A 144,179-nucleotide genomic window follows, 5' to 3' on the forward strand; every position below is an offset into this window, starting at 1 on the left:
TGCGAGCGAGCGCGGGCGACCAGATAAAGTCACAATTGTTGCATGCGCCGACGTTACCGTATGCAGTGGCGGCACCATGCGGCGCGTCGTAGAAGCCGCAGCGGAAAAAAAAAAAAAAAAGCAGCGCCCGGCAGGCGGCTCGGCGGCTCCGCCAGCTTAGTGTTCCTGCCCACTCCGTGGTAGAAGTCTGGCGCGCGCGGCCGAACGGGAGCAACACGCTAAACCGGTTGCCCTGGCAACCGAAACGGCGGTAATTTCTTCTTATGCCGTCAGGTCCGCCAGCATGAAAACATATCAGCGGGCTTGTGACCTTTACTGGTCGCCGCAAACAGCGGAGTTTCCACTCCTAAATATTCTTGCTCCGTGGCCGGGCCTAAGCCTCCCACGAAAGGACGTCGAGGGCTTGCCTCGCCGCCGCCTCGCGGGCGTGCTGAGTCGCCCAGGTTTGGTCGTCGAGGGCGGAGCTCCGCAGAGCCTCATGCAACCTCGACGAGAGAGTCGTGGTGTTAGTCTGGGTGTACTGTGCTGGGCACTCCCATAGCATATGCGGAAGTGTAGCCGGGTGAATTCCACAGCACCGGCAGTTGGGGGTAGTGTAGACGTCCGGAAATATAAGGTGGAGGCGGGCGGGTGAAGGATACGTATTTGTTTGTAGTAGACGCAGGGTGGTAGCCTGCGCCCGGCTGAACTTTGGGTGAGGCGGGGGAAAGATTCGGCGACTGAGGTAAAATGCCTTAACGAGATCGTTATAAGTTGTCAGACTGTCCCTGGTGTCCAACTCATCTCCAGTGACTCCGGCGCGGTTGACTAGGCCTCGCGCAATGGAGTGGGTGACCTCGTTGAGATTGGGGAGGTGTGGGTGGACAGGGCCCGCATGGGCCGGGATCCATGTTAGGGAGATTATGCTGTCTTTAGAGTGTGGTGCCTGGCAGAGGATGCGAAGAGCTTGGGGAGAAATACGGCCTTTGCTGAAGTTAGTAACGGCTGAGCGAGAGTCACACACTATGGTGTGACAGGTGGGATCTAAAGTGGCCAGGGCGATGGCCACTTCTGCAGCCGTCTCGGCAGTGGGGGTAGTGACGCTGCAGGAGTGGTGTAGAACTCCATCGCGTGTGGCGACGGCCACAAATCGTGTGCCATGGTAGTATTGGGCTGCATCAACAAATGTGACGCCAGGTACGTGGGCAAGGGCTTTTATGATAGCTCCGGCCCGAGCTTGGCGCCGGGCCCTGTTATATTCAGGGTGCATATTTCTAGGAATAGGGTCTATGTAGATCCAGCTACGGATGTCGGTCGGGATCGGTTGTTTGGGGCCCTGTTGCTGATGGTAGGTGAAGCCAAGCGTGGACAGAATAAAGCGCCCCGTTTCAGTAAGGGTGAGCCGTTCAAGCTGAGAGCGTTGTTGGGCTTCAATGAGTTAGGAAAGGTTGTTGTGAACTCCCAGTTGGTTGAAGAGTTCAGTGCTGGTGCAATGCGGGAGACCAAGTGCTTGCTTGTAGACCCCTCGTATGAGGGTGTCGAGCTTGTTTTGCTCAGCCCGGTACCAGTTGAGGTACGCAGCAACATAGGTAATGTGACATATGACAAAGGATTGGACGAGTCGGAGAAGGCTTTCTTTTTTGAGTCCTCCGCGTCGGTTAGATATACGTTTAAGAAGTCGTAGGGTGTTTTGAGATTGGGCACAGATCTTATTGAGAGCCAAGGCGTTGGAGCCGTTGGTAGAGATGGTGAGACCGAGAACCCGGATACTAGGGACGTGTGGGATAGGACTGCCATCTTGAAGGCGTAGGGTGATGGCGTCACAGGGTCGGTGATCAGATTGGTGTTTGGGAGGGCGACCCCGCTGAATGGGCTGGTATAGCAGAAGCTCCGATTTAGCCGGCGAACAGCGCAGTCCGGTCCCTTGGAGATAGGCTTCAACCGTGTCAATCGCTGTTTGGAGGGCCGATTCCACTTGACCATCACTGCCTCGGTACGACCAGATGGTGATGTCGTCGGCGTAGATGGTATGGTTGATATTGTCGACTTGCTGTAGTTGCTTGGCAAGGCCAATCATGACTAAGTTAAAGAGCATGGGAGAGATAACTGAACCTTGCGGGGTGCCTTTGCTGCCAAGGGGAAGCTGGTCTGATCGTAAATCCCCGGCCGAGAGGGTAGCCGTGCGATTGGAGAGAAAGTCACGGATGTAATTGTAGGCTCGCTCTCCCAGGTGGAGGTTGGAGACCTGGTCAAGGATAGCTGCATGGGAAATGTTATCAAAGGCTTGAGTGAGGTCGAGTCCGAGGATGGCTTTCATGTTACGGGAACGATCGTTTAGCACTTGATGTTTGAGCTGCAACATAGCGTCTTGAGTAGAAAGGTGAGGGCGAAATCCAATGATGGTGTGGGGATAGAGAGAGTTGTCCTCGAGGTGACTGTTGATGCGTGCTAAGAAGGCGTGTTCCATCACCTTGCCTACGCATGAAGTGAGGGAGATGGGCCTTCAGTTATTGAGGCTAGATGGTTTGCCAGGCTTTGGGATTAGGATAACGTTGGCAGTCTTCCAGGCGGCTGGAAGGGCACCACTGCGCCAGCAATCGTTGATGTAGTCAGTCAGATGGGACACGGACTCGTCATCGAGATTGCGAAGGCTTTTGTTAGTGACCCCGTCTGGCCCTGGAGCAGAACGACCGTTAAGCTTGCGTAGAGCGGCATGTATTTCAGATACGCTGAAATCGGCGTCTAGTGTAGGGTTGGGGCTACCGATGTAATTGCTGTGTGGACTGACTTGTCCCCTGGAGATATATCTGGTGCAGAGGTAGTCAAGCACCTGTTGTGGACCTTGCTTAAGGGTCTCCGTATAAAGGAGCTTCTGCAGCCGATCCTGTTGGGTGGTGCGGGTGGTGGTATTATCAAGCAGATGTTTGAGGAGTTTCCACGAGGAAGGGCGATGAAGTTGTCCATCCACCGTGTTACACAGATCAGTCCATTGTTGCCGGCTGAGGGTTTGACAATGCTCCTCGATGGCTGTGTTCAGTTTGGAGATCTTACTTCTGAGGCGACGGTTTAGGCGCTGCCCCTTCCATCGAGCTAGGATGGAGGCTTTAGCCTCCAGAAGATGGGCGAGGCGGCTATCCATGCGTTCAACTGAGGCATCTGTAGTTACCACCCGAGTGGCCGTTTGAACATCAGTGCGTAGCGCTTGCATCCAGGTGTTCATGTCGGTAATGCCTTCTGCTGAGGTAGAACCTATGCGTATTTTTCGAAAAACATCCCAGTCGGTAATGGTGAATTCTTTAGTGGGGGCAGGGGCGGCAGCGAGTTGGGGTAAAGAGCGAGCAAGGATATAATGGTCGCTGCCCAGGTCTTGCTGGGTATTGGTCCAGTGTGCATTGTTGATATGTTTGATGAAGGTGAGGTCGGGGGTAGAGTCCCGGGTAGTGGAAGTACCGAGGCGTGTAGGAAAGGAGGGATCCGTGATGAGCGTAAGGCCTAAGTCGTGGTAATCTTGCCAGAGGTTGCGAGCTGCAGCTTCCGTGCGAACGTAGCACCAGCCTGTATGGGCGAGGTTGAAATCACCGCCGATGAGTAGGGGGTGCGTTCCAGCTACGTGAAGAGCCTTCTTAAAGAGGGTGAGGAAGCGACACCTTGCTTTATCCTTGGGGCTATTGTAAATGTTCAGAAGGAAGATGCATTCTTTCCGTTTACGATTGGGAATTAATTCGAGGAATAGATGTTCGATGTGAGGACTACTGAGATCATGTTCAATAACAGGAATACGACGCCGTACTAGGGTGGAGACCCGGCGAAGAGGGTGGGTGGTATGGAAGGTTTGATAACCGGGGAGCGTGGTCGGGGCGTTATTGGTTTCTTGAAGTAGGATAGCATCCGGGCGGCGGGTATGTTGGCGTAGGTATTGATTGAGTACCGGTTGTTTATGGTGAAAGCCTCGGCAGTTCCACTGCCAAATGAGGGCGTCTTGATTAGTGTAAGCCATGATGGAAGATGGTGGATGTCGCCATCGGCGTCCCGGAAGGGTCGCAGACGGGGGCGGCATGGCTAGGAGGCGTGAGAATATGAGTTTCCAGGTTGGTCACGCGTTGGACAATACCAATGAAGGCTTGCTGGATGGAGTCCAGTGCATGTTGGAAAGTGCTAATAGTTGTTTGAAGTGAGATGAGCATGTCTTTAACTTCAGAGCGGACCTGGCCCGTGGCTCCATCTTGCAGGGCTCTCTTCTTGGGGGCGGGAGTCGAGGGGGCCTCCTGGCTAGGGGCAGGGACGTTCTGTGCGATAGGTGTAGGGGCTGGTGTTTGGGACTGTTTGAGGTCTCTAACCTCCTGCGAGAGTTTAGTTAGGAGATCGCGTAGGATGGCGTTCTCGCGCTTAAGCTGAGCTATTTCTGGGTTTTCTGGTGAAAGAGGAGGGTAGGTGACTTGTGTGTTGGCGATCTTACGACCCTCTCGCGAGGTGCCCATGAGAGCGTCTGCGAAGCTCACCTTGCTGTTGTTGGTAGATGTGATGCGTGAAGCCGATGCAGACCGGGATCTTGAGCGTTGTTGCCTGGATCGAGATGGAGTTCTGGAGCGGGAACGGCTCCCCCTTGACGGTGTGCGGGAGCGTGGCCTGGTTCTGGTGTTGAGGGTGGAGGGGCCGGCTTGTTTATAGGTGGCTTGGCTGGTTGTTCGTCGTTCTCCGATACGCTTGCGGATGACGTACGGGGTTTTATATCGAGCGGCACAGCTTTTGTCCGCGGTGAGATGGGGACCACCACAGAGCGAGCACTTAGGGTTACAGTTATGATAGGCGGGGGGGGGGGGGGGGAGTGCGGACACCGCAGCCCCGGCATACCTGGTTATTTGGGTAGGGACAAACGTCCATACGGTGTCCGAGGCGGCCACACTGGTAACAAATGTCAATTTGCTTCCGATATAGCGAACATGGGAGTAACGTGGAACCGTAGCGGACCTGATAAGGCACATCCAGTCCGTCAAAAGCGATGATCACTGTTGTAGTAGAAGCGATGCGCTTGGCTGCCAAGGCTGTCGGGTTTCGGGCAGTGACAATTTTGTTGTGGATCTGCTGGGGAGTCTCCGTGAGTGGGATCCCACGGATGACCCCCTTCGTCGTGTGCTCAGCTGCGGTTTCGTACGCATTGACCTCGTGGTTGACGCCGTTCACATGGATAGAGCGGATGCGAGCGTACCGGTCTGCATGGTCCGGGCGAGGTGTGCTGACGACAACGATGTTTTGTTGCGTATTCGGGCAGACAGTGTCTTCTGAGCTTTCTTCGTCCGTGAGGTTGGCTGCTTGGAGAATGGCGGTGGTTACCACGGGACTGCCGATCTTGGCTATATGAAGGGCGCCCTTAGGGCGGATGACAATCTTGATATCCTCCGTCGGAAGCGGCGGCATGCGGCCCGCCTTCAAAACTTGAGCTTTAACGGGCTGCCTCGCCCGAGAGCGGGGACGGCTACTTGGGGCTTGAGATGATTCATCGGCCGGGGTCAAGTTGTCCGTGCCGCGTTTTGAGCGGCGGGATCGTGCAGTGAGCCAGCCAGACTGGGCGGTCACTTCATCTGGCGAAATATCCTGGCCGGCGACCTGGATCTCCATAGCGAAGACAGAGGTGCGGGATCACTCTGGTAGGAGATGAAAACGCCACGCGCCGAGGCGCGACACGCCGCCGAGACCCAGTAGGTGCAGTCGGAGGCTTAACGACCGGCCAGCTAGGCTTAGCGCGGCGGCGACGTGGCGGGTGGACAAAAGGTGCGGTTCCCAGGAAAATGGAAAGTCCAACCTGAAAGCGAGGTGTCCACAGAGTCCGGAGAACTTCAAGAATCGTTTGGTGAAAACTTTAGGTCGCTAATCACAGAGAAATCTGCGATAACATTTGAGAAAGCCGGAGCCGACATGAAAACATCCGCACTCCTCGGCCTCTTCTTCTTCCCCCCGATTGCGCCCCAGATTACGATTATTTTTGTGTGGCAAAAGGGTTTAATTTTGCTTAAGAGTTTAGACATGCCGGCATTGCGAAGCGGGGTCGAGTTTGTTTACGCTCCGACGCTGGCTGCCCGGGCGGTGAGGCAGTGGGCATGGACGCCCCATTTGGTGATCACTATGTCTGAAGGGGCAAGGTTCTGACTGGTGTTGTATAAGTCGCGGGTCGCTTTTTTCGTCGCGACGATAGATTGGATTTTTTACAAGCAATGCTCCAGGAGGGCACATGTAAGCAGCAAACGGAGGCATCAGGAGAGCGCCTGAGGTTATAATAAAGCAGGCGGCGTAGGACCTCCAGGGCGCCCAAAGGGTAGCCGCAGGCACGTACCCAGAATCTTTTTTCGGGGTGGGAGGCCCAACCCAAGGTAACTTTTCTATGCAAATGAAGGGGGGGCCTCCTTTACTCGTACAAATGTGAATAGTGCCCACCGTTCACCATAAAGACGCGTAAACCCGCAAAAGAAAAATAAAATAAGGTGTATCTCACAGGTACGCCAGTAAGATACACCTCTCCTTTACTTGGCAAACAAGGAGCCACATCAGTTGGACTCGCGCAGGAAGGAAGCGCAGCAAGAACACTGTCAAGAACAAGTAAACAAGTGAAAGTGTAAAATGTGTAAATTTTTAATTAGCTCCGAAATAACTATAGAGAAATATATATTTGCGGAACAATCACAGTTGCTTTGGATCCCTCGTTTACTGCTCTACCAAGTGCCAAAACCGACTCGTATTGTTATTTGGTAAGTTGCGTAACGATGCATGGTCGCCAGTCCGTACAACCGCGAAGAGCACGCTGCGGTTCTAGACGTACTGCGCCAACCGCGGAAAGTAAGAAAAACGCCCACATAAGCACAGCATAGAAGCAGCTACGACAGGTGGCTCGACTGATAACTGTAGAAGCGTCATTCAAAATACACGGTATTCTCCACTTCCGGCAGCGTTTTCTCTATTTTCTTTTTAAATTAAAAGATGCTGATCCATAAATATTTTCACAAACAACGGTAAAATGTGTTACTTTTCACTTTTCATTCCTGTCTGGCTGTTGCTTATGCCCTCTCCCTTAGTTTCCCTTCAACTCCTTGGACTCTTGTTTCCAGTTGCCAATTTTGTGCGAAAAGTGCTGTACAATTAGGGAAGAACCAGACGAGATAACGGGTGACAGACAGATTGCTTATAGGTTTAACAGTTATTGCAAGGTTTGATGAGGGACGCTGTTTCGTATTATTTTATTTTCCACATGATCTAACCCGTATCACGGGTACTTGATTTCGAGGATCTTCCAGCATCGCGGTGAGCCGTCACTTGAGGAAATAATGAAGCAACTGAAAAAGTTAAAGCAACTGGAGTTTTATCCGGCCGCAGCTCGTTCCACGAGCATACGTACAGACCAGCTTACTACTAACTGAATCCCCTTCCTGGTCCCTGGGTCAGTCTAAACAAAGAAGGTTGAATTAACGAAGCAACAGCGATGCACGTGACCGTTGCAATAGATGATAACAACTGAACGCATCTCGAGTTAACCGCGCGGGCACCGAGTCCATGAGAAAACTGGCCTTCACACCTCAGGAGATGCTGTTAGGATCGGCCTGCAGCTATTTCAGCCCGCTGCAGGTGCGTCGATCGATCCGGGTTGGTGGCGCCCTTCAGAGGACCAGCGAGGACAGCGCTAACCAACCATGAACTTACTTCAGAGAACTGCGGACAACCGGCAGCCACGCGGCGCGGGTCAGCCCAGGGGAGTTCTCGAGGGGAGGTAATTGGCGGAACCTCCCCATGCGCTTTTCGAGACACCAGACAATGGACTGCGGCGGAGGCCACTGTGCGAGGTCCGCTCTGGAATTTAGAGGCGCCGGCTGGGGTCGGGCGTGACCACCTGGCTACGGGGACGCAGGACAATGGACACCACGACGACTGCGCTGCAAAGGTCGTCTGCCCGCAGAGGGGGCACTGAAACCTATGTGTGCGTGTGTGTGTTGTAAAACGTCCCGCAGAGAGGCGGCCTGTTTACGATGGCGTCGAACGTTTTGCCTCATCTAGGGATCTAGGGAACAGGAACACGAAGTGTTTAAAAACGGCGGTTTGTCGGCTGCTAGAGTGTGCTCGTCGTCGTGCTCTGTGCTCGTCAATGTACTCGTGAGCTGTGCGCTCGTTTGCTGTATGCTTCGTCTTGCGGGCTCCATTTGGGAGTCACGCTAGACTGTAAATGTATCCCATGTTCAAATGTAAATAATGTAAATAAATCCTGCTCGCCTAGTCCTGTCGCCCCAAGTTCCTCCGATCGTCCTACAAGCACGACTCCAAATCTTACAAATGGTGGCAGCGGCGAGATCGTCCCAAATCTGACAATGCCGATCACTACCGCCATCGAACATCGAAAAGGAGTGAAAAAGGCAGCAAGATGTTGACCGCCGAATAGCCGTCAAGTCTCAAGATTGATTTGGCGGCGCTCTCGGAATGTGAGGAGTGAAGGCATAGGGGGGGGGGGGAAGTGGTATGCCGCTTAACATCGAGTGGGGGGGGGGGGTCCGAGCGGAAACAAACTCGACCCCACTCCGCAATGCTGGCACGCCTGCCGTATAGTGATCCGAACAACCGATCCATTCGCGGTGTATACCATCGCGATGCCATTGAGTATTACGCTCTAGCGCTGAAAGTTCATAATCAACTCTGCCAGTTAGTCCCCTGTACTTTTGCCCGTTTTTCTGAAAATAGATCTGCATTCTCACTGCACTGCAAAATGTACACACAGGCTATAATAACATGCAGCACACCCTACGCACATCACGAGTTATGGCTAGCCCATCTGCAGTTTACGAGAACAAACACGTATGCTGGTCGTGGTTTTATAGGAATCGTTTTGCTTTACTGAACAAGTTTCGGGCGGCCGTGCACCGCAGAGAAGTGACGAGCTAAAGCGCGCCAATGAAGAGGCCAGCAGAGGAAAATGTTGTTACGCGTTTAAATACGCCGACTGCGGCCTGAGGTATATTGTTCTCACGGTAAGTGAAGATTCACGGAAACAAAGGCCTGGGGTGCCGAACAGTAAGCGCGTATGCGTGCGGCTAGCGCGTTGACCGGGCCTAAGGGCGACCATCAGCCGTTTGTTGTGCGAGCAGACGTACGTTCTTCTGTCGAACCTTGTTCACTCTTGCACCGCATCCGTCAACTTTCACTTCTCTGCGCCCCTCGAGCACACAGATATCTGCGGTAAGGAGAGTTTGCCCCTTAATTACTCACGGCAGCAGCTTCTTTCCCATCCTTCCACATGGTTATATTACGCGTCACAAATGCATCGTCCGCTGTCAAAAGCCAGAACACTACACAGCGGTCATTGACCTGCAAGACCTTTATCGTACATATTCTGAAGCACAGCAGCTTCAGTCTGTCAGGAAACATTATCATGAACCAGCGAAGATGGTAAATAGATTCCCAGATCGTCCTTCGTGTGTGGGGTTGTACGTGGTGTACGGCGTTGAATGTGCGCTCGTTCCACGCTACTTCTAGTCCTACCTGGCCACAATTACAGCCGGGAGAGCACGGTCTAGATAACACAGTTGAATAAAACACGGAGACTAACGTAATTCTTGCCCACATTACGCATTTGCCACGGTACAAGAGCTACGGGGCAGCACAGACAACAAAACCGCCAATCTGCCCTGACAACATGGCCGCTACAGCGAATAATACCACGTGACTTCCTCCACACTTTTCTCCTAGCGCACGGAGGCGGTAGGGCCTCTCCTCAGCTTTTTTCCCCCTTCCTCCATGCCTACGGAGCTGCACATACATGAGCACACTCCATCATAACAAAACCCCCCAACAACATGGCCGCCGTAGCGAATAATAACACGACTTCCTCCACACTTTTCTCCTAGCGCACGGAGGCGGTAGGGCCTCTCCTCAGCTTTTTTTCCCCTTCCTCCATGTCTACAGAGCTGCACATACATGAGCACACTCCATCATAACAAAACCGCCATTGTGCCCCAACAACATGGCCGCTGTAGCGAATAATAACACGACTTCTTCCACATGTTTCTCCTAGCGCGCGGAGGGGGTAGGGCCTCCCCTCAGTTTTTTCCTTCCTCCTTGTCTACGGAGCTGCACATACATGAGCACAGTTCACCATAACAAAACTGCCCTTGTCCCCCAACAATATGGCTGCTGTAGCAAATAATACCACGTGATTTCCTCCACATGTTTCTCCTAGAACACAAAGGGAGTAGGACCTCTTCTCAGTTTTTTTCTTCCTCCAAGTCTACGCAGTGCACATACATGAGCACACTCCACCATAACAAAACTGCCATTCTGCCCCAACAACATGGCCGCTACAGCGAAAAATACCACGACTTCCTTCACACTTTTCTCATAGCGCACGGAGTGGGTAGGGCTTCTCCTCATTTTTTTTTTCTTCCTCCATGGTATGGCATATGGGGAAAGGAGAAAGCGGACGGGCTTGTAGAATGTTTCGCACTGGCCCGTCTGTTATCGCAGACAATGGGTCGCTTGTCACTGTACTCCTGATGGCAGCTATCAACCACGCATACAAAGGGCTTAAACTGCGCATCCTGTAATGCGAAAGGGGTTTCCTGGCTTCATATGCATTTTTTCGACCGAATCGCCGTATAATGCTATGCATTAAACCTTCCACTCGCTCTGCATGGTCCACATGGTAGTTGAGGGCAGTAGCGTGGCCTACAGTTACTCCCTGAAGGGAGCCTATACAGTAATTCTACCAATAGCCAGGGGTGGCACACCGGGCACCGTAGAAATTTCTGTGGTTTTCCCAGCCCCCCTCCTCCTCCTCGGTTAAGTAGGTGCTCCCCCCGAAAGAAATTTCTGGCTGTGCCACTCTCTGAGGGATGTCTTCGTCACCGAAATTTGAAGCGCATCTCATATAATGTGCCATATTGCCTGGCTGGCTCATAAAAGCTACGCTTTCACTGCTTAACACAGCTCATGGCTTTGGCATAATTTTTTAATGCATTACCATTGGAGTGTCAAAGTGCAAAAAAGTGTACTCTTAAAAAAGCTTACACCCTTTGGGAGTTATCCTGTCCCACAACAATAATAGTCATCTGTCTTGCTCACATATGCACATTATCAGCATGACATTGCATTCTTGACAGGAAAGTAGCAAGCGCGGAGTTTTCAAGAAAGGAGACACAAGCAAGGCACATGACAATTATAGTTGTGGGACAAGCCCCAAAGGGTGAAACTTTTTCAGTGTATGTGTATTAAGTGTGGGAAGTCAGTCATGTGGTAGAGGTAGAAAAGGGATGGGAGAGCCTAGAAGTGCATGTATGTGTGTGTACAGGGTGTCCCAGCTGAAGGTAACCAATGTTCTAAAAACGAAGGAGTGTGCTAGGAGGCTGAAACCAACTCAGTGGTGTTGAGGATCGTGCGGCCTAATGAGTCTTTACTGATATGGAAATGACGACTCAAGGTGTGCGAGGGTAAAAGTGCATGCTAGAGCCTATTTTCTCAAATGCTTAATTTTTTTTTGCAGGCACATACTCGCTACATTCAGGTGAGTACGTAGAAGTGGAATGTCCCTGTAAAATATCTTCATGTGCTGGAAATGCAGTACACTTCAAAATTTGTGGGTTATATAGGTATGTTTATCATCTTGTGAGGCAGTTTCAAAACTGGCTCACTAAAGCAGCCAGTTTCAAAGCAATTTCGCCAGCTGGTATCGGCGCTTGCTTTTGTCTCTGCATTTCGCCATTGTGATCTGGCGTGAAGCAAGACATGAGACGACCAACCCACAGAAACCTGACACAATCACCAGTGTACTTAGACTGATGTGCACTAGTGAGAACCTCCGAGTAGTCAAAATAATTTCGGAGCTTGATGCTATGCCGTGCGCCTCATTATCATATTGTTTTTTTTTTAACTGCACACCCAGAATTTTGCATTGCGACAGCAATTATATGGACACTCCAGGCAGCAACATCGACATTTCCTCTTAGTTGCACTGAACACATTCGAACATTGCAACAGTGCAAACGCTCAGTTTAAGCAGCATGCACGTACTTCAAAAAAAGAATGTCGAGCGCACGCTGACGCTATCTGAACTGACCAAACTCTGCATCGAACATGCTCGTTTTTCGCTATGTCGCCGGCGCTGCCAACCCTCCTCCCCTCACCTTTGTGATGATGGTCTGGAATCGCCAGACCCTGCGGTGCCGGCAGTGAAAGCAAAAGCTATGCTCGCAATGCGCACAATGCTTGGTGCTCGCCTGCAAGGCTTATGTTTCCCTTCCAAACTCACTCCATCTTGCATAGGAGGCTCGAAATGTGGACAACCACAATTTTATTCGAGTAAAGCAAAGTGCAAAATAATCTTACACCATTGTGCATGTCATGCATACAGCTAGATTGTTCTCTCACTATGATGACTAACATAGAAGCAAAAGGCATTGATATGTTCTACAGGACTATCTTTCTTGTTTCTCATTTACTAGCATATTAACAGGCACCATTTTTTCCAGCACACCTCTTTGACCCTCTGTTATTCCTCCTTCTTGGTACTTGACAGTGTCAAAAAAAATAAAACATGGCACGTGTTTTGCATGCCAAATCACCGTGGACTCTTGCAGGGTGAAACCATGTTTTTGACCTCAATCCTTGCGCCGCAGATCAAGCATGCGCTTGCTAAATTGAACCATTCTTTTAAATGTCGCAGTCTTCAAATGCACAAAAAATTCCTTGTACCGCAGAAAGGTTTTCAGTTCTTCAGAAGTGCAGAATACTGTGTTTGTAATGATCACTACAGAGGTAGTCACTTATAGACAGATAAAAACGCTGGTATTGATTAAAATTAAGAATTAGAATAAGCTAGACTTTGCCAATTTATTACAATTGGCAAATTTATCTGTTTTGTAGTTTTGCTTAAAATTAACCTTTAGTGCTCCAGGACTATGTGCCCATTCCTACTCCATTCTGGAATCCCAGGCTTTTAATACATTCCATCTGCCCAACTGGTGCCATCATTCTATACCAATTTCATTCTGGGTGTTTGAAAATGTGAAATGATTCCAGAATCATTACAACTTCGTAGTTGCCACTTTGCAACTCTGCTTGGTAGCCTGTGGCGTCACTGGGTCAGTGAGAAGTGAAAAAGGCTGCTTCTCTTTTTTGACTGCTTCAATGTTGACTTTCAAGGTCGAATAATAGCTTGCATGTGCCAATTTTCATAATAGTTTTTACATTGAACTTGGGACTGTACAAAGAATAACTTGAAGTGATTTACAGTCAAAATAATGTGTTAACCTCTGTAAAATTGCCATCAATGTTCAGTTCACTGTTTTATACTATATCCTGCATATGGTGAACAATTTCCTTTCTTCCAGTCTAGTAGCACAAGTTTAAAGAGTTTATTGAGCCTGAATATGGGGCACAGTGAACTTTCCAGGCAGGTTGTAAGCTGACAGCAAGCAAGCCTATAATTCAACTGCAATAATTTCACCATGGCAAATACAGTTGAGGAAATGTAATTTATGCATTTAAAGTCACAAAGGTAAGAAATGACAAAATATGCACGCTAAAGAATAGATGAAAAATCTTTATTAGCTTTCTATTTCATTCGAACCTCTGATCTTACATGGCCATCTCCATCAAACCACAGACACCATGCCAAGCCACGAGCAACTGGAAACATTAATTTACAACAATTTTTGTTGAACCACACACAGCCGAGAGGAAATGGATGTTGTTATTCAATATGGGCCAACTGTGTTTAAAAGAATGGCTCCACTTCAGAAGCAATGCATTTAGCACAATTCAAAAATAGCCCAATTTTTTGCAGAGTGCTCTCCGAGCCATATTCTGTGAATTAAAAAAAAGCACAAATGAACACCCACCACGAGAAGTGAACAAACTTACAGGACGCCTTCAATGTTCTTAGTGGTTAGAACAAAGCCATCCTCAATTTCGTGGCCTCAATGGATTAAATGTCCTCCAGCGACATTGCAAAAAGCTTCTATTTAAACAGTGATATGCTTACAAGACACCTATAAAATAAAAAAAGCAACATGTCTGTACTGCAAACAACAAAACAAATATTACAGCAAGCTTAAAAATGAAATGGTTGCTGGCAGTACTGGTTAACACAGCCATCCATTTCGTAAGCCTATTGGTTCCCTGCCTTCATCATTAACAGAGAGAGAGGCAATGCCAGTTGCGCAAGCATTTTCCCCATATTTCAACCATGCATTTTTTACAGAAGCTTTTTCAGGAAATAGTTTGCTGTGACAGAATGACATGCAAAAAGAAAAAAAAAAGGAGGGGACGGAGGGAGGCACTTCGCAATCAAGTTGTCACACCCATGATTACAATGGGAAAATGAATCAGCAACCAGGGAAATACAGGCAACCTCTTCCAACGCTTCATCAACATTTTAAAAAAATCAGCACATATTTGGGACACTGTTTCCATCCACTGTGGTGGTCACTTCAAACAGAAGTGCAGTCAGTTGCCAGATGCTGCAGTTACTCGGCGACATCCACGGTGTGAGCACTGCTCATTGAGGGGAGCAGCAAAACAAGGCCCACCTTCTAGGTGCAGTGGTGTTGCACAAAAGCTTGCTAGCCGGGACTGGAGGCACAAGTACGGGACCTCAGCTGAGCAGGTTGCGAATTTCCTTGTGCAGGTGGCAGAGGAAGTCCACGTATGAAGGACCCGAGTCTCCATGCCGATCTTCCACAAGGAATTGCCGGAACACGAGCTCCATCTTGTCCCCTTGGCGCACCAGCGTCAGCTGCGCAAACACAGACGCAATTTCTAGCTAACACCCTTTCCTGCACACTTCACACCAATGGCAGCCATTTAAAAGCATTTAAAAAGCAAGGACTTCACTGTACTTAATTAGCACGGCTAAATGTTGAACAAAAGTAACAACACAGAAAATACACTACATTGTTTGGTCCTCTTATGCTTAGCAGGGCTATTGACAGCATACTAAATAGCATCCAACTCGCCTAAGTTTTCATTCTTATGCACTGCATCCACTTAATACTTAACAGCCCCAATGAAGGATTTAAGGGTGCATGCAATTGTTAGGCAGCATTGGAAAATTGCCCCTCACTTGGCCAGACAACATACCCAGGGTGTCTACCAAGTTGACATTTCCAAATTCCCTGAGTTTTCCAGGTTTTCCCTGAGTGCCCTTGCAAAATTCCCTGAGAGATACAAAACTATGTTTTATGTAAAGACGGGCTGAAACCATATCGCCCGAAGCTGTCACTCTCTAGTAAGCATATGAAAAAAATAAAAATAAACGACTTAATCTAATTTGAATACCAAGGAGTAGTGCTTATGTTATTCAAAAATAGAATAGAAGGGAAGGGTTAGTAAAATGCACAGCAAATAAAATGTCTTAAAAAAAACTGCAAATCGAGTCGGACATTTTTAAATACGAATAAAAAGGAGATGCACACAGAAGCAAATATTTTCAAATATGAGCCATTTCTATCAATTGATAGCAAGCTCATTGATATGAGGCCTAAACTTTATCACAATTGAGATTCTCTCTCAACAGCTCGTAAGTCAACCTCAATTGTCCTGACATACTCTCAGCCCGTGCACGACGCCTCAGTGTTGTGTTTCACTGCTTTAAAGAGTTTATTTTGGTTTGGTTGAGGGACAGCTGCATCTCGGCATCAGCCAACACTTTGTTTTTTGAGCTCAAGCTCCTTCAAAACAGTGGCAGCACGCTGCCTTTCCTGTTCATGCCTTAATGCGTAGGTCCTTTCTGTTCTTGTCCTCCTTCCGCCACTCGTTTGCCCCACTGACCATTTGAAGCATCTTCTTGGTCAGTTGCACAGTCCACGCCTGAATTTTCGAACTCCCTAGAGGCCGCGAAAACATTCGAAAAACCGGCCAGTTGAAAAAAATACATGCATATGTCATTTATTTCCCCTAAGGGCTCAAACCGTCACAGGCACATTCGAAAATGCTCTGAAGGCCTGTCAGTAAACGTATTAGGCATATCAGTGCTCGTAATGTAACAGGAAATACCAGGTACACGCGTGTATAATTAAGGAATACATACTGTGCCCCGTGGCAATAGCCCCTTCCTACGCTTGTTATGCTTCACTGTAATACTTTTGCGTATGCATCACCAAGTAACATTTCTGTACAGAGGCGAAGCTGACTTTCGGAAACCGGCATTATGCAACGCACCGTGCTTTCCAAGCTTGTAATCCAATCGCGAGGACCAAGGCAGAGTCCGTGCCATTGCTGACAGCAGCGAATTCTCTCAGTAAAAAAACACGACACCCAATGACAAGAAGCTTCATAGCGAAAGTCGAAACAGCCAGGCCTAGCGTCAACGCAGTGGTGGCTACGGCTGCCAGCGGATCTGCGTGAGAAAGCGCCAGTTCGAGGCGGCGAGGTAATCAAATGGGCAGCGGTAGTGGCTTTGATTAATGCTGTTTTGGACCTGCGGTCACGGCAAAACATCCGGAAAATCGGACGGCGAAGAGTTATTGCGTCCGAAATTTCAGACGTTCTGATACATTGACTTTATGGGGTAGGTCAGACGTTCTGATACATTGACTTTATGGGGTAGGTCAGACGTTCTGATACATTGACTTTATGGGGTAGGTGGTGGTGCTAGGAAGCCGTCCAAATTATCGGGTATCCGGAAAGTGGGTCGTTGTCTGTACACTGGCAACTTCTCCAGCCGACGACAGGGCGTCAAAGATGATTCATTACGATTACTGTCGGTTACTCGAGCCAGAATTACCGCGACTTTCGACCCTTTCAATAAAATTACAGCTAATTTTCCCTAATAGAGGCACAAATTCCCTGAGTTTTCCCTGAGTTTTTCCAGAGTACTCAAAATACCTGAGAATTCCTGGTTGGCAGACACCCTGCAAACCCTGTCTGAGCAAAACTATGGTGACAAATGACATCCTCCACCAAAGGCATGCGCTTCAGTAACTCCACAATCTTTCAGCCTGCTTTGCTTGCATGCTGTTGTTGCAGCACCCATAAGCTTCTGGAACATGTATTAATATGCAAGGCATATTTAGTACACAGGACTGATACTCACTGTTTGAGCAGAGTAGACCTGTAATTATATTTTAGCAAAAGGAACGAACACACTAGCAGAAAGCTTCCCAGAATGCCGTGCCGTGCAACTCCCAATGGAGCATTTTCAGGTCGATGACGCAAGCAGCTCAGTCGCTCACTTCTGTGTGCTCAGGATGAGCAAGTGCCGAGGGAACCGCTAGGCCTAACCAGCTTGGCGATTCCAGACACCGTCTCATTTGACAGTTTCACAGGTGCTGACACTGCTGTACCAATGGACGATGACTCCAAGTCAGAAGATGACGCACCATGTGCTACGCTGCCATCACATGCGGAGAGTGTACAAGCAGTGACTGTGCTTTCAGCCGCCTATATTGACCGTACGACCCTCTCAGAGATTCAGGCTTATCTGATTGCGGGTAAACGGAACAGTGTGCAACGGTGCAGTCACGAGTTCTTCAAGCCTGCTGCCGAGCCCGAATAAGTGCGCGGAAATAAAGGATTTCATTTTTTTTCTTAACCTGCTTTTTCGGACACCTGTTTATTCGGACATTTTCGCAGTCCCCGTGAGGTCCGAATAAATGGTCGGTGACTGTATACGTTCAAGTGCAGAAAAACTGCCATTTATCAGCGACAATGCAGTGTGTCCGGAAAAAGGCGAACAGCAAGGTGTCATGCCATGAAAGTGGTTGTACGATCACCACATAAACTTATTTGTTTGTTATTTATTTATTTTAATTTCATGTTTTCATTGTTTCGGCGATCACTTTCTGGTTAGACAGCGGCATATTCAAAGTTCCACCATTTAACAACATACTGCAGCCCTAAGTTAAGACAGAACGGACTTTAGACATAGCGAACATTTTTTGCTGGACTATTACTCAATGTTGTAACAAGCACCAACTGTAGTTTGCGCTGCTATCATTGCACTGTATCTGTAAACACTGCCTGTAAGAGCATGGCACAGGTTTACAGTAGGAATACATAAAACTGAGAAATTTAAACTGATTCTGCATTCAGCATTAACCATGGTGAAAACTGTTTTTGTAGTGCATGGAACTTGACATTAGTAAACTGCAACACCTACACGCTTCACACGTATGCTAACAATCATCCTTGGGGGTTTCATAACATCCTGTGTCCCATAGCAAAGCACAAGTTATTGGTAAGTCAGTGACAGCCCAGACTAGCATTGTTAGCTTGTAAGAATCTCAGCCTTTATTTATTTATTGTCAGATATTAAATGAAAATAGCTATTCCAAAGAAAGAAGTTGACTGTATTCAATATTCCATAATCACTACAACAATATGTGCAGTTTACTTTTGCATACACATAATGCAAACGTTTGTACTCTGAAATCGCTGGATGTTATTTAAATGGCATATTGTTTCCTGTAGTATCGACATATGAGTGGACTGCACTATGCTGCCAAATGTGCCAAACGGTGCAAGTATCTGATGATGTGACGCATGGTTTCTGATTAGTGTCTGCTGCTCAAAGGCTATGGCAGTGTGAACACTTCAACACATATTATGCACTGTAGCACCATTAAGGAAAAAAGTGACGCTAAGAAGACTGTATCAAAGCTACAATGCACTTTCCTCTCAGCAACTATTGTCTGCTATAAACCGACCTGTAAAAACAGTATAGGATTGCAAATGTTTGGCTGCAAGTTACTTCTTACAAGAGTTTGCATTCTGGCTTACCACACAAGAATACTTAAGGCAAGCTGATGCAAATTGGCTCAACACATACAAAGTATCATCATGTATCAAAGTCATACTTGAAACATATTTCTCAATTTAGTGAAGCCTTATGGCAATTAGATGAGGAAGGCACATGAAGCATCCACACAGGTCAAATGTGTGTCACATGTGCTGACACTACAGAAGCTCACTTTTGCCTCCCAATGCTTGTAGGCCACAGAATGAGAAATTGCCTTTAATAAAGCCTATAACTAAGCTTTACAGCAGCTTAAGCACTTATGAACATGACACATTTTGACCTGCAAGCGCTAGAAGATGATGAAAGCTAATTCCAATGAAGTAAATTTAGGAAGCACAATTTGCACAGACGCTAGAAAGAAGTGCATTTCTGTGTGATGGTGCATTCCATGCTGTACAGGCTCAGCTGCTACAAAAGCTGCTGTGAAGCCCTCAAAAGAAGAACTGTCCCCTTCTCTATCACTTAATAGTCTTCATGTTATTAACAGTTCATGTCACTTACCCCACAAAAAACTACAAAACAAATGCAAATACATGTCCCTTTGTAAGTAGGTATTCATTATTTCTATAGCTCAAGAAGCCTCAGCAGCATGTTACTATCAACTGTCGTGTGGTTTTAGTTTACAATGTACCAACAAATAGTACTGTAACTTGGCAAACTGATGTTGACAGTGCTTGACAGAAACAAGCTACTATTTAATGCTATACTTTGTGTAACACCCCCTTTTTAAAAAGAAAGCTCCAATATGTGGACAGGATAGAAAGACATGACAGCTCACCCGCATACAGCGCTGCCTTTCCATGCGTATTCGGTCTATGATGTCCCGCACACGCCTTGAGATTGGTGTATTCAGCTCTAGCAGGGATGTCTGCACAGAATAATTCAGATCCATCAAATGATACCTTATGCAGCCAAGATGTGTCGTGTGACCCCAACACCAAACTAAATTTATATATGAAAGCTGCGTTACATAGGCTGTTCATAAGGCCTGCAATAGGCAGGGGTGTAAACAAAATGACAGTTTGAAATAAAGGTGCATCATGAACTAAGATTAAATGAAAAAATGAATGTAACAGTAATTATCAGTGCTTCAATCAAGCTAACGATGAATGAAAACCCCTTTAGATAAAACATCTGGTGAATATCAGCACAGACAAATTCCTGTGCTCATAGTACAAAATTTTTGCTAACTTGCAGTTTGACCAAAGGAGTCTGGGGTCTTGGGGCATTGAAAAATAAATTATTACTAAATAAATAAGTAAACAAACAAACATCTGCTACAAACTTATCATTTTAAATATTTTTCCTGTTCTCTATATATATCCACAATTAGAAGGCCTCCTGTTTGTAGCAGTAGTCTTAGTAGCTCGGTATTCTATGCAAATGCTTGAAATATATTGGTGTTCCACTAAAAAATAGAGGCCGAAATTTGGTTAATAAGTAACAAGTACAGCAGTGAAAATTCTTTATTCAAAAGCTTTACTATGTGAGCGATTACTGGCCATAATGCCAGTTGAACATGAACCACTACTACTATAACTAAGAAAATATTTCATACTTGAGGTAAAGTGCAGCTTCTGCTATAAAGCTACCTCTATATTAGATGAAAACCATTCCTTATATCGAAAGCCACTGGCCCACAGACCCTCTGTCCATAATAATGAAAAGGCTGCTACCAAGAACATAAAACAAGAGTCACTGCCTTACTGCAGTAAAACTGAGACACTGGTACTTTTCTTGCAGGATAACCAAGCATTAACCCTTTAGGTACGTGCACAAGTGTTACTATGCTAAAAATTTTTTTGCAATCAGTACCAAGGATGAGTGTGGCTTGTCCACGTGTTTGGGTGCTCTTTTCAAGCGCGAGTAAAGGGCCGGGCTGGTCCAATCCATTTTGACATTATAGTGAGTTCCCTCTGCTAAAGGGTCTACAGACTCTGCTTGTCTAGGTTCGTCTGGTAGAGTTGCTGCGACTGTCATAAAAACACGGCTCTCATTTCATTGAGACATCAAGCTCCGAAGATAATTTGCTTCTGCACGAAAGCACTGACAGTAATGGCGGTGTTTTCTGTGCTACAGACACATCCAGTGACACTGATGTCGCCAACTATAATGAAAGTTATGATATGGCGCGGCAATGACTGAAGTTTGATGGGCGGAACCTTCTAACTGCGCTTAAATTTGTGTATTTTCAGACAAGTTGCGAACTTACTACCTCCATTTCATATATAATATTTCGAATCTGCAAAAATTTTCTAACCAGATGTGCAATAAAAAAAGTCATTTTCTTAACGCATTTTTTTTTGTTTTTTTTTTGCTGACACTTAGAGGGTTAGATGCCATCAAGCTATAGTGAGAAACACATGGTCTTTTGTAGGTTTCATGAAATCAAGGTTTTTTTGTTTTTTTTAATACCGAGATTTGCCTCTATAGTTTTGCACAGACGTGCAATCATTTCTCTCAACAACAATACTCGGTGCACCCACAAACAAACTAAGGGGCAGTTTGTTGACATAACCTTGCTACTTCTTTCTAAAGAACTGCTGCATATAGGCGCTAATACTTAATGACCAGAACAGTGGACACAAAAACTGTACAAGTTGACATTTTAGTTTAAAGGGGCCCAAACACCTTTTAGAAGAAGTGTGAAATATGTCTGATATCAAAGAGCATCGGCACAAGAATATGTCTTTAATGTGCCTTGATTAATTTGTCTTATCAATAAGCAAAGGCTGCCACTGCCATGGCCTCATAGTCTTCCCCTAACATTGCTCGAACTGTGTTTGAAGCTGTGCTGCCATGCCCACGAGAAGCGACACCCACCATGCTCTACCCGTCACCGCACTGAGCATGTGTACATCGGCAGGACCTCAAGGAAGTGTTGTGCAAACCTCCATTGTCCAGCCCAGACTCAGAGGCCATAGTACTGGTGCAGTGATATTCTCCTTCATCAGATGGCAGCACAGCCCTATCTTTGCAAAAATTTGCTATTGCTTCTGCCAGAGACACTGCTCAGTCAAGACATTTAAAGAACTCCCCCTCGTAGCCATCATGTTTTCACCAGCATAAGATTAACAAAAAAAAGCAGTGGTATTTTTGAGAAGTTAAAGGTAAAAGCAGGCAGCCTTTCAAACAAAAGTGTAGGCTCCCAGGAGCATGTGTGGGAGTAAGACTTCAGATATTCATGACCATATTTCTTGGTGACAAATCAAGTAAATTTAGTATTTAAGAAGTGTTGTGCAACAGTTTTTATGACACTGATAGCATATGGCCTAATCTACTGAGTGAATTTAAACTTGCATGAATTTATGTACATACGTAGTTAAATAGACAATGAAGTACCAAATCAAGATTACATAGCAAGCGTTTAATCTACTGCAAAATACCATGACTAGAATTATTTGCAAGCTTATTACAAGGACAATTGTTGTACAAATAGTTTTTCTCCCCATACCTTGTCAATGTCTATCCGGGCTGCCACAGGCTGTGCAAACACATTTTGTAGAAAGTCTGGGTCAACAGCCATTCCAATCCAGAGGAACATATGGATGCCATTCTCTGAAAAGTCGAGGGTTCAAGGCATAGTTCCAAATTGCATGTACTCTATTTTGCAATAACCAATAGGACGAATATATAAAAATTTGTATAGACCTCTTCCACTCCAGGAGATGACATCAGAAATATGTGCCTATTATCACCTACTGCTAAAGATGTATCGACAACCAGTTTTGGCAGATGCATTATCTTATGAGTCATCCTAAGCTAAGCTTCTTATCGCAGTAAAAAAATAATCTGCCAAATGCACAAATTATTGTTGCCATCAACTGAAGTGGTTTCAGCTGAAATAATGGCAGGTGGCTGCCCATGCACCTAGCAATATCACAGTGCTCCTGTTCACAAACATGAAGGATGTCTATAGCTCAATGCCCATTTCAGGTCGTCACCCCAAGAGCTTGATCACAAGGCCACTGGACAAGTAAACAGGCATTGCTTGCACAATAACCAAAGGGGTAATGAAGCAGAAAGAGCACGAGAACAAAACTAGCTACTTTTTTTAGCACTTCTTATTCATACCTTGCTGCCATATTAACTTCCACAGCTCCATGTTAGGATGCTACAAAATTGCTACAAATGCTACACCGAAGTGGCATTTGTTCAAATTTAGTAGCAGTCTTGCAGTGGAGAGGCACGCAAGAACTTGCTCGAGGTGGCTGAGGTGTGATGCAAGGTCGGTGTAAAAAAACCACAATGTAATCTAAATAACAGAGGCACATGTTCCACTTCAGCCCTCAAAGAATGGTGCCCATCATTCATTCAAAAATGGCAGGCGCATTGCAGAGGACGAACGGCATGACGGTGAATTCATATAGACCACCAGGTGTTACAAAGGCTGTCTTTTGGCAATTGGCCTCTGCCATTGGCACTTGCCAGTACCTGGAGTGCAGATCCAGCGAGGAAAAAATTCCACTCCCTGTAGACTATCCAGGGCATTGTTGATGCGTGGCAGAGGATAGACATCTTTGTGCATTATTTGGTTAAGGCGGCGATAGTTGACGCAGAACCTTATGGAGCCACCCTTTTTTAAACGAGTGCAACCAGAGATGTCCAGAGACTGTTAGAGGGCTGGTCGATGCCACACTGCAGCATGTCGTCAACCTTCTGGTCGATGATCTGGCGCTTAGCGGCCGACACACGATACAGATGCTGGCGCACTGGTGTTTGTTAACCGGTGTCGATGCGGTGAATGACTGCAGATGCTTGGCCTAAAGCTGGTTGGTCAATGTCAAATGACGTACGAAAGCACTGGAGGATCTTGATAATTTCTGTGTGCTGCACAGGTGAGAGTTCTGCGTCAACAGCGTGGGTGATGAAGTCTACAGGGTCATCGGTCGCAGCGGGAGGAGTGACGGCACAAATCAGAAGTGATGCCGTATAACCAAAGATGGCAGCCAGGAGAACACAATCGAAAGCTTCACTCACCGCGGAGTAGAAATGATGGGCAGGCAGAGCAAATGGAAGCAGAAAGTTCCAGCGGCGCGCACAAGTGGCCAACAGTGTAAACAGAATAGATGAGTTTGCAGCAGAGTTACATGACACAGGGACCAGAGCAGTGGAGAAAGGTGCGATGACGATGTCAGAGGCAGCAACAACTCAGGAGAATGGTGGTCATCAGGGTCAAAGCACGGCACTGATTGATGAGCGCAGTCGACAAGAGTTGACTGACTGATAGGAAATTCCATCCAACGATAACGTCATGCGAGGAACGAGATAGGACGACAAATTCGACAATATACATAATGCTTTGAATGACGACCCGGGCTGTGCATGATGCTGAAGGCTGAATGCAATGCGAGGTTGCCATACGCAGAGATGGAAAGTAGAGTGGTCACTTTGTTCAGATTACGGCAAAGTTTCTCACTAATAATAGAAATGGTGGTTCCGGTGTCAAAAAGTGCATGTATGGTAACGCCGTCTACAGACAATTCAATTTCATTCGCAAGAGAAGAATGAGGCCTTGAAATGTTTGACGTATATGCAGTTCTTGCCTCTGGAACTGAGACTGTTAGTTTTCCTTTCTGGCTGGGCTGGGTCAGCGAACCATCAGAGAAATAGGTTGGCGACGTAGGGAAGGCGACCGGCATGAATCGAAGGGGTGGCGACTGTAAGATGAGTCCGGAGGAAGATTAGACGAGTCATGACAGGGAAGTCGAACGGGCAAGTAGCTTGAGGCATCTCTACTGTCAGGTAAACAGAAGCTGTGACAGCAGCAGACTCGTACTATGTGGCCTGGAAAACAGCATGAATAACATATTGGCCAGTTTGAAAGTGTTCGCCACGGGTTGACGACAGGGGCTCCAGCAGCCGAGTAAGGGACGGGAATCAGATGTGAAGGTGGTGAAGGTGCCGGTGGTCTGGTAGCCGTCAGGAGCTGGAGGAGCGTATGGCCAGGTGGCAGCGTTAGCGGGTCAGCGACAGGCTGCAGAAAAGGGGCAAGTGGCAGCATCGCGACAACTTGCGCCTGGATTACGTGACAAAGCGTAGGAGCCAAGGTTGTCAATGGCTCGGGTGTGCTAGTCGCCAGAGCGAGTTGGTGTTCCACTTCCTGATGGATCAACTGCTTTATCTTCAGCATTAAAGCAGAAACGTCGGCAGCGTCGCGGCCGAAATTTAAGGGAGATAAATCCACGGTGTCCTGCTGAGCAGCACGTGTTGAGACATGCTGCTTGCGCAGCTGTACTGCTGACAGAGCTGTATGACCTTGGCAATCGTCCGGGGACTCTTCGCGACAAGCACCTGGAAGGCATGGTCATCGATGCCTTTCATGACGTGCTTGATCTTATTAGCTTCGCTCATAGACAAGTTGACACGCTTGCAGAGCGAGAGCATGTCTTCAATGTAACTGGTGAAGTTTTCGTCCTTGCGTTGGTGAAGTTCTCGACCACACAAACGCTGCTCAGCACGAAGCCGGAAAATGGCGGGACGGCCGAAGACCTCTGTCGAAGATGTTATGAAAAGCGACCAGGTAGTAAGATTGGATTCACGATTGAAGAACCATAGGTTTGCCATGTCCGTCAAGTAAAAGATCACATTAGTGAGCTAGGAGCGGTCGTCTGTTTATTGTTAATAAAGGTGTGTCATGTTAAACATTTTCCGTTTCTCAAAAGATATGGATCGACCTATATTAAATTTTTTTTGTTTCTCGGAGAGCACAGTATATAGGGGTCCACCTATATTCGTGCTTGACTTATTTTCAAGTAAATATGGTAATTGCGATTTCTGGCCCAAAAAATGTGTTTTCAGAGTATAGCAGTTTCAGGTTCCCTTACTGTCTGAGAATGTGCCAAAATTTTTTTATCCTCATCAATGCACTAGAAATGTTCCAAATAGCATTTTTTCACAAGTCAGTTACTTCGCACAAACAACAATGTCCCAAATTCCTGCAGCTATGCCATGCTTGCGGACTCTCCGCAGTTCACTTGTACACAGCTACAGAAAGCGACGAGGAATACTGCGCGTGACTAATGCTAGCAGTGATAAGAATCACGCACAGTGTGAAAAGAAGGCAGCAATGGGTTTTTACTTCTTTTTTTTTAATAGCTGCTGCAACTTTTTCATACCACTTCAACCAGGGCCCATTTTTCGAGATTTCTCTCGCCGTTCATTTCGCTCGAACCGACGCTCTGCTTTTAGAGACCTTGTTTGGCTTTCCCAGGCTCTTGCAATGTTATCGCTCCGCAATTTTTTCCAGGCAGTGCTTGTCACAAGCAAAAGCTAAGGCACATGACAGCTGAAAAGTGGCTTGGAAAAAGAATCCAAGGACACCTAAGCACTTGTTAGTTGTGAATGCAGAAGCATTAATGTCCAATTGAACGCCACTGCGTGATAATTCAAGTTCTGCACTACGAGTAATGTTTTCAAGTTTTGTGATTAAATTGGTGCAGGTTATTTTTTTTTTACAGTTTCTACGTTAGCATGTTGGCTGTACACCGAAACCATTTGGACGATACTGCTGAGAAATCAAGGACATCACATGCCACCGATGTCCTGCACGACGGGAGACTGAGGAAGCAGCAGCAGCCACCAACGGCAGCATGCACTCGCAGCAGCTAAGCCCAGCGGGGGTGAGGGAGAGAAAGAGAGCTACAGACCATGCACTGGCTTCTGAGAGCAACCGAGAGCAAGACAGTGGCACCCGCATGCAAGCGTCACGCGACTGCCTTGCTGACGACAACCCGTCTCGCTCCTCAGCATTGTGTTGCCGCATCTGCTCCGTCGAGGCGATGTCCTCTCCTCTCATGCAACACCTGGTGCACTAACACAGCAGCAGGTCTTCTGATTAATCAGCTCTGCTCCGTCAAGGTGCCCTTGTGGCATGGCTTCGCAGCCAATGGAAATTTAGGTGCAGTTTTGCTGCTACAGATGACGGCCTTTTCGCTAAATGGGCCATTTGACGATTTTGCATCAAAAAGAAAGCTCGCAGCTGTTGCCACAGAACAAAGCCAAAATGAAGAAGAAGGCCAGACATATGTTGCAGGAGAATTACAGTTACCATAGATGCAATCTGAATAAGATAACATACTTCAGTACTTTAGGAACAGTTTTTCTCAGTTTGGGTTTTTTCACAAAACCTTATGACTGCAAAAACTATCGTTCTTGTATAAGAAAAGGAAGACTTATCAGTAGGGTGCTTACTAGGGGTAGAATATTATACAATCTGTCAACTCAAATTTTCGGATTCAGAAAGTCTTTTATATGAGAACTGAAATTTTGGCCACAAAGTGAAGGTTCAATTCCTCGTGAAGGCAATTATGCAATTTTTTTTTTCACTAAACACTGCGAAAATTGAACAACACAGCTGCACAGTGGCATGATTTGCACCTTACTAGTAATACATTATGCACAAGAATTCTAAAATGTTTTGTCATTTTAGAATGATAGTTTTTGCGACCAATCATAGTGCCTTCAACATTTGAAAATTAGTAAATTTTGGCCACAAAGTGAAGGTTCAATTCCTCGTGAAGGCAACTATGCAATTTCTTTTTCACTAAACACTGCGAAAATTGAACAACACAGCTGCACAGTGGCATGATTTGCACCTTACTAGTAATACATTATGCACAAGAATTCCAAAATGTTTTGTCATTCTAGAACGATAGTTTTTGCGACAAACCATAGTTCCTTCAACATTTGAAAATTAGTAACTCTTTCACAAATTCTTCTAGAATAAAATTTGGCACCTGGCCTTATAATATTGCCCTGAACACATCCTCCATTTTTATCAAAATCAAGTTAGCGGTACAAAAGTTCACTTTTGTGGGCTGCGTCTCCCTTAACCAGTGCAATAAATCAGCTCCAGTAAATCGAAAGTGAATTTGTGTTTTGTCTAATCTTCTGATGCTGCCATGTCACATGCTACAATCAATTGCTCCCAGCATAGCTGCAACTTTGTGCTACTGCCTATTCATATTTTGCCAAATCAGGTACTATGTTAACATTGATATCTTGCACACACTGCTGCATCTGATAAGCAGCTGTTTACAAAATGTCTGCAACATCGGTCTAATGTTCTTGTCCACTTGCACTCCAATGAGAGTGCTCCCATTGGGGGCTTTGCCTGTGCCACCAAATTGGCATTTTAACAATGAACCAGATTTGAAATGCTCTTGTTGTGTTTTGCACGCTCCTCTAAGATGTACACAAAACTAATGAAGCATGCACTTCATAGCTCTGCTATGTAATCCGATATTAATTCAGAAATTTTTCGGTACTGTGCTTTCCGATAAGATCTTCACATCATATAAGACACCGCATCCTAAGTCATGAACTGCAGGAGGTCTATACAATGTGGTCGACAACACACATAAAAAAATTGAAATTCACTTTTGTGCATCCCTTTAATGCAGCACAAAAGTCAGTGCAAAAGTCAACAAAACTTGTCTCTCACCTAAAAGGTAGCAGCCATCCTCTTGTATCTTTTCAGCAGTACATCGTAGTGCAACTGGCAGCTCCATAGAGTCCACATCTACATCATGCTGTACAAATACATTAAGCACAGCTGCTACATGACATCAGTAAAGAAAAGTCATACTGCCTGAATAAAAAGGTCACAATGGCAAGTGAAAAAGTTAAAATGAGTCAGCATATGAGCATGTGTATATGGCAAGAACTGTGATGGTGACAAGAATGAGGGTTCAAAGCAGGAGGAAACAAACTCACCAGAGGCAAGAGGCGCGGGTAAAAGTAGGCCACTGTGCTCGCCACATCCATGCTACACAGCGAGAGCATAGCAAAGCTCCGATCATCAGTGGTCATTTCAGGGCCTGCATGCAAACCACAATGTCAAATTAATTCTACAATCTTGACTTCTAAACACAGTTGCATAGGATTAGGCAGCTAGTACAAAAACACCCACTAGAACTAATCTTGGTTGCCAAATTTCGTCCTTCCTGCAATCTTGCTTTGCTTTGTGTGGGAGACCATGCACTTTAACTTCTATTTAGCAAAGCAACGTTGTACCACAGCTGCATATTTTAACCCTTTATTACCCAGTGTCACGAATTCACGACATACCGAATGATTGTCAACCCCCCATTAACACACAGAACTTACAGGCTAGTTTTGGTGTATGTGTGTTCTCCATAGACAGTGCCTTTGGTGAAAATTTTCAATAGCCACTTCAGGACAATAATCTGAATGAGAAAGGAATGCGCATGGAAACAACTATGCTGTAGTCGAACATGTGCAATTTCCATATTTTTTTCGTTGTCTACTTGTATAGGAGATGAGATTGGCCGTAAAGTAAAATTGGTTGTTTTCTTGCACCTCAATGTTTATTCTTACCTGTACAAACCCTTCAGAACATGGTTTTAGCAGTGCAATTTCTGGATTTTCTCTATGTCACGAGTTTGTGACAGTGGGCATTTGCGCCTTCTTTTCTACTCCCTTGGTTAGGTGCCAATGGAGAGTTTGATAAGTAAACAAATACAATAGGGACGCGATTTAGCAACACTGATAAAATGAGGTGCTCGTGTTTCGTCTCTCTTCTTTGTCCGTGTTTTTAGTGCACGCTGTAAGTAATATTAATGAGGTTAGCAGGCAGACCACTGATATCTACTGTCATGATGCTGGTGGTGCTTTGAATCTTAAGTTTTATGGATTCTGCCGCAAAGCAGCACTCAGTGTATGGCTGTATGTGGTCGTGTGCTTATTTTTGAGCGTGGGTGCATAACTTGGAGAAGGGTTTCAACTAATAGCAAGGTGACGCGCTTGCTTCATATAATGCATGTACAAAATTGCGCTTTCTTTGATGAATCAAGTTGGCTCAGGGCACGAATTCCACTGGAAATTGATAGTACTTGTATCGCGAACAAGGCACCGCATGGAAAAAGGGTGCGAAAAGATGACACGGACGGCAAACTGCTCCTGTCAACAAGCATGATGAAACTGCCCTCTTTTAACCATCAAACAGAATATATACAGTTGTCAACATGAAAGAGGACTAACAAAGATTGCCAACCAAAAACAAGAATAAGCTGCTTCCAGCTTACAGGACACAACAATACTGATGACAGGAGTCTCAGCGACGATGGTGACAAGAACTATGAGTAAAGACTTCAAGACACGAAGTGTCAAATAATCCACACGACCAGTGATGATGAGATAGACAAGAAGTGTAGTCACTCTAAACGCATGCCTCTTAGCAATAGAAATGATGGAGTGGGCAAAGACACCTTGCACTGAGAAATGCGACATGCTGCAGTGACAAGGATGTGCCTGAGAGTGAGCTTGTAAATGACACGCTTTAGAAGTGAAAACAACCTAACTGCAAACACCACACGGTTTTCTTATGCTCCAAGTGCGATGTTCATCTTTGCCTCAAAAAGCACAAGAACTCATTCTTCAATTTCCATCATAAATCAAGTGAGCAAGACCAACTATTTTTAAGGTAAAAAGCGTTTCAGAAGACAAAAATTATGCTTTCATTGAGTACAAGCCCGCCTACATAAATTTTCAGCATTCGTCGAAGATGTCGAGAATTAGCGACATACCAATTTTAGAAAGACAGCAGCACTATGAAGTTTTCCAGTGTGGTTTCTTTATTATGGGGCGAAAGCCTTATGAATTACAAAGTTTAAAACATTTTGCGCGTGTTTAAATCAATTGGGTATCGGTTAACAAACCCTCTGCACATCACACACAAGAAACAGGTTTTACCTTTTACACACATATATATATAAAAAGTATGTTTCATCATAAGCCCACAGATGCTTCTAGGGAAGTTGTTAGCAAGACGGTGCTGAACAATGAACCACTCTGCAGCTGCTCACCCAGCACAACATAGCGAAGATCATGTTAGAATTGCACCATTACAACAAAAGAGAACATTCAGCAACATCCTAGCCCGAGAAAAATAAAGAGTGCAACGATTTGAGCGATTCCTTCTGCTCTAAACTCATTTACTGCGACAGCATGCACTGTCATCTTCTCAAAAACATCATCTTAGTGATGCAACACAACATCGGCCTCATCTGCAACAGTATCGCATTTAAGGCTTCTGAAACACATGCACAGATGCCACTCTCACAGTCTCTGTGACACGCAAAGCCCAGCACAATTAACTAGGTGCCAAAGTTGCATTGCATTGGTCAGCCCATCATTTCCAAGTGCACAATGGCACAGGGACATGAGTTTGAATCCAAATGGGTGGACAAAGTTTGTTTTTCTTAACTCTATGCCAAGGGTAAAGCTTAGAATGAGGTAACCCAATTATGACGACGTGATAACGACGACTTGATAATCATGGCGTTGACATAATGGAGAGGATGGACAGACGCCGAAATCCCATTTCAGTAAAATTAGGTGTTGTGTGCTGGCAATGATGGCTGAGCACAGCTGTGCCTGGACAACCATTAGGTTTTCAAGCAGCCTCACAGCCACAAACTCAGAATTTCACACAGGAGACAGTACTTCCCATGTCAGAACAAGCCAGACCTAAACTGCTTCAACAATGCCTTGGAAAGTGACGATCAGGCCCTCTGCACACAACGTCCAGGATAAGAGCCAAAGAGTTGCTCTAAGTGGATGTAGTGCCAACCCAATGGATGCCACCCCAATAAGCACCAATGGTGACTCTATTGCCCAGTGCATGTTAGGAAATTATTGTGTGGACCCATGGCCCCTGCATGGTATTTATGTGTATAAATGCTTTTGTGCAGTATGTATGCAGAGAGATCAGTATGCCCACAACGAAAGTGCACATAGCTGCACCAGAGACCAAGACTAAGCATGCTTTAGTCTAACCTCCGTATTCAGAAATGCAACTTAAGTTGAAGCCCATGCTTGACTTGATCTAAGTGACGCCGATAGCCTATCGTGAACGTGCCGAAGGAAACGCAGCGAGCGTCTCTGGGCACGTTAACGCGAGGTGTCATCAAAATCAAGTCAAGCATGGGCTTCGACTTAAGTTGCATTTCTGAATACGGGGATAAGCTTGGCTGGCCCCAGTGTGGACACTGTCACAGTAACTGCAGCTCTGCTCTTGAACATCATGATCTCAGGCACCAATGGATGCAATGAGAACTATTGAGAAGAGCTGCCCAACTCTGACCCCACAGTGACCTTTCTGCAGCAGTGCACCTTGAACTGAATGAACGATCAAGAGGATGTACGAGAGGTAGTGGTCCCTGACGTGCCATGGGATGCAGCTTGCCACATCAAACTCACCGTGAGCATTTTGCTGAGCATCTATGCTATGAGACAGCCACTTTATGTGGCAGACTGTTTCCCATGAATGGTTCTCTGTAAATATTCTTTGGTTGTTTCAGTGTTGCTATCAGAACAGAGTGTTGCAAAGCACCAAACAGCAGTCATATGCTGTTACAGCTGTATTGTATTGCGACATACATTCTTGAAGCGGTGTTTGCTCAAACAATTGTCCTCTTGATATAGTGCATGCAGAAAATGACAATTTTGTCAGGAGCTTTTACTTTCACCTTACCACTAAACTGTGGGTTGAAGGTGAGAACAAGGTCATAAAGACACAGCTATTAAAATAAAGAAAATGCCTAATCTCTAAGCAGAAAGAAAGAAAGAAAGACCTAATCTCTTAGCAATCACACTTTCTTGCGCTGTCCGATTCCATGCATAAATGGACATACACACCATATTTTCTCAAAGCTAAGTGTTTGCCGATTTTAATTAACATAAGTGCCAAAGTGAGGGACGATGTTTGGATTCCAAGCAAATAAAAAATATGCACAATTGCATACAGTAATCCCCTGTCATAACGAAATCGCATTACTCAAAATATCGCTTTATTCGAAATGTCTTCCGGTCCCGACCCAAACGCATACATTTTAAGCCGCATTACTTGAAGCGCACGAAGAGCTTGACCCGCTTAGAGTGAAGTGGTGCTCAGCGGCGGCGGCCCTTTCAGCATGCAATGTAAAATTAATACCACCAACAAATTAGTCTCATGCAGGCACAGAACAGGCCACAAAAGTACCAAATCGCGTGTTCACTACTGCTGGTGGATCCTCATTCAGAGGAAAACAGAGCAAGTAGCATGTCATGGTGCTGTTTGGTGCCAATGCAACAGGCAAGCACAAGCTTGCCTTGTTGATACTGGGGAAGGCGGAGAAGCCACGGTGCTTCCGAAATGCAACTATTCCCAAGGAATGCACCTACAGAAGTAACAAGCGAGCATGGATCACTGCTGCTATTTTTGAAGACCATGTGTGCCTTGTGGAGAGACAGTTCGATGTAAAGAAACAGCAGGTGCTCTTCAAAATTGACAATTGTCCGAGCCATGGGAAGATTGACAACCTCAAGGCGATTAGATGCGGAATTTTCGCCTGCAAACACAACCACGGTACCGCAACCGATGGATCAGGGCATTATTGAGACCACCCGGAAACTGTACCGCAAGGCTCTTTTGCAGTGCAAGCTCAGAGCATATGATGCCAGCAAGAGGTACAACATTGATTGGCTTGATGCATTTGCTGAACTTCTCATGGAAGGAACTCGCACCTTTGAAGGTCACCAACTGCTTTGCGCATGCCGGCTTTTCCTGTGCTACCATCAGCAACCTTGACGATGACCAGCCTGACAATGACTCGACTTGCAGTGATCTGTACGAGGCTGTTCATAAAATTGCTGGCCAAGAGGTAGAAGGCGACTTCGAGACATTCAGGTTGGCTGACGCTGCTGCTCTCGTGGTTTCCCCAGCAACAGATGCGGAGCTACTAATTGACACTGATGGTGGCCCCAATGAGGACAGAGAGCCGACAGGCTAAGAGCCACATGAAGTGCGAACTATAGTGCAGACGTGGGAGTACCTACACCTGCTGCGAAATTAGGTTGAATACATGGGCAGCGTCCACGGCCTCGTGCAATGCTCGGTCAAATCAGCGCAGGGGTTGCTCGCGCCCGGTAAGAACTTGAAAGAGCCAAAGCTCACTACTTTTGCACCTGAATAAAGTTTTGCTTCACTGAATACATTGTATTTTGACTTTTTCGGAGTTGTGGCGGAATTAAAGTTTGATTGCTTTAGCTTTTCTCAAGTGGTTGCTTATATCAAATTACCGCTTATAACGAATTTTTCCGCCGTTCCGCTGACTTCATTTTAACGAGGGATTACTGTTATTTCTTTATGAATAAATTCAAAATTATGTGGTCCAAAGCATAAGAAAAATTATGGGTGGCCATGTAGTAAGTTGCTGCTTGCCATCATGTCATTCCTTTACGGTCACTCATTCGTGCTGTCATTTGACATAAGATCCTCCATGCCACTGTGAATTGTGCTCCTGCTGCTAATGGCAAGCCAAACAAATAGTCCTAAGTTCCACTGAGCCTATTTATAGTGCCACATTTCCAAAAAGCTCGCCATGACATTGACTCAAATACTGACAGACAATGCTTGAATACAAAGGTGTTTACATCCAAATTTTTTAGAAGCTCTATTTGTGCTGAAAGCAGGGGGGCTGTTAGAGTTGAGAAAATACTGTAGTTTTTACAGAAAATTCCTTGCCATCCCAGCTTAGCAATGTGTGCTGCTGGATCACTCAACCTCCATAATACCAAACATACATGCAATCAAGCAGATATGTGTGATGATCATGCTTTCACATGCCATCTGTTTTAGTGAATTTAATATACTAACGATTTTTGGCCACAACTTTCATTTTCATGGCCAACAACATTGCGGCGGTGGTCTAACAAAAGCGTAACAAATGAGATGTAGACAGTGTGGCGTGTGTTCCCTGAAGGCTCGCACAATGAACCTTACAAGAAACATTGTGGAGGCCATGTGCTGTCATCATGAGATGCTTCACATGTGTATTACTAGCTTGACTGCATACACCTGTGCGCTTTACAATCTTTGTTATTGTTACTACACAAAATGGCAGACTGACCACATGACTGCTTGTCACTAAAGGTTGTTAAAATATCATTTGAATGCACATCCACGGGTTGAGGTTGCCAACCAACAGGACAGCTGTGTAAAAAAGCACAACTACTTGCACAGCCTGCACACAACTATGAACACAGGATTAATGAGCAATGCTTAACAATGCTTTAATAATTCTGTCTCAAAAAAAAAAAAAGAAAAAAGAAAAGCGACTTTTTACATCGAGGTTAAACTACGTAGCATTGCTTTTAGCCTAAACCATAGTCTGAACCCAAGCACTCAACTGACCAAGCAAGAAAAATCCTCCCCAAAGGTAAAAGACGCAAAAAAAAAGCTGTAGTACAGTTCTTACAGATGTGCAGCTCATAAAATGAAGCTCAAAAAATAAAATTAATGAAGAAGCACAGTGGTAATGGGGTAAAAAACTACTTGGACTGGATAAACCATTCAATTTAGAGTTGGTAAGCATGTAAAGACAATCATTCTAAGTGACCTCACCACATTTGCCTCAATGCCTGATAGACAAAAAGAGAGGGGAACAGGACTGATGTACAGCAGAATCTCGGTAAACAGAAATCGCTTAAACAGAATTGTCAGTTAAATGGAACAACAGCATCGAAATTGGTTGGTTCTGTATTTGGATATAGCAACAACAACTACACACAAAAAAAAACCTCCTTAAATGGTACCACAGAAACAAAGTCTAAAGTGTATATATAAATATATATATAATTTTTTTTTTTGCAGAAAAAGCCCCGAATCAATTTCTTTTTTGCGACACCTGTCTTCTATGCTGAAAGCCATCCTTACAAAACGTGGCAAAGGCTTGAGCGAGCAAAAGTTTTATAGATATTTAATGCATCACATGTTGCAGTCCGGACATCTTGGTGGCACTGCCACTTGCCCTATTGACGCTCAAAATAAGAACTAACGAACTTTCTGATACCTTAAAGTGCGCCGTTTGATAATTTGGACTGCACCAGCACAACTTCGTGCTAGTTCAGCCACTGACTCGAGCAGTAAGGGCGATGTCTTTGCTTTGATACATCATTGGTGCCTCCTGTAAACCGAAACCTGCGAGCCTAGTGAATCAAGAAGTTGCCAAATGCGGCAAAACCACGGGAAGAACTAGCAGCAACATTCACTTCCTGATGCCCAACATTTTTAACAGTGTTAAGACTGTGTATGGCATACAGTGTTGCACCCCAGCGCATCTTTATCAGTAAACCGAACTCCTGTTAATTGGGACACATTTATCCGTTCCCTTGTGGTCCCGTTTAACGAGATTCTGCTGTAGTATGTTGTACATTGACAATAAAACAAATTTCAAGCACTCGCGCATTCTAAACAAAAGGTATTCAGGCCATTTCATGTCCTAGTAAAGCCGTTGTAAAACTGTGCTGTAAGGCTCCTGTGATGCTCCTGGCAGTACGAGGTTATAGAAAATGAGGAAACCTGTCATACTATTGCAGGCTTTTTTAAAGTTGGTTCAGTGGAATCCTTGTGCTCTGCAGACTTTCTAGAATTATGTGAGCACCAAAACTGTAAATGCTCCATCTTTCTTCACCTTTTCTTAAAAAGTAGTGCAATGCCATTTGTCATTTGCCTCCACAACCCTTTACACAAACATACGCGCAAGGTCCTGCCCATTTTGTGCGAAGTACAGCTGGCATCCCATCAACAGATACTACCATAAATCAGTCAGCAAATGTAAGATTTCCAAGTTAACTATGCAGCCTACCTCCGGAAAGGGCATCACTCTTGAGCAGGCAGTTGAGGTACAGGGGCAGTAGCTTCATGCATTCAGGGAGGATAAGCTGACCGGACGAAGAGGGGCTAGCACAGTGCTTCCGGTATGCAGCCAGCATCTGGGCACCTCGACCAATGCAGCCATCACGCACCTGTCGAGGGCTCTGCTCCAATAGCTGCCGAATAGCTGCATTAATGTATGCGCACATAAAAAGAAGCCAGATCATACAGAAGGTGGTGGCTAGCATGACCACTGCTACATGGCTCTCTGGTCACTCTTCCCAGCCACATGTAACAACAGGCATATTTGAACAACCAGCGCAATGCTAGCATGTAGGCCACCTGTATACTATTTGGGTGCAAAAAACACTACACTACATACATCTTCATAGCACAACAGAAACCGTGATAATTTATTTCAATGTTTCCACTGACACAGTAACAATCATTTTATGCATACAACTGTTACCTACAACTTTTAAGATTCCAATGCCAACATTTTAACAAAGCCAGAAAAGAGGTCATTTTCTTAGTGCAACCTCATAGAGGTAATGCAGTATACCTTATTAACAAAGATTTAGAAGCAAGAGTCTTACAATTTTTTTAATGTTTTAGTGTCACAGCCAAGTATTGTTGGGTTGCACGTCATAAACTTGCTTCCCTCGATTCCAAGCTACAACTCTACTCAAATTACAGACAGCTGGCACAATACTATATATGGACATGATCTTGAAACAATGTCTGGACATTTCACATAGCGACAAGAGATGCAAACTCTTACAACAACTTCCTGCACTCCAACAAGATGAATGATCAACATTGATTCATATGCTTTTTGCGAGATAAGGAGATCCTGAAAATTATTAAATTGCATTTAAACAACAAATATGTTTTATTCCAGACAAAGTTCAACGACAGCTTGAGGTTCAAGAGATTGTTCAAGTTTGAGGAGTATATTCAACCATGTGAAGCATTTTCAGTGTGAATCAGCAGTAAATATCTAAAGCATACTAGATAAATCCATATATGTAGGTGAAGCATCAGCCAGCTCTTATCTTAGGCAATAAAGAAAGGAGGGAGGAACTGTGACACGGTGTGCTCAGAGGTCTAGCAATCAAAGGACCAATACGGTCAACATTAACAAGAGTGAAGCCTCCATATCTGCAGTGCCACAGTCCAGGACTTAGTTGAATCATGGATGTTAATGTTAACATGTCTTTACTGTTTATGTTACTTTACAAACACACATACTTTAATTTTTCTTCTAAGATTCAATGAGAGAGGGCAGAAGCAAATCACGGTAGTTCCCAGTGTTGCCATTTATTTTTGCGCACATTCTTTAGAAGCACCACATATCTGCTGAAATCTGCTAAATATCTGCCAAGAAAAAAAATTTACAAGCAACAGGTTCAATGCAGTATAAGCAAGCATCTTTACGCAGCACGAGTATCAATTATTATGCTAGCAATGCCGCAAATGCTATAAAGGAAGTAGCCAGCACGACATGTAGGCCTACCTACTAAGAAACCAGCTATGCTTCCCTTCTCGAATAGGGTGTCGGCTATGGAGTGCTGACATTTTTCGCACTAATGCTTTCCAGACTGTACACATCACAATGCAAAAATTGCCCATAAATTTGCAAGACTGCCAGCATCAAGGTGTTCTGTTATTTAGCTGGCAGTGATTTCAGTTGCTTCAACTTTTTCTAAGGGTCATCTAACCAGAACTTGGTGAATTCTGACAGCTATACTACCTATATTTTTGTTTGTGGTCTGCTAAAGATTCATTAGGAAGATTTACATTCCACTAAGAGTACCATTTTGTTCTAAGAATAAAATATGTTATAATCATTTATGTTCCATATCAGTTTTGTGCCTTCATCCACTACAAGCAATCTGACATCAGCAATAAAATTAGCAAACTGCTAAAATGGCAACACAGGTAGTGCCAACATTTTTGTGTCGTGTTTTTCTTTTTCTTATTTTTTTTTGGCACCCATCTCCAAGTTGAAGACCCTTCATTTGTGATATACTCTATATATAGGGAACTCACCTTGTTTGGACAAGACGTTGACGATGGTGTCCAGGTCACAGTTTCGGTACATGTCAGCCATTTGAGAGCAAGTAGCTAGGGCAAGGTTATGAATGCGGAGCCTGCGCTGGCCTCCAAATGTCGTGTACAGCAGAGCCACCTGTACAAAGGCCCCTTCTTCCTCTGACAGCTTGTCATCATACTTGATCTGCAGTCAAGACGGGCAAGACATTATCACAAAGAGATGAACTAGAGAAAAATAAAAGAGCAATATGAGAGCATGCATGACTGTGCAATGGCACCCAGTTGTTCCTCTAACTTCCAAGTGAGGGAAATTCATGATATGGTCAAATTAACATACTGCAAGTACAGCAAGTTCTGCTGAGCACTTTATATGTATAATGCATGCTTCTTAAAATGTAATTAAAGGGAAAAGTGTCTCAGAAACCCACATTTCCCATTAACAAGAGCCAAGTTAATTAAATAAGCAATGAAGTCTTTCACGTTTTTAGGGCACATTCTTTTTTAGGAAGATTTATTTATTTTGGTGGCCCACAACAGTAAAATATTACGTTCATTTCTTTTTTTGTGCATACATTCATACATGAAAATTTTCTCAATAATATTTATTTGCTTATTTTACTTGTTAGTGGAGAACGCAATTAAATATTTAGAATGCACCACGAGAATATGTTTCTGAGAAATTGGCAATTATTAATTGACTATAAGACTATGAGAGATGTTTGTTCCTTGTGCATAAATGTGCCTACTATAACCACTTGTAGATTGCTAGGAAATACACTGTCTTGCACGGAATATAAAAAAGGCTGACGATGTCATTATTTTCTGCACACAACAACGTACATGTATGCAAAGTTTCACTATATGACAAGGAGGATCAGCTTTCAGTACCTCAACTGCTATGCACTTGTTGCAGTCCACCGCGGCCAGCTCAACATCTGTGGTGTTAGCCATGTAGTAGTTACCGTAGAAGTCAGTAGGCCGGATGCCTGTGCTTGTGCGCACTCGCATAACAGCATCAAAAGCCGTGGGCTGGGAGATGTCACGCCGCAGGTCTTCAAGAAACCTGGCCCCTTCGACATCCTCCTAGAAGATAACCATAACCAGTCACCTGGTGCATAAGCACGTGCTAACAAGCATTTCCCATTAAACTGAACATTTTACCTCTACAAGTATCCTTGTAAATGGCTCATGTCATGCAATGGTGCAACCAAAGTAAGTAGCTGACAGTTGAGCTCCATAATAAGGAACCAGTGCTGGCCAGGAGGTGCTACCGCAGTTTGAGTCTCCTACTAAAATGTGCTGGTGCAGTCTGATAGGAACGCCATGAAAATGGTACAATATCTTGAACAATGACACATGTGCACCCATACCAACGCTTGATAACATCTGGCTGTAGCAATGTGCATTCCAAGGAGTGCATGTGCTTCTGCGTTCAGGTCAGATGTTGGGCACATGTGTCTCAAGATTAGCAATTTTTAGTTGGACCCATGTCCAACTAAAAACTGTTTTCTCCGCTCACTAGACTGTGTATTACGGTGTTACTGTTGTCACACAAAGTGTCAGTGCTGATTGCCTATACCAACACTGAACCAATAACGCCAAGTGAGCTTACCTAAGCAACTTACCAGCAAGAAAACATTGTCTGCTTCTTTGAACAGGAAATTCTGCAATAGCATTCATGCCTACTTGTGCCACAGCATACATAACCTTTTTTATTTTTTTTTTTATTACAGGGTTTTACGTTCCAAAACCACGATTTTATTATGAGGCATGGCGAAGTGGACGACTCTGGAAATTTGGACAGCCTGGGGTTCTTTAACGCACACCTAAATGTAAATACATGGGTGTTTTCGCATTTCATCCCCATCGAAATGCGGCCACCATGGCCATAACCAAATTAATGAAATAGTGTTCATTTATGAGCTACAGCTCCAACAAAGACATATTCCTGCTTTACTTTTGCCAAAATATTCCCATACCATAATGCAGTGTCTGCAACATTTTCTTACCAAAACCAGTGTTTTCTATAGTCTATGCCTTTGCTGCTGCTGGTCTTTACGACTTCCTGATATCTCGGGCAACAAGACGGGTGTAGTCGCCAGATGAGGTGCAAACTTGCAGCCCCTTTATATTGACATATCTACCTGTCGTGTACTAGGGTGCACAAAAAACAAAAACCAACAGCTACTATGGACTACAGCAAGTCTATGATGTACCCATCTCATTTCTCATCTATGCACACTTTGCTAGTGGATCTTGTTTTGTTGGCAAGCTACTATTACACCTCTGTCTGTGCCACCTATAATGCACACAATGCTCCAGTAGCTCCCATCTTTTGTTCTCTTGTAAAATTTACTTTTTATAAAAGCTGGGCTCGGCATGCCTCCATTAATAAACAACTGATCCTATGTGCTTCAATGAACGTTCACAGCTGACAACAGCAGTTGCTCAATTGCAATGAAGGCCAATACCACTGACACAGTTGGTATGGCACGAGTCTACTGGAAGGCATCACAACTGTGTGTGCTTGTATAGCCCCACATGCTGGCTTCTTCGAGCCCATGATTCTAGTATGGCCACACAGCTCAATAGATCGAGTTCACTATGCCCATTTCTTTGCAACCCTCTTACCTGTAGTCCTATGGAGATATTCAAACACGGCATGACGGTTCTGACAAATAGTTGCCCACTTTGCCTCTTCACTAAACAGTATGTTGTAGGTGTTGTTCTCCCCTCAACACAAAATTGTATATTCTCCGATTAACTTTCACCAAAGCTATTCTGTCTATGCGAAGAGCACACACTTAAAAGCTGGCATTTGTTTGCATGCACCAGCCATGCAAAGCCTACTCTTACCCATTATTTTTCTGTTTGTGGTTGAAAACATGCAAGCGTTTGATGTTCTACAAAGGCATCGCACATCAATGTATTCAAGCATGAAATTCCCAAATTGCTGCTCCTTGTCCATAGAAGCGGTGGTGCTCACACACGTGTTTGTTTACGTTTTAGCAATGCCCTGACTGGTGTTACAATATGAAATGAACTTCTAAGTTACAATACAAAATTTTAATTTGCCTAACAAGGTTTACTTGCCTCAAGGGATATCATTTTACAGTGCTAAGTACCACAAAGGCTGTGCTTAACTCAAGAAACAGAATGCCTTAATATACTAAATTCGGCTTTATTTACATGCACCGATTACGTGAAGCACGTTATGTCTTCTCGAGACTTTTTTTTCTTCTGAATATGTGGAAATAATTGTTAACCAATTTTCTCCTACAATGTTATTCAAGCATGAAATTATAAAATTATTTCTTGCGATAGAATAGTGGTGATTTGTCCATACTGTGAGCTCTGCTTGGTATACAATCACCTTCCTGTAGGCCCAGCACTGCCAGTCAATGCTAGTATATTAAGAAAACAGTATTATAAGTCAATAAGGCTATCTGCATATATTTTCTATGGCAGGAAATCTAGCTAACCCTATGAAGTCGTGAACGAGTACAAGTAGCTGGACAAGGAAAAATGTGGTTGTGCTTGTTTAAAGTGATTGACAATGACCATACAGGAAATGCTTCAGATGAAGCACTCACCGTGTCTAGAGCCTGTGTTTGGTCTGGTATTGCTGGATTTCACCACTGCCATACTCACAAAATAGCACTGCTAGGATACCACTAGAGGCTATGCATTCAGAGCAGCAGACATGTCACTGAAACTGCGCCCACTGCAGCACAGAAGTCTCAGTGCTGTGTGTGATTCCTTGTTTCCTTAAATTTTACTTTATTTCAGGTCTTGCCTGAGGAGACAGGGGCTAAAAGCTGGAGGTGTCTGCCCCGCTCAGTTTGCAACAAGTGCAAAACAGAAACACATAAAAACAGTCCAAACAGAGACTCATACATTTTACGTTGCAAAGTGATTTTAACAAACTTTTTTCACAAAAATCTCAGATGGACTCATTTGTTATTAAATATCATAAATGATGTGATCTGCACTGGAAGTCGCAGAACTGAAGGAACCAATTTGCAAAGAAACAGATTCTTGCCTGTTTTTTTTTTTTTGTCCGGCTTCTGTCAGCCTGACCACATATATATTCCCGTATTCAGCTGTCTCTTCAAAGGATGTAAAAAAGTTTATTTCTTGGTACTTTTATTGTAGAACCCAGGCACACAGATTAATCCAATCGTAAATTGTGATGATGCAACCATAAAAGCAGCCTAGCAAATAATGAAACAAGCTCGGCATATTCCATACACTCCCCATGTGTCAAAGCAGCCAGAGGACTACAACTGCCACCATGCACCGTGGCAGTGATGGCATAGCCATACCTGCCAATCTAGGGACCTCGAAATTCGGATAATTTGCCATGGGGATGACAAAAGAACAAAATTTTGCTCATGTTTTTTTGGGGGTCACAACAATGTCACAAACAGCTCTCAATGGCTACCAGTACAGTGTTAGATGTATTGGTGCTTGTACTGTGACCAGAGTGCGCGCGTTTGATTCAGACACGTGCTAGGCCCAGTTACAGCCCCATATATGAGGCATGCTAGGTAGGTGAAAGAAGGGCTCAAATCACCATGAAGACGTCAGAAACAGCTCTGAATGGCTGCCAGTAAAGTAATTACATGTCTTGATGCTTGTACAATGACCAAAGATGGCACATGCACACGTGTATAATTAAGGGGCACATACCAGGTTCTGAGAAACTGGCTCCTTTCCACTCAATATGGTTCTAGGCATAGTAAGGTTGTGCACCAGGGAAGCTGACTTAATAGAACCAGTCATTACACAATGCATATTAGAACTTTGCCTCAGGCACACTGTTAAGTACACCTCTCCATCTGAAGAGAACTGAATTAGGACTACCCTGGCTATGCACAAGTGGCTTGAATTTAAATTGGCCTTACGCTAGCATAATAGCAATTACAAAATGGCTGTGCTGCATGAAGTTTTTTTTTCTCTCTCTCTCCGTCTCTCTGCGAGTTTGGGGCAGTTTTTCGGGAGATTTAAGGCTTTGTCTGTACAAGCGGGAGGATTGGTCAGAATTGCGGAGTCTCCCGGACAAATCTGGAGAGTTGGCAGGTATGCATAGCACAACTTATGGTGAGATCAGTCTATCGGTTGAGTGCTGGTTTCAAAATCAAGAAGCAACACAGCTGTTGCTTACCAAGGATTCAACACAAAGGCAAAATCCTTCCAGAAATTCGCCAATGAATTGCCACTGCAGTTAAAAGGATGAAGACGTACTGACGCAGTGCACAGAGCCTTACCTTACTTACCTCAGATGTGAAATTTGTTCAGAGCAAATGAGGATTTGTTAGCTTCCTAAGTTCCATGTCCTCATTTAACGTTTCCGGTCAATTAACAGTATAGGCCTTTTTCCCCCCAGTGCAGCAGCTGCAGAGTGTCCCTATTTTACACAGCCCTTGAGACAATAGCCAGCATTCTTGTATCAACATACAATGTTTGTTTTCCTATCTTGTATAGATGGCATTCCAAGTACCTTCCTACAAACCAATGCTACAAATAATGTCCAAGAGAACGCCATCATGTCGCACTAAAGAGACTGTCATTGCCACTGCATGCCGAATGTTGATCTGTGTAGCTGAAAGATGCCCATGACAATAGGGATGTTTACACAACATGTACCCCAGCCATTTGTGCTAATATATTACTAGCAATTATTTTATTCTTATTTGTAAATTTCATTTCACTAATTAGCTAAATAAGTAGAGTATTGCAAGACATTTTGTAAATATCTCCTTGCTGCCATTTCGAGTATCGCCCACATGTTAAAGTTCACTTGTAAATTTTCCTTTGGCCAAATACAAGGAAACTTATTTCATAATTGCAAAGAAAGTGGCATGAAAATTATTCACACGGATACCTACCTGCGAGAAGGATGCATTTGCAGCTTTCTCAACAGAGTTATAACTTCACAAGAGTGGCTACAAAAGTGGTTCTTCGTAATGACATGAACATGAACACATGCAGAGCCACATCAAATGCACAGTGGAAACCTTGCTGGTGCTGGTGCTGAAACCTTCCATTTTGAAATGGGCAGAGAGAATGCATTTGATGTATCTGCTATCCAGATCACCAGTAGTAAAATATGCTTGTTTAGCATCTACACAAGAGGAAAACTATCTATGCAGTTAGTCTCAAGTGGTAGGAACACAAAGTAACCAGAAACAGCATGCTGAAAGCCTTGTCATGCCAAAGGACATATCAGGTAAGACTAGGGGTGTGTGAACAGTGAAATCTTAGAAATGTATCTAATTTTTAAAAGTACTAAAAAAAAAACAGAGACCCTCAATGTCGAATTGAAGCCAAATTTATCTATTATATTTCTATGCCTAAAACAGCACAAAAAGGACACAGAGAATGCAAGGCTGGTTACATACTACACTTTGAATTAGTCAAGATGGCGAAATCTGGAGGCTGTTCAAAAACAAAGCATCCTTGGCAGGGTCACTGCAAATGCAAATGATTGTGCAAAAATACTTATTGCTCAATATTATCACTCAGTAAGTGCTCCTTTAGTGCAGTAATAATGGCTGCTGCAGCAAATAATAAATATTTTTTTGCTTTGAACAGAAGTTTGTTGGAATAGCAAAGAGTTTCTGACTGGGTTTGTGTAATAATGGGTACTTGATCTGTCATCCATATGAATGGCACTTTTTGCAGGAAGACAAGCTAAAAATTTTTGTAGCCTTATTATAAGATTTGAACCATAACAAAGTACTTGAAAAAAAAAAAAGAACAATATTCCCTACAATCTATATTTCTGGTCAGAATGGTAAGTGTGTACACAACTTGCATTTGAAAATAGTATTGAAGTTTCAAGCACCTCTAGAAAATGCATTTCTTATACCATAAGATTTATTATAGGGCTGTGCCATTCAATACAAGATTAAGGGCATACTTAACAGTATTAGCAATCAAATGCAGTGTTCAGTCAGTACTATAAAAGAAAAAAAAATACTTTATGATATATCAATCTACAACCACCTAACAAATGTTATGTACATGCTAGCACCCAATGGATGGTGGGGTTTGCCATGCCAGTAGATGCATTTTTTTGTCTGCTCCTTTCTTTTTGCCTAAGCATATGGTATAGAATGCACAGCAAAAAAAAAAAAGCTACTGAAAATAATCAGAATGGCATTATATAGCATTTCTTTTTGAAGAAGCCTCTTGCAACTCATTTCTTTTATTGCAATACATTAGGCTACAATTTCATAATTCTTAAAAAAGCACTTGCATTAGATGGATTTATTAATTAATCCATTAAATTGTGCTGAGAAATCAGACAAATATCCTGACTGAATGCGCAGCTCTAGTCTTTTATTACAAAAGATCCTTCAGGTGTGGCAGTTTCTTATGCCAGTAGAGATGTGCATTCGTGTTGAATCTGCAGTTTATACAATTCCATAAGCCATTCTACTTTCATCCCCTAGACATGTCAAATCGCCGTTAATATTATTTCTCAGCTACACACAAGACAAATGACAATAGGTGCACTCAAGTCTCGCACAAGCTTCTGTAAGTATCTCATGCATTGATAGTACAACAAAATGGCTTATGTATCATGAACAACTGTCTGCTGTAATTAGTAACAAGAACAGTAACAAGAACATGCAGAGGTTAATGCCCGCAAAAAAGATGAAAGCTTCTGTGGAGTTGCCTGCCCTGTTCTTTAGCGACGCAAAGGCATATTCATAGCAATGAGATGCATGCTTTCAAGGTTGACCCCTAGATTAATGTGCAATCCAAAGCAATTTTTCACATGCCTCGAAAGAAAGAAGAAGTCAAGAGGTAAAGAAATTGCACCCCACAAAGAACCTGCCCAAGCTGATGGAAGCAATGAAACCACACCTGCCGCCACATAATCCACTTAGTATAAGCTGCTGTAATGTGTACGTCACCCAACATTTCGGCGGCCTACCTGCAGGCCCTGGACGTTACTTTCCCTTTGGACTATTGCTTTGTCACCTGTGCTCTGGAAGAAAGTGTGTAATGCACTTGCAGATGTTCATAAAAAAGTAGCTTTTCATCTGTTGGGTGAGCTGTGCTCCCACTGTATTTCAGTATACCTGGTTCAGTATGTCCTTATAAGCCTTTATAGAGGCTCTAAATTTCGGTGCTCATGAACCAATTAATTTCAAAGTGAAGTAATATTGGCATCCCACAGGCAATCTCAAAGGTCACCTAAGGTTTGCCACCACCTTTGGAATAGCTTATTTTTTCTCTAGTTTCCTATTTTACCTTTTCACCTCGCTTTGTTCAAAAGTTACAGGATATTTTGAACTGGCAGTGAACATTTCAGCATGGTGTTTGACGAACTTTTCTCTCTCAAAACTTCATTTTCTGCACTCGTCTTCCACAGAAATTTTGTAATGGTACTTTATACATTATGTTGTGCAAGGAACTATAATGTAATTGAAAACAATATCTTCTAATGCTTTTATGCTTCATCTGAAACATTACAACTTCATTTGAAACATTACCTCTGGAAATACAGAATTTTAAACTTTTGTACAGTTTTTGGCTACAACAGGCTTTGCACAAATCAGATATCAGTTACTTGCACAGCCTAATTTTTGGCTATGTTCAAGCAAAATCATTTCCAATTTCCGCACACAAGTTGCAAGTCATGACTGTTGATGTATCAGTCATATAAAGATGAAAATAAAATACTTCCCTCCATGGTATAATATGTACACGTGTGTGTATGTATAATAACATATAGTCTATGGAATAATTCACAGATTACATGTGCACCCTAAGCTCCCATGGTTTTCCCTTCCGTAACTTCTGTTCTTGTTGAACAGACAAAAACATACCAAAGATACTCTGCATATCAGGTTACAGACAGCTGTAAGAGAATTTAGAAACATTCTTTTTTGTTCCACCAAATTAACATACAGTAATCACTGTAGCGGTACGAAACAATGGTAAGAGATGTTGAAATTGTAAAACAATGGTGTTAAATATAAACTTAAACAATCAACGTACCATATTAAGGTGAATTCAAGCACCCCTTTCCACACTGCAAATCATAATACTAAAGGAGAGCACTTTCTTGAGTGAATCAAAGTGTAAGCTGCATGATTATTTTTTCTTGAAATTCTAATGTTTGAATTTCTAGTGTTGTTAAATACGCATTAACGTAGTACTTTTGAAGAATTTCAGTCAAGCCATTCAAGTCAAACTAAGGTTAGAGCATGCACCATACAATATGAGGCGAGTACTAGATCTGTGCAGGGCTTTCATAATACATATACAGTGGAACCCCGATTATACGACTTTCTCGGGACCACGAAAAAGTGTCGGAAAATGTGGGTGTCGTAAAATCCGAACATAAATTATGCCTATAAAAATACTACTTATTTCGCGCGACGATTTACAAGAAACTTCAATCTAAACTACTAACATACTTTGCAGGGTTTGGAAACCCAAATTACCAAAAAAGTAAATGCGATAAGAATTAATGCTGCAGCACAGGTACCAACCATGCTTTATTCAAACGAACCTTTATGGCACTCCACTGCCCACTGCCGCGATTCCCGCCAGATGGCGCGAACTTTAAAAAAAGTCGGTAAATTTCTTTTGGACCTTGTTTGATCCATGAACCAAGAGCTTTCGCTCGAGTTGGGCAACGTCCAAAAGGAGGTCCTCTGCAGCGTTGCGTGAACAGATAAAGTTCCCGATGCCGTCTATGTGCCGCAGCACTTCGACGAACGTGGTAAGCACAGGCATGGCATCTGTGGCGTTGTCGTTGTCCTCGTCTGATGTCGCAGCAGTGTCGGAACTCGGCAAAGCCTCCTCGATGGTGTCATCCAGCGACACCTCGCCGCAGATCGCAACGAAGTCGTCAGCCTCCATGTACTCGGCGAAGGTCGTAGTGAGGTTGAAACCCTCGAAATCGTTGTCAGCGAAGCCTGCATCGGCCTCGAACAGCATCGAGGTTGTTGCGTCCCCAGCAGAGGAGGCAGTCTCTCACTTAGAGCCACAGTGCTTGAACGAGTTAGCGATTGTGCTTCACGCCCCTGCGTTCCACGAGCTGGCAATAAAGTGCATGGCGTCGATCACAGTGATCTTTTTTTTCGACTCGCTGCACTCCATAGCCGCCAGCCGACGCTGCACCAACCGCTTCCGGTACCCTTGCTTGACACACTTAATAATGCCGGCATCCAGCAGCTGCAGGCGGCTTGTGCAGTTGGGCGGAAAAAAAAACTTTATGTTCCACAGGCTGGACGTATCAGGTGGGTGGCACGGTGTGCTGTCCACGAAAAGCAATATTTTCCTCACCTTAGCACCCACTTTGTTATCCAGCTGCTGCAAAAAATTTCGGAAGAGTGAAGACGTCATCCACGCTTTTTTGTTGCAGTTGTGGTTGCACGGCAGCGTCTTCAAGTTATTAAAGCACCGTGGCTTTGCAAACTTTCCAACAACGAGCATGGGCAGCCTCTCAGAACCGTTCTCATTAGCACAGAATAGTGCTGTCACATGCTTTTTACTACGCTTTCCACCATGACAGCTGTCACCCTTAAACGCAAGGGTTTTCTCGGGCTGCATATCGTAAAAAATACCGCTCTCATCGGCGTTGAAAATGTCGCAGGGCTTGTATGCCGCAATCATCTCCGACAGCGACTCCATCCACTCCCGTCGAAATGTCCATGGAAATGCTTTCTTCGCAGGAGCGGCTGTACACAATCCGGTTTTGTTTTTTAAAATGATCCAGCGACCCGTTCAATGCCTGAAAGTTGTCGATGCCCAGACGCAATGGCCCAAGGTCCGCCTTTTCTTTTAGAATGACACCGTCAACATTGATTGCAGATTCTGTGCTTGATGCAGCCACTTGACGAGAACTTTTTCTAACTTCTCATGTTGTCCTTCTTTTGCCGCTTTCCGCTTGAGCTCGAACTTGTTGGCATTCTGCAGTATCACCGCTTTGTTTGCCAAGATCGTCTTGAGTGAAAATTCGGGTATCTTATGGTCCCAGGCAATGCTGGCTTTCGTGGCTCCATGCCGTTTTTCCGCTTCCTCGATAATATTCAGCCTATCGCCGAGGGACAGAACTGTCCGCTTTTGCGACATCGTGCGTCGCATTGCTCCACACAACTCAAAACCTCCGCTGAACACTGGTCGCTAGGATTACGACGAAGAACACATGCGATAAACCTAGGCCTCTCCACGCTACCTTGTCGGCGATTTGCTGCTGCTGGGAAACTGGAAGGAGAGAAATGCTTCCCCAACACGACAAGAGGCGATGCCGCCGAGAAGAGAGGGAGAAAGTGATTGTGGAGAAGAAAAGGTGCTATGTCAGCACAGCGAGCGTCGCGGGCGGCTGCTTGTGGGGGAGATAGAAACGAACGATGAGACAAGGCAGGAAAGAAAGCTGCGCTGGAGCGAACCGGTCGAGCAGTGTCAAGCGCTCCGCATGCGGAGAGAAGGAGCGAGGAAGGAGACCCACGGCACTTTTCTTTCGTCCTCTGTTCTGTCCCGCGCTTCGCGAAGGTCGTCGTATAATGCGGGTCAGGCGTACAATTGTGTCAGATAACCGAGGTTTTTAATGCATTGCTTCTATGGGGACTTCACTGGGGCTGCACTAATCCGTCGTAAAACCTGGGTCATCACAAAACCAGGGGACGTATAACCGGGGTTCTACTGTAATAGACAAAAAAATAGCCAGTTTCAAGTCACCTATTCATTTTTGCCTGTTAAGATAGCTGCCACTGCTCCATTAATCATGTATGGTCGTAACTACATTAGTTTATAGTTCAGTTCAGCCAATAAACAAAATTATGACAATAATCCTCAACCTTTTTGCCTCCTTTTGAGAGTCTAAGGTTTAGCCAGACCTGCCAAACTCAATATGCAGAGCTGCTGGAAACTATATTACCCTTCTGATGGCAGCACTTTATTTTTATTTTTATTAACCAATAATCAGCACTTAGACCTTTACATATCAAAATACACTAATTTCTGAAGAAACAATAAACATCAAAGATATTATCAGTTTTTGCTAAACATAACCCTAAAAAAAAATCAAAAGCCCCAGAAGTCCCAGTATGTACTGTAACTAAGACAAACAATACAGCTATTTAAAAAGGAAATGCAATACAATCTAGGACTGCAAAATGATTGTCGCCACATCTTGAAAGAAATAAAACTAGAAAAAAATATTTAATACACATTGCACAAAAAATGAGCAAACTTATGCTGGCATTGCCTATGTGGTCTCAATGGTCATTGAGTACTATCACCATTGAACAGACAAATGGACGCTGGAGTTGAATATCAGATGCAACTACATCCACGGGCAGTGCGTCGGAATGGAACGAAAATAAAAATAAAAACAAAACAAAATTGTATTTTTGACCGGAACGAAAACATAACCAAAATGTTTTTTTTTTTGTTGTTGTTTCAGAGTGAAACCGAAATATTTTTGATCCGATTTTCGGTTCATGGGGAAAGCTGGCAATCCGAAACAACCGACGTAAGGCAACGTCAGAATTAGCATGTACCTTAAGGTTCTGTATAAGCCACTTATCTCAGGCAGGGATAGCGGGATAGCGCGAGCGATAGCCAATCGAGCACTCCACTAATCTACGCCTGCCGCTAGGTACACCAGCAGATCGGCATCGTAGCAAAACCCAGGGCTTGCACATTGAAGAACTTATTTAGTTTTCTACTGGTACCACACTTTTTTAACGAAGTTTCATAGTTTGTTTATGTTCGTTTTATTGAGACAGCGGTCTCGCATTTCGGCGAGTACACTCGATGACGTGCTGCTTCTGACATCACACTGAGTGCCTAAGGCACTGAGCCTGATCTCAGAATTCATAATTCACTTAGTGAGAAAAATAAATCCTATGTTTTTATCATTTGCTTCGAAAATTTTTCCTTGCTAACCAACGGACAATTTTTTTTTTTTTTTCATTCTGGGGCAGAGCCAGAACAGAACTTTTTTCAGAGAAATGAAACTAAATACAGAACAAAAAACATTTAGTTCCGACACCATGTCCACAGGTCACCGAGTTGCTCCCAAGGCAAGAAATTTGGCTGGATTACCAGTGATCACTTTTCATCTGCACGAAGGCACACATGTTCAGTGGCAGTAGCGCTCAATAATCACCAAGAGTGCATCCACAGTGTGATGCAATGATAAATATTTGTGAAGCAGATCCTCTGCTTTAGAAACAATAAACAAAAATAAGAAGAAAGGATAATAATACAGTCAAACCGAGATATATCGAATTATTGCGTACATCAAACACTTTCTGTATCACCTGGAAAATCGCATGCATTCTTAATTTTTCATTTCGAATGGGGTTGAACGTAAAATGTATATATTGAACTCCGTCACCCCAGACCATGTGCGCTCTGTTGACTGGCAGTGAGCTTTCCCGCAACACCCTCGAAGATCGCGGTGGCGCGACGGGCGTTCCCGACTGCTGCGCACTATAGCCACACACACATCACGCCGAGGGCACCATTTCAACATTGCAGCGTGCACACACGGCGGCTTGGCTAGTTCAACAATGTCAACGACGCATTGCATTTGCCGCATTGACTCCTCGGTGCCGCACTCTGCGCTTGCTGCGCCTCAGAAGTACTGGCGGGTTGCATCCACAACGACGCATGACAGCGCACGCTCACTAGACTTACTCATAGACGCCCTTGGCAGATGCCACTCAATACTTTGTTACTGACAGTGTTTCAAAATACTTCGATTACCGGATGTGGAGATGGCAGCAGAAGTTGCAACCAAACGAAGACACTGCAGAGGTTGATCCCGCAAGCACTGATGTTGCCCCGCTCTTGACTTCAACTGAGCCTGTAGCTGCTCTGGCCCTTCTACGCCGCTACTGCGGTGCAGCCCTATCGCTTATGGATCGTTTAGACTATGTTGAGGACACTGTGTTTAAGCACGCGGCTGCCAATAAAAAGCAGGCTCCACTGCTGAATAAATACATAGATACTTTGTGCAAAGCTCTAAGTGAGTATTTACAGCGCCATGATTGGGGCTCGATCGGGGATCGTTGTTCAGAGCACGCGTTCACTTGCGCAGCGCGCTCCCCCCTGACAAAGTCTGTGCGGCCTAGGCCAATTGCGAGCGGCGCAACCAAATGCGTGCTCCGAACAACTATCTCTGATTGCGCCCTTGGTTGATTGAGTGATTTGCAGAAGTTATTTACGCGTTTTTTACGTGATTTTATATATCAAATTCTGGCTATATCGAATTATTTCATGATCACTGCGCTGTTCGATATATCGAGGTTCAACTGTCCACAGTTCGCTACTCACCTGGAAGTATGTATACTTGTACACCTGTCCCCCAGTCATCTTGGCCACTTGACCCACTGTTGCCACGTCAACATAGGCATTATGGAACAAGAACAGGTCCACACAGCAGCCAGCTGCTACGCACTCCTGTCCCAGTTGGTTGTAGAAGGGTGACTGGGGTGTCAACACCGACTGGAGCCAAAAGGGAGAACAATTAAAGAAGGTCAGGGTTAGAGCTGCCCATTCCAACAGCTATCAGCTGTTGCTAGTAACCTGAACAAACAATAGAATGGCTTAAGATTTCACTAAAACAACCTAAATCTTGCATGCCCCCTATGTTATATTTCTAGCAAGTTGCAACAAGAAGCGCAACAACAGCTGAGCTCTGCAACACCAGATAAGGAGACCAACACATTTCAAAGCACACCACCATGTCCTTATGCAAAAGAAAAAAAAAATATGTGTGCAGCTTGCACTAGTGGTGCAAGGCTGTAGCCAACAGTGGAGCTTGTGATCACCTAGCTTTTATGTGGCTTGCCTAAGTTGTTTGTAGGTTTTGCGAGGTTATGCTAGGTTTTGCTAAGTTAATGTCTCGGTTGGCTTGACACTGGAGGTTTTCATGCTGTTGCAGGACGGGATCACTTTCTCGGCGATGTCGAGCATTCAGGCGCTGGCTCTCAGGTTCCCTGGATGGAAACTAGGGGTCCTCAACTCAATGTCGCCTCTTCACAGTTACAGCTTCACAGCAGTACGGTGCTCTTCCTGGTAAGCCGCTGCTTCTTCGGGTGTCCAGACTTTCTTCGTTCTTCCAATGGTAGCAGCACGTACGCACGGAGTAGAGGAGGCGAGGTGTGTCGCCCCGCCGGCTGTTCCGAGCTTTCACTCCCCTGTGACATCACGACTCTGCCATACGCACGTCGGGTGCAAGGATAACAGTTATGCGGCTCTGTGCTTTCACAGGCGGTTGCTAGGCAACGCGAGGCAGCACACAGCTGGGCTGAGTTTTCTGGTAACACTCCACGGCCGAACTGAAAGCTTAAACAGCTCCCCTGTTAAAATTGATATTACCTACCTTCTCTTTGTCAGTGCCAAGCAGCTTGCGGTCATCTCTGTTTTTTAACTTTCCAGGAGCATCAGCAATGGGAAGGCTCGTGTGCATTACAAAGAGTTTTCCAGCACACTCTGCAGCCTGCAAAAAATTATTAGTACAAGACTAATTACCATTTTTAAAGTAGAGACTCTGTAGTGGCACAGCATCAGAAAATGCAAAAGACACCTAATATGAAAAGCTGGCACATAAAAACAGTTCAGCACACAGCATTTTTAACTCTAAGAGCTCACAAAACTACAGTGGGCAAAATGTAACATAAGGTAGCTTCTTGAATGGATGGCTAGTAATGACAAGTGTTTGCAACAACACATGATGTTACAGAGGCAACCGAGCAAGTATTCACTGCTCTGCATAGAAGTGAAGCGAAACACAAGAAACATTACCTTGAGGGCTTCCAGGCCAGCCTGAATAGCTGCTCCAAGGATTGTTTCTGTCTCACGGGTTTCACCAAACATTACAGGAATCTGCTCCAACAGGCTATGAAAAGAAATGTAATGTAGGTGTTTCAGAAGTCTTCAGAAGCCCTTCATCCATACCATAACAATTTCCCATATGCATTTGCCTCTGACAACACTTGTCCGCACATACACACACGTGTGTGGCAAAATTCTAGTGTGGGTAGGCTTCAATCACATGAAGTGAAAACCTAGTGGGATTTGTTACTAAATGTATGGAATGACGAGGGAATAACATTGCAGAGCAAGAACTTCAATAAAGTTATTACTTCAAGTATTTTAACTGAAATAGCAGCAATTGAAATGCCAAAAGAAAGCTGTCATGCAGCATAACAATGCAGAAAAGATGCTGCACTGCCAACTTCTCAAAAGCTGATTCTGGTGACAGATGGAGTTTATCCTAAAGCAACACCGAGGATATGAGAGACATTGAAATGGAAATCTTCAGATTAATTCCAACTACCTGGGGTTCTAAAACATTCACCCAATACTTCGTACATTAGCATCATGGCAAAATTCTATTCAACACACATCTTTGGCCTGAGATCTCTAGATATAATGACCTCATTTTCATACATACGTCATTTAGACTATGATGAAGCTTGCTCGTAGAATTTTGAATGTTCTCTTTTGTATGCCACTACTATTTAGAAACCTTAGCTGACAAAAGTGCACTGGCAACTTGAAGAACTGTTTGCAGTAATAAAAACATAATTTTTATTAAATACGCACCATGAGAGTTTATTGTATTCAACAATGGAGCTGTTTCACTAAGGATGAACGCTAGTGAACCTAGTTTCAATGTAACTTATTTCTTCCAAGTTATTTCGTCCCTAAGGAGTGATTCTTGAAAGGTCTATGTTAACCTCTATTAGATTTAGGTCAGGAAAATGTTGCAGTTCTGATGAACTCAAAACAGTCTTTCATGTTTTTGTCTTTTTTGTCAATGTAGTAATTACTTTAAGTTTCGAGACTGATTAAGTGTCGAAAGTTTCAGTGCCTCACTACTCTGAAGATTTGGTTTCACACTACTATTAGCTTCAGTTTTGTAACTTCATAATTTGTGGCATGCAGTTTTTACTTCCTTTCGTGCCACACTATTATCTCAAATTCTGATCAAAAATTAAATGTGCCAGCGACGAGCTGAGCTCGTCCTTGGTCATTTTTACCAAAAAAACACGTCGACGAATTAGTTCGTCCATGGCATGGAAGGGGCAGAGAGCACACCAAGCCACCAATGTCATCACTCTTGCTGCAGCAGTTTTACTACTTGAAACTATTTTAACAAAAATCTCTAATAGCCTCATTTTAAAAGCACTCACACACTACACAAGAGACTACACACAGCACTGCCCTTCTGGCGCAAGAATAAATTGGTTAAGAGAGATGTGCTTGTCTCTTGTGCATGGTGTGTGCGGGCTTTTTTAAATCCTGTCAATTACACTTTTAAAGTTAAATATGAAAAAGTAGCTAAACTATGTTTACACACTACTTACCTATCAATGAGGCTCGAAGCCTCTTGCACAGTCACAAGGCAACCGTCCAACAAAGGCACAAACATGTCGTGTACATCTGGCACCACCAGCATCTGTGGCTGAGCCAGGCTGGCCTGCAAATATGTGACCCTATCTTGAAGTTACACATATAGAATTCTGTCAAGAAAATTTCATAGCCTGCTCATTTAAAAAAAGATATAGTGGAGCATGTTCACCCAATTGGGACTTAAAACCGTAGCAAGTGCATGCCGTGCTCAAAACAGTTTGCAAGAATGCACAATCTCGCCATAGTGTGCCCTTGTGCTAGTTACGAACATTGATCACTTCCACAGGCACCATATGTGATATGTAGTGCCTGTTACCATATGTGACAACTTATGCACAGTGTTTTCCAGACTAGACATACAATAACAAATGGAGCAATCCCTGTGCCATAGGTGCTGCCACTGACAGGCAGAGCTAGAACGTAATATAAAATATTTGAAACCTATGTTAAAGGGGCGCTGAACCATCCCTCAGGTTTGATGAAAAAACAGTCCGTAGATAGCATACACAGCTGTGAATATCTCAAATTTTGCAATCGCACGCCATGCGTGGGTTTCGCAAGTGGAGCGCTAAGTCACCTTTCTCTCAAACGCTCTCTTTTAAACAGATACTTAGACCTCATTAATTTCTGGATGCTTTATTTCATAATATAGCAGATTCCCATATGCAGCTGCTATTGGCCAAGAGCTGACATCAATCAAACAGGGTGTTTGGATCAGTGCACTTCTTCCTGCTGTTACAGTAAAAGATTATTAATTCACTTGTTAATTCAAAAGTTTCGATCATCAGAAATAGCCGCAGAGGTCCATCCAACAATACATTGAAATCAATATGTAACGCATCCCGCTAATTCACGCTAAAATCTGCACCGCCACCAATAAATTGAACTCTGAGCTATCGTGGATGGGGAGAGTGCTAGTGCGCGGGTGCACGTTTGAGACAGTGTCGCTGGGCGGGCAGCACAGCTTTCTTTGCCCTTTGTTTAGGCCTGAATGGACAGATACGCATTTACGCCTTGCCAGGCATGGCCAACGCCTCTGTTGCAGGTCGGTCCTCTCCCTCTTTAAAAATGCGGACGCGGCACTCTGTGTTCCTTTTCCTTTTTTTTTTTTAATGTTACATCTTCGAGGGTATGCTTTTTCTATACAAGGTGTCCTGCCGAGAAGCGGTGCAGGTAATGTCTAAAACATGGCGGCCATGATGTTTATTGGCGCTCGCAGTACCAAAAAGCATAGCCATTGAGATTCGTGGCTGTTACTCAAAGAAAAGCATCGCTTGGACACGCGTTTGGACACCACCTATACGTATAGTGGAACTCAGCAGCATGCAGCCGGTGCAGTTACACGAGTACAACAGAGACCAACGTCGCAGCCGGTTGTGGCGCAATTCATCAGTGCATTTTAGAGCACAGCTCCTGATCCTGTGGCGAGCATTGGCAGCGCAAAGGCGCATTTACAGACCGACATTTTCAGTGCACATCACTTGCAGCCAGTCAGGCTATGCTGCTTGCGCTGCGCCAGCAGAGTGCCGTTGGCTGCTCTTTTCGGAGCATGCACAGAACGATCCCAACCCGCGCGCCACTTTGAACGGCTGTCTGTGACCGGTGGCAAAGTAGTGAGGGAACTTATTTTCTGCGCCATGCATTGTGGGTCAGCACAGGGAGCGCAACGAATGCACGGATGGAGCAAAGCCATCTCGACATCGGGCATGTCGAACAGTGTTGGCAGTGTCCAGTTATGTTGGCTGCGCCAATGCGTCAAGTATAGACGTTGGTCTCGTCACCGTGACATAGTGCGTGTGCACTCATGCTACTTCGGACTATATACGCACTTTAACTGAGCTATCTTTTCTGACTTTCATTAGTTTGAGTTTTGTATAATTTGCATTTTCGTAACATCCCTGTGGAATTTCAATTAACAAGCTTTTACCGTATTGTGTATATTTGTTGATGCAGTTTATTAAACAGGCTGAACTAAGTGAAAATCTGCTTTTGAATTCGTATAATGATTACGTACATCCGGAAAAAGCCGACTATTGTCTGCTCACACTCGGCCGCGGTCACCTGCGTAGGAATTAAACTTTAGTCCCCCTGCTTATTGATGTCACAGCCATCACGGTGAGCAAATTCAAACTAGTTTTGAACACTCTAACCTCGAACCAAGCGAAAATTAGGGTCACACCACACGCACACTTGCCAGCGCACGCTTACTACTGGCCGCTCCTGGTTGCGCACCTTGGCAGACTTCGCTTTGTTATGATCAAGCTATTGATAGCACTTCAAAATGCACAAGTTGGATGTGACTACTATCCATCGGTCAAGCTGGTGCAGGACAAAGCCAGTCCGCACCACTTAGCACAGCCAGACATGAGCATATGAGCACAAGCGCGCACTCTAGCGCTGTGAGGCACAAAGCAAACGCTGCAGTTGCATGTAGCTTGCAGTCTGCTACGCAGCGTAGATACCGCGGTGTGCCGTGATGAGTCCACTGGCAAAGTGCACTGCGGCTCTCTGAGGACAACCGTATTTGGCATGTCATAGGCGGCAAAATTGGTAATACAATCGAAACCCACGATAACGAAATCCCGCGACTACGAAATTCTCAGAACGAAATATTTTTGTATCCCCGGCAAACGCCCGTAGGATTCAATGCATTTCGTACCTCTAGACAATGAAATTTCGCTGTACTACATTCCCACGTCAACAAAATTTGTCGGAACGTAATCCTGCATATTACCTACTCGCGCAAGGCTAGCAGGCTCCAAAATGTGCTCAAATGCGATAGCTCTGCTCTAAAATTACGTAAAATACCACCACATTACAGCGAAGCTGTATATGGCTAGGGTTCCGTGCATTCTTGTTCTCCATGAACAAAAACTATTATCCTCAATGGCTCATACACCCGTAAGCATTCATGCTCCCGTAAACAAGCAAAATATGAAATGGCTCATAGCCCTGTAAGGCGGAGGCTACAAGCACTCAGCAAAGTGAAGCGAACAGTGCTTATATACAACATACAGAACAGCATGTCGAAAACTGTCATCATCAGTGGCTCATACCCCCTTGAGCAATGGCTCATACCCCAGTAGAGAGAGTAAGCATACAAAAAATGCAATGACTCATAGTCCCGTAAGGTTCATGGCTACTCACTTTGCGTGAATAAGCTGTGCTGACATTACCCCTGTTGTCGTTGTCGGTGATTTCAATGTGGATGCGTCGGTACCGAAAAGGGACCAGTTTACGTGTTACGTGTTGCAGACATATCCCTTGCGATGCTACACCAATCCGGCCCAACCAACCACCCAGTGGCGCACATGCATCGATTTCACATTATCAAAGAATGTGATTGCAGTTGCGAGTGAAATAATGACCACCGAGCAAAACAATAAGTGTGGGTACCTTGTGTCACCATGACCACCCATAAAGACAATAAATGAGTTCGTACCATTGTTCAAAATTATGTGTCAACTCCGTGTTGTGTGCTAAACAGCTTCGCTGGTCAACCACCTTCACACAGTGGAATGGCTCACGATTTTTTGTTTACAAAAACAACCAAGTGCCAGAAGCGATCGTGCCAGAAACACGTCATGGCCGCCATCTTGTTTATTGATCGCCCGTTTGAAGTGGCAGCATGTTGCTACCGACATGTGACGACAATTTTTGCTCACCTAATGCAGTGCGTAATGTGCACAATGGCGAGAAAAATGCAGCAAGAACAAGGAAATCCACGTCCCACCAAAGTGGAACTGTTTATGGTGCTTCACATGGTGGTTGCAACATGGAGTACCACGCAACGGGCCGCGACTGAGCGATCGTCTTGGAATACACATTCCTTGCTTCAAGACCGCTGGTTTTGGTGCCACCCGACAGGCATCGTGTGCGGATTTGGCGCCGGACATAGATTTGTGCGAAAGCGCCGTAATCTGAATCGACTACCTTTGGGTATACAACATACGATCACTTGCGCCCTTGGCACCAGACGCGTCGGTGCCTATAGGCGACAGCGTGCACTAGAGAAATGCTACTCTGCGTCCGGTGCCGAGTTTCACAAAATCTTGCAAAAGTGATTGTATCTACAAAAGCAAATGACTGAGAATACTGCACCACAGCAGTGCTGCCACTGTTGATCGCCGCATGCAGCGCACTTTGTACTGTCAGCAATGCAATACCTATCTGTACTGTCTCAGTTCGCAACAATGACGCAATACCTATCTGTACTGTCTCATTTCGCAACAACGAATATCTCGCGGAAGCTAATTTTTCACATTCCCCACCAATTTAGTTACTGTGATGTTCAACTGTAGTGGCGTCTACGTGAACATCCAAAATCAAATTTTATCTTCATGCCACGGTGACTTTCTGTAGGCGGAGCAGTGTGGGAAGACCCCACTTCGACGTAGCCTTCGCAGTGCAAATCATTGGAAAAGGAGTGGAAGCACTGCAAATGCTGTCTGATTGCCAAGAACTCCACATCTGCTGAACAGATTGAAGAACTTTTTGCAGCAAAGTATTTCTCAAATAGTCTACTTTAACTTAAAATGCATTTCTCAACTTCGATAAAAGTGGTTCAGTGCCCCTTTAAGGCAGCGCTAGCAAAATTCAGAATTATAAAATTAGAGAACAAATTGACACACCTGCAACCTACGACTGTTCACACATTCAGTTATTAAATGTACCAGGATTTATTGCACTCATTACACAAGTCCTTTGCCCGTGAAGTTTCCAAACAGCGACCAGTACTGAAGTTCTGCACAGTTCCGTAGAACAGTGAGAGTGAGCCACCAGAAATTTTTCAAGAACACACGAGTAAGAGACAGAAATGTTTATTTCCAACAACCCCTAGTCTGGGCATTAAAGGGCCCCTCACCAGGCCACACAGTAAACTTTGGTTATACGCTGGAAGTTATGTGTGTTCTAGTAAGCAATCTGCCGCAAAAATTTTTCAAATCGGCCCATTAATAGTTAAGATAGAAATATTTCAGTGCCGCGAACCCATGATTTCAGGAGGCGAGCTCCACTGCCAAGTGAGACACTTGCCCCATCTAGCCTCCGCAAGCAAAATTTCTTCCCTGCGTTCTCCCATACCAGACCTCGAGAATCACATGATGAATAGGTCACGGGCCCCGCCTTCATTTTTTTTGCTCCTCACTTTTTTTCAGCACGGCTCAGCGCACTTCCGCTGACGGCATTGTGATTGTCTTGTTTCATGATGTGTACGATTTTGCACGCTGTACATGAGGACACCTGACTGGCGGTATAAGTCTGTGCTACACGAATACTGAGGCAGACAAACGCATCACACAGCATGATCCTGCACTAAAACGTGGTAGAAAATGACATAGTTTCGGTGTCTGCACGCGCGAATGCACGACGTGGGAACAAGCAGACGAAACAGAAGTACATCTCTCTTGCAGCAGTGTGAAGCAAAACAAAAACATGCAGATATTCGGTTTGTGTGTTTTATTATTTCTCTAAGCGTTAATTCGTCTGTTCTAGCAACATATTACACAAACAACAGATGTTGCCTTGAATAATTCTCGAAGTCACGTATCAACATGAGAGACCAGTAAAAGCTTGCAAGTGTACTGTATTATTTACGTGGTGTATTAAGAGGGTGGCGGGAAACTGAAACGAAATCGAGCTGGTGGGCGATGCTGGATGCCGCTGAAACGAAACATGATGTCCACATTGTGCCGCCTGCAGGAGCGAACGGCAGCATGTTTAGATTATTGCTTACTAAAATCGTGCAGTATGCTACCAATGGCACTACGCACCACATACTGTAAAACAGAATAGGTGAAGATGCTTATCACAATAGGTTTGGCAGCGATAGATGCGAACGCGGCGTGCAAAGACCCGGGCGGAGATTTGCTGGTACTGGAATAAGAAACTGTGCACGCCGTTTTTGCATGAGATTGGCAGCTATATACTGTTCTCGATGATACGCGCCTCGCACCTTTTCTTGTTCACATGGAATCTAGCAGCCGGAAAACATATACGATCGCAGTCTGCAGCAGAGAACGGCGGCGTGTTTTTGTTATCACCTATTAAAAGTGAGCGCTACACTTCCAACTGTATCGCACGCTGTGATAGCTGTGAATGCCACATGCGACGACTTCGGAGAAGATTTGCTGGTACCGAAATAACAAACTGAGTGCATACCAGCATTTTCACGCAAGACGGGTGAATATTGCAGTGGAGCTACCGCGGCAGGCAGCTATATGCTGCTCACGATCGCACAGGCCTCGCGCTTTTTCTTATTTGCATGGGATCTAGCGGCCAGAAAACTTATCACATTATCGCAGTTTGGAGACATACTGAACGTCGGTGCCGAAAAATTTTGTTTTCCGGGAACATATGAACCAGTAAAAAATGAGTGCGACTCTATTGGGTCATTTTTGTGTTCTCGATTGCGCCCGTATCAATGAGGTCCTACTGTATTGCAATATGCAAGATCATACTTGGAAACAAAAAGACTGAGTACATGCCCTTTTACTTTTGAGCACACATTCCAATTCTGCAGAACACCCCCAACAATGGCACACCACTAACTGCTAGCAACTAAGAAAAAGCAAGAAAGACAAAACTGCGACATACCTTGAGATTGTAGAAGTGCACAACACTACTGTAAGTGATGAAGCCTACACGCACTTTGGATTCTGTTTCACCCTCAGCCCTGCACAAAAGGATTGAAAAGTGCGTAATGCATTTCAAGAAGGCCCACAGACGCCTCTGCTTTGCAAGAAATAAGACATTACAGTCCCTCCCCCCCTCTCCTCCTTCGTGCTTCTTTTTTCTTTCACAAGGGTAGCACAGAATGGGTTGGAGTCACAGGTTGTCTCACCTTGGCAGTTCCTGGAGGATAGTCTGAATGTGGCTGCAGAAGAGGCGTACCAGGCCATTCCGGATACTGTTGTATGACACATCTAACAGAAATAGGTAGGCTGGAGGTTCGGGAAACACAGAGTTCTGGCAAAGAGAGAGAGAGAGAGTAAAAGAAAGTGATCAGCTGCTTGCATTGATTCACTACATATCTGCACTGAGCAGCAAAGTCTAGCAGAGAAAAACTCTGACTATGAGGCACATTCAAAATAATTCAAGTCACTTGCCCTATTTTTAACTAATAATGCAGCATATCATCAAGATTTCCATAAACATAGAGAAATGCATGGCGAAAGTATAGATATTTAGAACCTTACTTATAAATAAACGCATTCAACAATACACATGACATACATGTCACAGCAAACAGTAGAGTGTTTCACCAGTTGCAATGTTCAAAACATTAAAAATCAGGTTGTTGCTTTCTGTAAAAACGAATTGTCATGAAGTTTCTTAGTGAGAATTTCAGGGCCCGATTTACAGCAACTACAGTTCGAATCTCGTTATTCCGGGTTATTCGAACTGGCACTGTGGTCCCGTCAACGTTAAGTGTATTCCAATGGGCAAAAACACCCAGTAATTCAAATGCACAAGGATTTGTGATAGTTAATTCGAACATATCGTACTCTGACAACGCTCTCAGTAGTGCGCCAAATCACACGGCGGCGCCTCCGACCAGCATTGCTCTGACCCCACCATAGAGAAAAGGCTTAGGAGAAACCCCTCCAAGCTGCGCATGAAAGAAAAAAACAGTGGTGGAAATGTCACCCTCTCTCAAAAGGCAAGGTTGCTGTTTCTACGCCATGCCGTAATGCCCCAGCGACACTAGCGGCAAAATTCACTGTGGGAGGAATCGGTCCTGGGCCAATTTTTCATGGCTCGACGCGGCAGCATGTGAGCTGCAAGCGGAGGAGACCAATAAGAGTGGCCCCTACATTGACGTACGCGCACGAAACTGGTATCATGCGGACCCGCCCGACCACTCTATTTCGTATTCGCATCTGGTTCAGCCAGACCGCTTGTTATGCACTACTGTCTGCTCGCATCAGCTCTCGCTCGCTTGGCTTGGTTGGTCTCGTTCGCACATTTAAAAAAAATAACGACACGTCTAAATCGAGATGTCCTGATGGAAAGGTTGTTGGAGACAGTGTGCCATATGCGATTCTATACAACAAGATAGACCCTGAACACAAGGACGCGAAGGCGACAACCGATGCATCATTTTCCTTGTCTTTTTTACACGGCAACGCTGCAACAGAAGGGAGCACACCAACATGATTATGATTAGCGGCAACGACTACAGCTTGACAAGTCATGACTTGCGTTAAGAATGCAGGACGATGAAGGTAAACACAGCGCTGATCTGTCAGCAGACAAAGAAAAAAACACTCGAGCAAGCAGAGGGAAGCAGCAGTGGAGGTCCAGTTAGATCTCGGCAACTGCGCTGCTTCGGTGACAGTAGATTGCAGAGGTAATCAGCGCAATCTAGCAAGCTGGCAGGAAAGCAAATTTGCTTCCGTCCTGCCCTTCGTCTGAACTACGCTTCCTCAGCCTCCCTCTCAACTCTCTCATCTTCGACAGTCTCCAGCACGTGCGAGTCCCACCAGCCCGGCGCCCGCTTAGCCCGCTCCTTGAAGTTTGTTTTCTGCCGTTATCGGGAAGCGAGCATTGGCCGGCGTGGGCTGTTTCGTGGCCCTTGCTCGCTGTGTGCTTGTGCGCTGCACCCTTTCATGACTCGCACCATTCATGCATCGTGCTATGGCGCACGAATACTCCTAAAACAAGTCCTTCTTTTAATTCAAACTTCTTTTAACTTGAAAAAATTTTTGGGCTCCTTCGAGTTCAAAATATAGAAATTCGGCTGTATTACACTACAGTAATGTGTGTGGCTACTCAACAAGTCAGTACTGAAGTGAACCCGGACAAGAACAGAATGTGAAATCTGTAACGACATTACAGCGTACTATTGTGAGCAATATGAGTGGGAACACAGGAGCGTGTGTCAGATAGCCTCGAACCCTGCTATGGGCGATATGTGGCGGCCGCCTTCGGAAACAAAGTGGAAAGGAGGACACTGTTCTAACCACTGGCACTCCCACCATGCGTCTCTTTACACAAAGTGCGGAACTTCGCATCGCCAGCGCACATTGATAAAGCTGTTTGATATTGCGGTTACTGGTAACTTAGTGTACCGAAGCGTGGTCAATAGCAGCACTGTTTGGAAGCGTAGACATACAAGAGCTACTTCCTTGGGAAATCTAAATACCTTAAGCTAAACGCAGGAACGGGTGTCCTAGAGCTGCGCTCCCCCCCCCCCCAAAAAAAAGATGCATGAATGAAAGAAATTGAGTAACTAATACCCCTGTCACACTGAAAGTTTTAATGTCATTCGAATTGAATGGCATTCGGTGCAACGAATGTCATTCATCCGCGGAGGTGTTACACTAGAAAAATTAATGTCATTCGCTGGCGATATCAATGGTGATGATTCCGAAAAAAAAAAAAAAAAAACATGGCAACTAAAGTAGAACGAGGTAGGTATAAAGTGCTTGCATAAGCAATCCATATATTTAAATATATTTTTGGGACGTCACTTCACTGAAAAAATATATATATTTTAGTAATACGTATAAAAAGTTCTATTTCAGACTATGTGGCCACTATAAGCCAAAACAAGGCTCGGCCACCTGAGTAGCCGATAAACAGAAAACAAACAAAATGGCTGACATGGCAATGCTGGACGACGACGCTAAGTTGCCAGAGGTGAAGCGATTAGTTGCTGCATACTTTGCATTACAAGCAAGGCGTAATAATCAGAGGAAGCGATTAGACATTCTATGGCCGACGAGCAGAGTGGCTGTGGCATGGGCAGCGGCTAGACGCTGCTGAGCTGGAGAGTAACAACATTTTGCGACAGCCTGCCGCACAGATTTTGTCTCTTTAAAGTAACAAGTCTATTAAAACACGCAAAAGTTATTATTTCTATGCGAGTACGGTTTTTAATTTGCAAATGCTCTGTCCTGTTTTGCTTTGTTTCTGGGGTTGAGAGTATGAGAGTACACATTCGCTCCGAGTGTGAAGCCGAATGAGTTTCTCGAACTCATTCGATTGCGGAAGTCATTCGGTACTAATGGCATTAAATATCGCTGTGTAGCAACTGAACAATGTCATTCGATGCTAATGCCATTCGGTTCGTATGACATTAAAACGACCAGTGTGACAGGGGTATAAGTTATTGTGCACGTAACCGTCTCATTGGCTATCGTCGGCCAGTTAAACGCCGTAAGCTGCCGTTTTCGACGAACGGCGGTGCGGTGGGAGTGCCAGCGGTTAGGGGAAAAGCGGCCCCCTTTCCCCTGTTTTTGACAGCACCATCTGCGTACCGCTCTAACTCGGTTTCAAGGCTATTTGCCACATGTTCGTGTGTTCCGGCTCATATGGCTCATGACAGTACAGTGATAATAACCAATGAGTATTCAAGTGAATCTATTCGTAGCTTACGCTGTCAAAGAACTAGGAGCCATGGTAACTGTGGAACAAAAACTTGAAAAAAAAAAAAAAAGATGCCCCCCCCCCCCCTAGCAAAGACTTATATCCTAGAACCAAGTACAATCTCCAGTGGTGTTTGTGCCTGTAAACATCACACCACCCCTCCCAATTGAACTTATTTTTAGCACAGCTCTTGTGGCCTGCAAATATTTCCTGACAAAAAAACAAATGATGGTCAATTCCCCATGTACATGCTGTTTCACACTTAGGAGAAAACTCGGAGTGCATTGCAACGCGATGCGGTGAGTGCTGGAGTCGGGCAGCGGCAGCAGCTCGCGCAGGCGCTTGAGGGGTGCAGTCTTGAACCGCATCGTCTGCTATGGCGACGCATGCTGACCGTATTGCCGGGAAGCGTCCTACTGTCAGGGGCAGCATGCGGATTTAATCATTACTGCGGGAACTGAGCCGATATTCTTTACTAAGCGTTGCGTTATGCCAACCTCTAGCTTTCATTGGCAATAATGCGATTCTACAAACTTCTTTTGACAGCATGCTTCGTTTGTTCTTTAGAAAGGCCAGGGTAGGTGCACATATATTTCTTCCCTATGTGTGCTACTGTAATACGCAGCGACAAGAAAGAGACACCAAAATGTGCGCATGACGTGCTCTGTCTTTATTTGATGTGAGAGGAAAACAAAGCATTCAACAATAATAACTATGAGGGTCAAACAAGATGAAACAAACGAATACGAATAAAGTAATGCTTTAGGTCAAGGCAATGAGCTCGAAGTGATTCTCCTCGACAATAGTTCATTACCCCAGACAAGCCCTGCCCGCCGGTGGGGAAATGCACACGTCCCGCCCCAAACTTCACTTTTGGTATCTCATCATGTCCCCAGCGGCAGCGATGACAGCGCTCATTCTGGAGCGCACTGAGGTGTAAAGTGACTCGGTCAGCGATGTCTTCATTCACAGCATGTCCCACTCACTGACGATGGCGTACCAGAGCCTATCCTCGACAGCCCATGCAGAGGATAGCGCGCCAGCAATACTTCCATTGAGCCCCAGACATTTTCAATGATGTTGATGTCCGGGGATTGGGGCGGCCATTCAGGACAGTGACGCCGCATTCTTCGAGCAGTTCTTGCACAACGCGAACAGTGTGGATCGGTGACCTATCATGTTGGTGTATCCATTTGTTTCATCGTGTTTGACCCGCATAGTTATTGTTGAGTGTTTTGTTTTCCCTCTGCATCAAATAAAGACCGAGCACATTACGGGCACATTTTTGCGTCTCTTCCTTGTCACTGCATATTACGGTAGCACATAGAGCGAAGAATTATATGTGCATGCACTCAGTACCACGGCCTTCTGAAAGAACAAATGAAGCATGCTGTCAAAAGAAGTTTGTAGAACCCCATTATCGCCAATGAAGACTCAGAGGTTGGTGCCACACAACGCTTAGTAAAGAATATCGGCTGTTCCCGCAGTAACGATAAAATCCACGCACTGCCAACAACACCAACAATACGATCCTTGACAGTAGCATGCTTCCTGACAATGCAGCCAGTGCATGTCACCATAGCAGATGATGCTGTTCAAGGCTCCGCAATCGAGCGTCTGCGCCTGCACAAGCTGCTGCTGCTGCCAGACTCCAGTGCTCGCCGCATTGCAATGCAATGCATTCAGAGTTTTCTCCTTAGTCTGAAACAGCCTGTACATGCCAATTCACAACACAACCCAGCTGAACCAAAGTACCTTGCAATATTCCTTGGTGGCGACGATTTCATAGGAACCAAGGCAAAGCTCAGGTCGCTGGAACTTGTCTGATCGTTGGCCCAAATGGTCCAAATGAGCAAAATAAGAAGGAGGCACTGCACATAGCAAAAAGCAATCTCAGTACAGTTGTTCCAAGTGCACTGTTTTGTGTTTGCAATGATGCTAAAGGTTCCCAGCATAAAATGAGGTTGCTACTGACGAAGAAGTGGTGCGACATGAAAAAAATGACACCAGATGGCATACATTAAATTCAAAAGCATACATCAAAGCTTTTTTTCATACTAATGAATATCAGAAAAAGGAACTTCAGGTTTTATGTGACAGCAGTATTACACCCACTGCCTACAATTCTGTCTGCACCTGTTTTCAGACTTTCACTGCAGCAGAAGCAAGTGTCCCAAATTACTGCAATAGGTACACACTAGCATCCCCCAATAATGAGAATAAAAGCTTGCTCAGTGGTAGCACTGTGAGAAGCAGATGTATCAACATATAATTAAGCAATGTTGCCATTACAGAGCTGAAAGGGAAACAGGAAACACACAAGGGACGTGCAAGCAAAGGTGCCAGAATAGAAAGTGTGGACAACGTGCCCAGCAAAACAAGTAACACTCAAAGCACAATGATAGCGATGAGCACAATCGTTAGTCAGCAAAATATTTATATGGGTCAAGTATGTAGGCTATTTATCCGGTAAAACCTCGTTATAAAGAAGTTGAAGTGGGAGCCAGAATTACTTCATTATAGTCATTATTGAACCAACTGTAATACAAATCTCTGAGGATTTCAAGGCGAATTTCACTTTGCTAAATCCATTATTTCGTTATATCCTGTTTCTTTATAACAAGGTTTGACTATACATGACTCAGTGTACGTTCCAGAATGCGCACCACTATTTGCATTGCACAGGCAATTTGATTAGGCAAGATTCTTTCACTATAAAATCGGTGACTACATTCAAGAAAGTTCCGATACATGCAGGTGCACCTTGCGCAAAGCGGTAACTTAGTAAGAGAGTTAGCTGGTGAAGCCTGATGGCTTGCCCACCTGTGCACCAAGAACCAGTAAATAATTGAGAACCAACAATACAATCCTTGACAATGCTACGCAGAATACCCAACCGGAGACCTTGTTTAAGTTTGGACACTAATACACTGGCATTGGAATCTGAAACTGGCAACGTTTAATGCTAGAATGTTATCTAGTGAGGTGAGTCTAGCAGTGCTATTGGAGGAATTAGAGGGCAGTAAATGGGATATAATAGGGCTCAGTGAAGTTAGGAGGTCAAAAGAAGCATATACCGTTCCAAAAAGCGGGCACATTCTGTGCTACCGGGGCTTAGCGGAGAGAGGAGAACTAGGAGTCGGATTCCTGATTAATAAGGATATAGCTGGTAACATACAGAAATTCTATAGCATTAACAAGAGGGTGGCAGGTCTTGTTGTGAAACTTAATAAGAGGTACAAATTGAAGGTCGTACAGATCTACACTCATACATCCACTCATGATGACTAGGAAGTCGAAAGCTTCTATGAAGGCGTGGAATCGGCAATGGGTAAAGTCAAAACAAAATACACTATACTGATGGGCAACTTCAATGCCAAGGTGGGCAAGAAGCAGGCTGGAGACGAGGCAGTGGGGGAATATGCATATGCATGGGGGAATATGCATAGGCTCTAGGAATAGCAAGGGAGAGTTATTAGTAGAGTTTGCAGAACAGAATAATATGCGGATAATGAATACCTTCTTCCGCAAACGGGATAGCCGAAAGTGGACGTGGAGGAGCCCAAATGGCAAGACTAGAAATGAAATAGACTTTATACTCTGCGCTATTCCCTGGCATCATACAAGATGTGGACGTGCTCGGCAAGGTGCGCTGCAGTGACCATAGGATGGTAAGAACTCGAATTAGCCTAGACTTGAGGAGGGAACGGAAGAAACTGGTACATCAGACAACGATTAATGAGTTAGCGGTATGAGGGAAAATAGAGGAATTTCGGATCAAGCTACAGAACAGGTATTCGGCCTTAACTGAAGAAGGGGACCTTAGTGTTGAAGCAATGAACGACAATCTTAAGGGCATCATTAAGGAGTGTGCAATAGAAGTCGGTGGTAACTCCGTTAGACAGGATACCAGTAAGCTATCGCAGGAGACGAAAGATCTGATCAAGAAACGCCAATGTATAAAAGCCTCTAACCCTACAGCTAGAATAAAACTGGCAGAACTTTCGAAGTTAATCAACAAGCACAAGACAGGTGACATAAGGAAGTATAATATGGATAGAATTGAACATGCTCTCAGGAACGGAGGAAGCCTAAAAGCAGTGAAGAAGAAACTAGGAATAGGCAAGAATCAGATGTATGCGAGACAAAGCCGGCAATATCATTACTAATATGGATGAGATAGTCCAAGTGGTTGAGGAGTTCTATAGAGATTTATACAGTACCAGTGGCACCCATGACGACAATGGAAAAGAGAATAGTCTCGAGGAATTTGAAATCCCACAGAAATGGAACAAACACATGTACTAGATTAGAGAAGATGGACAATAGTACCCTTACAAAATTGTGTGTTGTTCCAATTTAAATTTCGCAGTAAAAAAGATTAAGGATTTACTTTTACATATTTGTTTTTTTTAATTTGTTCAGCACCAATTTAAAGTTAACCCCTTCAGTCACAAATTACGATCAACAGTAGATAAATGTGCGAAATTTACGTAATGTTATGCCAAGGTACTGGAGACTCAACAGAAAGCTAGTCAAGATGGGAGAATGACTGTGCATTTTATACCGTGACCCATCATAATTACATAATAATTAAACATTAATTTACTGTACAGTAAGTCATGCTATGTTTCTTCATTAAACATAGTGAATCACCTGCTTGAATTACAAGCACAGGTTAATTATTGAGTGGAAGCATTACAAGGGAGAAAAAGATCTCTCACAATTACGACTGTCAAACATGGCAGTGCTTTCACCAAAGCGGTTGTCTGAAGTGGTACATTTCACTCAGAAGTGAAATACGTGTACTTTAGGAAAGCATAATGTTCAATTTACTCAAAGCTTAATGTTTGTTGTGTATTCCTTGCAACCACTGCACAGAAATGGCAAAAATAAGTCGCGTTTACAAACATGTAGGCCGTGACTGAAGGGATTAACCCTTTGAGGGTCGATTTTTTTCACCATGTGCAATCGCCCAGGGTCGATTTCTTTTATTGCAGATTCCAATTCTTCTTAGGGACTTATCTTGAAAAAAATTTACCGCAATTTTTCTAGGGTGACTGTAAAGTGAGAAAAAAATATTTTGCGTTGGTATATATGTATTCATCATGAATAACAACAATAAAAAAGGAAATATACTTATAAGGATTATAAATTTGATGCATTTTTATACACATAGTTCAAGGCCAATAAAAATGTATACACGAGAATATTTTGCAATACTCAAATGTTCCTGCTCTTATACTTTGCAAGACTCAAATGTTCCTGCTCTTATACTAATATGTACATCCATAGCATAATCAAACTGTGTAGGTGCGCACACTCAAGAAATCTGTGTGGTTCTGTGCCCGTCAAAAAAGCACAACGTGCGACAAACTTCGGCTAATCTTAATCTTATCACCAATCAGAGGCAATTAGTTTTCGCGAGTGTCAAACAAAAAAAAAAGCAACTGAAACGCATGCACGGCGGCATCCTTCCTATGCGCACCCCTGTGAGCACTAAACGAGCGAGAAAGAGGCGGTCGCCCTTTGAGCAATTAGTAACGAGTTAGCCATCAGTTTTGCAAGCGCAAGAAACCGACACCGCCAGTGCAACAAAACCCGAACCGCCACCCGCCTACATGCGCACCAATGCGCCAGCGGTAGTATATAGAGGCGCGGGACCAAACTAGCTCTAAAACAAACCATCCAATGAAAACAGAGGGAGGCGCGCAAAAAAAATTCCCTGTATTCCCACATAGTGGCAGCACATGACAAAAAAGAAAAAGTTAGGAAATTGGCATGCTTTTTAAACGTACAGACGGCGCCCTAAATATACGGAATCGACCATTTTGGGACTTGTTCGAGGCGCCGTATATTTACGTCATTGACCCTCAAAGGATTAACAGTAATCATGAAGCATAGCAGAAGTTTGCCTCATTTTGTTTCTCCGAGGCTTTTCCTTGAAAACATTTTAAAAGTGCATTCATATGTAATTCCAAATTTTAAAATATTGGCAGTTAAAGGTTTTGAAACTTCTATCCTCAGCTATTAGCAATGTTTAATGTCAATATACTTACCACCAGAAAATAATAAATAAAGAAACAAGCAAGACGAAAAATAAGGATGACTGCTCATAGAGTAGATCTCAAATCAAGGCAATGGTTGTATCAAAAGGCAATGATCAGCAAGCTTGTGAATTCTCACCCTCAGTAGTAGCTTTGCAGAAGACACACTGGAAGCGGCGCCCGCCATCTATGAACTGCATCAGTGGGCACATGTAGGCCTTGCACCGGTTGCACCGCACAGGGCCTTCCTCCCCGAAATCACTCAGTGGCAGGGCACTCTGCATGCACCAAAGGGCTACTGTTTAGGCAGAGCCATAAAATCAGCCTAGGCTCATGTATCAATGCAGAACAAAGAAATGCTCTTCCATTTGCAAGCAGACAGCCATAAACCAGCTAGACTTGAACTTGAACATAGTAATACACAACAGCAGCAGGAGCACGGGCTGCTGAAATAGACATGCAGTGAACATGTCTGTATAAAAATCGGAACAGGAAGTACTAGCACAGTCAAAAGCTTAAGTTTTGATAAAAGGACGGACCTCCAACTGTGTCTCAAACAGAATATTGGTTTATCTCTGAACATTCATTCAAGCTTTTCTTCTTCATAAGAACTGAGCTAACTGTAACAACAATAATTGAGCTATTTAAACTGTGTGACAGATGTAATAAAATAGGTTCATTCACTCTCCATGATGACTGCTATCTGTCAAGGATAACCATAACAAAGCTTAAAAGCTCACCTCACCAGGAGCTTGGCGTGCAAAAGGGCTGATGCACAGGGCAAATGGAAGAGCCGTTTGCCTCAGCATCTCTGGTGTGCATGGCACGCTATAGATGGTAGAACGCACAAATCGAGGGCTGCAAATGCCTGCATTGAGAAGCAGTAGCCACTTTAACTCATAACACTACAACTCAAAAGAACAAAAATGCTATAATGTTTGTTCAGTAAATATTCTTAAAAAGCTACAATGTGGCTATGAATAATAATAGTACATAGTATAACTGTGCCCCAGTTTTATACAAATCTCATAGGATAGCAGTACCTCAAATTCAGGCAACTCTACAAATTGCAGTTACAAATTTTTTGCCACAAGCATGTCTAGAAAATTTGCATTATTACAGGCATATACGTTACAGATATGTGTACTGCACTATTCAGTTCATGTCAATAAGTACAAACGTCTTTGAACATGCACTGACCAATAAAAAAGTGAACGATTCTGCATGTACTAATTCAAAAGTTCCAGGAAAATAGCAAAAATACAGCAATTAATGCTACCTACCTTCATCATGCACAATAAAGTCAGTAGTGACCAGTGGTGGCACCAGGCCCCTCTTATTTGTGTAGAAAGGACCACTGTGTGCTTTGCGATCATCTTCTATTACTTGGATCTAGAACAGACAGCAAATACCACAAAGTACCCTAACACACTGCTTTCATAAGTTAAACCACCAAATGTTTCACAAATAAGACACTATGTTAGTGTAAATGTGTAATTCTTTATTTATGGAAGCAGTAAAATAAAAATAATAAAAGTAGAGGGTAACTGTCAATTTCAAAGGCAACAACACATAACAAATTTGAGAGAACTGAAGCACTGTACAGTGAAATATCCTTGCCCAACTATCTCTATAAATCCTATGGAACGCCATTCCTCCACATACAGGGTATGTGTCAAAATTTGCAAATGTGACATGCAACATGACAAAATGTTTTGGTGTAATCTTGGGCTAAAAAAAATTCAAGGGACACTTAGTTATCCCCACATGGATGAATGCGAAAGCATTGTAGCCACTGCGCAATGCTTAGACATGCCACAATGCAAGGTCATGAGTTCAACTCCCACAAATGGTCATGGGTTCGAGTGCCTTAATTAACTCTATCTTAAAAAACTGAGCCTTAATTAACTTTACCTTGATTAACACCACAGGTCACGGGTTCGAGTGCCTTAATTAAACTGAGCCCTAATTAACACCACAGGTTGTGTGTTCGGCTCCCACCGAAGGACGAGGGTTAATAGCCTTTTCAGACCATCAATGCCGGATTTTCTACCTCATGAGCCACTTAATGCACTTGCATTAAAAAATTAAATTAGGGGTTTTACGTGCCAAAACCATGATCTGATTATGAGGCCCGGCATATTGGGGGGGGGGGCTCCGGAACAGTTTGGACTACTTAGGGTTTTTTTTAATGTGCACCTAAATATAAGTACTACATGGATGTGTTCACAACTCGCCCCCATTGTAATCTGCGGTGGTTGTCCAGAAATCTCACTATCACGTCCCCCAACCTAACTGTATATTCCTTTAGGGAAAGTGAGCTATGTATTCAGGACTAAACATCACGCCAATCTTTTCCTACTAAACTGCTACTGATATGTAGTTAATGATGGTAGACCAGCCCCCACTTTGTGAGAAAGGAAAATGCCTTCAAATGAACATGATATAAAAAAAGTTACAAACGGGAAGCTGTGAAACTGAATTTGGAAGGTGTAACCTTTTTCTGGAGGAGATGAGAAAAAAGTAACACAGCTACAAACAGATTTACCCATTGTAGTGGCTCAGTGACCACACCATTCTGCTACTGGGGCATGAGGTGACAGCTTCAATTCCTGGCTGCAATAACGGCATCTCAACAGGGCAAGAATTTGGAGCCCTCCACTGTGACATCCTTTATAGCTTAATGGGACATTGTACCCCATTGGTAAATAACAAACAATGTTCCCAAAAGTGACAGAAACTTGGTAGTGGTGTACAGTGATGCTTGCTTTGACAAACACTGGTAAAGTTAAGATGCTTTCAACTGCTTTGGGGTGGATGCTTTACATCTGTTATCAGTCACCCTTGAAGGGCACAAGCTCGTGTGAGATGAAGCACCTTTCATTATGGTAGAGAATAAGAAAGATATTCAAGAATTATCAGGCCAGTGCAAATACATCATAGGATGACATGCCAGCCTATATGCCTCCCATTAAAAGCTATTTTCTACTGCTGCAACAGTTCTCATCTTATTCTAATCTTGTTATGAACCTTTGCCAAGATGCTGTATGCTTCAAAATTTCTTATGATGAAAAAGCAGGTCTCAAACAGAAGGCATTAATGACACATAAAACTTGTGATTAGAAATGCTGTTCAATATGAAGAATAGTACTCAGTATAATGAATTTCTTTCAAAGGCATGACACTGCTTTCTTAAAGATGCCAGACCCAAGCTCACAGGAAATTTATTTGTTGCAATTATCCTCACAGCATTTCATCACAACTAAATGCTTTTAAAATGGAGCACTCACATTACATAATTTCTTTCTTATTTTTCTAGGGTAAAATCTATTTTAGATAAAGCACCTTGCATAAGACTGAATGCACAGTAATCTGGTAGTTTCGTAAAAATGACCATCATGATGGCGTCCACCAGTGCCTTGCTCTTCAGCTCGGATAAATAGTGCACAAATTAACTGAACCGTACTTGTCATGTGCATATACTGTCATGCCAGCCAGAAGACAAGATATTTTCTTCAAGTAGCATAAATTATTACTATAACCATCATCCAACTCGGGCAAAACATTCCTTTAGTTAGCCAGAACCGTTGCTAACTTCCGCTCCGTTCAAACATAAAGAAAAAAATTTTTTGTTACTGATGCTTGTATGCATAACACCAAACCAGGGACTGTCAATAGATGCACCCTGAACCAATGAACGATAAATGCTGCTCTTGCCAAGAAAAAAATTCACGTCTAAATTTTGTAATACGAAGACAATAAAAGAGCTTGTAGTGAAACTTTCTGAAACATGATGGCTCTTTTGCACAAAGTTTTCCTTTAAAAGTTGACTTACGTGGCAGGGTAACTTGCTAAAGGGTGCACTTTGCTGACCCTGCAGTAAAAGCAGGTGCCAGGTATGCCAGCATGCATGTGCAAATATAACAAGCATTGTCAAAAGCACATGGAGCTCTATTGAGACAGCCTGAAACCATTGCAACTGTAATGCTGTGTAGTCCATAGTGTCGCCAAGAATCATTCAACTAACGCTGCAGAAAAAAAAAAAAAAGTTTGAATAAATGGACAAGTTCAGATGCTGAGCATTACCTCAGGTGTGTCATGTCTCTTAACCATAAATCTGCATACTTTATTCAGGTTTTGTGGCCCTAACCCTCTGCTTACTATTTCCCTGCATTTTTTATCTGTACACCTACTTTCACTTTGCAATTTTGCAATTTCACTTTGCAAATTCAGTAACCATCAATCACACTTGAAAGCCTGATTAACCAACTAGTTGTATTCACCATAAAATGGTAAACCGTACAATTTGCATGCTAATTAAAGCCACTTATTTATACAGCCGAATCTCAATAATTCGAACTCAAGGGGACCCGAAAATTTGCTTGAATTAAAGGGACTTTTTCTTGAAGTATTCATGCACCATAGCACAATGTACAAAAGGAGCATGTCGTGAAATATCACGGCGAGCAAACCCACAGCGAGCGAGGACCACGAAACTGCCCACGCTAGCCAACGCTTGCTTTCTGATAATGGCAGAAAACGAAAGTTCAAGGAGCAGGCTAAGCTGGTGCCGGGCCAGCAGGGCTGGAGGCGCCGGCGCGGAGGCATGAGCATGCAGAGACTGTCGAAGGTGAGAGAGTTACGAGGGAGTTGAGATGGAGGGTGAGGGGAGCGTAGCTGCGAGGAAGGACGGGAGCGAAGTGGATTTGCTTTCCTGCCAGCTTGCTGGATGGTGCTAATTACCTCTGCCACCTACTGCCACCGAAGCAGCGGAGTTGCTGAGGCTGGACTGGGCCTCCACTGTTGCTTCCCTCTGCATACTCACATGTTTTTTCCTTCGTCTGCTGGCATATCAACGCTGTGTTTATGTTCTTTGTCCTGCATTCTCAACATGAGCCATGTCTTATCAAGATGATGAAGTTGTTGCCACTGATCATAATCATGTTCGTGTGCTCCCGTTGCGGCGTCGCTGCATTCAGAAGACAAGGAGGCACTGGGTGTCGCCTTCCCGTCCTTGTATTCGGGTCTGTCTTGTCGTACAGAATTGGATATGGCGCACTCTCTCCAACCATCTTTCCATCGGGGCGTCTCGGTTTAGGCGCATCATTATAAAGAAAGCGTGAACGAGACCAACCAAGCCAACCAAAACAAGCGTGAGTGAGAGCTGACGCGAGCAGACGATACTGCGAAACAAGCAGTCCGGCTGCACCAGGCATGAGTGCGAATAGAACGGTTGAGCGGGTCTGCATGATACTAGTTTCCCATGTGTACGTCACTGCAAGGGCCACTCTTATTGGTCTCCTCAGCTCGCCGCTCGTTTGCCACCGCGGCAAGCCACGAAAAATTGCCCAGGACCGATCCCTCCCATGACGCATTTTGCCGCTAATGTGGCTGGGGCATTCATTTGAGAGATGGTAAAATTTCTGGCCCAGTTCCCCCCCCCCCCCTCGCAGCATTGCAGGGTTTCTCCTAAGCCTTTCCTCTATGGTGGAGTCAGAACAATGCTGGTCGGAGGGGCTACCGCATGATTTGGCATGCTACTGAGAGCATTGTTGGAACACGGTATGTTCAAATTAACCATCGCAAATGCTTGCGCATTCGAATTACCGGGCATTTTTGCCGGCTGGAATGCACGTAACTTTGATGGGACCATGGTGTCAGTTTCAATAAACCAGCAGTTCAAATTACCGAGATTCGACTGTATGTTAAGCTTTACATGTACTACCTCACTTCTGTTCAATGCAGCCTCACTGTGGTGCAAAACCCACTGATTGTTCAGCTAAAACATGGGAGTCTAAAACATGCCACTCTACTTTGGTTAAGTGTGCTAACTTCTGGCTAATACAAAGAGAGAGAGAGAGAGAGAGAGAGGGGGGGGGTCACAGGAAGATGGAGACTAAGTGAGTGGCATAACAAGAAATGTCACTGGCCCCAGCAACATTTCTTCTACCCATGTTAACTCTGAGTAAAGCTCTCAGCTCACACACTATTTGTGGCTCAGCTTGTATGGCCATCAGAATGAACAAATTAATGCTATGATTGTGTTATCGCAGCATTTTATTTTTCCCGCCAGAATCAAACTATTATTCACAGTGTTCTCCTGCGTGTTTTACCGTGGCATTCATGCGCAGTAAAACATTGCAGCCAGTGGCTGATCATCTAGCAAAGTAGGCCCTATTACAGTGTAAAAATTGGCAGTATAAATGAATACAGAGCACACCTGTGCAAAACTAAAGCAAGTAGTACCACAAGCACCACCTTACAAGCTATAAAGTTTCACTAGCACCATATTTCCAACCAGAAAGATCTTATGTGCTACTTGAAAATATAAAGAAGAGTGCGATGTGATGGGCACAATTAAATAAACTTGCAAGCCAAGTCTAATGGTACCTTGCACTGACCTCAACAATCATCATCATCATCAGCCTGGTTACGCCCACTGCAGGGCAAAGGCCTCTCCCATACTTCTCCAACTACCCCGGTCATGTACTAATTGTGGCCATGTTGTCCCTGCAAACTTCTTAATCTCCCCCGCCCACCTAACTTTCTGCCGCCCTCTGCTACGCTTCTCTTCCCTTGGAATCCATTCCGTAACTCTTAATGACCATCGGTTATCTTCCCTCCTCATTACGTGTCCTGCCCATGCCCATTTCTTTTTCTTGATTTCGAATAAGATATCATTAACTCGCGTTTGTTCCCTCACCCAATCAGCTCTTTTCTTATCCCTTAACATTACACCTATCATTCTTTTTTCCATAGCTCGTTGCATCATCCTGAATTTAAGTAGAACCCTTTTCGTAAGCCTCCAGGTTTCTGCCCCGTACGTGAGTACTGGTAAGACACAGCTGTTATAAACTTTTCTCTTAAGGGATAATGGCAACCTGCTGTTCATGATCTGAGAATGCCTGCCAAATGCGCCCCAGCCCATTCTAATTCTTCTGATTATTTCAAACACCTCAACAATATATAATACTATAGGTACAGTGCTCAGTAATTTAAATGCGACACTCAGAGCATATGGCTGTCAGCAGTTCTTGTGCCACCTGTGGGCACTGGGGACACTGATGCATCGTGTTATATGACACAAGCGAGAGCCTTTGTGACGCATTGTAACTGCATTTGGCCCCTCGGCAAGCACCCAGTGCTCACCGGTGGCGCAAAAAGTGCTGGGTGTTTATCACATCTGAACCACTGAGCCTTGCACCTATGATGGGATTTAGAAGAACGTATCCACGTTAACTAGGATACAAGAGCATCTTTGTCCCATACAAATTAAGTGCCTGTATGTTGTAGTTGTATCTGAAATATTCATATTTTTTCAAGCATTTGTTAACAGTAGCTTGCCCAGCACAAAGTCATTCATAGAACTTCATTTCAATGAGCTTTTTCATATTCTGCACAAATATATGCATAAACTTTGCATGTTGTTATAAGTAAACAAAAGAAAAGGACAGACATACAGTGTGACTGATGCTTCTCAGATACATCAACTAGCAATTGTGCCACTTTACCTCCACACTCTTGAAATATTGTTCATAGATATTGGCCAAGAATTTAAAGCGAATTTTAATGCCTGTCAAAGCGATTATTAAAAAAAAAATCCTTTCATACCACTGAACTTGTAAGTTGAACTTATGACACAAATTTGCAATGCTGATGAGAATACTCCAGTGCCAAACAACTTTCTATCAAGAGATTCTGTGCAGCAGTCACGTAAGCCAAAACAAATTCATGGGATTTAGTTTTCTGGTCTAAGAAAGTACATGGATGTTGAAAATTGGAGTAATTAAGCATGCTCAATTTCTTTCTAAACATTTCCAATTCAAAATGTAAAATTTGAACATGAGCTTTTATCGCATAGCATTCTGTCAGACAGAGAAATGGAATATACTTGGTTGCACGGCATAACCTTAACGGAGAGTAGAGTGAATGTAAGTGTTAGCATATTGAAGTGAATGGAAAAATCATTTCAAGGCACAAAAATTATTTGAACAGCAATGATGTATACTTACCAAATGAGCCCTTAAAATACACAAACATACTTTTGTTAAAGTCTAATGATAGCAATTTAATATGGTTGCAGACATTAGCCAAATTTGGTGTCTACATGTGCACACTTACTTTGATTTTATTACAGATGGAAACTACTCAAGGCAATACATTGCTGCCATGAACATCTGAGCCACACAATATTGTCATGCAGCAGGAAACAACACAATATTACTCAAAAGAGCATCTAGGGTTTCTTGTGGCTTTTTAAATTGCCCACCCTTCTTCAGACAGCCTGGTGATGATGGAGAAGCAGAGAACCAAACATTTGTATATAGTGTCTCAATTATGAGGTGAGCAAGAAATTTGAGTTTGATAAGTTGTATGTGTCTAACCTAAAAATGATAAGCGTAACGTTAAGATACAGGAAGATAGCAGTATGGATCAGAGAGCAAACGGGGATAACCAATATTCTGGGTGACATCAAGAGAAAAAAAGCGGATCTCGGCAGGCCATTAACGCGTAGGGTATAACTGGTTGACCTTAGAGTTACAGAATGGGTGCAAAGGGAAGGTAGGCACAGTCAAGGACAGCAGACAATTAGGTGGGGTGATGAAATTAGGAAAATTGCAGTTGCAAGACAGGGGTAGTTGGAAATCGCTGCGAGAGGCTTTCTTCCTGCAGTAGACAGAAAAATAGGCTGATGATGATGTGCCTGACCAGAACTAGTGGCCATCATGTCATCCATGAAAAAGGAGAGAGAAAAAAAAAAAGACCAATGCAGAAGGGCAATGCATATTCGCTGGAAGATTGCCAAGACTGCCAACTCTCTGCAACAGTTTTCAGCATGCAAGATGTGGAAGAAGGTGTGGGAACCCCACCAAAGAGTTCAAGGGCTACCCTTGTTTGCAGATAACTCTGCTCATGTGCAATGCATTCAAATATAATTCTCGACAGCAGAGTTTCATGAAGTGGTGCCTCTAAAGCCAACTACATTTAAGAAATTAGTTCAAAAGTGCAGCAGGAAACTTTTAAGCTATCATTTGTCAGAAATGTATGACTAAAATATTTAGCTAGCTATAGCTAGCCAGCCAAAAGGCAGTGAACAAGCACGAGGCTTGCATAGGGCGACATTTCATGTCACCGTATGCACATGTGTATGGTCGAGACTAAGCTCTTGAAGCTTTTGGACCACAAAAGCTACCTCTTCATGAATGCAATGGCTGCAGACTGCATTTGCAAGCTCTTCATTTCAACGTGATGTGCCAATGCTTACATGTAGTGCATCAAGTCTCTGGTGGTGCGTAAACTTTTTCCATGTTTGTAAGATCTGATACGCTAAAAGAGTGCCATATACGTTGTCACAATTAAACACAGCTAAACACAATAGATCCAAACACAATCGCTTATACAGTGGCCATCACTGTGCCACTCAACACATGAATGATTATCAGAGACAGCAACTAGTCCAAAAAAGACGAAGCATCTATTGCGATAGCAAATTATTAGGCAGCTATACGAAGTAAGGATAGTAGTTTTATTGGCAGTGCAATTGTAGAAATTCGCTTACTAAATAAATTAACAAGCATGGTGCCATGCGGACACAAGCAAACACAAACATATCTCATTCGATGACCACAGACACTCACTGTCAAACGCTGGCGTGAGGAAGCACGGCAGCAGCAGCGCACGAATTGACCTTCGTGCTGCCTCTCAGTGTGACACGAACTAAGAGGCACGAACACAGTGTACACGAAGCTATCAGCAGTCAGTGCACTCTGTCCCTATCGCAGATCACTTTGAAGATAGGGTCCGCACGGCCGCGCCATATGCAGCTGCCACCAGAGTATAATGCCCCCCTCCCCCTCGGCACCTTGCGCACAATGGAAGATGGTGCACTTCCTCCCTGCCTTCCTTCCTTGAATACGCGAGATCAAGCCGCCATCGTCATCTCTTTCTCGCACATACAGCATATGGTGCACGACCAAGATGTTATTGCACTTGGACTTTATACTGAACCTCATGGTGATGCCGACGTTGATGGCAGAAATGCACCTGGAGTGGCCATATAATTGCTATACAATAAAAAATATATTTTCTAAGTGGCCCACTCACTGGGCTCGGCATCTGGTCAGGGTCAAGCTTCCGTTGCTGCTGCTGCTGTGGTGGCGGCGGCGCTGTCATGGTGGGGTGGGCAGCAGGCATTTGAACACCGGGTGGGGCACCGTAGCCAGCACCTGGGGGAGGGCCTAAACTGCCCGGTCCATTAGCCTGTGTACCCTGCAGAAAGGACCGCCTAAGGTCATTCATCTTCTGCTATAAGTGAATGCTTGTGCAAGCAGCCATTTTAAAATGACTATAAGCTGCAATCCAATCAATAAACTACAGTGTTGGGCTGGAGTAGCTGATACACCTCTTCTCAAGAACACCCAGGCCATATGGCACACGCAGTGAGGCTTGTACTACACTTCCAGCACCTCAATGTCCTGGATGGCGAAGGGACCAGTATCATACAATGAAGGCTTTTTTGGCCCTTGGTGAGTCACAGGAGTCTCACCACACAACCCAGCAGTAGCATTACACATGTTTAATGGCCTGAAACTTTTGAAAATGGCTGCACACTATACAAAGGCTGAAGACACAACAAACAGGACACCAGTTCTTGAGCCGTCTTGTGTTCTTTTTCACGCATCCAGCTTAAACTTCTCTTCAGCTTTTGTTCATGAAAGTCACACAAGATGAAATATAGCCAGTAAGATAAATTCAAGCTGCACAGCTCCCACTAGCAAGCTCTGGTCCAGCATGACATGAGTGGCCCTGTGTCTCTCTTCACATCTGCGAAATGTCAAGGCTGCAATGAGCAGTCGCTATTCAAAGTTAGTCTTCAATCCCCACGATATAGCCGCAGGAATTTGGGGCCACAGGACACAAGTGCTAAGTTTACTAATGACCACACAGATATGAGGACAGGCTACCTGCGTTGTGCTGACTGCTAAGCCATGGTCAGGGATGGTGGCACTACGTTCACCCATTGGGGTGCCAATGTTACTGCCTCGGCCACATCGACAGAAAAGCAGCGAACTGGCATGAAATCCCCAGAATTTGTGGCCACAGTGCACAAGCGCTAAGTTGCTGCTTTGCTTTGTTATAGGTGGGCATTCAGTCCTGTTTGAGCAGTTCGCTGCTTGACCTTAGTGGCTACTAATTCCGTCTGGTTATGTCAAGTGACTGTGTAATGCAAATGTAACCTGCACCATGAGCACTGATATCAGTACACAGTGTGCTTATATTAGTATGTTTTGCCCATGCTCAGGAAGCCAAACTTCAAGTACCAATCAAATAAATGTTATCTATGTTCTCCTGCTGAGACTTTCTTTTGTACTTGCATCCTAGTACATTGCCTTGCACCTCCTTTGTGTTGGTGATGTTGAGCCCAGCCCTGGGCTTATGATATAGGCCATCCTTATCTCCTCGCACAGTTCACTGGTGACAATGAGGCAAAATTCAAGAACACCACTGCTCTCCTAACGAAAATAAGAAAAGGCATTGCAGACATAAAAGTACAACTTATTAGTACTGAACAGAACATTAGAGGTGGCTGCAAATTTAGGGGTGATGTCTGTTCTGTTTATGGCACAATAATTTCAGACTGACTCTCATCATAAGGTAGAAATTGTATCGTCTCATAGAACAATTTTTTAGGTATGTTTTTTTTCTCGCACACCTCAAGAATGAAACAATCTTCCTACAACCACCATGCAGCCCAGCAATATCTGGCAGCTATCATTACAACAGTGCACTCTGCATGCTATGCTTGTTCTTTCAAAATGTCCAAACTTGTTTAGAGCCCTTTGGCACTATCTCCTTTGACCATCATGCAAGTATGCTTGCAAGCCTTCTGGTGGCAGCAACACACAATGTAACATACTCAAGATAGATCTGACCTGAGGTGGGACACCACCAGGGCTGTAAAACTGCGTAGGTGGGGGCGCACCACCCGGAGGAGAGGAGTAAGGGTAGGGTGGCTGCTGGGTCATAGGCTGTCTTGGTCCCATAGGTTGTGGTGGCCTCCGAGACAACTGCAAGTTGCCCATCTGGTTGCTCAGCTGCTGGAAGGAAAGGCACGCACATAAAGTTGCTTTTTATCCCCAACTTTCACAAAATCTTGCACAACTTGGAGAAGACAGGAGAGAAAGTAAACAAAAAGTAAAAGCAGCGTTCTCTGCCCCCAAAAGCTGTAAAAATTCTGCATGGAGACATGTCGAACTGCCATGGCTGAGAAAGAGTTTTCCACAAGCTACTGAAGGCATTTTGCTGACAGTTGAGAAGGTGTGTGCATTCCCTCAGCCACGTGGAAGCACATACTTAGTGCATACGGTGCAATGTCTAAATTACCATCTCTATGACCACAACTAGAATGCTCACAGACAGCTTCACGGGCACCTGGTGGCCCATTAAAAACTGCAGTTGCAAGCCTGAAAAAAAATTCACTGTTCTCTATAAAAACAGGCTGTAAAAGTATCAGGGAGATAGTAGAATTAGCAACGGCGTGGGAAGGTCACTTAAGCATGAGTGTGCCACTGAATGGATTATCGAAGTTAGTGGTTTCTGGGCTTAATTTGTACCAGTAAAGGATGCTGCATCGCATCCAAGCTCTAGCATGCATTTTGTTTGTTTTATTACACACTCAAACACACACCAGCTATCCCTAAATAAATGTCAAGAATTTTTAAAAATAACAGAAGGCTTCTTATGAACACCACTCACTATTTCGAGGGGCGATGTCCATGCTAGTCACGACTATTTTTTTTATTGTGAAATTATACCAACACCCCAGGCAAATTTTCGCCATCCCCGTGATGTTCCATATAAAATCCAAGTGCAATAAGATCATTCCCCACACACTGAATGCTTTGGGTGCAAGGGAAAGCGTGGAAAGGGTAAGCCAAGAAGGATGGTGGCTTGACGCGCGCCGTCTACCTGCATGCCCAATGTTGGGAGGTCACCTGATAAAGCGCAAGCTAGGACAGGAGAGCGTGCATCTCCTCCTCTAGCTCAGCCATGGCTGCACATGGCTGTCCATGCACCTGAGTGCATATACTGCCTTTGCGCCCTATTTTGAAGGTAATTGGCAGTGGGTGCAAAGACTAATGGCGAGCAGAGATGGCTAGTGGCTTCATGCATGCTGCCTTCCTATGCGCCTAGTGTTGGAGGTTGAGTAAGTTTTGGAGATGCAGTGAAGTGAGCAGCAGCCCGAAGCATTCGCTCCCCACTGGCGGCACTTTTCATCATGCCAGCATTGTGGCAGCGAGTGCTTGTGGTCAATCAACCAACCAATTTGTTATTATTATTACATTTCAGGTTACATTACATTACAGGATAGAAAATAAACAGATGAGACAATATACATAGAGTAAGATCAGTTCATGTCTGCCTGTACGTCCGCGACACCATGCTTGTTAATTTAATTAGTAAGCAAATGTTTACCGCAATTGATAGAGACAATAAAACAAAGAACCTTTATGCTGTTGTCTAATACTCTCCAATCACTATCAATGCTTTGCCTTTTGGGTAAAACTGCAACCTTTTTAATGTTACAAATACTTTATAAACTTACATAATGTAAAGGTATCATTTCAAAAGTTGTGGAGGATGTCAAGAAATGACCAATAACAGCATTTAAAGCAACCTACATGCTGTGTAGTCATATTTTTCTGATGAAAAATGAAAGCCCACAAAAATGAAAAAATATAATGTAACAACGCATCCATGCACCAGCAAAAGCAACAGTCTTAAACATAAACCGTGTCGTCTGGAAAGCTGTGCGTCTTACGCAAGTTCAAAATGAGAGCTTCATATTTGATAAGGACCAAAGATGCACATTGAAAGCTACTAACATGTCAGGGAAAGATTGTCGCCTCTTGTTACCAGTGCAATAAGCTAGGCTATATTCGACTATGTTCACCTTAGAGAGCACTGCAATCCTTAGTACATGGATGTGTCTTGTATAAATTTAACAGCCTCTTTTTTTTGTCAGAAAAGAAAGAACTGCACAACACCCAGGCAGCTCTACAGGCTGTTATGAGACATCTCAACATCTTCCACATTTGAACTGGCACATCATTGGCTAATCATTAGAAGTTAGCTAATTAAACTTAATTTTAAAAATTCTGCATAATGAAATAATACTCATGACTAGATCAACCATTAATACACACACACCAAGCTCGCATTATATATATATATATATAGGTCAATAATACATACAAGCACTATTCCAGCTATCATTTAATGTGGCCTACGTAGGTATACAGAAAGACTGCTAGAAAACCAAACAAAGAAGGAACAAGAAGGTGTGTGGTGGATGTCTGTGTGTGTACATATGTGTATGTGTGCTTGTGTGTGTGTGTGATGAAAATATTGTCTGCTTTCTCTTGCTTTAGGTACCTGTCAACTCCATAACTACAGTATGAAGAAGCCTCAATGATTTGAGAGCATCATAAATAATTACAGCACCTTTTATACAACCTATTCAAAATGCATGTCAAGCGGAGGTGGCGGTCATGTGGCCACAAACAACCTATAACCCATGAGCCTGACAGTCAGACCGGTGTGGTAGTACAAAGCCATACAATAACCATGCCACTGAAAGCTGCCAAAGTGGCCCTTCCAGTTGTTCACTACATACTCTTGGAAAAGCAAGAGGACATGCTTTCTCCTCTTGTCCTGTTAAGTGCTGAATGAACTTGGCTTCTGGCAGCATGACCATAGTATAGGTACAGAGGATAGATGGGTAGGTGTGCCGTCTGCCGGGCGTGAAGCGTACTTCAGCATTCCTCCAATTCACAAGAACAAATGTGGCACTGTGGTCAGAGGCTTGTCGCAAGCGGCACGCGTTCTGTGCTGCCGCAGCTGTATTACAGTGGAAAGGCGGCATATTTATCACTTTATTTAAACTGGAAACCTTCACAGTCACACCATAGAAAGTTACTTATTTCTGAATGCAGCGGAACTCTGTCCCTTGCGAAGGTGATGTACTTGCCTTGTCCGTCAGCTGTTTGTTTCCTGGTTTGAGAGGCAAAAATATAGAGCTCTTAACACTGTTTTGTTCGGCAAAATGTTAAAACTGAGTCTACAAAGAGCAGCACAAATTCTGCACAAATGAAATAGAACTTTATCAGTTCTTCTAAAGGGAGAGCTAGAGTAGAAATTTGTTTTACGAATCAGCATGTAGGTGCTATACGTGAACGCAATGCCCACATGAAGTATTCTCATACCACGAAATGTGTAATGACTTAGGCTGAAATAATGTAAAATACAATCAAATAAATATTGATATTCGCACAACTCCCCTGGCTTTATTCATTTGCCTGCATGGGTGCTGTTATATATAAATGATCGAGATATATAGTAAGTTGTGTCGAGCTGTACACGTCTGCAATATAAAATCAAAAACCTTTCTTTTTCCAATAGAAATAAGATCATTTTCCTGACAAAAAAACAATTTCTTACCTTGTTCAATGATTACAATTAATTGTAGGATCTATTATCAGAGCAGCAGCTTGTAGTATGCAGAATAACAGTTTGGACTCTTGATGATCGTACACATATATTTGAACGTAATAAGGTCATTATTAGGTTGCATGCGTAAACCAGCAACACCAAGCTCTTCCAGCAAACTACGTATAGCATTAAATGAAACAATGCTACAGCATCATAGCACTCACAATACATATAACGTAGCGTAATGTGCTTTTCCTTTTCTGGAGTACGCTCAGGAGTCAATTAAGTTTTTGCTCGTCACAAGGAAGTGCAGGAGAGCAATGGATTGGCTTGATGATGCTGTTCATAAGTCCAAGTTTGTGCTGCTCACAGGCAACCAGTCAAGAAGGTTGGAGCTGGAAAAACGAAGAAAGATCTGCCAGCTGCAGTGCACATGCAGTAGTCGTTTTCTTGTGAACAGTGGCTGCGGCACGTGAATCTGAATTCTATTCTGCTATGGGGCATGTTGTCATACTTGACAAAACATCTTCAATCTCCTCCCACAGAATCATTTTGTCAGCTGTCTTTCAACAGGCTCACTTCCCTCACTTGTGTACAAATACTCATTCTTCACTTGTTAAACACGCATCATTTTCATTCGCATCCTATTTGCTTGAAGTGCATGAGCAAGTTTGGCTCCCTGTCTCTTCAGGATTACTTTAGTGACTGGCATCCTGTCGAAGTCTTGCTTGTTCTTTCTACGGAAGGTTTCTTCAGCTGGATCGTTAGGTAGCATCAAAGGAACAGTGTCACCCATTAGCCGCAGATGCACCTGCGGAATCTGCACAATACGTTCCTCAAAGTGGCGCTCGCACACGATGAATGCGATTGAAACATTTTCACAGAACTGCGATTTGCAAGCACACATTTCTATGAAAATTCTGGCTCTAACGGCATCAAAATCAGCTATATTTTAGCTTGTTGCTTGCATGTTTGTAGCTAAACTTACGATTCGATGCAGTGCAAGTGGTACCCTTCCGGCTAGCTTTCTTCTCTGCAGGAACATTTTCACTCTGTCTCGTAGCCTAAAAAGCTTCGTACTCTCAAACATCACCCACAGTGTTCACACTTCGCTCCTTAAACTTCTAAGCAAATTACAGGAACTCTGAAAACTATCGTGACTGCAAGCGCAGCGCACCGTGCCGTCAGCATCTTAACAGACGATATAAATGACCGCTTTTGAAGATTGCTCATTGAAGAACCATCACACTTTTATGCACTCTCTCAACATAATTTAACCATTTTCTTTCAGATTTTACTGTGAAAACCAATTATTTTATATATACCAGGCACGCAATAACAACATACTCAGTAGCAGACGACTTGTGTTTCGCGACAGGCCTCTGACTGCAGCACCACTCCTGCTGTCATGACGCAGAGAAGCAGTGAACTACGCCGGTCAGCGCACCTACCCATCTAGCCATCGTACTGTCTTGGCACTCTTTGGCCATACCTGGCCCTTGCGCCACTAAACAACACACATTCATTCATTCCATCTAGCCATCATAGTGTGGGTGCATGCGTCAGTAGTATCCAGTACCGTAAGACTGCCACGAGTTTCAATGATGTGATGCGTCTCATTTTTCATGTCAGAAGCAGTGTCGCACTTGGTACACACATTGAACTGGTCGCATTAAGATGTACAGTAATATAATTAATTATTTGATGCACTGTCAGGAGAATTAAGGCCCCATAGCATAATTACTGGGTCGATGGCTATCCAATAAAATTGCTACATTCATCTTTTGGAGATGATTGCCGATGTTAATGCAATTGGCAATCTATCTTACGATAAGTGTGTAATTGATGATGATATGTTTTATATGTTATCATGATTATTATGAGGAGTGGAACTTGCCCAGTGGCACATATCCAGCAACCCAAGTTGGCGTGAAAGAAAAACGGTTAGATCCAGACACAGATACTGTAAAGCGCATGAAATATCCTAAGAATACTAATCGCATGCATTGTTCTGTCAAAATGTTCCACAAGTATACTCTTTTAAAGGTCACTCAGTGATGTTACTGCATGTGACTGCAGCATGCCCTCAGGAATGAACACCAAACATTAGCAGCTCTTTGGTGGGTTGTAGTAGTAGAGCACTTGACACATTCAATGAGTGAACAGCAGATTTGTAAGGGGTTGCAGCTACACTAGAGGAAGAGCCCTACCTGGTCAGGTGTAGCAGCCATGGGGGGCCTCTGGCCTGCAGCAGGTGGTGGGCCTTGCATGGGCGGTGGCTGCATGGGTGGCGCTTGCATGGGTGGCGCTTGCATGGGTGCCCTCTGAACTCCAGGAGGCTCCTGAGGATTGACTTGTCTTGGTGCAAACTGACCTGGCTGCTGGAAGGGCATCCCTTTGGGTGGTGGACCTGGCTGCTGCTGCTGCTGCTGAAACTGCGGCTGTTGTAGTTGAGGTTGCTGTTGGTGCATGTGTGGCACATGCTGATGCAAAGGTGGTGGCAGCTGCTGTTGTGAGTGCTGAGGCGGCAGTGGCTGTGACTGCTGCTGATGCATATGAGGAGGCAGCTGCTGAGGCTGTGGTGGCCCTGTGTAGACACCGTGTGGAGGACCCATTCCCATTTTGGGGGGAGGGATCCCTAGTGGAAGACCACCTGCAGCACAGACCATAGGTTGCACAATCCATAACAAGGCCCACAAGAACACTATTGCACAGACAAAAAAGCTGTCTGAACATGAAATCCTTAAACAACACACATGGTAGGACAAGTTATGCATGATAAGTGCGCTGTGCCCAAGATATGACAAAGGCCAGAGGCAGACAATATAAGGCACTATCTTGTCTGCTCTGGTCTGTACCATTGTCTGCACCACAAATCTAAGCATCTGTAACTAAGTCACACAATCAAGTAATTTATTTTTCCTTTAGAAACAAAAGGGATGGGACAACCACTAATAGCTACCTTGACAAGCAGCTTGACCTGATGTCACTATTGAAGAGTACCCAACTCATGCCATTACTATGACATTAAATTTCATCTGACAAGTAACCTGTGCGAATCAGGAACTCAATCTACATAATATGTATACATAAGATCTCGCTAAGATATTGTGTACAGAAGATACGGACACAAAATCAGAAAAGGATATACAAGCTCTTTTCAAAGAATATATATATATATTGTGGGGACGCGCGACTCTCACGCGTCCCCTGATATGTTGTTTTCTCGCATAGCTCCCGTCTCCTGTAATCTGGCTTCGCCGCGTGGATTTACTGCGGCGATCAGTATACTTGCAGGGTAGTATGAGAGATGGCGTGACTGTTGCTCTGCTAATGCCACCTAACGGCGGGGTTACTTAGGTGCAAGAAGAAGAAGGCTCTTCCTCTTTGGCTTGGGGTTAGCAAGCGGCACGGACGTTCTGCGCGCGCGTTGAGCTATACTTCTGCGAGACCGTCTCGCGAGGCCTACCCCGGAATGGATTAACACAATCGTTCGAACGCACCACCGTTCGCATGACCGTACGCGCAAACGACCAGGCGTTGGGGTCCAGCATGGGGCGAACATATTCTCTCGTTAAGCGGTCACAGTGAGTCGGACTTCCACGATGTGTCGCGTGCCCATCGGCATGTTTTGTGGATAGCAACTTGGCTAGCAGGCATTGATCTATGAAAGGTGCAATAAATGCCCCTATGATTGTTTGCACTACTGTGTTGTCATTCCTTTGTCCCAAGAGCACGAGTGAGAATCTCACAAAATATATATATATATATATATATGCTATTCCTCGCTAAGAAGTGTCCTGAAACAACTAATATGCAGATTTTTATATCATACAACAAAATTGGAGACTAGATTAGCCTAAGAAACACGATGCTCTGAAAGAAAAACGGTAATGCTCTGAACTAAGTGGCCCCATGGCAATGTTTATACTTCTTACCATGGTTGGATACTAATGTTAACAAAAAAGCTTTCAAAGGCTGTTTGTTCAATGAAGAGAAAAGCCCACAAATTTATTTCAATGTTCAAAATGTTCACAGGTGCAATAATCTGAAAACAGTATGAAAAATGGCTACACATTCCTGCAGGAAGACAGCCCTCAAGGTTGAAAAAAAGTGTCATGCTGTAGTGTGCCATGCTGTATTGTGTCATTCTGCAGTGTCATGCAAAGTCCATTTGTACATTCAGCTTACAGGTACAATTAATGTTGCCTATCATCAACAATATAACACTACATTTAGCAGAGACTAGCATGTTCCAAGGTAATAATGCCATTGCACAGGGCTTCAAAACATTGTGATTCCCTTGCATTCCTGGCACAAATGGTTGCTTTAATAGACAGTTCATTCAGTTCCATGTGTAAACAGTTTGCTATAAACAAAAATTGCATAAGCACGTAGCTGATGGCAACTTGCTGGCACTAGCATTCATGAAATGGACACTAAAGCGAAAAATTACTTCGCCTATTAGTAAACTACCCTTCTGCAATACCAAAAATAACACTCTTACCGTAGAGGCTTGGTAAAATAGAAAAGGCGCAAGAGAATAAATATGGGTGGTGGCGGCACATTGAAGTTCCCGCACCAGCTCACTCTGTCAATTTTGTTGGCACGTGCTAGAGCCTAGTTAATTACTTACCAGCAAAAAGACTATATTGTGTTCAAAAGGAGCCAAAGATTGAACATGGCAAGTTTCAAGAATGTTTGCTTAGCCAATGTAGCCCAAATACAAAACAATAATTTGAAATCTATGACGTCAAACTGACGTACTGGTGCTGGGGTTTCGGTGCAATCAAGAAAACTGGACTTTCACCTTCATTTTTTTTTTATATTCAACCTGTTTCTATGAAATTAATGAAAATAGAGTGCTGAAGAATACTTTATTAGCCTAAACTGATTTAGTGTTTCTCTTTAGTGTCCCTTTACGACTACTTCAATGTAGCAGACAGAGCCTTTTCCAGAAATCAGCTGACAAACTTGACAAGCAATATTCACATCTGCACAGCAGGGACAAGGTAAAACAAGTAGCAGGGTAAGCTGCTGACCCTCCCCTCCCCTGTAGCACTCACCAGCAACACTGGCAGCACCAGCAGCATAGCCATCCACACCATTGTATGCCTTGGCAGCTGAGGCCATGAAAGGTGCTGGTGGTCCCTGGGGAAAAGCTGGGGGTCCAGGCTGCTGCATGTGGGGCTCACCAAAGGGCTGCCCCCCATACACTGTTCCTCCTCCCAGCTGCGGCGGATTCATGCTGCACGTACAAAGGAAGTGAAAAAGACTGCAAGTACTAATTCAATACACTCAAGTAGGTTCAGGCCACAATCACAATATGCAAAACAATTGACATGTTGGCACCTGCGTATTTAGCTTGTCATCACCTACGTAATTTTTTTTTTCAAATCTTTAGTCCTTTAAAGTAAACCTTAAGTTGCAGCTCCAACACACAGCCCTCACATGATTATCTTCACAGAGTTATCCACTATGTTCCCACTACTGGCCAGCTATTGCCAACCACATTAACAGAGTAATAAAAGAAATATATACTGATACTCGCAGAGAAGCAACTTCACTCACTGCTACAACACAAAACTGCTGAATGAGTGACACTTCATGCAACAGCTCTCGCTAGTTCTTAACGGTAGAATATAGGCAGTTAATCTGGTAATCATTTGAGTTGCCTGGAAACAAGAAGTAGACAGTCAAGAAATGTTACATTCAAAATGTCTTAGGTAAGAGTGCCAAGGGATAAAAAAATAGCAGTGTTATTTTAGATTGCCTGCTTTATAACTACCATCACGAGATACAGCATAAAAAATGATAGTAGTAAACAATCACATTTGATGTCACTGCAAAATGGCATAGAAAGCAGAATGAAAGCATTCAAAATTCGCAGCAAAAGCTGAACATTTCGGTCAATCCTGAGGTGTGAATGAACAGTATAATCGCTACAGACATGAAAGATAGGAGAAGAGCATCTACAGTATTACCTTTAAATGAGACTCAGAGGTACAACTAATTATGGTTTCCTATCAACAAATAAAGCACTACATGCAGTCATTGCTGATGCCCACTAACTCAATACAATTAGACAACAGCTGTTTGAACAGCAAATGATCACACATACAGCAGGACGTAAGCTGCAGATCAGCAGGAGATTAACTCCATTTGCCCTAAGATTTTAAGCTTCAGAAGCACAATGTATAACAAATTTCCTAATTATTGAAAAATCTTCAATGCAGCACTTTTCTCTAGGATCCATCTCACAGATAACAGCCATTTTCCACTATGAAAACTCAGTCCCATACATTATAGTGCCAAACCCACCATGGTTGCTTAGTGGCTTTGGCATTGTGCTGCTTAGCACGAGGTCGCGGGATCAAATCCTGGTCACAGTGGCTACATTTCAATGGGAGCGAAAAATGCCCGTGCACCATGCATTCAACAACAACATGCCTCATAATCATGTGCTGTTTTCGGCACAAAAAATCTCTAAGTTTATTTTTTTTAACATTGTAGTGCCCACATAAGTTTCACTGCACGAAGTACACAGAGGTTCAGTTCTATTAGTTTGTGCAGGAAATTCCTTCCCTTTCCATTTATTTTGTTGCACAATGGAAAGAAAAGGGACACTTCACCGCATTTTCATTACTTTTAATACAGCAGGACAATTGGTTCAAGTTATCCTATATTTGGATTGCAGAAGTGCCTTAAAGCATGGCAAGTCAAATTAACAATAGTTGGTTGTACTATTTCATGCTACTTTCAGCCCTGACAACCTAAATCATTAAAACTTGAATGGTGCAATAGGGGCCGTATTGTATAAGCATTCTTGTAATTTTTCATTTGTCCATCACTGGCACCATGCCTTCATTAACCCTGGTATCAGCCAGTCACTGTGACGCATGTTAAGAATTGAACACAAGGAAAAGATTCCTTACATAGTAAGGTCCCTGGCCTGCACTACGACTTAATTGTACTCAGCTGATATTTGTTCGCAATAAGTACCAAAATCTGGCAACACAGTAGTATGCATCTTGCAAACTGATTACTACTTATTTAGGAGTCCAAAGCTTTTCATTGTAACACTACGCAATTGTCAGCGAAGAGTCACTGAAATAAAGTACATCTTAGCAAAGAAGCCACCTGTGTCAACTAATAAGATTTTCCGACACAAACCAGACTACTATAACATTTCTCTATCTACACGGACACGGTGTACAAATGCAGGGTACATCTCCCCTCCTCCAATGACACACAAATAGACAGGGCATATCAAAATGAAAGCTACAAGTGACGGAAGTTGCACAACGTTGAGAGTGCGATCACCAAAGTTCGCTATTACTTGTAGTGGACCTAGAGCCTTCAATACAGCCAAGGAGCTTGCACATTTTCCGCATGAATCATGCAAGGCCGTCCAGACTGATAACTTACACCCTATGCGAACTGAAGTGCGGCGATGAATCCATTGCACGCTCAGCTATTAGTACGTATGAACAACGGGTGACCAAATAGACGTTTTACCTTCCATAGTAAAACAAAGATCAGCCTCGGATGTCATAAGGCCTGAAATTAAGCGGGTAAAGATGGTCATATAACGGTGACGACGAACGTTGAAATGTGAACAGGTCTTGTATGGAGACTCGCGTGGATGTACTAATAGCAGATGGAAACGCGAATACAGCACATGATACTCAGAATGCCGTGTTTTGATACCCCAACGGAAATCAGTGTCAAAAATGTACAAAGAGAGCAGTGTTAGACTAGGCAAATGAAAATAAATTCATGACAGCGACGGTCACTGCAGAACCAGGGTCCGAGTCTGTCAGCGCACATCCGCAACCAACCGCATCTGTCAACATTTATTATGGCGAGGGCACAAACATACCCACTTGCGCATGTATAAAAGCGGTTTTTGTATATCAGATAAAAGCAGGGCGGGAAGACCTACTTTCGACAAACGTGATGGACCAGGAAAAATGTTCCCAATCCACCAAGTCACGTCACCTACCGCACAAGTTACACGTAATCAAAGTTGGCACAGATCCCGCAAAAAGCACGAAGTGCGGCAATGGCCTCCTGCAGAACGCGGCTTTCCACTACTTGTCTATTAACGACGAAACGTGGAGCCTTTGGGACGGCAAATCAGCTGGATTGCCTTCGAACCAGTAGCATTGCGCACGTATATAGCGTGCTCAATCGGCCCAACCGGTAGCGCTTATCACTTACGGCAAGGCTATGGAACTCAATAAACATTTGTAAGCAAAAGAGAAAAACGTGAAATTGACTCACTTGTCGAATCAAACGGATAACTTTGTTCTTTCTTACTATACACAAAAGTGAATTACTAGTATTTTCGCCGCTTCTGCGAGCAGAATCCTCGCAGCAGCGACATGCCACGTAAAAGCGATACTATTTACGCATGCGTGGGACGGTGGCGCCGTCTCGCAATCGCACCATAGAGAAAGCTATTGCAACAACAAAATATCCGATAAAATATTAAATTATCAAAAACATTTACATATAACACACTAAAGTAACATTATAATGATGTTTTTACCATTAAATTCTGGTGGTAATAAATATTTTTACCTCCTGTTCAGACCAGACCCAAAAAGTACCAAAAGCACGTTCAGTAGGTCGTCATTATACTGTACTAGCATAGAATAAAGAACCAACTTGTACTAGTCATAGAGTTTTATACAGGTACTTGTCGTCATATGAGGTCATGACCAAAAGCAGGGAAGGAGGAACAGGAGGAATATATTACTGAAGCTGATTGTTTATTCTATGGTATTAACAGTGTACTAGAATACTGGTACACTGTAGCAGCATGAACTCTACGGTAGGAACCCATGCCAAACTCCGAGATCTTCAACGAGAAAGCAGAGCCTAAATTTTTACATGATCGTTGAAGCTTAGTGTGCCTCGATACTACGGCGCTGACATCGAGGCACCCAGTCAGTCAACATCAGTCTGGACATAGCCTTGGAGATTTTTGATGTGGTACAACGGTGCGAGCAATTGCGTCCCGTCACGCTGCACTCAAAAAAAAAAAAAAAAGTTTGCGGGTTGTATTTTCTCCCCAAACAATAATCGTCGTCTGTCTTGCCCGCATTTCCTTTCTTTAACGCTGCGAGCCCGGTACTTCCTAGTCACGAACGGTTTGCGCGTTATCAGCTTCACACAGCACACTCGACAGGAAAATAGCGAGTGCCGAGTTTTCATGAGAGGAAACGCAAGCAAGGCAGATAACTATTATTGTTGTGGGACAAGATAAGTCTCAAAGGGTGCAAACTTTTTTTTAGAGTGGGGGGCACGCACAGGACTCTTCAGAGAGCTAAGCAATGTAGCCTACTCTACTATGCAAGTTCTCCTTTTATGTCTATCACATGCCCACAGGGCTGAAAATTTACCTTATTTTTGCTCCAATTTTATGTTTAATTGGGTGCAGTTGACGTTTAGAAATATTAGAAAAATATTCGCATATACAAATAGTGACTATTCGATTTCAAGACCGAATTGAATATGACACTATTCAATTCGTTATTCTAGAAAAGACTCTTACAAAGCAAATGCTTACTCTTTTTTTCTGTCCTTTAGCGTTCGTGTCAGATAAACAGGATTATGCAGTGTGATGTGCATTACCAATCATGGTTATGCACCAACGTTTTTGAATCGATCAAAGCTTCCTTCGAGGAGCCGGACGGGTTTTGATGCTGCGGTGGTTGAACCGCTGGACTGTGAAAAGCCTAGTTTCCTAAAGCCTTTTGATCAGCTTACCATGACAGCGGTAGCAGAAGTACTACGGGACTTTGTTTCCTACAATCATCACACCTTACTGGTGAAGCAGCGCACTGACGTGGACACAGTGAAGACACACAAGAAAAGACGACACTCGCTTTACCAGTAAGGTATGATGATCACTCACCAACTAGCACAACTTTCCACTTTACTGAGTCTCCTACAATGTTGAAGAAGGAAAATAAGTTTTCGAGAGGAGGCTATGAGAGGAGAGGAGGGCCGTGCAGATTGTCTGGTTGCGTCAGTGTTGGGGCCATCGCCATGGCACATGTATCGTACATACATGTACATAAGCACAGTATCATAAACACTGTTTCCATAAATAAATTTATAGCAAATTTTAGACTAGATAAAGTGAAAACTGCCTAAAAGACACATCCACGATTAAAGATGTCATCCAGCTTTAAAAAAATATATACTGGGTGTTTCAGGGAACACTTTCAAAATTTTTAAAGGTTGCCTGTGGCAGATAGTACAATTCTAGTTCATGAGCCAGTCTACTCGATGCAAACATTACTTGCACAAAAAATTGAAATGCATATTCGACAAATTAAAGAATCACTAATGATTTTTTAACTAATTACCTCCTGGCCCATATTGCAATTTACAAATTCTAGCTGGGGCGTTCATAAGGCGGATCCACATGGAATGAATTCTCAGAATGACACAGTTTCAAGATATTAATTCCTGAACTTTGCAGAGAAATGCATTGATGTTCCAGTTACTTTAGTGCTTGAATGCATAAAATGATTTGTTACTAAGGTAACTGGAATGCCAGTGCATTTCTTCGCAAAGTTCGGCAATTATCTTGAGACTGGTGCCATCCTGAGAATTTGTTCCAAGTGGATTCACCCTGCGAACTCCCTGGCTGTAATTTGTAAATTGCAATATGGGCCATAAGGTAACTAGTTAAAACTTCGTGAATTTTTGTGCAAGTAGTGTCCACCTCTTCGAGTAGACTGGCTCATAAACTAGAATTGTGCTATCTGCCATAGGCAACCTATAAAAATTTTTGAAAGTGTTTACTGAAACACCCTGTATATAAAGCACAAAACTTGACAATTGTAAGGCAATTGACAATAAAGCATAACTTGACAATTCGTAAGGCTTGAATAATATTTGCTTCTTCCTCTCTGCAGAATGTTCAGCGTTTTCATTTCACCACACCTATCTAGAATCATTACACTCGATTCAACATTAGTTCGCCACAAGACTGTCGGTATAAGAAATGATAACGTAGCTTAAGCCGTCGATCATCATAACCATATCGTAGAGCCAGTTACTTCTACAATGCACTCGGACATCCTGGCCCTCCTCCAAGTCTACCTGAATAGTTCTGGCTGCACCACAGCCCAGTAGAAGCCTTAGGCACACTTCACATTAGCAAACCACGCACACAGATTCCTCTTCACTAATCGGATCGTGCAGTGAGGAGTCTAAATAGGCACAGTGCACCAATGAGAAGTGTTTTAAAAAATAGTCAAACTGAAAAACGAAACAACACTTTATTTTCTTAGTTTTATACTGCAGTGAATGAAAGAAGCAAGAATGCAGCAATTCAGCTCGAGTTTTACCCACTCGCATTCCCAGAAACACCAAAACTAATAAATTTCACTAGACTCTGGGAGAGCGCCTTGTGGACATTCTTGAGCAGCAAATACTGGCAAGAAAGGATGCGATAATGTGCCAACACAAAAGCAAATGCCAGGGCCAGTTTTCAACTTTGACAGCAATGGACCTATCTGTGTATGGCACCATAACCATGGCAACCATGCATACACAAAAATGTCTAAAGCACATCAATAGCACATCAACCCTAGATGGCTGCAATTACCTGGCTATGCATTTTATTATGATCGAGCCACTTGGGGTAGAAAATGTAATTAAAAATCTAAAGGTGTCGTCAAGCCCTGGCCCAGGCCTGGTTACCACAAAGTTTTTGAAAAACACTTCTGTTTACTCATCTTTATTACTTTCAAAAATATTCCAGCAATCTTTGGACAACCATCAGCTCCCTGCAGACTGGAAAATTGGGAAGGTGGTTCCACTTCACAAGTCCGGCAACAAATGCTCACCTCATAACTACCGCCCCATTTCCCTCACTAACATATCTTCTTCTCCGATTTAGTTAAGCACTTAGATGATAAGTCATTCTTCACACGCGCACAGCACGGTTTCCGCAAAAGTTTGTCCTGTGAAACACAACTGCTTTCGTTCACTCACAATCTTCATCTTATTCTTGATAAAGGTTCACACGCAGACTGTGTTTTCTTCGACTTTGAAAAGGCTTTTGACAAGGTATGTCACAAACTACTCATTTTTAAGCTTAGTAAACTAAATCTTGACCCTAATCTGTTTGCATGGCTAGAGCACTTTCTTCTTAATCGATCCCAGTTCGTTACATTTAATAACCACTTCTTTACATTTAGACCTGTTGAATCTGGCATTCCTCAAGGATCAGTGTTAGGCCCTCTCCTTTTTTTAATTTATATTAACGACTTACCCAATGAAATTTCTTCTAACATTTATCTCCTTGCCGACGATTGCATAATTCTTCGTGAAACTTCTGACACCGCTGATACTAACATTCTGCAAAACGGCATTAACACTGTCTGTAACTGGTGCGATTTGTGGTTAATGAAACTAAACCCATCTAAGTGCAAAACCATGCGTGCAACCCGCCGTGAACTTCCTCGTCTGACCTATTACCTTAATAATACTGCCATGGAAGCAGTTGCATCTTACAAATACCTAGGTGTCCATTTAACCTCTACTCTTTCCTGGTCTTTACACATTGACAGCGTTATCAATAAAAGTAATCGCATGTTAGGTTATATTCGTCAAAACTCTTCCACCCCGTCATCATTAAAGTTAATTTTGTACAAGACACTAATTAGGAGTAAAATAGAATACGCTTCATCAATTTGGGACCCATATGCTGAGACACTAACCCAATCTCTCAAACGTGTTCAAAATAATGCCTCGCGTTTCATCTTACGCTATTATAACAGTACGGCTAGCGCAACTTCTATGAAAAACATCCTCCAACTTCCATCGCTTTTTGCTCATCGCAAATGCTCTTGCCTGGCTCTGTTTCATAAAATATACTTCCACAATTCATATCTGCGCAATAATCTTATTTCATCCCCAACATACATATCTCCTTGCATTGATCATCATCACAAAGTTGGAGTTTTGCAGTGTCACACTACAGCTTGTCATGAGTCTTTTCTTCCTAGGACGTGTTAAGAATGGAACCACCTTCCCGGCGCGTTGATTGCTAGTGAAGACCACGCACAATTTCGTACAGCCATAATCGACACCATCACTTCGGGCTTCACATGTCTATGACTACGTCACTTGCTGCCTTCTTTGTTTTCTTTGTTCTGTAACTTTTTTTTTACCCACTCCCCTCTGTGATACCTTGTGGTCTTGAGAGTATAATAAATGAACTGAAATTGTGACAAAAGGCGGTGTCAGCGAAAGAGTTTTTTATTATTATAAACGTGATCTCTGTATATACATAATGGATGCAACTGTTTGGTCAAAATACAAAATATTAGTCACGTTGCACAACCACTTTCATTGCTCTTCTCCTGACTGTTTTCTTCTTCTGCAGCCCAAGAAAAGCTCCAACTATAGGAGAAAAAAAAGAGATGTGTATCAGCTGCGGTGACTACCAAAAGCATAACATTGGAAATAGGTCCAGAGGTTCTGGACAATGCATGACCCATAAATATATGCCCTGGCGACTACCAAGGAAAGAACCTTACTGTGTGCAAGTTCTATGAAACTATCTGCAACAAAAGAAGATGTTGCAAGCTGCACGTGATATCGGAAAAATGCCATGTAGATTTTCAGTTTCTGTGAAACCATTGCCAAGGTTATGCATGTTTTATTAAAGTCTTATTTACAACATAGTGAGGAACCAGACCTCGCTTATGATACAATAATTTTGTCTGCTTTACCGTTAACGCATGCAGTTTACACTATCTTTTTTACATTATTTTGATATCTGCTTTTGTTGTGGATTTAAGAACTGCTAATTTAAGGTTTCAATTCCACTTCAAAACCGATTCTTGTCAAAACTGCGGCCATAAACAAATAAATAAAAAAAACTTGCTCTGTAATTCATTATAGTTTGACTTCTTTGTTTAAATACAATGAATTTCATTCAATCAGTCAAGTTGTTGCCTAACAAGAGCATTTCTTAGTGCTGTTACGACTTTGAGGTGGTCCCGTAGCGCTCGTCACCCGTTTCGTGACAGAGCGTTGGTAACGAAGACTCCGAGTCAGGCGTCGGTGAGAATAACGAAAGGGACTTTATACACTATGTACAGGTCATTATGCAGGACAAGATCAGATCGGCACTGGGGCCGAGAGCTCACAGCAAACGCGACTGTTCTCGCACGGCGACGTCCGGCGAGACTGCAACGCGTGACACATCTCACTCCACTTGAGAGCGGCACTCGGCTCCCGGTGGGTCGGTCGATCCGGTTCTCCTGGCGGCGGCGGCGGGGCTTATAAAGCCCCGAGAAACGATTGTCACTCAAACGGCCCAATACAAAGCCAGCACTCGACGGTCGTCCGAGAGGTCCAACCAGCGACCGCGCTGGCCACCCGGTTCAAAGTTGCTGTGCGCGGTGACCTCCAGGCAAAAGGAAATACGGCGCTGGGCTGTCTAGCACATTGTTGCACGTTTGGACACGTCGCTTGCCGATGCTTCTCCTCAGGACGCTGCCTGACGGCTCAGCATCTTGACTTGTCAAGGGAGAGTTTAGGGCGCTGTGCCTTTCGGCGCAGCCCCGGGTTTGTCCAAAGGGCGTTCGCAGGATAAATTCTGCATCTTGTAGATTTGGATTCCGGGCTGGTGGTAATGGCACAACAGTGCCTCATGTACTTGAAAAGGCATTCAATCACAATCAAAGCTAAATCATTTTTTTAATGTTCCCTTTATGGCATTGTTGTGTTTGCTTACTTACTATTTCAGAATAGTAATCTATCACTTTAGATTGATTTACTGCAGTGTTTTTTTTAACAAGGTCTTTTCTTTAAACCCGTGCATTTCCTTATAGAGAGCAATGGACACTCACTCAAGAACTTTTTTGCTACAGGTAAGGTGGTAATAAGGTGGAGGACTTTTGTCACAATAAGATGACTGCTTAGCTAAAGCTGACTAAAACTGAGTTTAAGGTAATCATAATTAAAAACGAATATTTTGGCAAAATATTTAATGAAAAGCATGTACTTTCAAATACCCATCATTATATGTAGTCCTCTGTTCACCAGATTTCACAATCCAGCAATCGGAATGCCCCAAAGCTAATGTAAGTGCAAGAAGTTAAGGTAATGATGCACAGAATCATATCCTAGTGCACCTAAGCTGCTAGCGACTTATGAGAATGCACAAGGAGTACAAAAGAACTTAAGCTGAGTTTGGGTACGCTAAACCACTTGGGCACACTTTTCTAAGATATCCTCATAAGTTGACTACAAGTGCGCCCTTTGAATGGAGCAAGGTGCTGCAGTGGGCCTTATGCTGTTGAGTTTAACAACGCAAGTTGAGTGCCAACTTCAAGAAGTGACAGTTTAAGGCATACAGTTGTAAATGCCTGAATGAAAGAGTCAATCACAGGTTCATTATTATCAACCCAAACTCTACAACGCTTTAAACATAAATTTGCGACTCGGTAAAATGACAAGTTGATGCAATTCGGCAAAGCAGTCATGTTTTCATGATGACTGTCCCTACATTTTATGCCTATTTTTTATAGTACAGCTTTCAAAGAAAGAGTAAAGCCCAGTCTACTGTTGAAAGAAATGCTCTGATGTGCAGCTCTGATGTGCAGCTCTGATGTGCATCTCTGATGTGCAGCTCTCACTTTAGTGGTGCACCAGCTGCAAGTGCTGACTGAAGCTATGTCAGTGCACTGCACAGGTGTACAGAAAGGTGCGAGTGCTACCAACCACAAATCATCTGCTGAAAAAGCCATAGAGCACAATTCAAGTAGGCATATTTTACTCGTTTGCCAAAGCAATGAGAAGGATCAAAGGGACCGAACGACTATCCTGTCAGTCATAGGTTCAACACTCTATGTGCATTATTTTTCTAGAGTATGTTGTAGTAAATTATCCAAAATCATGGCTACAAACAAGTAAACACTATCACAGGAAGCTCACCTGACATTCTGTGAATCCGACCTCCATAAAGGCTCTCATGGCGGAACTGTTTAGCCTTCTCAGCAACTGGGGCTGGACAGCTTAGTTCCACTGCTTGAAGGCAGAGATCCCTGCATTTTAACCAATCATATCAGCCTCCACTTTATTTCATCAGCAGTATCCATTAAGAATACTAGTAACTGGTATGACAGTGTGTTAAATAATGTGTAAATTTTGCACTCCTTAATATGGCAAGACTAACTTAGCGATCACACACACACAAACAAAAATGTATCCAAAGTACTTGTAGATCACATTATGGCCTAATCATACTTAACCCATATATCAGATAAGCTCAGGAGTAAGAAAATGTCTAGCAGAACAGAAAGGATATCACATAATAAGCTTCAGTGCTACAAAACCTCCAGTGTCCACATCCCTCAGTTAGGTACAGAAGGTGCTGGCAACTGAAAGATCACTGAAATTATCTGCTGAACAGGCTGCTGCCTGCCAGAGGTGAATTTGTAAATGATGGGAATTTTACATCCCAAAGCCACAACTACAAAGGATGTCCACAGTTGAGAGTGCCACATTAACTTGGCCAACTGGGACTCTAATGTGAATAGCAGTCACAGCATGCACTCATATGTCAATAAAAATGTGATTGCTGCCACCAGGAATTATTACCATGACCTCATGCTTAGCAGCATGACACCATAGCCACTAAGGCGTCATGGTAGGCAGCGGAAATTACAGCATGCAACAATGCGGCCGCTTTAATAAGCCGCTCAGTTGCTCCATGCGCCTTACCAGACTAGATAAGGAAGTGGGATCTGCACAAACGGTTTAAGGCTCTAAGCACACAGCAGCAATTGCAACAGAACACAAACCTCAGTAAATACAACTTCTGAAACGCTCCAACTGCTGCTTTTTAGGCCTGGCACTCGCATGCTCACATTTTCTATTTCTATATATTAAGACAATGCACAAATTGCTCTTTGTATATTCTCTCAGGACTTCCTTTATAAGTAAAGCTTGAGAGCAGGCTAGTTGGTACTCTACCACAAGTAAACTTGAAGTGCTAAGGGAAAAACGGTGACAAAAGAGTGGACACAGACAAGCGCTTGTTCGTGTATGTCCTTTCATTCCTGTTTTTTCCTTCGAGCTTCAAATTTATTAGTTCTTTTGTAGGCTCTCTGTAGGAGCATTAGGGTAAGCAATTCAGAAAGGTGTCTCACTTATATGAGAGCGGAGAAAGTTTCAGTAGCAGAGTAGTAGAGGAGGAAGTACAAAGGCTGGGGCATATTGATAACAGTAGTGTATATCCCGATTGCTTTGCCATTAAGTTGGAGCACTTTGCTTTGCTTTTTAATGCGATTAGCATTCTTAGGATACTTCGCGCACTTTCCAGTGCCTGTCTGTCCATCCATCTAACCGTTTTCCTGCCGAATTGAGTCACTGGTCAGTCCATGGTGTAATGGGTAAAGCAGAGGGATGCTGTGCTGTGGGGACCTGGTTCAAAGCAAATGCCAGAACAACTTGGGTGACTGGGTATGCGCCGCACTTCAATGAACCTGTTTGACGCCAACTTGGGTGATTGGTTATGGGCAATGCTTCATCATCATCACTTATTATTCCTTAAGGACTCCTTTCAGGGCATTACATAAAGGGGGGGGGGGGGGGGCAAAAGCATCAATAAACACTGTGGTCATTATTATACAATGGTTAACTTATTCAATGAAAAAAATGAACATTTGAAATTTGTCCGGTACTGAGTGGAATAAAACCGGTATTATATGTATTCAGACAGTATTGTCTGAATATGTATTACACATGCAGCATGCACAAATATTGCGGAGTAATCACTAGGTGGTGCAGCGCGTCCAAAGGGAAGCACGAGAGAGAAGCCCGGCTGTATACATGCCTCATTCATGGCACATCTTTCTGGGGGCAACATGGTATGTCACTACATTGCTTCAATGCTAATCGCATTAACGCTGGCATTCATCATGAGATGGGTTCCTGCCAGAATTTTTTTATACACAATGCTGCTTTAGTTCTGTTCCTATGTACTTGCACGAGTATCATACCTACTTTATGGCATGACAGCATTCTGTTTTCACTTTGCCTTCTCAAATGCAACTTGATCACAGAAACTCATGCAAACTCACCTCCTAATGATTCAACGACAAAAAAATAATTAACTCAGTAAATAAATAAATAATTAATGGAGTCTAAGACATCTTGTAGCTGCACAGTGGCCTAAAAGATGCCGTAGCGGAGGGCTCCTTATAAATTATGACCACACAGATTCAACATGCCCCCAGCACCAAAACCACAAAACACGAGCATTTTTGTATTCTGCTCCCACTGAAATGCTGCTACAGCAGCTAGGAATCGAACTTGTGACCTCATGCTCAGCAGCAGAACACCATAGCCACTGCAGCTGGTGATTTACGAGGATAATGCACATTGACTGTCAATGCCACCTTTCCGGGAGACTGCAGCTGATGGCTGTCTTTCTAGCAAAAAGCTGCATTCCAACATGGTAGTAACAGTGGTCATGGAACTGAGAAAAAAACAAGGTGAGTGGGACCAGAACAGTAAAACTGGAACATGCCCAATCTATACCAGGACTTCTGGCCACATTGAAGAACAGTTCTAAAAAAGTGGTGCAATGTGTACACGCAAATACTTTCCCAAAAGAAGTTTCTTAATGCACCTTGTATGAATGGATTTATCGGCAATCAAATACCGCCCCTTCCACACTTTTGTCGCCTACCTTTGCTTTAACATTGCTCCCACTGCACATGAAGCTGTGATGATTTGAAAGCCCACGACACTCCGCCAATCATCACATTCAGCTTTCATATTGGCATGACCTCCATGACTGAACCCCCAATCTCTTGAGGCCATAGTATCAGCACACTGGTGCTGCCACTAGATGATGCCGCCATCGTTACCAGCCAAGAAGTTTGTTTTTTTGTTTCACCAAAGGCAGTCTTTATACATGACATATAAATAAATATGGCCATTGTGTTTTTATGTGTGTAACAGTATGCACAAAAAGTGGCTGTGATTGAAATAACGAAATGGGGAAGACAATCTCTTGAGTGTAACTAGAGGCTCTCAGCTGCTTATACAGGATTATTTAGCTCAAGTATTCACGAGGGCATGGCTTCACTTACCATGCTCAAAAAGCACTGCAGGGCACTTGCTATGCATGTTTGTACTTGTTTCAAGCCTTAAGTGCACAGATACTGAGGTGATGTCATACAGAAAACTAGCCCAGTAATTCCAGCAATGGATCCAGCCTGTCTATATTTTCCACAAACAGTTGACCAAAAACCACTCGCTTATGCACAAGAAATTTTGTTCTTGCTTTCAGAGGGAAGGAAGCTAGACTTTTATAATGAAAGTGCCAGAGTCAAGATACAATAATAGCACACCAAAGTTTATTGGGAACTTTATGCTTTATGTATACAAGTGGTGCCAGCATCTGTACTTGTGGATGAGAGCAAATCATAAGTGTCATAGTATTCTGGTTTGACATCTGCGCCACAAGGAAAATTGAGTTGTTTTACACACAACAGTGTTGCTAAGACAGGTGTATTGAGCAGACCATGCCTCTTAATTCTTACTAAACTGTGGCCACAGGTATATGATAATTCTGGAAAACATGCAGCTTTTGAAGGCACTCCATGGGTGACGAGATCTGCCACTCAGGCTTTTCAAGGGGTCCTGTTCTACGCCTGGAGCTCCAAAGCCTCTGACTGTCGCTCTCATTCTCTGTGATTTCAGAGCAATGAAAGTTCTACAAGGTTACAAATAGCTGGCTTGACAATAGCTACAGTCGTGCACATAGTGGCCTTGATATTTTTGACACAGACTGTGCTGTAACCCTTTCCCCCTTATTGCAGAAAATGTGCTGCTTTTATTTGAAATAATAGTTGCAACATATATCATGACATAAAATTTTAGCTTAACTGTGGGTGTTTTGAATAGAAGCAAAGAAATATGAAACATTGATGAAAAAAAAAACATGAATAGAAAGGTTAAAAAAAATTAAATTACGGGGTTTTATGTGCCAAAACCACTTTATGATTATGAGGCACACCGTAGTGGAGGGCTCCAGGAATTTCGACCACCTGGGCTTCTTTAATGTGCACCTAAATCTAAATACACGGGTGTTTTGGCATTTCGCCCCCTTCGAAATGCAGCCGCCGTGGCCGGGATTTGATTCCTCGACCTCGTGCTCAGCAGCCCAACACCATAGCTACTGAGCAACCACGGCGGGTCGAACAGAAAGGTTAATGAAAAATTTCACTGAAAAGTACTAAGAGCAAACAAAATCTGCAATATGTAAAATATGTGTCTTGACCATAGTTTTTCCTCTAAGACCATGCTAAAAAATGAATGCAGAATCTGCAACCGATATTAACTGAGGTGATACCCATGCTATATGGGGAAGCAATCCCACTATAATGATGAATAACAGATGTACATTAATCATGCACAAAATTTTGATACTTCACAGCAAAGTGTGCTTTATTTCTTTTGTTCTCTTTAGAGCTTTTGAAAAAATAATTACCAGAGTATGGAACGTCCATTACCTTTATTGCACTCAATTCAATACGTTCAATCAGCTGTCTCAGCTATGTAAACCCAGTGGGGAAACTTGAGCAAGCATTGCGGCTTCTGGGTGATGTGTCCAACATAACTAGTAAAGAATATGAACATCTGCACAGGCTATGTAAAGGACACTAAAGAGAAAACTGAGTTCAACTGTATTAATAAATTATAATTCCACTATACCAATGAAGCCACCTTAAGAGTAAGCTTGATAAACGAGAAAGGCTGCAACAATGAAAGGCGAGTGTAAATGCCGCCTTGACGTTCTCACCCCAACTTGTCACGACGTCATGGATTTTGAGTGTCTTCTCAGGTCCAGTTAATTGTATATTGGTAAAGATAGTTTACTATTGTATTGTAAAAGAGCCAAAGAATGACCTTGGAAAGTTTGGAGCACTTTCACTGTGCCACAAGGGTCTTAAATGCATGAAGATACTTTGAAATTAATGTAGTCGCACCGCCAGGGTTTCAGTGTGAAACCTTAAAAAAATTGAAGTTTCAGATTCACTTTTTCTTCTAATAATCAACCTATCACTGCATAACATAATTAAAGCAAATAGAGTTTAAAGAACAGTTTCTTGGTGTCTCTCTTTAGTGTCCCTTAAAAGCAAAAGAAAGTCAACGTGCAGGCAAGCTAATGCGGAAGGTTTTTCTAGATTTGACTATGTCATTGCTCAAGTGAAGATTCTACACAACGGGAAGCACCTGATGAAAAGCACTTCCCATTACAGCTTGTAAATAGGCAGTTTAAACTCTAACAGATAAGTGCAACCCAGTGAGAACAAATATCAAACTGCACCCAATATTTTGGAATGCTATATGCACTCCAGCACATCTGCAAAGGTTTGAGCCCTCTGTAAAGCAAAGCAGCTGTCAGAGTTGAAATTCAGGCAACCTGAAAATCTGTCTAGGCTTCAATGCTCCTATCATTAAGAAGTTGTGTAGTTGAACTGGACGAAGTTATGGACAAAGTTGAAGTGTCATTTTTCATGGTTGAAGTTTGACAAATGTGACCAAAATGAAAGGGTGGTCTTCAAGTTTTAAAATGGATGGCATTCCTTGTACACGACTTGCAAACTCAAGTGTTGGCAAGGCATTTAAAAGCCATCAAAGGCGAATGATATCTAACATCATGGTAAGGAGGGTAGTGCTAACCTGGCAGCTAACCCCAATCAGCTTTTCTAATAACTTTTGCCTGAACTAGCTCCTGCATGTAGTGGAGGTTAGTGTACCTATAAATAACAATGAACGACTACTGTTCACATTTATCAGAGAAATATTACACCTACGTCACTGCTCACCCATTTGTCCATACTGCCGCTGCAGTTCTTTTAGGCCTTCTTTTTGACACAGCTGTTTTTGCTGGTTTAGTGGCAGCGTCTGCTTCAATTTCTGCTACTTGTGCCAACACGTCCTCGGACAGTACTTCTGTGTTGTTGTTCTCAGCGCATGGGGCCCTTTTAATTTTTTCTGCGGTGATGTCATTACATGACGCTTCTGTCCGACAGCATCCTGTGTCTTCAGCAGACAGGACACGCTGCCCCACTAGGCTGCCTTGATCAGATGACGATTCTTCACCGTGGTCTGATGATCGGACCGGCTGCATCTCACTTGCTGGTGCGTCACTAGAGTGACTGGTCGGTTCTAGGGGCGTCCTGCGACACAAAAGAAGATATGCGTAGCACAGCGCTAAGACATCGTGAACAACAAATTTGCTCCGTCCTGGTTGAAGCTGCTGAAGAGTCCGATACAGATTTTCAGGGGAAACGATTTGACAAAAAATAACACATAACTTACAGAAGTGAAAGTTTTCGAAAAACCACAGAGAACTACAACGAGTTCGGTTAATACAAGTTGCGGCTGCAACGTAAGCACTAGAAAACGTTACGGGCGCGGTGCGGCCGGCGTGTCAGCGCGTAGTGTTTTTGAAATCAAATTTTAAAAAAATTATAAAGAGTGTTTAGCTCGTAATGTTACAGAATCGTACGCCAGCCAAACTAGTCAAGCTAGCAGAATCGTGGATTCACTTATGTATTACGGTATACCTCCATGGCAGCGGCAAATCATCGATTCGATTCCGACATGTAAAGATAGCCACAATGTTATTTTAGCAGAAATGATAGATGGCTCGTTGAGTCCGAAATAATTTTACGCAAGAACGAGGCGAAAACGAATTGCAAAAACATGTTTTGTCATTACACAGTACAACACATACCGTCGCCACGCTTGAAGGTTACGCCGGTAGCGGAACAGCGGAGCCACGCGGACTTTCCGCCTCGCCTGCCTAAATTTTGTCACGTGACAATAACAATGACGTCAATGTCAGTTCCTTTCACTCATACAGTTTCCTACAATATATTATTGTACGAGACTATAACCATATAGAAATAAATTCAACTTTCTTTATGCTATAACTGCGCACCCACTTATGTTAAACAGGCATGGCTTGCGGACGAGGGAAAGGAGAGCCAAGTGGCTCTCCTGGAACAAGCCCAGCGAGCCGCTCGCGCCAGTGGAGCTGAAGGGCCCATGGCTCAACCACGCTCGCCTACTTTTCTTTTTGAAAAATGAAGTTTATTTCTTTCCTTCTATGCTTTCACTAGACCGTACACTCTACTTTCACGACGTTCCTTTACTACGCCATAACAGCCATAGAGTTAATATAACCCAATTATTGTATGAAACTCTATGATATAACCATAGAACAGAGAACCAGTGAAACATGCATTGAAAGAACCACGGAGGAAAGAACCATGAAAGAACCAACCAACTACGCCACCGCGCACGAGGCGCCACCACATGCCACCACTCATGCCACCACACATGTGCCACCACGATAACTGCGCTTTAATTTTTCTCCTCTTTTGATAGAGCCATTTTGGAGCAGTGGATGGCAGTCGCGATGATTGAAGTTCAAGTATAAATATTTCATCATTTTGTATTCGCAGACATTCTGTGAATGCCTTTAAATGTACAATGTTCTTTTTTTTTTATGGTAAACGAAACCGAAACATGCGCATCACCGCTACCGACTGCATGCACTGCATGTGCGTGATATTGTTGTTGTTATCGAGTGTCGCGAGTTGCCATTCATACGCCTGATCAATGGCTCGTCTGATCTTTCGAGCTGCTTGAAGCGCCTCAAGTAACTTACTGGAAAGAGGGTCATGTGAGAAGGAGGTGCTATCGAACATTGTGGTAGTGCGAGTTATCCGGCCGCCAGAGTTCATTTCGACGGTGCAATTGCAATGGAGGTGTCGTTTAGCGGGAAACGAGCCGTGGTGACTGGTGCTAGCCAAGGCACGTTTCAATTTAATTTGCTTCTCGTAACATTACAACTTCTTTTCTAAAGAAGTTTCAAGTGATCTGAAAATGCCAGAAATTAGTTCGCTGCCTGCTGGAAGATGTGTCGCTGCATTATTAAGGTGTTCAGAAGTGACGTGAGCGGATATGCGATGCTGAGAACTTACCTGCGCGTAAATAATTGGTTTTCAATAACAAATTACAGCGCCATAAAGCAACCGGAAAGAACCAAGTACACGCGCCGCAACAAAGCCCAATCGTAAGGACACTTTTAGGACGCAGAATCACATGCAGTTTAACCGGGTTCGCATACAGGCGTGACCGCAATGTGAAGAAGGGCATGCAAGGGCGCCTAAAGGAAAGAAAAAGGAAGACGGAGACTTGTATTTCATATGCAAGACTGGTGGCATACTGACACAGTTCTCTTTCTCTCCCATTATTAGGAATAGGGAACGTAATCGCACGAGAACTTGCAAAACGAGGAGCTACAGTAATAGCTGTTGCTAGATCTGCTGGCAAACTCGAGGAGCTGCAGAAACAGGTGAGCCTGGTGATGTTCACAAATGTTAACCGTGCATTCACCCGTTTCCGTGCGATTTCGTGAATGGGTGAACGTTCATGTAATTCTGAATAAAATTATTTTGTTCGCCATCTGATAAGTAACCGAGCACTCCATGGGCGTCTTCTAAGTATGCAGCCAATGCACTTGGACTGCAAGGCAAGAGGCTTGCAATACCTGTATCTCAGGCTATACTTATCAGGCTGCATGACTTCTGATAATGCTTAAACTTAACAGCAATTTTATGAGTAAGTAAATGTGAGAGTGGGGTAGCAAAGCTATCGTTTCAACATCAAGATTGTGTTCCTATCATGTGCAGCACTGGAAGTGAAAGGAGCGCTGTTGTTTGTGCAAGTGGGTCATATTTGTGGGAACAATTCCTGCAAAGATTGACAGCACTCTTGCTGCAATGATATGCAGGTGGTTGGCTGCACACATAAAGATCTGCATGGCAGCACTTCGCTGTGAATGATTTGAGCCAATTTAAAATATCTGGTAATGAGCCAAGGTCGTACTGGGCTTGATTCCTGGCCATGCTGGATGCATTCCGATGGGGTCAGACCATGTTTTGGGTTGCTGTTAAACAAACCCTGGTGGTTAAAATAATCCAGAGCTGTCCACTACAGCATTGCTCATAATCCGCTGTGCAGTTTCGGGATGTTAGACCCCAAAATTTAGTTATATTTAGTAATGAGATATACTGATTGTCTGTGACTGGTAATACAATGTCCTCTAGCTTCACATTTTTACGCAGAAAAGAGATAGCCAATGCTATGTGGAAGAAGCTCAAACTACTAGGAAAGCTCATATTCATGCTTTGGCTCCTTTTTTATGGTTTTGTGCATGCTTGGCTTGTGCCCCACTTATTCAGCATGCACTTATTTGATGAAATTTCCTGTAACTCTTGTACAGTCTAGCATTCATCTTCAACAAAGTTAAAGCAGCAATTCTATATGCGCTCCACTTCTTTGTTTCTACAGTTCTGCCTTTTTTCATTTTATTGCGGTGGCACTTATACGGACAGGACACTTCAATCGCACTTGTGGCATCGTATGCTGTCTCATCCTCCTGCGGTCTGCTTCAGGCAGTGAAAGAGAATTCAGAACTGTTGTTAAGCATGCACTATACATAACATTCTTCTGTTGGACACAATGCACTATGCCAGAGCACTAGCACATGAAAGCAGGATAAAAAAAAACGTGCTTTGCAGCACAGGCAACACTTCACGAGACTCTGGCTGTAGCACACCTTATGGAATAACCAAACTGCAGGGAAAATGAATACATGAGCATGTCTCATCTCACTGCATGGTGAGGCTGAATACTCCATGACGAGCATACTCCAACATATCTATACATCACAACACTCCCAGGCCTCATAGCATTAACCAATAAGTGTTCCAGCAGCAGATCTACCCAGAAGCTATCCCTTGACTTCAACAGTCGTCTGTCAATGGTTTCTGGTTAATAAAATTTTTATTCAGAAATGCAAAACAATGTTGCTGTGTTGAGTTCATGGGATATTGAAGAGAAGTAATAAGTTAAGTTAGTTGTAAATTTGCCTTTACAATTGCACAATGGTCACTCTTATCATGAGAGGAGGCCTGACAAGCCAGAAAAAGACTGCAGAAAAAAAAAATGGTGGTGGTGTTGCCCTGAGGTTCTTGCACCAACTTGCCATGATGTCATGGACGTTGACAGTGTCTACTGGGGTCTAGTTAATTGCTTATTGATAAAATATGGATATATTGCATTGTAATAGAACCAAAGGCTCGGCCTAGTAAGTTTCGAGTTCTTCTACACAAACAAAACAGCATGGAAAACATGATTTTAGGGTGATAAAGAGACACAAGCAAGGGAGAAACGCACTAAGCGCACTGGCACTCAGTGTGTCTGTGTGTTTTTCCCTTGCGTGTGTCTCTTTATCGCCCTAAAATCATGTTTTCCAGATCGCACCAACTTGCCCAAGAGGAATTTTACTAAAACAGCATGAATGTGAGAAAATACATTAAAATCCACAACATCACAATTATGTACTGGCACCGAGGTTTCAGTGCAAATTTCAAATGGTGAATTTTGGCCCTTGTGCTCTTCAACAATCAACCATTCCTGCCGAATAAATAACACAAGGTTTTGAAAAAATACCAGTTTAACCCCATTTAGTGTTGCCCTTTAGTGTACCTTTAAAGGGCCCCTCACCAGGCCCCATTGCCAATTTTGGTTATACACTTGGAAATTATAAAACACTGTCTAAGAAGCATTTTATCAAGCTAATTCTTTAAATCGGTTCAGTATTGAAGGAGGGAAGAAATTAACTGTCCTGTTACCGTGTTGCCAGGAAATGAGGGTCACTTCCAACGGAGGCACTTTCTTCCTTTGCCTCGATTAGTGTCCGCAAGCAGTGTTGTTTCCCAGCCTTCTCCCTACCAGAGCCAAGACACTGCTTCATGTTCAAATGTCGAGCCTTGTTTCCTTTATTTTTTTCTTCACTTACTTTCATGTTATACAGCACATTCACGACGGTGGCATTGCACGTTCCACACTAGATGACTAACTAAAGTTGCATGTCATGGTGAGTCAAGTAGCTAGTATACTGCATTTTATGTAGGTGAATTAGTGCATGTTACATTGACCTCTCTGGCTGAAAGCATAGCTTCCTGGACAGGGAGTGCGTGCTGCGCTAGGTTTAAAATTGCAGTGGTTCTCGCGGCGTGCAGCGCTATAATAATTTGCAGACAAGATTGTCAGCGGGTAATGCCTCTGCCTGCCTTTCAAAAATGGTGAAACCTGGTGAGGAGTCCTTTAAGTATGCTGAGTCAGTCTGTGTAATTGCATGTTAACAGGTTCAGCAAGTTGTGTCGCACACGATTCTCAGATGAAAACATTTTTATTGCAGTAAGAACTGCAACTTTCTGTTACACAACTCTATATGTACAATCTGAAGTGAAGGCGCTAAAACGACGGTGGATGAAAAGGAACACACACAGGGCGCCACTTCTAACAATGGTGAAACTCCTGCTTTAGCTGAATGCAAATGCACACTGAGAAACTGTGATTGCGCTCCTCGCCGTGTGTGTGTGTGTGTGTGTGTGTGTGTGTGTGTGTGTGTGTGTGTGTGTGTGTGTGTGTGTGTGCGCGCGCGCGCGCGCGCGCGCGCGCGTGCGTGCGTGCGTGCGTGCGTGCGTGCGTGCGTGCGTGCGTGCGTGCGTGTGTGTGTGTGTGTGTGTGTGTGTGTGTGTGTGTGTGTGTGTGTGTGTGTGTGTGTGTGTGACATCCGCAATTTTCCATAACTGAACTCTGCCACACATGCTACAAAAGAAAATGAATAGCTGTGGGGCACTCTCTACTATGATATCTTACTTGCACAGACTACCGTATCACCGGTTGCTCGCATGTTGTTTGTTATTCCTTGTGCTGCAAAACAACTGGCATGGCAGGAGTGATGGAATACACAGTGTCTTCAAAGTATCAGTAATTTAAATAATATGCATGCTAGCTATGCAAACATTGCTTGCACAGGTGGCTTATTTGCTTTGGTAGATACAATCCTCATGAACAAGTAGAGTCAGGAAATACATAATTAACGAGAACTTGGGGTTACATAACTTTTCCAACCTTGCAATTATGTGACATGTTTATATTAGAAACTTGACACAACCACATTCAAAGACAGCTCCATATTGTTTTGTTCTTTTGCAGTGCTTATGTTCCAAAATATATATGATCAAAGTTGACACTCAGTATGCTAATTTCACATTCAGAGGCAGGAGTCTTGGCTCAAAGGCAAACCCCCATGTGATGCAGACGAAGCTGATTGCAGTGGAAGGGTGAAGCTGTTTGTGATTGTTGTGAAGCTGTTGAAGGGTGATTCCTTGTTTGTGCCAGCCGAGAGGAGTGCAGTTATCAGCCCTACCACTCTTCTATACTGGTACTCGCCGTGGTTTCTCAGTGGCTATGGTGTTGGGCTGCTGAGCACGAGGTCGTGGGATCGAATCCCGGCCACGGCGGCCGCATTTCGATGGGGGCGAAATGCGAAAACACCCGTGTACTTAGATTTAGGTGCACGTTAAAGAACCCCAAGTGGTCAAAATTTCTGGAGTCCTCCACTAGGGCGTGCCTCATAATCAGAAAGTGGTTTTGGCATGTAAAACCCCATAATTTAATTTTTTTTTGTATACTGGTGGGCTATTTGATGCTGATACTATAGCCTCTGAATTCAGGTGGTGCAGTGAAACATCATGGCCACAGTGTTCTAAGGCAATGGTTACACAAAAGCTTAGTGGGATGGTGGGAAGAGCACAACGGGCATCATTGCATATGGACATGCCAGCAGAGCTTTTAGTGCAGCTTAAATGGTAAAAAGTAAGGGATGGCAATTAGGATGTGGTAGCAGGAACATCTGATTGTTGGTAACAGTTCATACAAACCACATTCAAGAAGATTTTGTTGAAAATGGTTCTAGAAGAGGCACGTTAACACCAGGCACCTTCTTTACCGTTCATAAAAGGGGGTACAGGGTCCTTCATGGCAGCATTTCATAACCCATACGTAAACAAATTGAACTTCATCAACAGATGTGAGGTCGAACCTAAGTTGATATTAATGCGTGTAGAGATTTTCGGCTAATTATAGAATAAAACGATTCAATTTGCATTTGGAAAGGTTTTCAATTGTAGTGAGTGTTTAGCTTACACCACTTACTTTCAACATTTTTGCTCCATTGCCAACTGACTTTATGGTCTCTCTACAGGTACCTAACATCATACCAGTTTGTGTTGACCTGGCTGATTGGAATGCAACCGAGGCAGCACTGTCCAATGTTGGGCCAATAGATCTGCTGGTGAACAATGCAGGTGTTGCCATTCTGGAGCCTGTGGGAGAAATCAAGCCAGAGTCTTTTGATATGTGAGACATGTATTTAGTAATGAAGTATACTTGTTTATTTATTTAGTTATTTATTTATTTACTGTCAGTACTCTCAAGGCTCATAGTGCATTACAGAGAGGAGTGGGATAGCATGATATAGTTGTGGTGCACTTTGGTAAAGTTGGTGCTGTTAGTGATATCTGCAATGGATTGAGGCAGGGAGGTGTTTCCATTTTTTACTGGTGTGCGAAATGAAAGAGTTGAGTTAAGCACTAGTGGCATATCAGCACTCTGAATTTAAACTGATAAGCAACACATGATGAAAGGTAAGATGGGCATTGTTGTGACGCCGTTCCTCAAACCTCGACCGGCATTATTATTGGGTAGCATGGCGTTGTCGGCGGGCTGCAGGCTTCCGGTAGACCATGGCGACCAGGCAAGGACGAGATGATTTCTAGTGCGAAACTTGCACTGTTTATTTGATGGTTGGTGAAGGACAAGAAGAAGAGAATGTATGAATTGAAAAAGTACATTGCGGGGCCCTTTAAATAGGCCCACTAAAATCGTAGGCGGGATGTTGCTCACGTCAACGTCACGTGACAGGCACTGAGTCTGGTTGTGGATGGGCGGCTGATCCCTTTTCCCAGGTGACGTTCACACGTGCTTGCCTCCGCTGGCGGTCACCCACCGGTCGAGGATCGTAGGCGGCTTATATCCTTTCTTCTAGGCGACGTTGGTTCATGGAAAGGGTCTCTCCTAGAGTCGCACAATTTGTGAAAAGGGTTCTCCCCTAGAGTCACACACACAAATGGGCCTGTCGTCACTGCGGGGCGCCTGCCAGACCGGCAACCACTCGAGACAACCATAGCAAATTAGTAATCCATCCTGCGTTTCGGTTGAGCAGGGTCTTTCGAGCATACTTTTTGCCCGGAGTGTTACACGCCAACCATAACAGCATGTACTATTGTTTCTTAAGAGCTGGGTTTAACACAATCTTATGAAAAAGACAGGCAACCATCCTTGCGCCACAATGCTAGGTCGGGTAAATCGAGGGTTAGAGGTAAACTAAAGACAAATATTAAGTCTAGCTAAATTAATAGATTGATGCTCATGAGGCTTCAATATTACTGAGTGTCTACCAACCGGGAAAACCAGGAATTCTCAGGGATTTCGAGTAGTCTGGAAAAACTTAGTGAAAACTCGGGGAATTTGTGCTTCTATCAGGGAAAATTAGCTGTAATCTTATTGAAAGTGAACTAAAGTCGCAGTAATGCAGGCTCGAGTAGCAGACAGGAATAGTAACGAATCGTCGGCTGGAGGAGTTGCCAGTGTACAGTCAACAACCGACTTTCGCGGCACCACCACTCCATAGAGTCAATTTATAGAACGTCTGAAATTTAGGATGCAAGAACTCTTCGCCGTCCGATTTTCCGGACTTTTTGCCATGACTGCAGGTCCGAAACGGCATTAATCAAAGCCACCACCGCTGCCGTTTTTATTACCTTGCCGCCTCGAACCGGCACTCTCGCACGCATATTCGCTGGCAGCAGTAGCCACCTATGGTAGCCACAACGCTAGACCTAGTTGCTTCAACGTTCGCTATAAGATAGTTTTAGGTTAGGACGCAAGCGGCTTGCGTCCCCTAATCTAAAACTCTCTATTAAGCTTCTTGCCGTTGGGTGCCATGTTTTTCGTCGAAAGGATTCGCCGCTGTTAGCAATAGCACCGACTCTGCCTTTGTGGTCCTCGCGATTGGCTTCGAAGCTAGGAAAGCACGGTGCGTTGCATAATGACAGTTCCGGAAAGTCAGCTTCGCTTCTATACAGAAATGTTATTTGGTGAAGCATATGCAAAAGTATTGCGGTGAAGCACAACAAGCGTGGGTAGGGGCTATTGCCCCAGGACGCAGTATGTATTCCTTAATTATACGCGCGTGCACCCGGTATCTCCTGTCACAGTGCGAGCACCGATATGCCTAATACGTGTACCGACAGGCCTTCAGAGCTTTTTCGAATGTGCCTGTGGCGGTTTGAACCCATAAGGGCAGTAAAAGACATGTATTCATTTTTTCCAACTGGCCGATTTTTCGGACGTTTTCGCGGCCCCTAGGGAGTTTGAAAAATCGGACGTTGACTGTACAATTGACCAAGAAGGTGCTTCAAATGGTCCGTGGGGCGAACGAGCAGCGGAAGGAGGATGAGAACAGAAAGGACCAATGCTTTGAGGAATGAACAAGAAAGGAAGCGTGCTGCCGCCGTTTTGAAGGAGCTTGAACTCAAAAAACAAAGTGTTGGCTGATGCCGAGATGCAGGTGTCCCTCATCTAAACTAAAATAAACTCTTTAACTCAGGGAAACACAACACTGAGGCGTCGTGCGCAGGCTGAGAGTGTGTTGGGACAGTTGAAGTTGACTTACGAGCTGTTGAGAGAGAATCTCAATTATAACAAAGTTTGGGCCTCATACCACTGAGCTTGCTATCTGTTGATAGAGACAGCTCATGTTCGAAAATATTTGCTTATGTATGCATCTCCTTTTTCTTCGTATTTGAGAATGTCCAACTCAATTTGCAATTTTTTTCGAAGAGATTTTATTTGCTGTGCATTACTAACCCCTCCCTTCTATTCTTTTTTTTTTTTGAATAAAATAAACACTACTCTTTAGTATTAAAACTGGATTAAGTCGTTTTCTTTTAAAATTTTTTTCACATGCTTACTAGAGAGTGACAGCATCGGGCGACATGGTTTCAGCCCATCTTGACATAAAACATAGTTCTGCGTCACTTGGAGAATTTCGCAAAGGCATTCATGGAAAACCTGGAAAACTGAGGGAATTTTTGAAATGCGAATTTGGTAGACATCCTGTATTATCGTGCACAAAGTTTTAGTTGTATAGAAATTGAAGTAAATGTAGGACACGATTTGTGTCTCGCCCAAGACATTCAAGTGCTGGCCTGATGTTGTAGGCATACCTCATTATAATTCTTTCACTAGTACTCAACCTCTCCCTATATAAAGATCATTGCATTGCATTATAAGATGGAAGAAAATGCTATTTGCCCAGTTCTATTTGATTTTTAGAAAAAGAACTCATTCACGTTACCCTTGACAATGATGTGGGCAGCTGAAAGGTCTCATTTTCGCTGGACTCTGTGCCACCTGCGCTTGAGCGTTTCAATAGTTTTATTATCGCATAGTAGTGCGCTGGTTTTGCTGGCTCGCGAAACTCGCACAAATGTGATGTTGTAGGATGCCCGAAAGGTTCACGTCACTTGGCCGAAAGCAACTTCAGCAGCGAATCTAATGCTCTATCTTAACTTGGTTTCCTCCACGGCTGTTCATTTGTTTTGCACACACACACACACACAAAATTTGCCTATCTCTATCACCATCCCTGGTTGTGTCATACAACAGTTGTAACTAATGTTGCCAAATGTAGGCTATATTTTGTTTTACATACAGAACTGTGATCATACTCACTTCTGACCACATGAGCATATAAGGTGTATTGTTTTATTGTAGGAATATGAGGAACTACCTGTAGCTAGCAGAATCTGACCATTTTCCTTTGTGTCTTTCATAGGGTTGAGTGTGTAGTCCTGAAGAGTCAACCATGTAACTAATGTTTCAAGACTAATGTTTTTATTGCTTCTCATTGCAGCTCCTTTGCCACAAATGTGAAAGCTGTAATTAATGTGTCACAGGTGGGTTAGCTCTGTCTATCCATATTCAAATCATCTGTTAATGAGGATTGTGTACTACAGAATGAATAATCAGTACGTAGGACTCCATGCTCTTAGGAGTGCTAGTGAAGTATTTTTATTTCTGCAATTTATTTCTTTATGCCCTTCAATTTTATGAATGGTTATTTCTTTTATTTTTTTATATAGGGGTTTGTAAATAGTAAAGTTTGATTTCCCTTTTATGAACCTATCTCTGCCTTGTTGATTTCTGTAGAACTTATTTGGAGGTCAAAAGAAAAGATTATTTGAAAAAGTTAAATTTGTCGCCTACCTCAGCATTGGTGGGGAATTTAATAGAAAATTGAAAACATAAGATTATGAAAATTAATTATACTTGGACACAGTGCTGTAGCAGAACTATAGCATGTCACATGCTTAAAGCTTATAATAAACAGTACACTGCACCTTCTTAATTTGTTCAGTTCTCAGCAAGTTCACTTGTATCAAGTTTGTGATCACTATAGTATTACCTTTGTCACTGTCGGTTAGCTATGGTGATAAACTTCATTGTCCTTCACTTTTCCGTGTATGCTCCACATGGAGTACTTACCGTATTTTCCCGCATATAACCCGTCACCATGTATAACCCACATGCCAATTGCAACTGCCCAGGAAACAAATAATCTGCATGTGTAACTCGCGGGAATAACTGCATACAACAATGCTGAAATCTTTGTAAAAATAATCTCAATTTGCGGATGCGCAACTCGTCCAAGGCTTATCTACGGCCAGTGGCTCTGTTCCCCATCTCTTTGGTGATGCTGATAATCTTCAGCTTCTGCTGCGCTCTAAAGGACTGCTGTCGAGCACAGCTCATTGTTATCGGAGTTCTGGTTCTACTAAAGAAAACATATCGACCCGGAAAGAAGAGGAGGGTGGGTGACAATGAAAGAGGGGAGAAGGGAGCTTCAACACTCAGGGTTGTAGAGAGGGTGGGGTTCCCTGTAAGATAACGAAACTTTAAATGGAGGGAAACTTTGCCTGAAATTGTGGCTTCACGGCAGAGCGCACATTACTGCCGTGAAGCGACATTTTGAGGCACAATTTACGCTTCCATGAAGACACACCGCAAGGCAAAATTAGCACATAATCCGCAACCCGTCTTTACCGTTAAATTTTTGAATTTATAGTCCGGGTTATAAGTGCTAAAATACGGTACTCTACCTTAGCACTTCTCGGCATCAAAGAATTATCCCAAGGGTGTGACACTTTTGTCACATGGGTATTGCATTTCCTATATGACAGTGAAAGTTGAACAAGTACTTTAGAATAATACATACACTGTCTATCTTCATTGTGCATGTGCATGCACCTTCTCTTCTACTGATTTGTGATGTGCTATTTCATCTGAAATGTAGGTCAGTCGTTTGTATTCATAGTGAGATGCCTCATGTTCATTTGTGGCTCCGTGATATAAACTTAGCCTTCTCTATTACCAACACATGCGAAAATAATTTTGTTCAGAAGTTTTAGAAATTGGCTATACACTTGTGCATGTTGCTTGGGCACAGCCAGCTTTCATAAAAAGCTCAAAGCACGTCTGATATGGGCAGTGTTGCAACTTGTAGAATCATGAATATGCAAGTTGCCCTGCCAAATCAAGAATAATTTCTTGCAGAAAGGAACGCATAAGCAGAGAAAGCAATACTAAATATGTGGACTAGGACAGCTATGAGAAAACCAAAATGTGCTGAGGCAAACTTTTCTTGTAGTGTTTATAGCATAGTCCACTTTCTCTAATCATAATCATCACTGCTCTAGCAGCTGATACAGACTGTTCTTGAATTCGTTGGCTAGGAAACTGTTGAGTGGTGCAGTCACAGCTTCCCTGACATATTCAACATTCCTGAATGGTTGCTCCTTTGAGTCTATGTTCATTTTCAAGAATGGAAGGAATAGAGTGAGAGCCATGTCTGGGAAACAGGGCAGGTGGCTTATTGAGACGAGTCCAACCTTCAGTAGGAACTAAATCACTAAGTCTGCATTGTAGGCTGGCGCACTACCATCAGGAAGGAGCACGGCACCATAAACATTGTATGAATAATTCTTTTGCCAAGATATTCATCAACAATTTTCCAGGTGATTTCATGGTTAATACATAGTTCTACCTTTGTCACCTTAACAATGAATGCCAAGGAAACTGATCAGCAGACAGTAGATGGGGCAGTGAAGTTTGACATACAATTCAGGACACTATAGCAAACAGTTATTGGTTTGTGTCTACATTCAGCAGCCAAGGAATCTCCAGCATATGTGTTAGCTTGTCCTGACCATCTTTTAAAACAGTGGGGGCTTCAACTTCCATGATGCAGCCTTCTAAGCACTCGCCTCCTTGCTTTGAAGACGATTAGAAGCACTAAGAAGCTGCCAATTTGAATTCCAAAACAGCTGCAAAAGTGCATACTGGAAAACTTGAAAAATGAATAGGGAATTCTTAACAGCACTACATTTGTTACTTTTTAAGGTAATGATAGTTCTAATACATGTAGTTCTAATGCACATCAGAATTTGGCTTCACCCATGTGCCATGTTAGTGGCAAACAGCTGCGAGTGCGTTGCGCGCTATCAGAGGTTTTGATGAGTGCAGATAGGAGTAAAAGTTGTGCAACTGTCTGTCATTGTCATTGCTTTCTTTCACACCTGTTCATTTGAGATATGCCCATAGGGGTTCATTTCTTGAAAATGTATCTGTAATTGTGAGCAAAAGTTTGGAGATCAATGGTGTCACAAAAGTATTTTTTTTTTTTCTTTCGCAGCCTGGGTGTGCTTGCTGAAATCAAGTGGTACCTGCATGCACATGTTTGCCCAATGTAATGTATTGAAGCAATTCAACATTTCGGAGCTGTGCTAGAAGAAAGTTTAGTTTTTTGCTGATGCAGTGGTCTCCAAACATTTGCTTATGGCTGTGCATACCATTTTATGTTTGCAGTTAAGTTTTAAAAGATTTTGAGAAGTAATGTCATTTCTGTCATAGTAACATTCTATGTTTCACTAGGAATTTTCCTTAGCGTTCTTTTGCGTTTCACTACTCACTGTGGCTTTTTTAAAACTGTGCAGCTCTGTGCCAAATCAATGAAAGAACGACGTGTAGCTGGTGCAATTGTCAACGTCTCGAGCCAGGCGGGCATTGCAGCCCTGGCAAACCATGCTGTCTACTGTGCCAGTAAAGCAGCTTTGGATCAGCTTACCCGAGTAATGGCTCTTGAACTCGGGCCTCACAAGGTTTGATGTTTTTCTTCTGCAATCAGCAAATGTCATTTTTCTGTTAATGGGTAAATGGTGCAAGTAATCATAGTGCATCAGTGTATAATAGTGATAATCATTTGAGACCAGATGTTTAGGCACCAAGAAATGCTATTTTAGGTGCCTATAAGAGGCTCTAATGCTGCAATTTAAGGCATATATAGGCTTCAAATACTGTCCTTCAGGCATGTATAGGCTCCATGTATAAGAATTTCCCCATTGCATCTGAGGATAAATTGTGATTTTCCAAGGATCACAGTCCACTAAACTCCTGTTTTATGAAATTCATTTTATTTTCTTAATAAAATGAAGTGGAGTCAAGTTGCGCAACTTACACGATTTAGCTGAAACTTGGTGTGGCTAGACACCACGAGAAAAGTTGTGAGAGTAGTGACAAAGAAGTGCCATGTCAAGATTTTCTTGTTGCAATTTGCACCTTTTTTCACCGAGTATTGGTTTGTATGAAGAAAAGGAATCGAGGGGCTCAATATCCAACAAAGTTAGCAGCACATATTTGTAAGTACTGCAGAGCATTCGATGATCTAATGCCCTCTTAAATTGGTGAATATTGGCCGTTCAGAGCCTTTGACAGCTCTTTCAGCACCAAAACCCGGAATTTTTATCTGAGACATACTGAAGTTTTGAACTAACTCTGTCAGCAGCACGCCCTTCGGGGATGGTGGTGACCCTTTGCTGAATGTACAGTGCTCAGTGATTCAAATGTGACAATAGAGCACGTGGCTGCCGGTGCTTTTGCAACTCTGGTGGGTGCTGGAAACACTGAGTTGATGCATTATAGTATGCGATGGACGCAAGGGCTTTTGTGACTGCATTTGGCCCCCTAGTGATCACCCAGTGCTCACCAGTGATGCAAAAAGTGCCAGTTGCCAGCCGGCCCGATTGTCCTGTTTGAATAGTTTAGCACTGTACAATATGAGCCTCACATTCTGGGTCAGAGTTGTGCCTGAACATTCAAGCTTCTTAAGGATGTTGGCTAAAAACATAAAGTGAGCACACAAGTGTGTGAAGTCAGTTTCAAGTGTATCGCCCCATAGCGCAGTTTTAAGCCTTTTCACAGCAATGTTCTAGTCTGTTGCAAAGCTGTTAACAACAGCCTTGACATTGGCAAAGTGTTTGTGGTAATAACCGGCTGCCATCAGCCAAGTTTCTGAATGGGTGATGATAAAATTACGAACAACATAATAGAACAGAGAAAAAGGCATTTTTAGGCTCTGAAAGTCCAATACAGTCACTAATATCAAAATTGGCATTTATAGGCACAATAAGAAGTGCTGCTAAAATTATTCTGAACCATAATTTGTGCTTATAAATAAAGTAGGCACAACAGATACGTAAGGAAAAAATAGGCATTTTGCATTAAGTTCCAGTTTACAATAATCATAGCGTGATAATCTTTGTGTATGATCACTCTATTTGCCCTGCACTGGCACATTTGTAAGCAATGTTGCTAGTTCGTAAAATCTTTGCTTATTGGCTGTGCATTTCAGATTCGAGTAAATTCAGTGAACCCTACTGTGACGAACACTCCTATGTCCTTGGTTGGCTGGAGTGACCCTCTCAAGGCTAGCAACATGCGGTCCAAGATCCCCCTAGGACGCTTTGCAGGTGAACAATAACTTTTTCTTGTACGAGTTGGTGTTTGCTGAATGACAGGAGATTGTAGCACAAAAACCCATTTCTCAAAACTGCGCTTCCTACTACAGCACACTGTTCATCAGCAATACAATAAATGAAACTTGTGCACCGTATCCAGACTGTGTAAGGCAGCAAACATTTCTCCATAGTTCCCTAAAAAGTCCATTCTAAAGAAAACTCGCCTGCAAAACTACATGATATTGTAGTGCAATAAACCTGAGAAAAAAAAACATTCTAAGTGACAGACAGAAGCGAAAGAAAGACTGCACTACACTCACAACTGCTTATTAGGCACAAAGCTTGCTACACATATACAGCACACACTCTCAACATCAGGTGGTGGCAAAGAGCAAGCGAAAGGTAATCTTGTTTGCAACAAACCTAGCAATTCATATAATGAAACAGATGTTTGACTAACACATGCTTGGTCACTGATATGAATGTGATATTCCTCTAGCAGTTCCTGCGCGCTATCTGCAATGAACAGGGTGCTCATATCCTTTTTCAAGTTGTTTGCATGTTCCCTCATTCGGTTGTTCACACAGCAGCTGGTCTGCCCGACGTAGGTTTTTCCGCAACTTAGTGGTATCTGGTAAACCGCAGCACTGGAACACTTTTGCACATAGCATATGCCCCTGAATCACGGGGTGTGCTGTGCAAACATGCAAAGTCAAGCACGCAAAATGCTACGTGCAAAAGTGTTCCACTGCTGTGGTTCACCAGATACCACTAAGTTGCAGAAAAACCTACTTCGGGCAGACCGGCCACTGTCTGAACGACCGAATGAGGGAACTTGCAAGCAAATTAAGAAAGGATATGAGTGCCCATCTCTCTGCGCATTGCAGATCATGCTGCTGTAACCCACGTTTTCCTGAGGTAAGAATCCTGGGTAAGAGCAGAGATAAAGCCACGCGGGAACTGCTAGAGACATATCACATTCATATCAGTGATCAATCATGTGCTAGTCAAACATCTGTTTCGTTATATGATGCAGAAATGAAATTGCTAGGTTTGTCGCAAGCAAGATGACCTTTCGCTTGCTCTTTGCAGCCCCCTGATGTCGAGAGTATGCGCGGTATAATATGTAGCAAGCTTCGTGCCTAATAAACAGTTGTGAGTATAGCACTGTATTTCTTTCTCTTCTGTCTGTCACCTAGAATCTTTCTGTTCCGGTCTTTTGCGCTACAATATCGTGTAGTTTTCCAGGTGAGTTCTCTTTAAAAGTGGGCTTTTTGGGGAACCATGGAGAAATGTTTGCTGTCTTACACAGCCTGCATACGGTGCACAAGTTTTATTCATTGTATTGCTGAGGAACAGTGTGCTGTAATGAGAAGCGCAGTTTTGAGAAACGAGTACTCAAAATCTGCAGCAAAATGCACTGCTGTTCTAACTTAATATGTTTCTGCTCGCGTAAACTGTCAACGGGAACAGCAATGCATTTCAAGCTCTCCTAGTTCTCGCTACTTTTGCATTTCATGGCACATTCTGTGTCCATATTTTTCCGAAATGAAACTGGTCCTAGGCACAAAGGTACTAGGCAATGCTGCCGGAGATCTAACAATTCAGTTTCGCTACATATGCGCCCATCGTGACATCAGGTATACCTATGACAACTAGTAGCCTCTGTGGTGCTGTTCCCACTGTGCAGAAGCACAGGTCCTGTGTGCTTGCTATTGCTGTCATTGCTTCGGCCTTCAAGTGAGACTGTAAGTAATTAAGACTGTGCACATTTATGGACCTGTATTTGTGAATATACAACAAAGCTTCCATTGCTTTTTAGAATATACGTTTTCACTTTTGTGTTATGATCAATTCCTCTGAAAGGGGGATTAACCAATTTTCTTAATTTCAGTACTTCTCATAAGAAATATTCTATTATTTAATATTCAAGGAGGTAAAATTTAAGAATGTGAGTCCACAGTTTTTATTCTGCATAAAATTTCACTACAGGAAATGCACTAGCAACAAGGCTGCAATTCGAGAGCAATGGTAAGACTTTGTTAAAAAATTTAAACTGAGATAGAAAAGATAGCTTTAAATATTGAGAAGCGTGCAATTTTATTCTCAGTGCATGTATGGTCATTAGAATTAGTCTAGGGCATTCATGGGGCCTTCTTCAATTTTGCATTGTTCTGTGACGACAACTTCCAGTGTTTTTAAAGCTCACAAGTGCACAGGCTTTTGCCTGTGACAAGCACTGGTTGGTGTTTTCAGCTTCTCCAGTACTTATTCCCTTATGGTAGCCACTTTCATAAAACAATAGCCACTAAATTAAGCTATTATGTGTTGTGACTAGCATCTGCACTGACACTTTCGGGCATGTTGTCGCCGTGCTAAAGCAACACACCCTTTCGCTTGAATTAGCTGAAATAGTCTCATTATCCTCAGAAGCTGCAGTGCTTATTGAATTTTATGTTCCGGTTTTGGAAACCCATGCAGTTTTCTCGGAAAGAGAAACCTGGATGGGTTTCTTTGTAGCTTTGTGCTGCTCTTGGGTGGCTGACAATATTTCGATTTCATGAAACATACTCCGCCTTGTGGGCTTCTGCAGAACTGATTTGCCATACAACACTGCATCTCTTGCTGTCAGGGTTCTTGAAACTGTCGAATACAATGGCTACTCGTATGCAGCCAGTTGCTCCTCCTTGCTAGCTCTACCTCTTGGTTTTGTGAAGGGTCCCTGTGTCCAGAACACCATGCGCATTTTCCCAACGAAATAGCAAAAGTTCTCTAGAAATTGCCGAGTGATTACTGATCGGAATCAGTGTTGATACAAATCAGACTAGATACAAAGATGTGTAGCCACTCGTGGCATGAAGTTGCATAAAACAGATGTGTCTGTAACAATTGTGGCATATTTAACAGGGATAAGCGGGCTAGTTGGTGGTCGTTATTGGAATGCATCATGTAACCGCACAAAAACAAGGGACAAAGAAGGAACACACAAGACAAGTGTGTTCCTTCTTTGTCCCTTGTTTTTGTGCGGTTACATGATGCATTCCAATAACAATTGTGGCTTGAGTTTTGTTAGTTACATTATTGCTTAGACAAACTGCAGAATACAACCTTTTCAATGGTACAAGTAATTTCCCCTGTTGTCCTTGGTGTCTTTGTTTGTTGGCTTCTTATGATATGATTAATAAAAATTGGGCCCCTCGGTTAAACCCCTTTGTTCTCGTTCAGTGGTGATAGCCATTCACACTACGTCAGTTCTCGTGCCACAAATTTTGGATTTTCTACAGCAAGGGTGTAGACTAAGATTTTCTGGCATTTACTCGAATAGTCAAGTAAGCCCGAAGCTGTTATAGGTAATCTTTCAGCCACAAATTGAGATGTCTTGTGCCATGTCCCTCCATAATAATCTGAGAAAGTCAGCAGAAAATGCGGCATTCGGCTTAGGTATTCATAACAGTATTGGCTAATGACTAACCATGTTTATTTTCAGCACTTAAAAAACATTTCAGTGCTCTTTTTAAAACAGCATACTGCACGGAAAGGTGCACGTTCCAGAATTTAGCATTTTACTAGAGTAACTGTAATATTTTACAGTAATTTCCTGAAGTTCTTAAAGTTGTGCATGGTGGTATCAACATACCTGACTTATCCTTCTTTTTTTCCCTCTCCCGCTGGTGCTTGCTTGCAGAACCAGAAGAGGTCTGTGATGCAGTTTTGTATCTGCTGAGTGATCACTCCTCGATGATTACTGGAACAGTGTTGCCAGTAGATGGTGGTTACACAGCCTGCTGATCCCAGCCTGAACTGTTAATCTCAGACTCTGCTGCTGGAGTACAGGCTGTGATTACACTTTGTGCCGAGGAAGATGTTTCTGGCCACTGTGGTATTATTGAAACCATGGAACTTGTCAGAATAAAGTATTTGATTAATTCTACCTGTTAGTTTCTATATTGTGTGGAAACTGTAACTACTATATGTGAAGAAAAATGGCTTTCACACATATCTAAGCAGGGCACTAATATTCTGCCCCATGAGGTTGATGCATGTCATTTTATCTTTTGCATCTCAGAACTTGTGTTTAAGGCAGAGTTGAGCTAGTTGGAATTTAGACAAAGACATGTTCCGGCACATAAGAAAAACGAAAAGAGGTGCAGATTCCAACGCTCTATCTTTCCTGTCATCCTTTTGTCTCTGCTCCTCTATTAATTTTTCTTATGTGCTGGAACATGTCTGTCAGAACTTGCATACGGCAAAGTGTATTTTTACAGTGAAGCTGTATATGGCTATGTTTCCATTTTTTCTGTGTGCGTAAAAGAGGTTAGCATAGACCAAGAAATCGATATAGTTAAGTCCAGCACTCCGACGCGCCCAGTGTTGAGCGACGCTCGCCCGCGCACTGATAACTTCTGATTATAAACACTGAAGGCGCTTATATAGTCCGACGCTATGTGTGCACCTCTTTACTGTGACATCAACATCGCTTAGTGACGTTATCGGCAGTTGGGTTCTGGCCGTGCTATGGGTAGGATGTGTATTGTTCAAACTGAGGAAGAGCAGCGTGCCCTCCCAGAGTTATGGCGTGAGCAGAAGCGGGAATGGGCGTGAAGGCAGCAGGAAGCCAGTAACGCCAGGCGTGCGTCGGTCGACGGGCCTGGACCATCGCATAGTGGCCTTCCGTCCAACAAAGAACAGCAGCATGACCATGAAAATTGCCTTCACAAACAGAAACGGACATGAGCACGGCGGCGGCGGAAGGAGTCCACTGACGACTGACGACGAGTGGGCCGCCAACAACTACTTTATGTGTGATGCCCATTGGGACCCTGAATACCGCGAAGAGGATAGGTTCGGCTTTCAATGCTATACACGTGTCAATGTACCAACTATGCGTCATTGGTCATGACTTGACGTTTGCTAAAAATCTTTTCAGCATTGTTGCTCAGCCCATGGCCATCTACCATAAAGACCATAAAGCGATGATCACTATGGTAACAAAATGAAGTAAAAGACGGTATAATCACGAAGTCACGTGTGTGTGTCTTTATTCAATCAATAGTGTCATTACTATACACAGCTTTGCTGGTCATCCACCTTCACAGAGTGTAATGGCACTGAATTTTTCTTAAATTGCTTCATGACAGCTCAGTGAATCAGTTTGCTGTCTTCCTCATCTTGCTCAGCACTGGTTTGCCACTGCATTAGCATGTAGGAGAGCACACCTATATCATGGTTTGATATTGACAAGGATTAAAACTTAAGTGATATAATTTAGAGTGCCGAGTGGATGCACTCACCTCTGGCAAAAATGCAGGAATTGGGACACCACAATGGTATGCAAGCTTGCACAAACAATACAAAATGAACTCTATTGAACAATTTCTACATAAAAAATTGGCTAGCAGAAATTAAGATTCCACAATGGAAACTTGTGCGCATACCTTGTCGCATCACAAATGGTGGAAATAAAATGTGTCTCAGATAAACGGCAGAGCAAGAGTAATGTTTTGATAGTGTGTTATAAGTAAAAAAATAATGCCTGAAATCAATATTTGCATAAACCAGAAAAAATACACATTTTTTTGGAGCAGTGAATAGTATGTGCCGGTATTCTGTATGTACCAATATTCTGTGAGGCATTTGCTCTTTTTTGTTGTGCTACCATAAATTGTAGCTTTCATTTTAGATGAGCAATGACAAAAATTTTATTATTTTTCTTTTTTAACCTCTTATTGTTTTAATAAACACATTTAAATTGAGCAGAGCTGAAGCTTGGGCTAGTTAGTTACTGAAGAGAAATATGTTGCACAGCACAGTACAGGAGGAGGAGCAGGTAGTATAAGTGCAGGAAAAGTTAAGCACTCTCTATTAACAGGCTTGGTTTAAATGTATGCACTTGGAACTGCTAGTTGGAACAACCAAAATTAGTTTCATATCACTAATATCTGCCTGCCCCTCATGTAATGTCCTGTTCAGGGACCTTTGAGGTATAATAAATAACTACGACATGATCAAATTTATGGGCTTAAGAAAAACTGATATGGTTGTCCAATGTGGAAGAATGCCTTTATATCTGCAAATTTTCTACTACATGTCATTTTACTTTGAAAACAAACCGTCTTGCATCATACAGCAGCCTGTAAAACAGTTAGTGTTGCAGAGATAGATGACAACTGTAATTTGTGCACCAGAATTGATGCAGCCATGCATGTTTCTTGATGTGGAAACTCTTGTGTGCGGAGTGTTATTTCTCAGTGAGAGACTGTCACACGACATGTTTGTGCTGGGCACTTGCATCAGGTTCCACTTTCACCTAAGTGTCCTGTTCCAGTTTAGGAGCTGAGAGCTCGTATGTTGCAAAATCGCATCAAATGGATATGTTGCAATCATTACAACCTTTAATTATGGCATGATGCAAAGAGTGCTACAAATGTTTGTGTTTCTAATTTAATATGATCACTTTATAACATACGCCATATGCAGCATGGCTTCAGAGTTGATGCAGAACTCGTTACATTGCGGAGAACTTGTGTTGTACATTTGCCTGAGCACTTTGGTTATGGGCACCAAATGCTCTGTTGAGAGTCGTGTTGGGAAAGATAGAGATACAATTTAATGATATGCTGGAGATTTTGACCTGGTTAATCACCTGACATGTTACTCCAGGTGTCGGGTGACGAGAGTTGTGTAGTTTTTCTGCAAGATAATATTAAAGATGGGCATGCACACTGCCATTCGTTCCAATAAACAGAATTTCACTGCCCAACTTGTGCTTGCCACTCATGACGTTCACAGTTCAGCCTACAGTTAAGCACTTGCTCTGGAGCAGCAGCCATGGAGAGAAGAAAACTCTGAGGAGAGGCAGTGATGTCATTTTCTGCAAGGAAGAGGCAGCTCCTCTCTGCCTGCGCTTTCTCACCTCACAGTCGAGTGTGAAGAAAAAAAACTTTCTGTCATGTGTAACCTACAATTGCTCTACGATCGAGCGATCTCATGCAGTCTTTGCCACACGCAGTGGTCCCTCTGCAAGACAATATATTCACTTGCACAGGAGGGCATAAGAAATGTTTTACTCTGGAGAAAAGAAAAAAGCAGAAGGGAGCACGACGTCAGGCAGTTGGCTTTCACAAGGCAACCTCCTCTGATGCAGTTCTCTCCCTGTTTCATTTGCCAAATGCGTACATTGCGCATAGAATCCTGGGAACAGTATGCCATGCTTGGCTTGGTTCGTGGTAGGTACATACATAGGTGTTCTCTGGTAGGTTTGAGTGCTGCTGACTGCTGGAATTGCTGCTGCCTTGTCCAGCCCATGCTGCTCGCTTTCCGCTTGGTGCACTTGATGCCTTGCGTTCTTGCCATCGATCATATCCAACTTCTCTGGATATCAGAGTTTAGTTCGCAGGGGTGCCACCACACGACATATTGACCTTAAACTGTTCAAACTTCCCGCGGTGACTTATGATGACGTCAAGTAAATAAAAATTAAAGAATTAAAAGCCATTCCTGCGCACTGAACTTCACTAAGCGTGTAGCGCCGGCGTTATCACTGTTCTTGATAAAAAGTAGCTGCTCGTCGGCTGGAATTCACATATCATGCTTAGATGCGTTTTGTCGTGACATGGCAAACGCAGCGATGATTGATTCCAGCCTTTTTAGAGGCTTTCCGAAAAGCAGCCACGATTTTTAGAGACAGCTCTTACGCGCCCGTACCTGTGTCGAGCGTCGGCGTCATACCTCGCCGGTGTAACTGAGCGAACGCGGAGCGCTGCGGGAAATAAGAGCGCGTGAGGAGGAAACTGGAGGATGACGCCACAGCGAAAGAATGAGGTGGAGAAGGAGCGGAGCGGAGGGAGACGGCCTGTGCGGAGTTGCACCCGCCGTGGTTGCTCAGTGGCTATGGTGTTGGGCTGCTGAGCACGAGGTCGCGGGATCAAATCCCGGCCACGGCGGCCGCATTTCCATGGGGGCGAAATGCGAAAACACCCGTGTACTTAGATTTGGGTGCACGTTAAAGAACCCCAGGTGGTCGAAATTTCCGGAGTCCTCCACTACGGCGTGCCTCATAATCAGAAAGTGGTTTTGGCACGTAGAACCCCATAATTTGTGCTGAGTGGCAGGCGGCCACGGCCGCCGCAGCCGCGTGGGCTATCTCATTTGCGCGTGGGCTATCTCATATTGGTGGCGAGCTCCACCACTGGAAAAGCTGGCGCCACCGTCGGCGTGACGTGTCATGAGGGATCACGGGGACACGGCGGCCGCGTCGGCTGCTTCGGAAGCGCCGAAGCAAGCTGAAAACAAAAGTTTAATGTCCCACCTGCGCTGCGGTTCTGATTAAGTCGTGAGGCTTTCCCGCCTTGGGTGTCTGCTTGACAACATTTGAAAGCACTATAAGTAGTGGCTGCCTTTGGAAGCGTGCAGCATGGTAAGCTACTGTTCGGTGCCGCTGTGCCGGACGCACGCAACCGAGCCCGGTGTCAGCCTTATTCACACGTAGCCGCAGGACAAGAAGTTGCATGAAGCTTGGCTCGCGAAGCTTATAACCGGCCAACAGCCATCGGCTACAACTCGGGTATGCAGCAATCACACACGCGAGGAAGATTTCTGCTACGGCGCCGGGACTGCCATGTTCTGTGAGTAGCTGAAAACGCGCAGTGAGACGCTCGCCCGCGCTCGCTGCCCGGCTAATGTCATAACAGTTTGGTCTAGGAACTTGTTGATGCTAGATACTGGCAAGTTCAGTGGAATGGAAACGTGCGGTAAGAAGCATGGCATATGGTCATGTTTGTGTTATGAATTAACGCACTAGGTTACGATACAGACGCAGCGGGAAATCGCACGCTGCAGAATACCGGTAAATATTAAAATTAAATCATGGGGTTTTATGTGCCAAAACCACTTTCTGATTATGAGGCACGCCGTAGTGGAGGACTCCGGAAATTTAGACCGCCTGGGGTTCTTTAACGTGCACCCAAATCTAAGTACACGGGGTTTTTCGCATTTCGCCCCCATCGAAATGCGGCCGCCGTGGCCGGGATCCGATCCCGCGACCTCGTGCTCAGCAGCCAAACACTATAGCCACTGAGCAACCACGGCGGGTGCCGGTAAACATTCAGTGCGACGCAACTTGAGAAATAATATTGAAACGTCCAAGAATTTAGAAAAATAAAAATAAAGATTGAATCGTCGCGATGGCACATCACAGTCGCCGTAGGCGTCGAAGTCTCTATAACGAAATTATTTTTGAGCAGCTTATTTTTTTTGTACTGTTAATTATTTTTGTGCACTGTCAAATGCTCATATTCTGCGGCCTAAAGCTCACGGCACGGTGCGACAACGCGCTCGCAGCGAACGCGAAACATTGTGCGCGGACATGCATGCAGACGCCCACTCGGTCGCTGCGAACCCGTGCAATAGCTGCATTGAAGCTTCATTCTGTTATGCTCCATTTGGTTATGCAGACAGCCCACTATAAGAACATATTTCACATAGTTTGCTCTTAGCGTTTGCCTACCTTTCACGCATGAAGCCGGTTCGGGAAATTCCATCGCGGCGATCGCGCGCAGTGGCGTTCACTGTACGTATTCGGTAAAGAGATAGCGTCTGTAAACGACTCTGTGCTTTCAGTTTGCCCAAGGTTATTATTGCGACAGTGAGAAACTTCCCCCGTTTTGAGAGTACACACAGAAATGTCCAGGAGGGCTGCCGCGCGGTGTTTTTACTGAGCGCCATAAGCCAAACCTATGAGGAGCGCGCCGCGTGATCCTTCATCCTACGCAAGGGAGGCGCTTCCGACAGATGGCGACTCCGTAAGTCCTCGAGGGAAGTGAGAAGGTGTGGTGGTTTTAAACGAGACGGGATCCACTTCAATTACAGGCTGGCGCAAGAAGTGGGCTGGCGACTTGGTGGTCGCGCTGTTGCTTTTTTAGGGAGTCCGTGGGCGCTCAGGAGGCCAGAGTAGATAGTAATGAAGAAGGTCCCCTAGGGGAACCTCAGAAGCGCGTCACCGTCGATAACAGAAAAAGGAGGAAAGCAAGAAAGAGAGCTCGCCATGCAATAGGCTACATAAACATATGCAGGGCGACAGAAGAAATGAAAATTGGGCAGAGATTCAGGAGCAGTTAAATAGAGAACAAATAGAGGTGTATGCGGTTACAGAAACGCACCTTAGAGACTCGGAAGAGCCGCCAGTTATTGAGAATTGTGGTTGGGAAGGGTGCAGCAGAATTAAGTCGGAAAGAAAGGGAGGGGGAGTCGGAATGCTCATCCATCAGGGAGCCAAATGGAAAAGAGTAAATTCAAAATGTTAATAGCATCTTTGGTTATCAGGTACAATGAGTGGGGGAAAAAAAAAAAGAACTTCTCTGGGCATTACGTATTTGTGGACCGGAAATAATTGCACAGAGAAGAATAAAGAGTTAGTGGAATGCATAAGCGCTGATATTAAGGGTTTCGGGAATGGTGCTGAAATTATCCTGTTAGGTGACATTAATGCCCACATACAGGATTTAGATGGCTATACCGACAACAACGGGAAGTCAATGCTAGACCTTTGTGAGCAACATAACCTCGTTATCGTGAATACAGGGCCTAAGTGTGAAAGGCAGATCACGTGGAAAGTGGGAAACCGGCAATCGACCATTGATTACTGCAGGCACGTACCCAGGATTTTCTTTCGGAGGGGGGGGGGGGGCAACCCAAGGTAACTTTTCTAGGCAAATTGGGGGAGGGGCGGGTACCTTTACTAGTACAAATGTTAATAACGCCCGCCATTCGCCATGAGGGCGCGTAAACCCGCAAAAGAGAAATGAATAAGTTAGATGTAGCTCACAGGTACGCCTGCGAGATACACCTCTCCTTTACTAGGCAAACAAGGAACCACATCAAATGGACTCGTGAAGGAAAGAAGTGCAGGACGAACACTGCCAAGAACAAATAAAAAAGCGAAAGTGTAAAATAAAGGTTTCTTTGGTAGCATACAACTCGGAAAAAAAAAAACAGCATTTGACAACCAAGGCGCACGGTCCATACGGGGTTGTGTTACTCCGCCAGCCAACCACACAAGCTACCCCGCACCGCACAAATCCCTTTGCAATCGACAAGCAACCCTTTGGCGCCGATTACAAACTCACACTCTCCCATCTCCTCTTACTCTTTCTCACTATCACCCACTTTTCCTCACATCAGCCTGTAATCTCTGTCCCGAACCTCGCGCTTCTGCTCTCCACCTCCTTTCTCATTGCCCGGCGGATCCTCCCCCGCGGGGCCTCGAGCACCTGAAGACCTGGGAGGACTGGGAGACCCTGCTGCGCTCTGGAGACCCGGTCGTGCAGACCATGGCTACTGATCGGGCTGCCAGCGTTATGGAGCGAAGCAACATAAACGCTTGACTTAATATAGATAGATACCTTGGTATATGGATAAACGAAGGCAATAGATATATGGACACACAGAAAAAAAATAATAACAGTTAAGGGGAAGAGAAATTCAGCCATAATGGAGGACGGAGTGCTATGGGGATACGATAAGTACGAGGTCCTCCGAGGAATGTGGAAAGGTGTAATGGTTCCTGGACTTACTTTTGGAAATGCGATTGTTTGCTTTAAATCAGGTGTACAATTAGGACTCGATGGGAACCAAAGGTCAGTGGGACGCCTCGCATTGGGCGCTCACGGGAAGACTACAAATGAAGCTGTGCAGGGTGATATGGGCTGGAGTAGTTTTGAAGTGAGGGAAGCTCGCAGTAAAATTGAGTATGAAGAACGACTGAAGAAGATGGAAGAAAGTAAATGGGCTGAAAGAGTGTTGAGGTATCTGTACAGCAAGAACATTGATTCACAGTGGAGGAAAAGAACTAGGAAGCTTACCAGCAAGTATGCGGCCTGTAGGGTGGGCAACACAGCAACAAAGAAGGTTAAGCGGGATGTCAGAGAGGCTGAAATAATCTCATGGGTGGCGGCAATGGAAAAGAAACCTGCCATGAGTAACTACTCAAGAGGAAAAAACGAAATCACGAAAGAAACCATTTATGATAACTCAATGGGAAGCTCATTACTTTTCGAAGCGAGATAGGGATGCCTTAGAACACGCACCTATAAAGCGAGGTATAAGACGGAAGAAGAAGCATGCGCTTGCTGCGGTAAAGCTAGGGAAACTATGAAGCATGTTTTATTAGAATGTGAAGATGTCTACCCAGCAGTCGATTTAGGCATCACTGGCCTCCTTGAAGCCCTTGGGTTCAGCGAGAGCAGTGGTAAAGTAAACATGTCCGCAACAGGCATTCGTAAGAGGCGATTGTAGGATTGGTGGAAGAAAAGTAGGGAAACGACAAAAGACGGAGACGTACAAAAGCACAGTTCGCAATAGGGGATCAGAAAATTTAATTGTGTGAGTTCATAGTGTTTTTTTTTCTTTTTTATTGTTTAGCCTAGGTATGACATTAGGAAGTATAATAGCAAGAGTTTGGTGGCGCAACCCACCGCCCCGTTCCAAAGGAGACGCTCATAACATCCATCCATCCATCCATCCATCCATCCATCCATCCATCCATCCATCCATCCATCCATCCATCCATCCATCCATCCATCGTGATTTAGTTACGGTTCTTGTTTTGTTTCTTTCTACCTGCGCCAACTTTCTCATACAAAAAATCGCTTGCTGGTTTCGCGGACATGCGAACGTGCTTACAAACTGCTTTTGCACTGTTGAAATAATGTATTTCAGACAATAAACCCAGATAACATGTTTTGAAAGTTCATTTCTTTCTTAAGGCGAAGATTTATGAAGGTATTATAAAGAAATATTTTTGCTTCTGCAGCTACGTCACGGGATTTAAGGCGTGTTTTTGCGACTCCTGTGCTTCTTGAAACGTACCAGAAAAAAGAAAATTAGTGTCCAGTGTGCGCAATTAAAAGAGCCAAAAGTAAGAGAAATCGCCAGCAGCCGTAGACATAGTGCCGTACAAAGGAATATAATTGCAGCTATTTAACGGAGTTTATTTGCATCCTATATCAAAGCAGGATTTTGGCGTATTTAATCTTGTGCGCAAATGAAGGCTGTCCGAATTATTGCACAAGTTTGCTTGCTCAGTACAAAGTGGTACCTCACAACCTAAAAATTATATCCTCAATATGCAGCGTACGTGTCTTATCATTTTAACCATTCCTATATAGCTTCACGTACTTTCAGCAATACTTAAGGTATTCATATGTTTTTTAGCACGACGCACGCAGAGGAATATTGGAAATCATGCGAAAAGACACAGGGGCGTGTTAATGTAGCCTGTCGTGTAGAAAGAGAGAACGATTCCAACCGCAGACCATTTTTGAGTTATGCTCACAAAGTTGTGCAAGAAGACCTTGTCCTCGGCTACAATTGTCACAGTTTCTTCTGCTGTTCAGTTCTTGACTCACTCTATTGATGAGTCAGGCCATAGCAAGTGCAATTGTTCCGTAATTCTGTGAGAATATTCTTCTAACCTAAGTTTCCGCCGCCACTGTTGTTGCTGCTGCGGCCTGGCGTGTGTGACCGGCCCCGTTGTTTGGAGTCGCTACGGCGGGATTCGCTTGCAGGACCTTTCTTGTCTCGGTTCCTCCTCCCGGCGTCTTCTTCCTCCGCTCGGCGCCGTTCCCAGCGTCGCCGGCGGATGACGTAGGGTGTCTTGAAGCGGGCTTTGCAGGCCGTGTCCGCGGTCAGGTGTTTGCCTCCTCACAGGCCACACTTCGGCACACATCCGTGGTCTTCGGCGGGGTTGGAGATTCCGCACCCTCGGCAGATCGTGTTCGAAGGATCCGGGCACACGCCCATTCTGTGGCCCACTCTTCCGCACGCATAGCATACCTCAATTTATTTTCTGTGCAACGTGCACTTCGTGAGCAGGTTACCGTATCCTTGTGCCCTTCGAAAGCAATGACGACTGATGGGGTCTTACCGATTCGGTTTACCTGTAGGGCCGTTGGGTTATGCTTGTGCACAACATTGTCCTGAATCTCCTGGGCCGTATCCTCGAGTGGGATGCCCCTTATGACGCCCTTCACCGTGCCGTGGGGGGCCGCTTCGTAGGTACTTATTTCGTACGCCGTGCCGCGTATGTCGATCCTTCCTATTGCAGCATATCGGTCGGCGTGCTCTCTCTTGGAGGTGCTCACCACGATGATATTCTGCTGGAGGTTGGGGCACACGACGTCCTCACTTGCTTCATTGGAGGGGATCTGTGCCACCGCCGCAATTGCACCGCTTAGTTCAACGCGAGTCACGTCGCTCACGTGGAGCCCGCCTCGTGGTCGTAACACGATCTTTATGTCGCCGCGCGGCTAGTCTGGCATGCGCACGCACTTCAACAATTTGCCCTTGTTTACACGCTTCGCCCTTGAGTGACGTGTATCGCTGCCAGTGGCGCCACCGCCAAGGTTGTTGCTCCGGCTGTTGACATCAGCCATGGCCTTGGAACCATCTTAGCTCGTTTGAAGTACGGGATTTAGGCCTAGCTTGCCCATGCCTTTGTGCCTGACTCTCTCACCGGCAGTTTTCCAGCCTTGCGATCTTGTGCACTGGTCCGGCGAAATTTCGATGCCATCCACCTCTACACGCATAGCGGTAATGATCTTAGGTCAATCCTCACTTGCGTAATCACCGATGGTTCGATGTTCCACTGGCGGCTTCACTGAGGCTCGGGCTGGGCCTACCGCTCCCCCGGCCAAGACCGAAGTCGACGTTAGGGCCAGCGGCGGACGTTCCTCTCGGCACACAAAAGTCCTCTAAATTTGGAAAAAGCTGCCCCCTACCTCGGAATTTGGGTTCCCGGTGGTCCACACAACTTCATGCATTCGGTCGACGCACTTTCATTGAGGTGCGACTAAAGAAATCCGACAGTTCAAAGAAAAAACACGGGGCCTAGGTGAGATGCGTCCGCTCGCTCCCTTCGTCGTCTTCTTTACGGCCACCGGAGTCGCTCCCGATCGAGGACACCATCCGGGGACGGCAACGGCGGCGGCAACTGCCGCTCGCGCTTCCGGGCCAGTTCGAGATCCGGGGCCAGCAGTTCGAGGTCCCGGAGCGAGTCAACCGGACGCCGAGGGATCGCCGAAAAAAAGGTGGGCTGGACCAACAGGTCTCCCGTCGCTCGAACCAGCGACACCGAATTCCCACCCCTCAACCCCTCCCAACCCCTTAACTCACAAGCGAATCCGCAAAAGGACAATAGCGAAGTGGTATAGTTTAAGAGGATCATAGAGCGCCAAAACGCTCAGATCCAGGAGCAGAACGCCCAAATACGGGCGTTTATGAATAAGATCAAAACGCTGGCAAGTAAGAGCAGCTCGGCAAACGCAAGCCCCCAAAACAACAGCACGGCGGCAAACGACGCCGCAGGCTTGCGCAGGGTGCCGCGGAGGGATCCCCCCTCGCCCCGTCTAGGGAGAGCGGCTAGAAAGGCTGGGACCACGCAACGTGCATCAAATAATCAAGAGGCGATGGACGCCGAAGAGAGCCCCGCGAGCGGAGAGGAAGCTGCGACCGCAGAGACCGCGACCCCGGCAACGACACAGATCCCGCGGGGAGAGCTGACGGCCATTTTGGCCGCAATTTCCCAAATTAACGAAAGGCTAGGCAAAATGGGCGCCCGACTCGAAGCTGTCGAGAGTCAGCCTCACACGCCATCGGTGAAGCACAAGCGCAAGTAGCCTCAACATCGGTGAGGAACCGCTTCGCGTCCCTGAAGAAGGAGCGGGCCGAAAAAATCAAAGGCGCGATCGCGAAAAGGCGCAATCGACTCGAGACGTCCGGAAAGGATTATGCAGAAGCCAAGTAAGAAGCACAAGAAGAAGACCGGGGGGGATAGCACCGTAATTTACCTATGGAACTGCCGCGGGATTGGCAACAAAGAAGCGGAACTAATGTTACACATTGACGCGCAAGAAAACAAGCCCGATGTAATTGCTCTACAGGAAACAAACGGGGAAGCCAAGACTCCCGGGGTACGTCACTTACACGGACCCCACGGAGAACGGAACGGCGGTGCTCGTCCTAAGCAACGTGGTGGCAACAAAACATGTCACGGCGCAGGGCGGGTGCGATCGAGCACATGCTGGTCGAAATTCATGCGAGAGAAATTAGCAGCTCGGGCAATTTATTTCTAATGAGCGCGTACTGTCGGCCGTTACAACGGCATTTCACCGCATGTGAGCCAGGCGAAAGGGTTGGCGGGGACCAGGCCACTCCTGATCCTCGGCGACTTTAACGCCCCTCACACAACGTGGGGCTATAAGTTCCAGTCCAAGAGAGGAAAAGCATTGGCCAAAGCAATGGAGGATCACGAGATGGCCCTCCTGAACGAGCCGGACGTAACCACCAGAAGAGGCAACAGCGCCGCGAGGGACACCACGCCAGACCTATCGTGGTTATCGGGCACGCTAGACGTCTCCTGGAGAAGCGAAGAAGTGGGCCTGGGGTCTGACCACTGCGTGATCGGCATCACGATTCGAGGCTCCCAATACCGGGCTGTGCTGGGGACGGCGCGGATCACGAATTGGGACAAGGTGAGAAAGTTTACCCAAAAACAAGAAGAGGCGTCCGAGGAAGAATCGGGACAAGCTGAAACACAACAGACCTACACCGAATGTGCGAGGGACCAGAAGACCTCCAAAAATTTACCCAAAAAATCGCAACGACGTCGCAGGCACCGTACGTGCACGCCAGACTGACCCACATGTGGGCGGCCCGGCACTCGTTAACGCGGTGGTGGAAAGTCAGAGACACAACAGAAAGCTGGTCAAGTGCATAGAAGTCTTGAACAAACAGATCGCCAAGCACGCGGCCAAACTATGTAGGGAAAATTGGCTGAAGACCTGCGACGGCCTGCAGGGCAAGCTCTCGAAGTGGAAGACGTGGTGTCTCTTGAGGCATCTGATCGACCCGCTGAGTAGCAAAACTGCGACCAATCGCAATCTCACCAAAGTATTGAACACGTACAAGAGAGAGGGCCGCAGGCTCCTGGAAGACCTGAAGGCGAAGTACCTAAAGACAGAGAAGGGCCTGTACCCGGTGCCTGAGAGGTACGAAGGACCCGACAACGAAGAACTGGACCAGCCGTTTACCATGACAGAACTGTGGACAGCGATAGATGGCATTAACAAAAGAAGTGCACCCAGCAAAGACGCCATAACTTACAAATTACTCGGTAAAATGAGCGGTACAGCGGCCCACGGCCTCCTAGAGCACATTAACTAAGCCTGGGAGAGCTCGCAGTTGCCGAAGGAATGGAAGGACGCCGAGGTCCGCTTCATTCCAAAGCCCGGCAAGGCCCTCACGATAGACAACCATGCGGCCCATCTCCCTCACATCCTGCTAGGTGAAAGTGATGGAGCGCATGGTCCTTCGCCGGCTGCAGAAGCACCTCGAAGAAACGGATCAGATGCCGGAGACGATGTACGGCTTCAGGCAACATCTCAGCACCCAAGACGTGATGATCCAACTCCACGAACTGGTCGTCAAGCCGGCAACGAGGCACGCGCCGCACGGGATACTCGCCCTCGACCTGAAGGGAGCGTTTGACAACGTGTCCCACGCAAGCGTGTTGCAGAATCTGAACAAGACCAGGCGCAGTAGAAAGACATAAAATATTTTCTGTCAAACCGAACGGCGACCATCAGGATAGGGGAGGTGAAGTCGGACCGTGTCGAGCTCGGCGATAGGGGCACCCCTCAGGGATCGGTCTTGTCGCCCCTGCTATTCAATCTGGCCCTCCTGCCCCTGCCCGATCTACTCAAGCAAATCGAAGGCGTGGACCACGCGTTTTACGCCGACGATATTACGGTGTGGACGGCCCGAGCCAGGTCCGATGCCTGGACGGAGGAAGCCTTGCAGCGGGCGGCAACGACCGTGCACGAGTACGCAAAGTCGTGCGGACTGAGCTGCGCTCCCCAGAAATCAGAGCTGCTCATGATCCAACCGGGAAAATCCAAGAAGGAGCTGCCGCCGAACGTGATCATCACCATCGACGTAACGACCATCAAGCCAACACAGCAGATTAGGATTCTCGGCCTACTACTTCAGAGCGACGGAAATGCACAGGCCGCCATCACAAAGATGAAGACTACAACCGAACAGATAGTATGATTCGAAGGGTATCTAAAAGAAACCGAGGCCTTAAAGAGGACGATGCCATGCGCCTGGTATACGCGCGTTCGTTATGTCGCGGGTTACCTACTACGCCCCGTTTCTCCAGCTGACAAAGGCGAATAGGGACGCCCTAAACACGATGCTTCGTAAGGCAACGAAGCAAGCACTGGCCATGCCCATATACTCGTCCACGCAAATACTGCTAGGCATGGGCGCCCACAACATTCTGGAGGAGCTCATCGAAGCCCACCTCTCTAATCAGAGAATCCGGCTCAGTCACACGGAACACGGAAGAGCCGTCCTACGCAAGATAGAATGGCAGATTGAAGTTCCGGAAGTTCCGGAAGACTGAAAGACGACCATTCAGACCAAACCCTTTCCCTGGAACATGA

At 44.1% G+C, this 144,179-nt stretch overlaps 3 protein-coding genes across 8 annotated transcripts; 1 reads left to right on the forward strand and 2 right to left on the reverse strand.

Annotated features, from left to right (window-relative positions):
• Window positions 1–13,527: 13,527 nt before the first annotated feature.
• On the reverse strand, window positions 13,528–96,183 carry Sec24CD (COPII coat complex component secretory 24CD). 5 transcript variants are annotated; one of them, XM_075698323.1, is made up of 25 exons: window positions 96,053–96,183; window positions 92,833–93,014; window positions 89,977–90,419; window positions 84,208–84,369; window positions 82,379–82,543; window positions 76,110–76,148; window positions 73,558–73,666; window positions 73,015–73,142; window positions 72,414–72,552; window positions 67,983–68,098; window positions 62,698–62,822; window positions 62,451–62,529; window positions 55,811–55,923; window positions 54,243–54,336; window positions 53,821–53,937; window positions 52,770–52,940; window positions 46,402–46,455; window positions 39,342–39,536; window positions 38,451–38,637; window positions 36,391–36,585; window positions 28,457–28,560; window positions 28,185–28,272; window positions 22,194–22,297; window positions 19,518–19,607; window positions 13,528–14,737 (listed from the first exon to the last, which is right to left on the reverse strand). In XM_075698323.1, the coding sequence occupies exons 2-25, from the start codon at window positions 93,011–93,013 to the stop codon at window positions 14,597–14,599; spliced, it is 3,339 nt and encodes a 1,112-aa protein (XP_075554438.1). In that variant the 5' UTR covers window position 93,014; window positions 96,053–96,183; the 3' UTR covers window positions 13,528–14,596. The 5 variants fall into 5 exon arrangements, with proteins under 5 accessions (XP_075554438.1, XP_075554432.1, XP_075554445.1 ...); XM_075698317.1 differs by having other exon boundaries at window positions 84,208–84,372; XM_075698330.1 differs by lacking the exon at window positions 76,110–76,148 and having other exon boundaries at window positions 84,208–84,372.
• A 4,857-nt stretch (window positions 96,184–101,040) lies between these two features.
• Window positions 101,041–111,195, reverse strand: LOC142587390 (uncharacterized). The gene is made up of 4 exons (XM_075698360.1): window positions 111,123–111,195; window positions 109,657–110,010; window positions 103,745–103,854; window positions 101,041–101,200 (listed from the first exon to the last, which is right to left on the reverse strand). Exons 2-4 carry the CDS (start codon window positions 109,959–109,961, stop codon window positions 101,124–101,126), a joined length of 492 nt encoding a protein of 163 aa, XP_075554475.1. The 5' UTR covers window positions 109,962–110,010; window positions 111,123–111,195; the 3' UTR covers window positions 101,041–101,123.
• Window positions 111,196–111,403: 208 nt separating this feature from the next.
• On the forward strand, window positions 111,404–129,610 carry LOC142587388 (L-xylulose reductase-like). 2 transcript variants are annotated; one of them, XM_075698353.1, is made up of 8 exons: window positions 111,404–111,655; window positions 112,102–112,199; window positions 116,967–117,121; window positions 120,741–120,783; window positions 123,880–124,044; window positions 125,574–125,691; window positions 127,672–127,710; window positions 129,365–129,610. In XM_075698353.1, exons 1-8 carry the CDS (start codon window positions 111,604–111,606, stop codon window positions 129,466–129,468), a joined length of 774 nt encoding a protein of 257 aa, XP_075554468.1. In that variant the 5' UTR covers window positions 111,404–111,603; the 3' UTR covers window positions 129,469–129,610. The 2 variants fall into 2 exon arrangements, with proteins under 2 accessions (XP_075554468.1, XP_075554469.1); XM_075698354.1 differs by lacking the exon at window positions 127,672–127,710 and having other exon boundaries at window positions 111,406–111,655.
• The last annotated feature ends 14,569 nt before the right edge of the window (window positions 129,611–144,179 follow it).

Source organism: Dermacentor variabilis, chromosome 1 (genome assembly GCF_050947875.1).
Source record: "Dermacentor variabilis isolate Ectoservices chromosome 1, ASM5094787v1, whole genome shotgun sequence".
Classification (NCBI taxonomy): Eukaryota; Metazoa; Arthropoda; class Arachnida; order Ixodida; family Ixodidae; genus Dermacentor; species Dermacentor variabilis.

What these genes read in the sequence shown, in the direction of transcription:
- Sec24CD (XM_075698317.1), bottom strand. Translation starts at nt 93,013, where the DNA reads ATGAATCCGCCGCAGCTGGGAGGAGGAACAGTGTATGGGGGGCAGCCC. An exon ending in GAGTGATGCCCTTTCCGGAG is followed by an intron (nt 28,561 to 36,390) that starts GTAGGCTGCATA and finishes GTTTGCATGCAG; the next exon opens with GCCCTGAAATGACCACTGAT. An exon ending in ACCCGCGCCTCTTGCCTCTG is followed by an intron (nt 28,273 to 28,456) that starts GTGAGTTTGTTT and finishes GTATTTGTACAG; the next exon opens with CATGATGTAGATGTGGACTC.
- LOC142587390 (XM_075698360.1), bottom strand. Translation starts at nt 109,961, where the DNA reads ATGCAGCCGGTCCGATCATCAGACCACGGTGAAGAATCGTCATCTGAT. An exon ending in GCGGCAGTATGGACAAATGG is followed by an intron (nt 103,855 to 109,656) that starts GTGAGCAGTGAC and finishes GTTAAAATGCAG; the next exon opens with GGATCTCTGCCTTCAAGCAG. An exon ending in TCGGATTCACAGAATGTCAG is followed by an intron (nt 101,201 to 103,744) that starts GTGAGCTTCCTG and finishes TTTCTCCTATAG; the next exon opens with TTGGAGCTTTTCTTGGGCTG.
- LOC142587388 (XM_075698353.1), top strand. Translation starts at nt 111,604, where the DNA reads ATGGAGGTGTCGTTTAGCGGGAAACGAGCCGTGGTGACTGGTGCTAGC. An exon ending in GGTGACTGGTGCTAGCCAAG is followed by an intron (nt 111,656 to 112,101) that starts GCACGTTTCAAT and finishes TCCCATTATTAG; the next exon opens with GAATAGGGAACGTAATCGCA. An exon ending in TTGAACTCGGGCCTCACAAG is followed by an intron (nt 124,045 to 125,573) that starts GTTTGATGTTTT and finishes TGTGCATTTCAG; the next exon opens with ATTCGAGTAAATTCAGTGAA.